Genomic DNA, 144,179 nt, shown 5'->3' on the forward strand with positions numbered 1-144,179 from the left:
CATTTGCGTGCTAGAGGGTGAGAAATTAATCTGAGAAAAATTTAGGCACCTTCCACCTCAGTGAAATTACTGGGGGTCCAGTAGTGTAGGATATGCCAAGATGTTCCTTCTAAGGTGAAGGATAAGTTATTGAATCTGGTCCCTTCCACAACTGAAAAGAGGGACAATGCCTGGTGGGCTTCTTTGGGCTTTGGAAGCAACATATTCCTCATTTGGGTGTGCTACTCCAGCCTATTTATCAAGTGACTTGAAAGCTGCTAGTTTTGAGTGGGGCCCAGAACAAGAGAAGGTTCTGCAACAGATTCAGGTTGCTGGGCAAGCTGCTCTGCCATGTACACCATATGATCCAGCTGATCCAATGGTGCTGAAAGCATTAGTGGCAGATAAAGGTGCTGTTAAGAGTCTTTGGCAGGCTCCTATTGGTGAATCACAGCACAGACCCTTAGGATTTTGGAACAAAGTGTTGCCATCCTCTGCAGGTAACAATCCTCCTTTTGAGAAAAAACTTTTTTACTTGTTACCAGGCTTTAGTACAGACTGAATGTTTAACTATGGGCCACTAAGTCACCATGCAACCTGAGCTGCCCGTCATGTTCTGGGTGTTGTCTGACCCACAGAGAACATAAAGTCAAATGTGCACAGCAGCACTCCATCTTTAAACAGAAATGGTATATTACAAGATTGGCTTCGAGCAGGACCTGAAGGCACAGGTAATTTGCACGAGGAAGTGGCCCAAATGGCCTTGGTCTCCACTCATGTCATGTTACCTGCCCTCTCCCAGTCTGCATCTATGGCTTCATTTGGAGTTCTTTATGATCAGTTGACTGAGGAAGAGAGAACTCATGCCTGGTTTACAGATGGTTCTGCACAATATGCAAAGTGGACAAAGGCAGCGCTAAAACCCCGTTTTGGGATCTCCCTGAAGAACACTGGTGAAGGGAAAGCCTTCCAATGGGCAGAACTTTGAGCAGTACATCTGGTTGTTCACTTTGTTGAAAGGAGAAATGGCCAGATGTGCAATTGTGTACTGACTCATGGGCTGCGGTCAGTGGTTTTGCTAGATGGGCAGGGACTTGGAGAAAACATAATTGAAAAATTGGAGACAAGGAGGTACGGGGAAGAGGTATGTGAATAGACATCTCTGAATGGGCCAAAGAAGTGAAGATATTTGTGTTTTATGTGAATGCTCACAAATAGGTAACCTTGGCTGAAGAAGATTTTAACAATCAAGTGGATAGAATGATGAATTGTGTGGAAACCAGTCATCCTCTCTCCCAGTCACTCCCATCACTGCCCAATGGGCTCATAAACAAAGTGGCCGTGGTGGCAGGGATGGAGGCTATGCCTAGGCTCAGCAACATGGACTTCCACTCACCAAGGCTGACTTGGCTACAGCCACTGCTGAGTGCCCAATCTGCCAGCAACAAAGACCAACACTGAGTCCCTGATACGACACCATTCCTTGAGGTGATCCACCAGCAACCTAATGGCAGGTTGATTACATTGGATCACTTCCATCATGGAAAGGACATTATTTAGTTCTTACTGGAAGAGACACTTACTCTGGATATCTATTTGCCTTCCCTGAACGCACCACTTCTGCCAAAACTACCATCTGTGGACTCACAGAATGACTTATCTCCTTTGATCAAGGAACTCATTTCACAGCAAATAAAATGCAGTAGTTATCTCGCTTTCATAGAATTCACCGGTCTTTTCATGTTTCTCATCATCCTGAAGCAGCTGGCTCGATAGAATGATGGAACGCCTTCTAAAGACACAATTAGGGCACCAACTAGGTGCCAATACCTTGCAGAGTTGGGGCAATGTTCTCCAGGAGGCTGTATATGCTCTAAGCCAGCGTCAAATATATGGTACTGTTTCTCCCATACCTGGGACTCAAACACAAGTATGACTTTGTAATTGTCTTTATTTAGACACTGGGTATGGTTTAAGGAGATGTGTATAGGTACCAAGCTGACAAGATGTGATAGTTAAGGTTGTGTGTCAGCTTGGCTAGCTTATGATTCTCAGTGGTTTGGTAGTTATGTAACGATGTGCTTCGGTGGTTATGTAATGATGAAGGTCATCCTCTATGATGTGACCTGATATGGTCAGCCAATCAATTGTAAGGAGAGTTTCTTCAAGTGTGTGGCCTGCATCCTATATATATATATATAAATTGGAAATCCCGGTGGCGTAGTGGTTAAGTGCTACAGCTGCTAACCAAGAGGTCGGCAGTTCAAATCTGCCAGGCGCTCCTTGGAAACTCTATGGGGCAGTTCTACTCGGTCCTGTAGGGTCACTATGAGTCGGAATTGACTTGACGGCAGTGGCTTTTTGGGTTATATATATAAAACCAAAACCCTCTGCCGTCGAGTCAATTCCAACTCCTAGCAACCCTATAGGACAGAGTTCAACTGCGCCATAGAGTTTCCAAAGAGCACCTGGTGGATTCAAACTGCAGATCTTTTGTTAGCAACCTTAGGTCTTAACCACTATGCCACCAGGGTTTATAGACTTTTGGCAAAGCTTGCTTGCTTGCTCTGGATCCTGCATTTGGCTCAACATCATCTGTCTCTGGTTCTTGGGACTTGAGCCAGTGACCTGCCATCCTACCTCCTGATCTTGAATTCATCAGCTTTTGCAACCTGTGAGCCAGCAGCCCATGGTCTGACCTGCCAATCTTGAGTTCATCAGCCCCTGCAGCTACATGACTCCAGCCTGGTGCCTGACCCACAGACTTTCCAGCCTCTACAACCTCATAAGCCATTTCCTTGAGATAAATCTCTGTTTCTCTCTCTCTCTATATATATATATGTACATAATACACTTCTCTAGAGAGCCTAGCCTAAGATAATCAGGAAACATTTTGTTCTGTTATACATAGGGTTGCTATGAGTCAGAACCAACTTGAAGGCACCTAACAACAACAATTAGTATACTACTCTGAAAACAAGCAATTATTTCCAAACACCAATACCTGTAAGGATCTCTAGAGGCACAGTAGTTAAGCACTTTGCTGCTAACTGAAAGGTTGGTGGTTCAAACCCACTGAGTGGCTCTGTGGGAGAAAGACCTGGCAACCTGCTTCCATAAAGATTACAGCCAAGAAAATCCTGCGGGGTCACTTTGAATTGGAATCAACTCTCCTGCACCCAACAACACCAATATCTGATGTCATTTAAAAAATTATGTTATTTAGGTATGTGATAAGGTAAAGTTAAGAGTGTCGTTTTTAAAATAAAAGAAAAAGAACACATCTGCAGTGAGTTTTATTTTTAGAGCTGCTACTTTATCAACTAAACCAAGATGAAACAGTTACTCATTAGATGACAAGTTTTCCCCCGTCAAATTCATTTCTGAGTCAATATAAATCTGACTCATTTTCACCAAAGAAGAGGAACTTTCTTTTTGTTGTTGTTGTTGTTGTACTTTAGATGGTTTACAGAGCAAACTAGTTTCTCATTAAATAATTAGTACACATATTGTATTGTGACATTGGTTCCCGAGCCCACAACATGTCAACACTTTCCCCTTCTTGACTTTGGGTTCCCTATTCCCTATGACCAGCTTTCCTGTCTCCTCCTACCTTCTAGTCCTTGCCCCTGTACTGGTGTGCCCCTTTAATCACATTTTGTTTTATGGGCCTGTCTAACCTTTGGCTAAGGGGTGAACCTCAGGAGTGACTTCATTACTGAGCTAAAAGGGGCCCATAGGCCATACTCTCAGGGTTTCTCCAGCTTCTGTCAGGCCGGTAAGTCTGGTCGTTTTTTGTGAGTTAGAATTTTGTTCTACATTTTTCTCCAGCTCTATTTGAGACCTTCTACTGTGATCCCTGTCAGAGCAATAGGTGGTGGTAGCTGGGCACCATCCTGTTGTGCTGAACTCAGTCTGGTGGAGGCTGGTAGTTGTGGTCCGTTAGTCCTCTGGGCTAATCTTTCCCTTGTGTCTTTGGCTTTCTTCTTTCTCTGTTGCTCCAGATGGGATGAGACCAGTGGAGTATCTTAGATGGTTGCTTGCAAGCTTTTAAGACCCCAGACACTACTCACCAAAGTAGAGTGCATAACATTTTCTTTATAAACTATATTATGCCAGTTGAGCTAGCTGTTCCCTAAGACCATGGTCCCCACAGCCCTCGGCCCAGTAATTCAGTCCCTCAAGAGATTTGAATGTGTCTGTGGAGCTTCCATGACCTTGCCTGGGACAAGCTGTGCTGGCTTCCCCAGTATTGCATACTGTCTTACCAGAGGAGGAACTTTTTTACGGAGACTTTGAAGTTGCCCCAGGGTCAATCTCTACAGATAATACACTTATCTTTGTGCAATGCTCATACTGTAAATGCCAGTTAATTGAATTCTGTTTTTGATTATAAATAAAGGAGATTTTCTAAAGACTGATAGGGTAGACCAGAATTTCCTTGGTAAAAATATTTTTAAATCATTTAAGTAACAAATGGCAACCTACCTGTTACTCGAGAAGATGCAAATTCCAGAACACTGACTCATTGGCAATGAGAAAGTTCATGAAATTCTCAGTGAGGTGGAAAATGCAAATATATGTCATGAGCAATAATGCCACATTGCAGGAAAAGTAGGCGTAATGCCATTCTGATTCAAAGCTTTTAAGCTAGAAAATCCTTTTGACAGAAGGGATAAGAGGTGAAGTTCATTTCAGTTAAAGCAAAACAGGAAGAGCAATAAGTAGCTAAGCCTGATGAGGGAAGGGGGAAAAAAAGGGTAGCAAGGAAGTTGGTGTTCCCAGACTGAAAGAATTTGTGAAGCCTCTTGGATTTGGGTAAGTGTTAGGGTAACTTTGTGAGGGTGGGGTTGTTAAATTCTCCCCTTCCTGATCTGTATTATGAGATCCAACTTCAAGAGACAGAAAGGCTTCTGAGGCACTCATTAATCAGGGTTTCTGCCCTGATTTATTTAGGAGGAAATACGATATTCAAAATGAAACATACATGAAAGCAGTTGTGTTAATGCTGGAGGGTAGACTCCTAAGAGCAGAAACAGGAACTTGCCAGGCAGGGGGTCAGAAAGTTCTGGTTCTAAATGTCAGCTCCGTCGTTTATTAGATGTTTGATTCTACGTAGCAGCCGGTCAGGGGCTGTGGTGTTGCTGGAGGGGGGCCTGTTTCAAAGCTGCATTTGCACAGCAAGTTCTTTTCCTTAGATTGAGTCATGTTGGGATGGCGGAGGGCTGCTGGAGGTGGGGGAAGTATGGAGGGTGAGGAGAATGGGGGACCCCGTCAAACACAGCCCGGCGCTGCCTCAGGACCTTGAGCAAGATTCTCAATTCTTTGATCTTAAATCTCCTCCTTTGCCCGAGAGGAATAATAATATCCCCTTACGAATCTGTTGTAGATGTTAAACAATATGAACAATAACGGGAAGTGCTGGCTTCTGAATGCTAATAAACACATTGCCGTTGTGTTCGAATTAAATGTGAAAGGTATTGAAGGGGGTATACTAAATTAGGAAATCTGTTCAAAGCAAGATTTCTTCTGTTAAGCAACGTCTTAATTCTGCCCTGTTCCTGGAGCATTTTAGGTATTTGTTTTCAGATATTTAGTTCTAATTGGTTGAAATTTCCCCCTAAAGACACGTTAAAGAAGAGAAAAAAAGTTGTTTAAACCACCATTACCCTATAATACTGTGGCTCAGATTCAGGGCTTTCCAACACAGCACTTAAGAACAGGTGATGCTGTCACACCCATTAGCGCACTCAGCACATGCTATGAGAACAGAATCTGGCTTCTGCGGGCTCTTTCTCCGCCATCCCTGGTCCCTGAGGAGAGTGAATTGTTTCAGAAACCTAATTAACTGATGCTATTTGAACTTTTTTTTTATTTGAACGGCAAAGTGTGAAAGCAGCTCCGTGCTCTTCTCCACATCAGGTTAAGAATGAAAATGACAGCGCAAAACCAAAACAACCCACGGCTGTGGAGTCCATTCCAACTCGTGGCTATAAAAAAAAAAAACAAACTATAGCTGTGATCAAATGCTACCTCGGAGTCAAGGAAATATGTAAAAACTGTTCCAAGTCTTAGAACTTGTGGCTCTGTGTTTCCCTTACCCCCAGCCCAGCTGGACTACCTCATCTACCAGGAAAAGATTCTGCTGCTAGAAGCATTAATGTGTAGTCAAGCATTTTGTTAGTCTGATTCTATTAATTCCTGAATAACTATGAAGATACCCTTTAAATACTTACAAATAATGAACGGAGCTCTCTATTAATGTCTCTGTCCCCAGAGACTTCTCCTTTGAGCTTCATGCTCATTCATTGAACAAACATTGATGTGTGCCTCCTACCTGCAGGTGCTGTGCTGTTGTTGTGTGCTGTGGGGTCAATGCTCATAGCGACTCCATGTGACAGAGTAGAACTGCCCGTAGGGTTTCTTTGGCTGCAATCTTTGCAGAAGCAGATTGCCAGGGCTTTCTCCCATGAAACCACTGGGTGAGTTTGAACCATCAACCTTTCAGTTAGTAGCCACATAGTTAACTGTGGTGCCACCAGGGCTCTAGTGCTCTGCCAGGGGTGTAGATACAGGGATAAGACATGTGCCCCCACACCGAGACTATGGCATAAAATAGTCACTTAATTGTAAGTCTAGATCATACTAAACAATGTATTATACTCTTAAGAAAAAAAAGAAGGAGGAGGGGGAGGAGGAGAAAAAGAAGGAGAAAGAGAAGAGGAAGGGGAAGGGGAAGGGGAAAGGGAAGGAGAGAGGCAGAGGGAGAGGGAGAGGGAGAGGGAGAGGGAGAGGGAGAGGGAGGGGCAGGGGCAGAGGCAGAGGCAGAGGCAGAGGCAGAGGCAGAGGCAGAGGCAGAGGCAGAGGCAGAGGCAGAGGCAGAGGCAGAGGCAGAGGCAGAGGCAGAGGCAGAGGCAGAGGCAGAGGCAGAGGCAGAGGCAGAGGCAGAGGCAGAGGCAGAAAGAAACCAAACCAGTTGCTGTGGAGTTGATTCCGACTTGTGGTGACCCTGTGTGTGCATAGTAGAAATGTTCCATAGGGTTTTCGGGGCTCTAGGCCTTTTTCCCAGGTGCCTCTGGTTGGGTTCAAACTGCCAACCTTTTGGTTAGTAGTCAAGCACTTAACTTTTTGTGCTACATAGGGACTCTGGCTTATGCTCTAAGTAAAAGTAAATTTTTTTTTTTTTTTAGGAACTGTAAAACGGACATAATTATACAAAGAAGAAACTATATACAACAATGTAACTTTATTATACACTTGGGCTGACTGAATTTGTTATCATTAACAATTTCACTTGACTTTCTTAGAGTTTAGATGGGCAATGAAAACATGATTTGGATATCTTGGTTCACTTAGAGAAGATGGCTAAGGAAGTCTGAATTCATGACCCCTTTTTCTCTTAAATATTCATTGAGGCAAAAAGAGGTGCTCAAAACCATTCCTTTAATCTTTGAGTTTGTTCTAAAAAGCAGGTTCATTTGTGTTGTTTCTGATGCTGAGAATAGTGTTTCTACCACCAAATAAGAATGTTTAAAGTAATAGTTGATCCACACATCTCCTCTTTCTTACCCCATGTGTAGAGTCTGAAGTCCAGGCTAAGTGGCTTGGTATCAGACTAAAGCAATTGTTTCTATCAAGAAATTATTAATGTTATTAACTTATTCTTTCTCAGCTTTCACTGCTGCAGGGAAAATGATATATTGTTGACAGCTATCAGAGCTGTTCATGCTTTATTGGAAAGTCATTTGAAAAATTACCATATCATTGAACTCAATTTTTTTTCTTTTTAAGTTTCAAAACATCTCTCAGAGAACTGCTAAGACAGGGATCAGATATCTGTATTATCTATTCACTCTTTACCTTCTGAGGTTCAGACACTGGTTAAGGTCAGGGGGTGGGGTTTGGACCAGGAGAAGTCCCCTGAGGGGAATGCAGTGTTCATGAAGATAGACTATCCCTCTTCCCTGGCTGCCCTCTACTTCTCAAAGGGAAGGTGTAATGGATTGAATTGTGTCCCTCAAAATACGTGTCCACTTGGTTAGGCCATGTACGGTTGTCCTCCATTCTGTGATTTTCCTATGTGGTATAAATTACAATCTCTGCCTGTGGTTAAGAGATAGGGTGAGATTGTAAAACCACCCTAACTCAAGTCACCCCCTGGTCCAATGAAAAAGGGACTTTCCCTGAGGCGTGGCCTGCACCACCTTTTATCACTCAAGAGATAAAAGGGAAGCAAGCAAATAGTTGGGGACCTCAAACCACCAAGAAAGCAGCACCAGGAACAGAGCATGTCTTTTGGACACAGGGTCCCTGCACCTTAGAAGCTCCTTGACCAGGAGAAGGCTGAGGACAAGGACCCTCCTCAAGACCTGCCAGAGCGAGAAAGCCTTCCCCTGGAGCCAATGCCCTGAATTTGGAATGTAACCTACTAGACTGTGAGAGAATAAATTTCTCTTTGTTAAAGCCATCCACTTGTGGTATTTCTGTTATAGCAGCACTAGCTAACTAAGACAGAGGGTCACCCAATCACTTGGAAAGTTGTTGATCTCTACAAACAAAGGAGACTCATTCACCAGCTGGATACCTGCCTGGCCTGGGACTTACTGATCTGCCCAGGAAGATGATCTAAGAGACTGAAGAAACATGTCTCGAATAGATGTATAGTCTTGCATGCTGGTATTCCATGCACAGGGTTCTTAGTTCTTGAGAGAACGAGAGGAAGGACGGATGAGCCAACTCTGAGAATAACACTAGCAAAGATGAGAGGGCAAAGAACCTACTCTCAGACAAGCAAAAGGACTGAAACAAAAGGACTAGGTGGGGTGGAAAATAGAGTAGTAAAAGATGGACCTAGAAAGTTACACGGGGGTCAGATCACATAAAGCCTTGCATGCCAGGGCAAGGGAATATATTCAATTCAGGGAATAATTGGAAGCTTTTGTCGGTTCTTTAAGCCAAAAGAGCAATGTCATCTGTACTATGCTTTAGGAAAATTAATTTGACAGAAATATAGAGACCAGATCAGGACAGAGAAAGGCAAGAGGCAATGTCCACGTGTGATAGTGAGGAAGATACAAAGACCTCATGATAAGATACAAAGACCTCATGATGAGATACCACTACAGGCATAACTGAATGGCAAAAACTAAAAAGAAATGACAAGTGGTGGTGAGAATATAGAGCAACTGGAGCTCTCATACAGTGCTTACGGGAATGCAAAATGGCCCAGTCACTCTGGAAAATGGTTCAGCAGTTTCTTGTGTAGTTAAACATACATTACACATACATGTAACGCAACAATCCCACTTCTGGGTATCTACCCTAGAGAAATGAAAACTTACATTCACATAAAAACCTGTACAGCCATGTTTATAGCAACTCTATTCAATATTACCAAAAATTGGAAAACACTCATAATGTTCTTTCATGGGTGAATGGATGGATAAACTGTGGAACACCACTCAGCAGTAAGAGGGAACAGAGGCATCATGCTGAATGAAAGAACCCAGTCTCCAAAGGTTAAATACTGTATGATTCCATTTATATGGCATTCTTGAAAAAGACAAAACTGCAGGAATGGAGGACAGATCGATAATTGTTAGGGTTTAGGGGAGCAGAGAGAGGTAACTATAAAGGGATAGCATGAGGAAGTTTTTTGGGGTGATGGAACTGTGCTGTATCCTGATTGTGGTGACGGCTACATGAATCTCTAACCCATTAACCAGTTGTTACTAAGTTGATTCAGACTCATGGCAACCCCATGTGTTTCAGAGTAGAGCTACTCAATAGAGTTTTCAAAGGTTGTGACTTCAGAGGTAGGTCACCAGGCTTTTCTTCTAAGGTGCCTCTGGGTGGATTTGAACTGCCAACTTTTCAGTTAGTAGCCAAGCACTTAGCCATTTGCACCACATATGTTTAAAATTGTAGAACTGTATAATAATTTCATAGTATAATAATTTAAACAATTTTTATAAAGGAAAGCAAAGCCAAAAAAAGAAAAAAACAAACTAGGAAGGAAAGCAAGGTGTTTCCCATTGTTTAAAATATCTTCTGTACAAAGCATATTAACATATATTAACAAAACCAATGCTATATGGGAGGAAAGAATGGAAAAATAGAATTTTAGATGGTTAGACTCTTGCGGATTTATCCAGGCTTCATGAATAGAAATTGTATTTCCAAAGGTGGCTGCAGCACTATGTCCTGGCCTACATACCCTTCTAGAACGTTGTTGCTTCCCCAACAAGAGGGGGAGCCTATGTCCCTTCTCCTTGCATTTGTGACCCAGAGCGTATGGTGGAAGTTACATACGTTATGTGATTTCGGAAGCTAAGTCACAAAAATGCCACACATTTCCTCCTTGCTCTGTTGCGACATTTGCACTTAGAACCCAGCCGCTAGAGTGTGAGGAAGTCTAAGCAGCCCATGGAAAGGCCGATGTGAGAGGAACTGAGGTCTCCACCCACAGCCCTGGTTGTTCTTCCAGTTGGTAGCCAGCACCACCAGCCATACAAGACAGCCATTTTGAGTCAAACTAGCTGCCACTGCAGGAAGCAGAGAAGAGCATGTCTGCCAACCCTTGCCCAAATCGCATATTCACGAGCAAAATTGATGATGGAGTTGTTCTAATCTATTAAATATTCAGACAGCTTGTTACACAGCAATAGATAACTAATAAAAAGTTTTTACCCATCAACACAAACTGATCAGAGTGCCTTCCTAGAATGTAGTTTTCAGAAGGATTCTTGGGTTGGGATGAGGTTTAGAGGGAAAGAGGACAATAACTGATGAGTGAAGTCATCCACTGGGCATGGAATTGAGCAATGACACCAATGATGCATATTTGCCAATCCTCACTTTACAGAAGCCAGCACCCTCACTTTATATAACTGATTCAGACAGAATGCAGTCAGGTGTGATCTCCTCAAGATCACACAGACAGCACCAGAGCCAAAGCTCTAAATCTGATCTTCTGATGTGCAGGTTAGTATTCTTTCTACTTTGCCATGCCCCTTCCCAGTAATAGATTCCAGGGACCTGAGCCACAGAACACAGAGTAACAAATATAAGTCTGGTGCTTCTACTTCCTCCCTCACGTCATTAGCTAAGTACAGAACTCTCCTGAGATCACTGAGGCGATTATTGATGATAGACTCTAGTTGCAATGGCTAACGAGCAGAAAGGTGCCAGAGCTATAATTGATTTGTTTCAGGAGTATCAGAGGAATACACTAAAAAGTGGATTCAGAAAGGTAAGCTGTGAATGCATTTGTAAGTAAATGCATTGTGTGTGAGTGATCAAGAAGGAAGATTTTAGATATGACTGCCCTGAACCCTGGTGCCATGGTGGTTAAGTGCTACTGCTGCTAACCAAAAGGTCGGCAGTTTGAATCCACCAGGCACTCCTTGCAAATTATATGGGGCAATTCTACTCAGTCCTATAGGGTCACTATGAATCCGAATTGATGCAACAGGTTAATGGGCCCTGTATCAGGGGCCCTGGTGGTGTAGTGGCTAAGATTCAGCTGCTAACCAGAAGGTCGGTGGCTTGAATCCACCAGCTGCTCATTGGAAACCATATAGGGCAGCGCTACTCTGTCCTATTGGGTCACTATGAGTCAGAAGTGATTTTATGGCAATGGGTTTGGTTTTGGTATCAAGCGCATTTGTCTTAAATGGCACAAAAACTTATTTCTTACAGAGTCTACTAAGGAACTGCTTCTCACATCCTGGGGGAACTCTGCTGCAGATCCTATTAGACAATTTCCATTTAATAGTTTTAAACTTACCTTGTTGTAGTTGGAAGAAAATATACTTTAGTTCTAATGTTGTGTGTACGTGATTTTGGCTTCTGAACACAGCAGAACTGGGAGGCAACACATTCAGGGCTGTTGTTGTTAGGTGCTGTCAAGCTGATTTTCAACTCATGGTGACAGAGTAGAACTGCCCTATAGGGTTTCCTTTATGACAGCAGATTGCCAGGTCTTTTTCCCATGGAGCAGCTGGGTGGGTTCGAACAGCCAACCTTTTGGTTAGCAGGCAAACGCTTAATCACTGCACCACCAGGCTTCTTACATACAGGGCAGTATTGGGATATTGTACACCTGTATGGTTCCATTATTTATAGTGCGCTTGGCATTTTCTGAGTAGGGTAGGCTCACAAAAAAGACCATTTCTAGGGTACAATTTTAAAGCAGGAGTTATAAATATATGGCACTGTGGTTTATAGAGCAGCTCATTGAGAACAAGATTCAGATTCATCTAATATAGAACAAAGAGCAGAGTTTCTCAGAACTTGATCATAGGAAAGCAAAAACACCCTGCGTAAGCAGCTGCTGTTCAACGCCCAGAGAAACAATAATCACTTTCCCCTGCTATGATTCTGGCTTGTGGGGAGGGGCGCTGTTAGGTATGAGGGTGATTATAGTAAAACAAGTACATTCATTCATTCCTGTGTCTGCTGAGTACCTGGCATGTGCAAAGTATTCTGTTAAACACCATGGGGGATACAAGGATGAAATAGGCAGAGATTTTGTCTTCAAAGCTTCTCTGGCAGAACCCCACCATCCACTCTGAATAGGATAGGATTTGAGAACGTGGGCCTAGCAAGTTAGAAATCCAAATATCAGCCAGTGGCACCCACATAGGAGAAAATTGGGCTCAGTTACTAAAAGCAGAATACATCACTGCAATTGTCTACACAAAGTAGCAGGCTTCAGATGTTAATAGCACCTCTCTCTTCTTCTTTTCTACAAGGTCTACACTATCTTTGTGAAACATACTAATTGCAGGATCACTTAGATGCATTACTGTGCTCTTAGGAAATTTTTCCTGATAATGAAATTCTTTTCATCAGCTTCACTTTCAGATTTGCAGTATGGGTTTTTTCTTTAACAAGTGAGTGTTTGTTTCAGAAAAATATGCAGCAGATGTAGCAAAACAGAAATATAATATTCTTGGAAGTACATTAGATAATACTTAAACTTTCCTTTTTGTACTAGAACTTTATTCTTCTAATAATTTCTCTGTCTGTATCCAGTTTTAGAAGTGATTGGTATGTGTACTTTATTTTCAAATATTCAAAAAAGATAAGTAAGGTTCTTTTAACAATTGTTCAGGTTTTTGATGTCTTTATCTAGAAATTGTCTTAAGAAGATACGGCTTTGATATTTTGCCAGTTTTTGCATTTTTAAAAGATGCTAATTTGTAATTCCCTTAATCTTTTCTGGAATAGAATATCCCGGTGCTTTCCATTAGGTTTTCCTGAATAATAGAAACTTGTTTTTCAACAAATAATCTTAACCCAGCCACCTCTCAAAGCCCAATAGTATCTGCTAAGTGCTAATGCACTGGAACCAGACAGAAAATAACCTAAAAAAAAAAAAAAGAGCTCTGGAGTCACTCCAACTGGGTTCCAGGTAAGGCTCTGTCACTCCCTATGTGACTCTAGCTAAATTACCTGATCTCACTGAGCCTCCATTTCCCTATCCATAAAATGGGAATAAAACCTAAGGTCATTGTGAGGATCAAATACTATATGAGAAAGCAGAGAGCCTGGCACATAGTAGATGATCATCAAATAACAATTTCCCTTTGCTTACTCCTAAAAATGACAGTGATGAAGCTCAGGATTTAATCATTAAAGCATATAAACAATTACAGACGCAGACCACTTGCTCTTCCAACTCCCAACAAACTTTTCTGACTCCTTGGTAAGTAGGAGAGTTGGCATTTCTCCTCCTTCTCAATAGAAAAAAAAAAAAAAAAAGCACCCAATATTAGGGAAAATGAAAATTTGGGGAGGGGGTAACCGCCCATAATTTCATCATCCTAGAACCACTTTTTTCGCTTTTTTTGTCAGGGTCTGGCTTTTAAACAAAAGGTCCACACTAACTCAACCGGTGTAATTGGGGTGTGCTTATCAAAAGTACTAATAGATTTATTCCAGGTGATGGTGGGAAGCGGCTGAAGAAGAAATGGAAGGCTGCGGGGGTGTTAAGGTTCTCGAATGGTGTGTTGAAACCTTCCTTCGGCACCGAAACGCCTCTGCAGTTTTCCTTTCCTAGGGCTGTTTCTTTAAATTGTTTGACGTCAGAGAAGGAGTGCTATAGCAACAGTCTGTCAAACTGGAATTAACTCAGCAAAAAGATGGAGTGGGGAGAGGAAAACTGCTCTCGGGTGCTATTGACTTCAGAGGGACGAAATTGGATAGATCCATTTATTTTATGACATTTTAAGCATGAAAAACCCGGAGAAATGTGAAATCGTGTCCTCAATTGAGATGCATATGGTATCGAACTCATGCGGAGATGTGCGGCTTGGTGGGGTTATCTGGAAGGCCTCGGGTTTCAACAGTGACAACAGCAACAATAACTTCCGAATATTGATCACTTATTTAGAGACGGGCTCTGCGCAAACGTTATTTCATTTAGTATTTTTAGAATCTTTATGAGGCAGGCTTTTACCGCTGAAGAAACTGAGGCCCTGAGACGGTACGTGGTCATCACACAACTAGTGATGGTAGAGCTGGGCCTGCGGCGCAATTGTGTATGACACTGGCCTTCAGTTTACTCTCCTAGGTTTACAGTTCTGGAATGTTAAATCTAAATGGAACCTTGGAGTCTTTAACTCAGCCCACCAGCAAACTGATGCCCGTGCGGAGCCAAGAAGGAAACTGACCACTCTTCTAGACAGGTGCTCCTGAGAAGTGTGCTCAGGGGTTCGGGCGCCCCACCAAGAAACCGAAACTGCCCGGGAATTGGTGGTGTTCTCCTTTTAGCAGGAAACCAGAGAGAAAATAGGAAGCAGAAGCTCCGCGCGAAGCCCGCTCCCTTCGCCCCCGACTCTGTGGCGCGCACTCCTCGCCGCGCGCGCCCCCGCCGCGCCCCCGCCGCGCCCCCGCCGCGCCCCCGCCGCGCCCCCGCCGCGCCCCCGCCGCGCCGCCGACTTGGCCGCTGGGCAGCGCGGGCCTGGGCGTGGTCGGCCATCTCGGCGGCTCTGCTCCTGCCCGGCTCTGCACGGGGACTCCGCGCGCGAGGGCTGGTGAGCGCCAGGGACCCAAGCAGCGCCCGGTCGACGCGGCCCGAGCGCCTTTGAGGTAGGGCGAGCGCAGGCTGTGGCTCGTCGGTGCGCCCCTCGAGGGGGCCTCAGCTTCCCGCAGGGGGCATGAGGCGCCGCGGGACCACCCCCCCGGTGAAACCCGGCCCCGGCGCCGGCCAAGGTCCGCCCGGCGCCTCCTGCCTTGGGGACGGGGCGCCGGGCGGCAGACCTCCCCGGAAGGACGGGGCGGGCGTGCCCGGCCGCGCTCTGCGCCGGCACGAGGACCGGCTCCTCGGCAGCCGCCTCGGGTACTCCTGGGCCGCTCTGGCCGCTGCTTGATGGACCGGTTGGGTTCCTCTTCGCTCCTGACCCCCAGTCTCCCCGGGGACGGAGAGCCCCAGCTAGTGCTGCCGCTGAAGTAGCGGTTATTGGAGATTGTCTAGAAAGGTTATCGGGTGGAGACCGTTGAGAACGCTTCTGAAGTTATGCGTTGAGTGCTAGGGATGCTAGAGCGAAACGTGTCAGATTAATATTTTAGAAATGATGTCCAGCGTTTTGGGAGGAAATTAATGGATTTTGAATACTGCAGAATTCGATGCATGACAAAGTGCTTTCCTCTTCTCTCCACATTCTTTTTCTGCTTGAGAACACAAATGACCGCCTGATATTAGATTAAAAAAAAAAAAGTTGTTGTCAAGTGGATTCGGACTCCTAGCGACCCTGTAGAACAGAGCACAACTGCCCCATGGGGTTTCTGGGGAGCGGCTGGTAGATTGGAACTGCCCACCTTTTGGTTCGCAGCCGAGCCTTAAGCACTGCGCCACCAGGGCTTCTATACTTCGATAGTTACTGCTGTTTGATAAGCGAAGATTTAATATCCAAAAGGTTAAAAACAGGCTTTCATTTGTTTATAGAAGCAGAGCTTTGCTGTTTTGCATCCCTTTCTCTTTTCTCCCACTTTTTTTCTTTTTCTTTTAGCAAAGGATGAGGCTATGTCTGTCTTTGCCTTAAAACCCAAAACCCAAACCCATTGTCCAAATTCTGAATAATAGCTCAGTGTATGGGTTAGCACTCTACTGGGGAGCTTTCCTGAGCCCTGATGGCGCAGTGGTTAAGAGATCAGCTGCTAACCAAAAGGTCAACAGTTTGAATCCACCAGCCGGCTCCTTGCAAACCCTATGGGGCAGTTCTGCTCTTTCCTGTAAAGTCGCTAGGAGTTGGATTTGGTTTTGGGGGAGTTTACCTTAGTAGTTTGGAATTTAATTTGTTGATTAGAACGTTTTAATAGCAGTGCATCTCAATGTGGCAAACTGAGATTCTGACTTGTAGGTACATCGTCTACAACTGAGATAGAGTTCACACTGCTTAGTTAAGATGAACGGAAAGCCATTTTTAGTTGTCGAGGAAAAGGATGGTTCTCTACATTTAAAATTGTATGCTTTGAGACCCTTTGAGCATTTATAAGACTCTTCAGTGTGAGGGTTTTGATTTATCAGTGATCTTAGGTTCTGAAAGTTTGTTGTTTTTGTATTTGGTTAAAAGTCTGTTGGAGAGAAACTCCAGCACTGCTTTAGAGAAAAACAGAGAGGTTTATTAAGGGTTTTAAAAGCAGTCTGGACTGGCAACAGCTGGGCTCATAAAGATAAAACCAGGAGTTCAAGTCTCAATAATTAAACAAATCTTTTTATAGGGTTTAGACAAAGAATAGGGATTGTACTATTTTGATTGGTGGTTAGTGAGATAAGGGGACTAAGAATGAGTTATTGAAGTTACAGAAATTACAGAGATTACAAATTATAGTTACAGGATGACATGTCATAAAAGTTTATGTTTAATGAGAAGTATCTCTAAGGGAGGTTAAAAAACGAAACGAAATCCACTGCTGTCGAATCGATTCTGACTCATAGCAACCCTATAGTTAGGGACCAGATTTATGATGGACATTTGACACCAGGATTATTATTCTCAGAATTGCATGCTTAACCAAGAACTGTTTAAGTTACTCAGGAATTTCAGATAAGGTTAATTGTAAGGCTCTCTCAAAACATTGATATCACACCTTTGTCATAAAGAGATATTTTCTGGGCCCATTATACACAAAATGTACCTATGTTGGCATTCTGTTTTCGGAGTGCATTGCTTTTACATCTTGACCTTGACCCAGAGAAAACATTCTTCTATGTTTCCACGGTAGCTAAGCAATTGAAAGAGTTTAATGATAGCACTTGTGAGCACTCTGGGTTGATTCTGTTAATTAAATAGGGAACCCTGGGCAGGCAGGTAAAAAGACCAGTTTAATTCAGTAAAAACTGAGTTTTATTCAGTCATCTAGTCCTGATTAAAAAAGGCTTTATGAACTTCTCTTTTACAAGTTATTTCAAGGTTTTCCATGTTGCATTTTTGTTGTAGATGAATTTGAAACTAAAATAGAAATTTTTAAAATATTTTATTGAACAACACTAGCAACCCTTTTGTGTATACATGTTTATGAAAGTGTAAAATTGGTTAAGATGGCTTGTGATACGTTTAGGTTTATCTCTTTGTGAGCCACAGGCTGTATTTAAGAGATTATTCCAAGTTGTTGGTCTTAACTTGTAGAATTGGTTTCTTTTAAATCGTTGGCACTTAAGTATGTCAGCACATACTTTTCTGCTTTAAAAATAGACTCTGGGCAATTTGAAAATTAAGAATTGGAACTAAAAAAAAAGAATTGGAACTAAATGTTGAACATTTTTCTGCACTTACCAAATACTGCCTGAGATGGTGTGATTTCTCTGATCCTTTCAGGTATGTTATTGACATAACTAGCTGTTACTAGTTTTCTTTACCTTGCTCATTAGCTTAATCTCCATTTATTAAGGCAACTACTGTGCATCTGTTCTGGGCTAGACGCCATGCTATACATTATTCTATTTATCTTTGGTCTTCCTTATTCATTGTCTAGCTTTCAGATGCATATAAAGCAACTGAAAACACCATGGCTTTGGTCAGGCACATCTTTGCTTTTTAACACTTTAAAGAGGTCCTTTGCAGGAGATTTGCCCAATGTAATGGGTCATTTGATTTCTTGACAGCTGCTTCCATGGCTATTGATTTGTGGATCCAAGTAAAATGAAATTCTTGGCAACTTCAATCTTTTCTCTGTTTATCATGATGTTGCTTATTGGTCCAGTTGTGAGGATTTTTGTTTCATGTTGAGGCTCAATCCATACTTAAGGCTGTAGTCTTTGATCTCCATCAGTAAGTGCTTTAAGTCCTCTTCACTTTCAGCAAGCAAGGTTGTGTCATTTACATAACGCAGGTTGTTAATGAGTCTTCCTCCTGTCCTGATGCCCCCTTCTTCTGATTTGCTTGGCATACAGATTGAATAAGTGTGGCGTAAGGGTACAACTCTGATGCACAACTTTCTTAACTTTAAACCGCACAGTATCTCCTTGTTTTGTTCAAACAACTGCTGTTTTAGTTATCTAGTGCTGCTGTAACAGAAATGCAAGTGGATGGCTTTAACAAAGATAAATCTATTCTCTCACAGTCTAAGAAGCTAAAAGTCTGAATTCAGGGTCCCAGCTCCAAGGGAAGGCTTTCTGTCCTGTCAGCCCTGGGAGAAGGTCATTGTCACCAATCTTCCCCTGCTCTAGAAGCTTCTCAGCACAGGGACACTGGGTCCAAAGGGCAAGCACTCCTGGCTCTACTTTCCTGGTAGTATGAGGTCCCCATGTCTCTCTGCTTGCTTCTCTCTTTTATATCTCGAAAGGGATTGATTTAATATACAACCTAATTTTGTAGATTGAGTCCTGCCTCATTACCATAACTGCCACTATTTCCACCTTATTAACGTCATAGCAGTAGAATTTACGACACATGGAAAAATCACAGATGACAAAATGGTGGACAGTCACCCAATACTGGGAATTGTGGCCTAACCAAGTTGACAGATATTTTGGGGGGACAAAATTCAATCCATGACAACTGCTTCTTGGTCTAAGTACAGGTTCCTCATGAGCCCAATTAAGTGTTCTGGAATTCCCATTCTTTGCAATATTATCTATAATTTGTTATCACCCACATAGTCAAATGCTTTTGCATAGTCAATAAAACACAGGTAAATATATCTTTCTGGTACTCTCTGCTTTAAGCCGAGATCCATCTGACATCAGCAATGATATCTCGTGTTCTACATCCTCTTCTGAATCTGGCTTGAATTTCTGGCAGTTCTCTGTTGATGTACTGCTGTAACCAACTTTTGAATGTTCTTCAGCAAAATATTACGTGTGTGACATTAATGATATTGTTTGATAATGTCCCTGTTCCGTTGGATCACCTTTCTTTGGAATGGTGATCTCTTCCAGTTGGCTGGCCAAGTAGCTGTCTTCCAAATGTCTTGGCATATACAAGTGAGCACTTCCAGCATTGCATCCATTTGTTGAAACATCTCAATTGGTATTCTGTCAATTCCTGGAGCCTTGTTTTCGCCAATTCGCCAATGCCTTCAGTGCAGCTTGGACCTCTTCCTTCAGTACCATAGGTTCCTGATCATATGCTACCTTCTGAAATGGTTGAACATCGATCAGTTCTTTTTGGTACAGTGCCTCTATGTATTCCTTCCATCTTCTCTAGATGTTTCCAGGGTCATTTAATATTTTCCCTATAGAATCCTTCCCTGTTGCAACTTGAGGCTTGAAATTTTTCTTCAGTTCCTTCAGCTTGAGAAATGCCAAGCATGTTCTTCCCTTTTGGTTTTCTAACTCCAGATCTTTGCACATTTCGTTATAATACTTTACTAAAGTATTATTGAGATGGTTGGTGAAATTTGAGTATGTGTTGAAGATTAGAGGAGCTATGGTGGTACAGTGGTTAAGAGGTCAGCTGCTGACCGAAAAGGTTGGAGGCTTAAACCCACCAGCCACCCTGCAAAAGAAAGATGTGGCAATCTGCTTCTGTAAAGATTACAGCCTTGGAAACCCTATGGGGCAATTCTTCTCTGTCCTTCAGGGTCACTAAGAGTCAAAATTGACTTGACGGCAATGGGTTGGGATTTCTTTTTTGGGCGGGGTTTACTGAAGTTTAAGTTCCTGAATTTGATAATTGTACTATGATTATCTTAGAGAATGTCCTTGTTCTTTGAAGATACACAGTGAGCTTTTGAAGAATAAAGGGCCAAGATAGTTTCAATTTACTCTAAAAAATACATGGCAAAGTTAAAATCGATGAATCTAGGTGAAAGTTCTAAGAGCATTCAGTGTAATACTTTTTTTTTTAAGTTTAAAAGTTTTAAAAATAAAAAGTTAAAAGTAAAACTTCAAAAGATAATAAAGCTCTATCAACAAAGTGAAGAGACAGCCTACAGATTGGGAGAAAATCTCCTGGAACCATGTATCTGATAAGGGTCTAATACCCAAAATGTATTAAAAAACTTCTACAACTTAACAACAAAAAGACAAACAACTCAGTCAAAAAAATGGGCAGAGGACTTGAACACACATTACACCAAAGAGGATATTCAAATGGCTAACAAGCACTTGAAAAGATGCCCAAGGTCCTTAGCCTTTAGGGAGACACACATCAAAACCAAAAACCAGAGTGAGATACCAGTCATCTCTGTTAGAATGACAGTGATGAAGAAAAAAAAGGAAAACAATAGGTGTTGGTGAGGTTGTGGAGAAACTGGAACTCTGACCCATTGCTGGTAGGAATACAAAATGGTGCAGCCACTGGGAAACAGTTTGGTAGTTCCTCAGAAATTGAACATAGAACTTCTATGTGACCCAGCAGTCCCAATCCTAGGTATACACCCAGAAGAAGGGAAAGCAGCAACACAAACATTTCTGTGCCAGTCTTCATTGCATCACCTTCCACAAAGGCCAAATGGTAGAAGTAACCCGAATGTCCATCAATGGATGAGTGGACAAGCAAAATGTGGCATACACAGGTATGCATTGCTGAACATCCAGGCAGCATCCAACAGACATACATCTGTGGTCCCATAAGATTATCCCCATCTAAGAACAGGATGTAGTGGACGTACTTTGCTAAGTAGGGAGATCAGATCTCTCACTAGCTCTCCTGTCTGTGTCTGCCCTTGTCCTAGGGTGGCAAGGGGAGGGGGCTGTGGTACCCACCCATGGCTGCCTGTCCCACTGTGCCGGCCTCAGGCAGGGATCATGCAGACACTGCCTGGAGCAGCCAAGGGGGATGCACTGTTGGGGCTGCTGCCCTACTCTGGCTGGGTGCCCTGCACTTGAGGACCCTAGCTCCTTCCATGGTGTTGGCTGCCCAGTGTTCCGGGCAGAGGTGGATGGGGCTGGAAGAGTTTAAAGCCCATTAGGGGAGATGGGGAAGGCAGGGGAGAGAGTCAGCAAGCAAGGTGGGGCCCGGAGGCTGCCGGCTGGATAGCTTTAGTACGTGGTGGAGCCACAGTTTTCATGTAGTCCCTGGGTGCAGCAGCCACATAGGTCCTGGGCCTGACTGATGATTGTCCTGCATGCCTCCCCTGTATACAATATGGTATTTGCACAATGTTCAAATCAAGTAATGTCCTATTTCAAAGAACATATTGTGGACGTTAAGGGACGAACACCCGTACATAAAATGGAATATTACAAAGCCACAAAGAGAGATGAAGTCCCAATGCATGCCATGACATGGAAGAAGCTAGAAAACATTTTGCTGAGTAAAATGAGTCAGTTGCAAAAGCACAAATACTGTCTGATCTCACTTATAAACAAATATATAGAAACCAAAGATTGTTAGTGGTTACCAGGGATGGAGGGAGGGGAAAAGAAGGAGAATTTGCTTAGGAGGCGTTGGGTTTGTTAATAGTGGTGGAATAAATGTGGAAAAAGATAGCAACAAACGTTGTATAACATGAAGAATGTAATCAGTGTCACTGGATTGTACATGTGGAAATCATTGAATTGATGAACTGCAGTAAATAAACTGTATTCTTGATAGTGGAAAAAAATAAAGCTACTTTGTATTAAAAAAAAATTTTTTTTTTAAACATTCCACATAGACTACAGTATTTCTACTTCTTATCTGTCATTTTCTTCTGAATCCATTCCAGATAGACTTTATTCCTCCTAATCCATGAAAAAGGAACTCTGGTGGCACAGTGATTAAGTACTCAGCTGATAACCAAAAAGGTCAGCGGTTCAAACCCTCCAGCTGCTCTGTGAGGGAAAGACATGGCGGTCTGCTTCCGTAAGGATTACAGCCTTGGAAACCCTGTGAGGCAGTTATACCCTGTGCTGTTGGGTCGCTGTGAATTACAATCAACTCGACAGCAACAGATTTGGGTTTTTTTGGGGGGGGGGGGGGTGGGGGGGTGTCATCTAACTTGTACGTATTTTCAGCTATAGAGTTAACAGAATCTGTTCCAAAAAGTGAGAGCGCTACTTTGGGAACACATAACCTCTAGGCTTGTATGTAGGATTTTGGATATTTTTGCTTTGGTAATGTTTAGCTATGGCTTAACTCCCTTTTTTACTCTGAATTCCCCACCTAAACACCTTTACCTGTGATGGTTAAGGTTGTGTGTCAACTTGGTTGGGCCATGATTCTCAGTGGTTTGGCAGTTATGATGTAGTTTGGCAGTTGTATGATGTTGTGATGACTTCCGTGATGAGATTCGATATAATGTGATCGCCTCGCTGATGGAATCTGCTGTGAGTAGCCGGTCAGTTGAAAGGGAATTTTCTTGGGTGTGTGGCCTGCATCGAGTATAAGTGGACATTCTGGCAAGGCTCAGGGGCTTTTGCTTACTCTCAGTCCTGCAACTGACTCCTGTTCATCTGATCTCCAGTTCTTGGGACTTGAGCTAGCAGCTTTCATATGGTCTTGCCTGCTGATCTTGGGGTTTGTCTATCTTCACAGCGTGTGAGCAAGAGCCCTGTTCTCTGACCTGCGATCTCGGGTTCTCCAGCCCCTGCGGCCACGTGAATCTGGAGAAACCTCTATCCTGACCCATGCATGGACTTAGGACATTCCAGCCTTTACAACCACATGAGCCATTTCCTTAATATAAATCTCTCTACATATGGACTAGAAGAGGTCCATATCTGTGCCTATTCCAAAGAATGGTGATCCAACCAAATCTGAAAATTATCGAACAATATCATTAATATCACATGGAAGTAAAATTTTGGTGAAGAGCATTCAAAAGTGCCTGCAACAGTACATTGACAGGGAACTGCCAGAAATTCAAAGTGGATTCAAAAGAGGACGCGGAACCAGGGATATCATTGCTGATGTCAGATGAATCCTGGCTGAAAGCAGAGAAAAGCAGAAGGATGTTTACCTGTGTTTTATTGACCATGCAAAGGCATTGGACTGTGTAGATCATAACAAATTATGGATAACATTGCAAAGAATGGGAATTCCAGAATACTTAATTGTGCTCATGAGGAACCTGTACCTAGATCAAGAGACAGCCGTTTGAACAGAACAAGTAAATACTGCATGGTTTAAAGTCAGGAAAGGTATGTGTCAGGGTTGTATTCTTTCACCATACTTATTCAATCTGTGTGCTGAGCAAATAACCCGAGAAGCTGGACTATATGAAGAAGAACAGGGCATCAGGATTGGAGGAAGGCTCGTTAACAACCAGCATTATGCAGATGACACAACTTTGCTTGCTAAAAGTGAAGAAGACTTGAAGCATTTACTGGTGAAGATCAAAGACTACAGCCTTCAGTGTGGATTATACCTCAATATAAAGAAAAGAAAAATCCTAATGATAAACAAAGAAAAGATTGAGGGTGTCAAGGATTTCATTTTACTTGGAGCCACAATCAATGCCCATGAAAGCAGCAGTCAAGAAATCAAATGACCTATTGCATTGGGCAAATCTGCTGCAAAAGACCTCTTTAAAGTGTTAAAAAGCAAAGATGTCACTTTAAGGACTAAGGTGTGCCTGACCCAAGTCATGGTGTTTTCAATTGCTTAATAGGCATGGGAAAGCTGGACAATGACTAACAAAGACTGAAGAATTGATACATTTGAATTATGGTGTTGGCAAAGAATATTGAATATAACACTGACTGCTGAAAGAATGAACAAATCTGTCTGGGAAGAAGTACAGCCAGAATGCTCCTTAGAAGCGAGGATGGCAAGACTGCATCTCATGTACTTTGGACATGTTATCAGGAGGGATCAGTCACTGGAGAAGGACATCATGCTTGGTAAAGAAGAGAGTCAGCAAAAAAGAAAAATACCCTCAATGAGATAGATGGATACAGTGGCCACATCAATGGGCTTAAGAATAACAAAGACTGAGAGGATGGCACAGGACTGGACAGTGTTTCTTTCTGTTGTACATGGGGGGTAGCTATGAGTCGGAACCACTGGATGGCACCTAATAACAACAAGTATATATATTTATAGGCTTTACTGGTTTTGCTTCTCTAGAGAACCCAGTCTAAGACAGTCCCTAACAACAAAAACAAGTTTTAGAGGTGGATTGTCAGGCCTTTCTTCCTGGTCTGTCTTGGTCTGGAAGCTTCACTGAAACCTGTTCAGCATCATAGCAACGTGCAAGCCTTCACTGACAGGGATAATGGCCGTGCACGCAGTGCATTGGGCGAGAGTCAAACTCAGGTCGTCCTCATGGAAGGGTGGATTTTACCACTCTACCACCAATGTCCCCTAGAACTTAATAGAAATGCGAATTGTCAGACTTGACCCCAGACCTACTAAATCATAAATTGGAGTGATAGGGTATGATGGGGAAGGGCAGAGATCTGTATTTTAACAAGTCTACCAGGTAAAACATGGTTCTTGAGTATCTTATGTCCCAAGTACCTCCTTTACTTCTTTAAGAAAATTAACCTTTTATCCCTACTGCTGGTTTTTATCTTGTGCTTAGTTAATTTGAGCTTAATTTTGTTCCTGTGAGCCAAGATGCAAGCAGCCTGGACCATATTGGTGCAATCAACTAATTTTAAAAATTCCATCTTTATAAATCACCGATGGAAATATTAAATGAGATGGAGCTCTAAACCAACCACATTGAGCCTTTCTTTAAAAGAAATTCTGTGGAAAGAGAAAAATAATTTTTTTCTTTCTTTTGTATACAGAGCTAACTAATCAAAGAAGTTTCCTTTTCAGACTTTATAGACATTTAAAATTCTTTATGCTTCGCTGATGTGTCAAATCTGAATCAGACCCCAAAACTAGGGTGGCATTAAACAAAGAGCCGTTTTGAATATAAAACAGAAAAAAACCCATTGCCGACTCATAGCGACCCTATAGCATATTACTATATTGTGTTTAGAATACGGTAATAATTTTATCCAGGCTAATTATTTTATATCATACTAATTCCTAAACTACGTTGTCTTTCTAAGATGATACACATAATGCAATGCCATGGAACCTCCTATCAAAACTTAAAACATAGCTCAAGTGTCGTAATTAAACTATTCTGTTTCCTTAATTTGTTGTTTTAATTTTCCAAATGTTTCAAAATTGCCTTTTAACAGAGGAGTCAATTCTTAAGCAGAAGTGTGATGATTACTTCTTCTGGGAGGGGTTTAGTTAATACTGTCTCTCTAGGTTCTGTCTTTATGGGGAGAGGAAGACAGCTGAAGACGACAGAGAATAAAGAGCAAATTTTGAAACAATAAACTTATTTCAGGTGGTGCTAATCAAACTTGAGAGGACTGGAACAGAAGGTCGTCCTTCTCCGCGCTTCAAGAAGAAATGCTGCTTTTATTTATTTATTTAGGCTAAGGCTTTTTTTTTTTTTTTTTTGACATGAACATCTTAGAAAATAGTGTCACTTCGGAATCCAGGCGTAAAAACAAAGCACCGTGTCCTGTTTGTTACGTAGCTTAATAGGAGGCCTCATGCCACCAAGAAACAAGAGCCAAGAGAATAATGCATCCTTTGGACCCAGGGTCCCTCCGCTGAGAAGCTCCTCTGCCCAGGAAGATTGATGACAAGGACCTTCTCCCAGAGCCGACCAAGAGAGAAAGCCTTCCCCTGGAGCTGGCACCCTGAATTTGGACTTGTAGCCTCCTAGGCTATGAGAGAATAGATTTCCATTTGTTAAAGCCATCCACTTGTGGTACTTCTGTTATAGCAGCACTAGATAACTGAGACACCCAAAACATATGAAAATTGGGCTTTAATTATTTGGTAATGTTTAGTTAAAAACCCAGTAAAGCCACTTAAGCTGAATGAGGCTTTGTTGTCCAGCTGGCACGTGACATGGATTAATAACATGGCATTTAGGATAGTTAACAACAAGGCTTATGGTATAGTGACCAGTTTTGGTCAGGAAAGTACTTTCTGATTCTAGACTTCTGTAAATTAAATCATGTATATTACATGGAACATGGCAGACAGGTGTTGACAAGGATCTGCATTATGGGCATTCCCTAATAAATGCGCCTTGAGGGAAGCTGTTGAGGGGAATATGTATATTTTTAAAGTGGACCCCCCCTTGCCATATGATCTAAAAAAAAAAAAAATGGTATGTAAATTTTTTTAAAAGCTCACGTATTTGTTTTCATGGTTCTGTGTTAACCTTTACCTACAAGAATTAAAATTATGAAAAAGGGGTCTTTATTATGTTTATTAATTTTTTTAATTTTTATTGTGCTTTAAGTGAAAGTTTACAAATCAAGTCAGTCTCTCACACAAAAACTTACATATGCCTTGCTACATACTCCCAGTTGCTCCCCCCTAATGAGAAAGCCTGCTCCCTCCCTCTACTCTCTCTTTTCGTGTCCATTCCACCAGCTTCTAACCCCCTCTGCCCTCTCATCTCCTCTCCAGATAGGAAATGCCAACGTAGTCTCAGGTGCCTGCTTGATCCAAGAAGCTCATTCTTCACCAGCATCTTTTTCTATCCCAGTGTCCAATCCAATCCCTGTCTGAAGAGTTGGCTTTGGCTTTGGGAATGGTTCCTGTCCTGGGATAACAGAAGGTCTGGGGGCCATGACCACCGGGGTCCTTCTAGTCTCAGTCAGGCCAATTTTACAAGAATTTGGGGTCTGCATGCCACTGCTCTCCTGCTCCCTCAGGGATTCTCTGTTGTGTTCCTTGTCAGGGCAGTCATCAGTTGTAGCCAGGCACCATCTAGTTCTTCTGGTCTCAGGCTGATGTAGTCTCTGGTTTATGTGTCCCTTTCTGTCTCTTGGACTCGTAATTACCTTGTGTCCTTGGTGTTCTTCATTCTTCTTTGACCCAGGTGGGTTTAGACCAATTGATGCCTCTTAGATGGCTGCTTGCTAGCGTTTAAGACCCCAGCAGAATGTTTTCTTAATAGATTTTATTATGCCATTTGACTTAGATGTCCCCTGAAACCATGGTCCCCAAACCCCTGCCCCTGCTACCCAGGCCTTCGAAGTGTTCAGTTTATTCAGAAAACTTCTTACCTTTTGGTTTAGTCCAGTTGTGCTGACCTCGCCTGTATTGTGTGTTGTCTTTCTGGTCACCTAAAGTAGTTCTTATCTACTATTTAATTAGTGAATACCCCTCTCCCTCCCTACCCCCTCTCGTAACCATCAAAGAGTATTTTCTTCTCTGTTTAAACTATTTCTGAAGTTCTTATAATAGTGGTCTTATACAATATTTGTCCTTTTGCAACCAATTTTTTTTTTTTAATGTCACACAGCATAATGCCTTCCAGACTCCTCCATGTTATGAATGTTTCACAGATTCCTCACTGTTCTTTATAGATGCGTAGTATTCCATTGTGTGAATATACCATAATTTATTTATCCATTTATCTGTTGATAGGCACCTTGGTTGCTTCCATCTTTTTGCGATTGTAAACAGTGCCTCAGTGAACATGGGTGTGCATATATCTGTTCGTGTAAAGGCTCTTTTTTCTCTAGGATATATTCCAAGGAGTGGGATTGCTGAATTGGATGTTCTGTTTCTAGCTTTTTAAGGAAGTACCAAATCGATTTTCAAAGTGGTTGTACCATTTTATATTCCCACCAGCAGTGTAGAAGCGTTCCAACCTCTCCACAGCCTCTCCAACATTTATTGTTTTGTGTTTTTTGATTAATGCCAGCCTTGTTGGAGTGAGATGGAATCTCATTGTAGTTTTGATTTGCATTTCCCTAATGGCACTGGGTTTTTAATGACTAGTGATCGTGCGTATCTCCTCTTGTATCTGTTAGCTACCTGAATGTCTTCTTTAGTGAAGTGCCCATTCGTACGTTTTGACCATTTTGTAATTGTAGTTTTACTTGCGTTTCTTTAATGGCTAATGTTCATTAATTTTTAAATGTGCTCCTTAGGGAAGCTTTTGGAGAAAAACAAATGTAAAAAAAGGAAGAGAGAGAAAAGACTCCTTCCTTTAAGATGTAAAGAGGGGGAAAGCTTGCTATGTAAATTTTGTTCATGGCTCTGTGCTAAGCTTTTAGTGAGGGAACATTTATGAAGAGTTTAGAGATGATGGTGAGACAGTTGTGAAGTGCTGGTGAAGCACCAGGAGTAATGTGTGTTTCCTTGAGGCTGCTGAAGAGCGACTCTGGCATATGTGATAGTGTTGCTGGATAAAAACACTCATAGGAACATCAGAGCAGTCGAACACAAGGAAAAGTGACTGTAGAGTTTATCCTGAATATACATTCAGTCCACCTGCTGGACATAAAGCCCCATTTGATCGATGGCTTTTGAGATCATTAGTAGTGGGAGTAGGGTGTTGGGGATGGGGTAGAATCCCAAATAACTAGTCTGGGTTACTAATTAACTGTTAGTCTCAACCAGAGATGGCAAGCATATGATATTTTGGTAAATAAAGCATGATCCTGGAATAACAGAGGTGTCTGCTCATCTCTGATCACTATCATATCACATATCACATAGGTACACTTGCTTTCTTCTTACTAAAACGTCCAAAGTTTTACCTTATACCTTGGCATTATGGCTTTCTGTTAGAATGAAGTCTGTAGTGAGAGAAAGACAGTGAATGCTGTATCTTATTTCTACTTATTGATACTAACTTTAAGCTGTTTTACTATTATTAGAGCTATAAACACATGAAATTGTCGTTGCCTTTTCGTAAGTGTTATTTGCACATGCCATATTTTGTTCTATGAAGCCGAGACAGCAAATAAGCTACATCGATCATGATGCCAACAGGTGCTCATAAGCATTTGTTGAATGAAATTCTGATATCCTCAGTGTTGTCATAATTTCATCCTTTAGTGGTGAGGTTAATTTTTTTTAGATATAATCAAAAGTAATGTGTAACCAAGTCTAGTAAAATTAAGGGGTTGTTTCTGGTAAAATGAAAACAAATTATGTGACTTAGTGATACAGAAAGGAACTATACAAGGTCATATCAAAAAATCCAAGAGGTGGCGTGATGGTTTAAGTTAAGGTTGCGTGTCAGCCTGGTTGGGCCATGATTCTCAGTGGTTTGGCAGTTATGTAATGATGTAATAAACTCCATGATGAAATCTGCCAGGAGCAGCCAGTCAGTTGAAAGGGAGTTTCCTTTGCAGTGTGACCTGCCTCCACTCCAGTATATAAATGGATATTCCAGCAAGGCTCTCATCATCTGTCCTCTGGTTCTTGGAACTTGAGTTAGCAGTTTACATGCTGATATTGGGTTTGTCAGTCCCTGCAGCTACGGGAGTCATGAGAAGCCTCCAGCCTGATACCTGACCCATGGACTTAGGACTTTCCAGCCTCTACAATTGCATGAGCCGTTTCCTTGATGTGTAATCTCTCTTTCTATATATATGTATATGTATTTTTTTATATGTATATAGTCATGGATTGAATTGTGTCCCCCCAAAAATGTGTGTATCAACTTGGTTAAGCTATGATTCCCAGTATTGTGTGGTTGTTCTCCATTTTGTGATTGTAATTTTATGTTGAGAGGATTAGGGTGGGATTGTAACACCACCCTTACTCAGGTCACCTCCCTGATCCAAGGTAAAGGGAGTTTCCCCAGAGTGTGGCCTATGCCACCTTTTATTTCTCAAAGAGATGAAAGGGAGGCAAGCAGAGAGTTGGCGACCTCATGCCACCAAGAAAGCAGCACCAGGAGCAGAGCACATCCGTTGGACTTGGGGTCCCTGTGCCTGAGAAGCTCCTCGACCAGGGGAAGATTGAGGACAAGGACCTCCCTCCAGAGTTGACAGAGAAGGCCTTCCCCTGGAGCTGACGCCCTGAATTTAGACTTGTAACCAACTAGACGGTGAGAAAATTAATTTCTCTTTGTTAAAGCCATCCACTTGTGGTATTTCTGTCATGGCAGCACTAGATGACTAAGACATATATATATATTCCGTTCACTGGTTTTGCTTCTCTAGAGAACCCTGCCTAAGAAAGGTGGGAATGCTTGATTGGAGTCATATGAGAAAAGAGGCTAACAAGGGTTAAGATTTGTAATTTATACAGTCATAATTTATGTTCCTAATGTTACAAAGCATTGGAATATTAAAACTAGAGGTGCGTCTTAATTAGAGAAGGTCGTTTTAGGACTGTGTTATGGATTAAGTTATGTCTCCCAAAAATATGTGTTATAAATCCTAACCCCTATGCCTGTGGTTATAATTTTATTTGGGAATGGGTTTTCTTTGTTATGTTAGTGGGGCAATATTAGTGTAGGATGTGTCTTAAGTCAGTCTCTTTTGAGGTATAAAAGAACAAGCACAAGCAGTGATGGGGGCAGGATGGATGCCACACCACGTGAAGATGCCAAGGACTGAAGAACAGAAGCTGAAAAGAGACAAAGACCAGTAGCATCACTAGGGGATTGATGGGGGCGGACCACACTGGGTGTCATTGTTAGAGGTGGTGACACCAAAATGACCACCTGTAAAGTTTTTGTGCAGTGTTTCAGTAGAAATTTGTTATTTTCTATAAAAAATAACCCTGTAGCTAGTTATAACAACAAAAACATTTTCGTAAGCCCAGCTTACATGTACCAGCATATCCACTAGGCTGAAACTCTCTGCTGATTTACTTTTTGAACATTCTCAAGCGTTCTTGTCAGTGCAGTCATTACTACCCCATTACAATGATACTTTGAATCATGTAGTTTTGTCTGCAGGTGTTACAAGTGCATGGTGTTTTTATAGTGGCTGAGTTTGTCAGGTTTTCTTGTGTTTTCGCTACAGCATTGTAGTAATTAGTATTTGTGAACCTATATCAATAACTTTTTTGAGAATGAAGTAGTAATTATAGGAAAAGAAAGTGATATATGGTGCAAAAATGGCATGGGGTGGTGTCTGACCTCCTCCAACCTCACAAGGAGGAAGGAGAACCAAGATCAACAGCCCAAGGTTGATTCTTAGGAAGTAGAGGTCAGACATGCCTCCTCTCTCCCCATCTCTACCAGTCCTGACGCCAGCTGTCCCTCCCACAGCACTCTCTACTGGTTTCAGTAATTCATCACAGTGGCCACACAGAACTCCAAGACCATATTTACAGTTATGGGGTTTATTAAGGAAGTAACAGTTGTAATTCAGACTCAAGAACCTCAGCGTACAGTTCTTCCATCAGGATAGCCTCTCCCCAACCATCCTCGCAGGCGCACCTCTTCCTGGTTCTCAGCCTCTGCCCAAAGGCACTCAGCTTTCTTTCTCTGTGGGCCGCGAAGCCCACCGCACCATCTCCTACTGCTGGGCCTCTCCTTCCTTGGTGGTGGCGGGCTCCTCTTCTTTGCTCTGGAATTGGCTCTCTTTTAAGTTAAATATTGACCAATCTCCTTGGTAGGCCACACTATCACAGTCACCTGGGTGGGAGTTATAAGACCTTGGCTAGAAAGGCCACACAAAATAATCAATCAGTAATCAATCGCACTGCACACAGGAATTACAGGTACAAGTTAACATTAGTGCAAAAAACAGTAGTAAGGATTCTGTATGGTCTTGTATAAGAGGAGGTCCGTGGGAGGATGACACCATGAATTACTGCACTGCGTAACACCGACCCTAGTGATGTCGCTGACAAGGACCTTCTCCCAGAGCCAACAGAGAGGGAAAACCTTCCTCAAGAACCAACATGAGAACCCCTGGTTACGCAGTAGTTAAGTGCTGGGCTGCTAACTGAAATATTGGTGGTTCAAACCCACCAGCTGCTCCATAGGAGAAAGATGTGGCAGTCTGCTTCTGCAAAGATTTCACCCTTGGAAATCCTATGGGGCAGTTCTGCTATGTCCTATAGGGTCTGTGTGAGTTGGAATCAACTCGATGGCAATGTGTTTGTGTTTTGTTTTTTTGTTTTAAGACCCCCATGCCCTGAATTCAAACTCCTAGCCTCCTAAACTCTGAGCAAATAAATTTGTTTGTTAAAGCCATCCACTTGTATTTCTGTTATAGCAGCACTAGATAACTAAGACAGGACTAAATAAAAGAAAGCACCCTGCTATTTAATATTAAAAAAGAAAAGCTAAACTCATTGCCGTCGAGTTGATTCTGACTCATGGTAATCCCTTGTGTTACAGAGTAGAACTATAATCCGTAGGGTTTTCATGCCCGTAATCTTTACACAAGCAGATCGCCAGGCCTTTCGTGTTTGACACTGTTGGGTAGGTTTGAACTGCCAACCTTTAGGTTAGTAGGCGAGTCCAAGCTGTGCCACCCAGGGATCTCAATATTTTACATAAAAAAAAGAAAATAACCTGTTGCCATCAGGTCAACTCACACTCATAGCAACCCTGTAAGACAGAGTGGAACTGCCTCATAGGGTTTCCAGGGGGCCCCTGGTGGGTTCAAACTGCTGACCTTTTGGTTAACAGCCGAACTCTTGATCAGTACGTCACCAGGGTTTCCAGTATTTGGCATAGCTGACAATAAATTTATAGAACTTGCTACTTTAAGAGGTGGTACTGCTGAAAATATAAGCATACTAAAAATGGTTTCAGTGAATTCACAGACAATAGTTTCAAAATGTATTGCATAAAATTTAAGAGAAATCCTTATTATGTTGAGTTCAGCGACGTTCTCATGACACGTTTGGTTTCAGTTACTTAACACTGTGCTCTAAGCACTTACTTCTTAATATTATTGTTGTTACTCGTCTGTTTCACATGAGCTGATGAACTTTTCTGATGAGAGGTCCCTGTGCCTAGCACTGGGTAAGTGTTAAATACATGTTTATTGAGTGGAGGAATGAATCACATGATGATTTGGCCTGACAGTACGTCAGAATCGTGCTCACTTAAGTACTTTAGGTTAGTCGATGAAAATAATAGGATTAATACAGGAATAAAATCTTTTTGAAAAGCTTCCCAAAGTGTTGATTCGAAAAGAGCTAAACCTATTGATGTAATGCTTCCATTGTAATCTCTATATAAATATCAAACCAAACCAAACCCATTGCTGTTGGGTTGATTCCGACTCATAGCGACCCTATAGGGCAGAGTAGAACTGCTGCATAGGATTGCCAAGGTGCAACTGGTGGATTCAAACTGCCAGCCTTTTGGTAAGCAGCCAGGCTCTTAACCACTGCACCACCAGGGCCCCCTATATATAAATAAGAATTTTTAAAAAATCTAAAAGAGCAGAAACATATCAACTCTATATTTAAAACATGCTCTCTGCATCAAATTTTTATACAGCACCTGACATTAGTGTAATTTTAGGTTTGTTAGCTTTGCCTTGAAGACTTCTCGTTCTTTTCCCTTTTACTTAAAAGAGAAATTTTTATTTTAAATCTTGAAATTAAGCTTACGTAAAGAACTCCTGATTTAAACGTTCAGCTTTTATAAATGTCAGATAGAAGCCAGATGTCTAAAACATTACAGATGACATGCATTTAATTTATAAAACACAAATGTAAAAACGCATAGGAATGAAACACCAAAATCAATTTGCTTTTAATTCCATGAATTCCTGTTAATTTTTTAAATTTTTATGCATGACATTTTATTGGGTCATGGAATTTACCATTTTCTGCATCAATGACATATTGGATTCAATGACAAAACCCTAATTATTCACAGTGTTTACCCCTGATGGGTCCATTTATGATATTGGATAAAGAACTTGTTTTTATTGATTGGTTTATAACTTTGTGTGTAATGATCACATTGTGCCTTTTTGAGAAAACCTACTGAGAAGTTCTTAAAAAATCAAAATGTATAAAAATCACCTTCACCATTTCAGAATCCAAGGTCCTTTTTGAGTTAATTTTAAAGATATATGAAACACTATGATCTTGGTGGGTTATTTTCATATAAAAAAAATTGCATGTAAGCCTTAAATTTAAAAAAAGTTTTTTTTTATTAACTTTTATTAAGCTTCAAGTGAACATTTACAAATCCAATCAGTCTGTCGCATATAAGTTTACATACATCTCACTCCCTCCTCCCACTTGCTCTCCCCCTATTGAGTCAGCCCTTTCAGTCTCTCCTTTCGTGACAATTTTGCCAGCTTCCCTCTCTCTCTATCCTCCCATCCCCCCTCCAGACAAGAGTTGCCAACACACTCTCAAGTGACCACCTGATATAATTAGCTCACTCTTGATCAGCATCTCTCTCCCACCCGCTGACCAGTCCCTTTCATGTCTGATGAGTTGTCTTCGGGGATGGTTCCCGTCCTATGCCAACAGAAGGTCTGGGGAGCATGGCCGCCGGGATTCCTCTAGTCTCAGTCAAACCATTAAGTATGGTCTTTTTATGAGAATTTGGGGTCTGCATCCCACTGATCTCCCGCTCCCTCAGGAGTTCTCTGTTGTGCTCCCTGTCAGGGCAGTCATCGATTGTGGCCGGGCACCAACTAGTTCTTCTGGTCTCAGGATGATGTAGGTCTCTGGTTCATGTGGCCCTTTCTGTCTCTTGGGCTCTTAGTTGTCATGTGACCTTGGTGTTCTTCATTTTCCTTTGCTCCAGGTGGGTTGAGACCAATTGATGCATCTTAGATGGCCGCTTGTTAGCATTTAAGACCCCAGACGCCACATTTCAAAGTGGGGTGCAGAATGTTTTCATACTAGAATTATTTTGCCAATTGACTTAGAAGTCCCCTCAAACCATGTTCCCCAGACCCCCGCCCCTGCTCCACTGACCTTTGAAGCATTCATTTTATCCCGGAAACTTCTTTGCTTTTGGTCCAGTCCAGTCCAGTTGAGCTGACCTTCCATGTATTGAGTGTTGTCTTTCCCTTCACTCAAAGCAGTTCTTATCTACTGATTAATCAATAAAAAACCCTCTCCCTCCCTCCCTCCCTCCCCCCTTCGTAACCACAAAAGTATGTGTTCTTCTCAGTTTTTACTATTTCTCAAGATCTTATAATAGTGGTCTCATACAATATTTGTCCTTTTGCCTCTGACTAATTTCGCTCAGCATAATGCCTTCCAGGTTCCTCCATGTTATGAAATGTTTCACAGATTCGTCACTGTTCTTTATAGATGTGTAGTATTCCATTGTGTGAATATACCACAATTTATTTAACCATTCATCTGTTGATGGACACCTTGGTTGCTTCCAGCTTTTTGCTATTGTAAACAGAGCTGCAATAAACATGGGTGTGCATATATCTGTTTGTATGAAGGCTCTTGTATCTCTAGGGTATATTCCGAGGAGTGGGATTTCTGGGTTGTATGGTAGTTCTATTTCTAACTGTTTAAGATAACACCAGATAGATTTCCAAAGTGGTTGTACCATTTTACATTCCCACCGGCAGTGTATAAGAGTTCCAATCTCTCCGCAGCCTCTCCAACATTTATTATTTTGTGTTTTTTGGATTAATGCCAGCCTTGTTGGTGTGAGATGGAATCTCATCGTAGTTTTAATTTGCATTTCTCTAATGGCTAATGATCGAGAGCATTTTCTCATGTATCTGTTGGCTGCCTGAATATCTTCTTTAGTGAAATGTGTGTTCATATCCTTTGCCCACTTCTTGATTGGGTTGTTTGTCTTTTTGTGGTTGAGTTTTGACAGAATCATGTAGATTTTAGAGATCAGGTGCTGGTCGGAGATTTCATAGCTGAAAATTCTTTCCCAGTCTGTAGGTGGTCTTTTACTCTTTTGGTGAAGTCTTTGGATGAGCATAGGTGTTTGATTTTTAGGAGCTCCCAGTTATCGGGTTTCTCTTCATCATTTTTGGTAATGTTTTGTATTCTGTTTATGCCTTGTATTAGGGCTCCTAGGGTTGTCCCTATTTTTTCTTCCATGATCTTTATTGTTTTAGTCTTTATGTTTAGGTCTTTGATCCACTTGGAGTTAGTTTTTGTGCATGGTGTGAGGTATGGGTCCTGTTTCATTCTTTTCCAAATGGATATCCAGTTATGCCAGCACCATTTGTTAAAAAGACTGTCTTTTCCCCAATTAACTGACACTGGTCCTTTGTCAAATATCAGCTGCTCATACGTGGATGGATTTATATCTGGGTTCTCAATTCTGTTCCATTGGTCTATGTGCCTGTTGTTGTACCAGTACCAGGCTGTTTTGACTACTGTGGCTGTATAATAGGTTCTGAAATCAGGTAGAGTGAGGCCTCCCACTTTCTTCTTCTTTTTCAGTAATGCTTTGCTTATCCGGGGCTTCTTTCCCTTCCATATGAAATTGGTGATTTGTTTCTCTATCCCCTTAAAATATGACATTGGAATTTGGATCGGAAGTGCGTTATATGTATAGATGGCTTTTGGTAGAATAGACATTTTTACTATGTTAAGTCTTCCTATCCATGAGCAAGGTATGTTTTTCCACTTAAGTATGTCCTTTTGAATTTCTTGTAGTAGAGCTTTGTAGTTTTCTTTGTATAGGTCTTTTACATCCTTGGTAAGATTTATTCCTAAGTATTTTATCTTCTTGGGGGCTACTGTGAATGGTATTGATTTGGTTATTTCCTCTTCGGTGTTCTTTTTGTTGATGTAGAGGAATCCAAGTGATTTTTGTATGTTTATCTTATAACCTGAGACTCTGCCAAACTCTTCTATTAGTTTCAGTAGTTTTCTGGAGGATTCCTTAGGGTTTTCTGTGTATAAGATCATGTCATCTGCAAATAGTGATAACTTTACTTCCTCCTCGCCAATCCGGATACCCTTTATTTCTTTGTCTAGCCTAACTGCCCTGGCTAGGACTTCAAGTACGATGTTGAATAAGAGCGGTGATAAAGAGCATCCTTGTAAAAAAAGTTTTTTTTCAAGTACATCTGTTTTCAGGTGGCAGGAATATTGCAAGACGAAAAGACGATGGCTTAATTCCTTAGGGATCCTTCCAACCATAGTGTTTATTTCATTCTATTCTCAGTAAAGTGAGACCAGATATGTTCCATTATGTTAAGGGTGGTTTTAGCTGACCCCAAAATCAAAATTTTGCCAGATTTACTGTTTCCCTTGAAGAAAGAAAACATTTTAAGTTGGAGGTGTTGAGAAATATGAAATTCATATGGAAATGTGTCCTTTTTTTGCCTATTGACTCTTTTTCCATTCTGAATTCATCCTTCAGGAAAAGAAATAAAAATCTTGTTACAATTCAGATATGGGAAATCATTTTGTATTATTTTAAAACCAAACCAATAAGAATGGGAATAATTTTCTGTATAATTATGTGTTCCCTCTTACATCTTTTTTTTTTTTTTTTTTTTTTTTAAGTATTTAGATTCTTGTTTGACTAAGAAGGTAGCATAAATGGCAGTTTGGTTGTTTTTAGGAACTTCTTAATGCATGAACACACAGTCTTAAACTTCCCTCCAATCAAATATTTTTAGACTGGTTTCCTTGTGTAAATAAGAATTTAGACCAGTGATTATCAAACTAGGGTATATCAAGTCACCTGGAGAGCTTGTTAAAACACAAATTGTTGTCTCCACTCCAGAGTTCTTGATTCACAAGTTCCTAAGTGTTGCTGATGCTGCCTGTCCCAGTGAGAATCACTGGTTTACACTGTTTGGTTAACAGCTGTGTTTCCTCCCTCATACCTGAGGACGTAATGGTAATAATAATCAGTCAGGCATTGGAGCAGGAATGGCTGCAACAGTTCAGGCGCTCTCAGGGGGTGGGGCAGAGATTGGAGTCTTCAGGACGTGGTGTAGGTTGAGGAAGACCTTCAAGTGATTGGATTTTTTCCCCTCTATCATCTGCCTCTTTGAACTCCCTCCCGGTTAGAGAGCCCAGGTCTGTGTGAAAGACTGCACCCAGGATAGTTATGGCCTCTCCCAGAAAACAGAAGGACACAGCCCTAGAGTCAGAGAAGAAATAACAGTTGCCTCAGTGCTTCTCAGGTGGCACAGTGGTTAAGAGCTACAACTGCTAACCAAAAGGTTGGTTAGCCAACCAAAAGGTTGGCGGTTTGAATCCACCAGCTGCTCCTTGGAAACCCTACGGGGCAGTTCTTCTCTGTCCTACAGGGTCGCTGTGAGTTGGAATTGACTGGACACAACGGTTTCAGTGCTTCTCAAAGAGTTAAGGAGAGAAAGAAGTGGTTACATTGCAGCGTGATTAGAGTGGTAAAGTCATGGAAGGAGTTTTTTCTGAAAATAATTTTCATTGAAAGTATGGTTGAATTATACTTAGGAATATCCACCTGAATAGTGTTTATAGTTACAGCTTCTTCTTGTACTTCTGTTACTGGACCAAATTAACTCTGACTTAAAGGTCAAAGGACATTTTTTTAAAAAGTGTATTATTTATCCCCCAAACAATCCCATGGGTAGATGTTATTATCCCCACTGTGCGCATGAGGAAGAAGTACAACGAAAACGCTCCCTAGAAGGGAGGATGATGAGACTTTGTCTCACATACTTTGGACATGTTATCAGGAGGGACCGGTCCCTGGAGAAAGACATCACGCTTGGTAAAGTACAGGGTCAGTGGAAAAGAGGAAGACCCTCAACGAGGTGGATTGACACAGTGGCTGCAACAATGGGCTCAAACATAACAATTGTGAGGATGGTGGAGGACTGGGCAGTGGTTTATTCTGTTGTACATAGGGTCTCTATGAGTCAGAATCAACTTGACGACACCTAACAGCACAACACAGATGAGGGGATTGAAATTCAGAGAAGTTAAATAATTTCTAGAATCACAGAGTGAGTGACAGAGCTTGGTAGTGATGTTCTGGCTGCAGTAGGTTGTGTGAATTTGGGTAAAGTCCATAACCTCCATGCCTAAAGTTTCCTCATCTATAGAATGAGGCAACATTAGTATCTACCTTCTGAGGTTGTTTTGAGAATTAAATGAGTTACTAAGCCTTAAATGGCTCAAAAACCAAATTTGTAGCTGTCGGGTGGTTTCAGATCATAGCGACCCTATAGGACAGTAAAGCTGCCCCATAGGGTTTTCAAGGTGTAGCTGGTGGATTCAAATTGCTGACTTTTTGGTTAGCAGCTGAACACTTAACCACTTTGCTGCCAGGGCCCCTTAAATAGCACAGTGATGTGTAGTAAGTGCTCAATAAATGTTATCTCTTGATGGGCCGACTTCTACTGAGTATCTACCTTTGTGTTGGGTAATCTTTCTCATATGTATCACAGGTCAGCAATCTCTTATCCATGATTTAGAAATCCAAAGTGCTTTGAAAATGAAGTTGTTTTTCATAAATAATTTAGTTGCAAAATCTTAGGTGACCTGAAGTCATTTGTTGGCAAAACCTGACCTGAACTAACATGCAGTTATTGACAGTGTATACTTCTCCTGTTCAGTGTGAATATACTTCCATTCTTCTGCAGAAATATTAATGCTTGATGATGTGGGGTGCTGCCCCAAGGTGTGGTTGGGGGATTCTGTGATTTATAATGAACACACTTCTAAAATCTGAAAAATTCCAAATTCTGAAATGTATCTGTCCCTAGGGTTGAGGCTAACAAATTGTGGGCTTATATGAGTATGTGTTCATATGTCTGTCTTTCTGTACTGGGAACTCCTTGAGGGTTGGGCCTGTGTCTTATGCATGTGGAATCCGGCACCTGGCACATAACAGGCATCCAGGAAATGTTTGGTGAAAGAATAAACTGCTGGAAACACAGCACTTGGGTGAAGGGAAACAGACTCAAGAGCAGTACCTTATCTATTTTTTGTAACACAGATAAAAGACTCCCTTCGGTTCACAAGCGGTTGAATTGTTTTACTTTTTGGGTATTTAAGAATGCTTAATGTAACGAGTAATTTGCTACCAACAACAACAAAAAACCCAAGTTAATGCCTCTTGCTTTAATTTCAGCATCTCTAGCTGAATTTTTTTCTCTTAGCCATTTGTTCCGTGCAGCTCTAGATTTTTGGCTAACTTCTTGAGAAAGAACGCCATGTGGGAATATCTATATGAGGAATACTTGGGGCAGGGATGGGCATGTGTGTTTTAAAATTCCTCAGAAAATGATAATAACAGCTTTAAATACATTACCATATTAATTATGATTTTTTCTTTGCAAATAAAGTATAAAACCGAAAACCAAACCCATTGCTGTCGAGTCGATTCCCACTCATAGCGTCCCTATAGGACAGAGTAGAACTAACCCATAGGGTTTCCAAGGAGCAGCTGGTGACCTTTTGGTTAGCAGCCAAATGCTTAACTGCTGTGCTACCAGGGCTCCAAGTAAAGTGTAGGAATTAGAAATCTAGATTACAAAAAGAAAAGTAGAATGTTAGTATTATGATAATCACAAACTTAAAATCACTTTTTTTTTTATAACTTTTATTAAGCTTCAAGTGAACGTTTACAAATCCAATCAGTCTGTCACATATAAGTTTACATACATCTCACTCCCTACTCCCACTTGCTCTCCCCCTCTTGAGTCAGCCCTTTCAGTCTCTCCTTTCTTGACAGTTTTGCCGGCTTCCCTCTCTCTCTATCCTCCCATCCCCCCTCCAGACAAGAGTTGCCAACACAATCTCAAGTGTCCACCTGATATAATTAGCTCACTCTTCATCAGCGTCTCTCTTCCACCCGCTGACCAGTCCCTTTCATGTCTGATGAGTTGTCTTCGGGGATGGTTCCCGTCGTGTGCCAACAGAAGGTCTGGGGAGCATGGCCGCCGGGATTCCTCTAGTCTCAGTCAGACCATTAAGTTTGGTCTTTTTATGAGAATTTGGGGTCTGCATCCCACTGATCTTCTGCTCCCTCAGGGGTCCTCTGCTGTGCTCCCTGTCAGGGCAGTCATCGATTGTGGCCGGGCACCAACTAGTTCTTCTGGTCTCAGGATAATGTAGGTCTCTGGTTCATGTGGCCCTTTCTGTCTCTTGGGCTCTTAGTTGTCGTGTGGCCTTGGTGTTCTTCATTTTCCTTTGCTCCAGGTGGGTTGAGACCAATTGATGCATCTTAGATGGCCGCTTGTTAGCATTTAAGACCCCAGACGCCACATTTCAAAGTGGGATGCAGAATGATTTCATAATAGAATTATTTTGCCAATTGACTTAGAAGTCCCCGCAAACCATGTTCCCCATACCCCCGCGCTTGCTCCGCTGACCTTTGAAGCATTGATTTTATCCCGGAAACTTCTTTGCTTTTGTTCCAGTCCAGTTGAGCTGACCTTCCATGTATTGAGTGTTGTCTTTCCCTTCACCTAAAGCAGTTCTTATCTACTGATTAATCAATAAAAAACCCTCTCCCACCCTCCCTACCTCCCCCCCTCGTAACCACAAAAGTATGTGTTCTTCTCAGGTTTACTATTTCTCAAGATTTTATAATAGTGGTCTTATACAATATTTGTCCTTTTGCCTCTGACTGATTTCGCTCAGCATAATGCCTTCCAGGTTCCTCCATGTTATGAAATGTTTCACAGATTCGTCACTGTTCTTTATCGATGCGTAGTATTCCATTGTGTGAATATACCACAATTTATTTAACCATTCATCCGTTGATGGACACCTTGGTTGCTTCCAACTTTTTGTTATTGTAAACAGAGCTGCAATAAACATGGGTGTGCATATATCTGTTTGTATGAAGGGTTTTGTATCTCTAGGGTATATTCCCAGGAGTGGGATTTCTGGGTTGTATGGTAGTTCTATTTCTAACTGTTTAAGATAACACCAGATAGATTTCCAAAGTGGTGGTACCATTTTACATTCCCACCAGCAGTGTATGAGAGTTCCAATCTCTCCACAGCCTCTCCAACATTTATTATTTTGTGTTTTTTGGATTAATGCCAGCCTTGTTGGTGTGAGATGGAATCTCATCGTAGTTTTAATTTGCATTTCTCTAATGGCTAATGATCGAGAGCATTTTCTCATGTATCTGTTGGCTGCCTGAATATCTTCTTTAGTGAAATGTGTGTTCATATCCTTTGCCCACTTCTTGATTGGGTTGTTTGTCTTTTTGTGGTTGAGTTTTGACAGAATCATGTAGATTTTAGAGATCAGGCGCTGGTCGGAGATGTCATAGCTGAAAATTCTTTCCCAGTCTGTAGGTGGTCTTTTTACTCTTTTGGAGAAGTCTTTAGATGAGCATAGGTGTTTGATTTTTAGGAGCTCCCAGTTATCGGGTTTCTCTTCATCATTTTTGGTAATGTTTTGTATTCTGTTTATACCTTGTATTAGGGCTTCTAGGGTTGTCCAAATTTTTTCTTCCATGATCTTTATCGTTTTAGTCTTTATGTTTAGGTCTTTGATCCACTTGGAGTTAGTTTTTGTGCATGGTGTGAGGTATGGGTCCTGTTTCATTTTTTTGCAAATGGATATCCAGTTATGCCAGCACCATTTGTTAAAAAGGCTATCTTTTCCCCAATTAATTGACACTGGTCCTTTGTCAAATATCAGCTGCTCATACGTGGATGGATCTATGTCTGGGTTCTCAATTCTGTTCCATTGGTCTATGTGCCTGTTGTTGTACCAGTACCAGGCTGTTTTGACTACTGTGGCTGTATAATAGGTTCTGAAGTCAGGTAAAGTGAGGCCTCCCACTTTCTTCTTCTTTTTCAGTAGTGCTTTGCTTATCCGGGGCTTCTTTCCCTTCCATATGAAATTGGTGATTTGTTTCTCTATCCCCTTAAAATATGACATTGGAATTTGGATCGGAAGTGCGTTAAATGTATAGATGGCTTTTGGTAGAATAGACATTTTTACTATGTTAAGTCTTCCTATCCATGAGCAGGGTATGTTTTTCCACTTAAGTATGTCCTTTTGAATTTCTTGTAGTAGAGCTTTGTAGTTTTCTTTGTATAGGTCTTTTACATCCTTGGTAAGATTTATTCCTAAGTATCTTATCTTCTTGGGGGCTACTGTGAATGGTATTGATTTGGTTATTTCCTCTTCGGTGTTCTTTTTGTTGATGTAGAGGAACCCAAGTGATTTTTGTATGTTTATTTTATAACCTGAGACTCTGCCAAACTCTTCTATTAGTTTCAGTAGTTTTCTGGAGGATTCCTTAGGGTTTTCTGTGTATATAATCATGTCATCTGCAAATAGTGATAACTTTACTTCTTCCTTGCCAATCCAGATACCTTTTATTTCTTTGTCTAGCCTGATTGCCCTGGCTAGGACTTCCAGCACGATGTTGAATAAGAGCGGTGATAAAGGGCATCCTTGTCTGGTTCCCGTTCTCAAGGGAAATGCTTTCAGGTTCTCTCCATTTAGAGTGATATTGGCTGTTGGCTTTGCATAGATGCCCTTTATTATGTTGAGGAATTTTCCTTCAATTCCTATTTTGGTAAGAGTTTTTATCATGAATGGGTGTTGGACTTTGTCAAATGCCTTTTCTGCATCAATTGATAAGATCATGTGGTTTTTATCTTTTGTTTTATTTATGTGATGGATTACATTAATGGTTTTTCTAATATTAAACCAGCCTTGCATACCTGGCATAAATCCCATTTGATCAGGGTGAATTATTTTTTTGATGTGTTGTTGGATTCTATTGGCTAGAATTTTGTTGAGGATTTTTGCATCAATGTTCATGAGGGATATAGGTCTATAATTTTCTTTTTTTGTAATGTCTTTACCTGGTTTTGGTATCAGGGAGATGGTGGCTTCATAGAATGAGTTGGGTAGTATTCCGTCATTTTCTATGCTTTGGAATACCTTCAGAAGTAGTGGTGTTAACTCTTCTCTGAAAGTTTGGTAGAACTCTGCAGTGAAGCCGTCCGGGCCAGGGCTTTTTTTTGTTGGGAGTTTTTTTGATTACCGTTTCAATCTCTTTTTTTGTTATGGGTCTATTTAGTTGTTCTACTTCTGAATGTGTTAGTTTAGGTAGGTAGTGTTTTTCCAGGAATTCATCCATTTCTCCTAGGTTTTCAAATTTGTTAGAGTACAATTTTTCATAATAATCTGAAATGATTCTTTTAATTTCATTTGGTTCTGTTGTGATGTGGTCCTTCTCGTTTCTTATTCGGGTTATTTGTTTCCTTTCCTGTATTTCTTTAGTCAGTCTAGCCAATGGTTTATCAATTTTGTTAATTTTTTCAAAGAACCAGCTTTTGGCTTTGTTAATTCTTTCAATTGTTTTTCTGTTCTCTAATTCATTTAGTTCAGCTCTAATTTTTATTATTTGTTTTCTTCTGGAGCCTGATGGATTCTTTTGTTGCTCAATTTCTATTTGTTCAAGTTGTAGGGATAGTTCTCTGATTTTGGCTCTTTCTTCTTTTTGTATGTGTGCATTTATCGATATACATTGGCCTCTGAGCACTGCTTTTGCTGTGTCCCAGAGGTTTTGATAGGAAGTATTTTCATTCTCGTTGCTTTCTATGAATTTCCTTATTCCCTCCTTGATGTCTTCTATAACCCAGTCTTTTTTCAGGAGGGTATTGTTCATTTTCCAAGTATTTGATTTCTTTTCCCTAGTTTTTCTGTTATTGATCTCTATTTTTATTGCCTTGTGGTCTGAGAAGATGCTTTGTAATATTTCGATGTTTTGGACTCTGCAAAGGTTTGTTTTATGACCTAATATGTGGTCTATTCTAGAGAATGTTCCATGTGCGCTAGAAAAAAAAGTATAATTTGCAGCAGTTGGGTGGAGAGTTCTGTATAAGTCAATGAGGTCAAGTTGGTTGATTGTTGTAATTAGATCTTCCGTGTCTCTATTGAGCTTCTTACTGGATGTCCTGTCCTTCTCCGAAAGTGGTGTGTTGAAGTCTCCTACTATAATTGTGGAGGTATCTATCTCACTTTTCAATTCTGTTAAAATTTGATTTATGTATCTTGCAGGCCTTTCATTGGGTGCATATATATTTAATATGGTTATGTTTTCCTGATCAATTGTCCCTTTTATCATTATATAGTGTCCTTTATCGTTTGTGGTGGATTTAAGTCTAAAGTCTATTTTGTCTGAAATTAATATTGCTACTCCTCTTCTTTTTTGCTTATTGTTTGCTTGATATACTTTTTTCCATCCTTTGAGTTTTAGTTTGTTTGTGTCTCTAAGTCTAAGGTGCGTCTCTTGTAGGCAGCATATAGATGGATCGTGTTTCTTTATCCAGTCTGTGACTCTCTGTCTCTTTATTGGTGCATTTAGTCCATTTACATTCAGCGTAATTATAGATAAATAAGTTTTTAGTGCTGTCATTTTGATGCCTTTTTATGTGTGTTGTTGACACTTTCATTTTTCCACATACTTTTTTGTGCTGAGGCGTTTTTCTTAGTAAATTGTGAGATCCTCATTTTCATAGTGTTTGACTTTATGTTAGTTGAGTCGTTACGTTTTTCTTGGCTTTTATCTTGAGTTATAGAGTTGTTATACCTTTTTGTGGTTACCTTATTATTTACCCCTATTTTTCTAAGTAAAACCTAACTTGTATTGTTCTATATCGTCTTGTATCACTCTCTGTATGGCAGTTCAATGCCTCCTGTATTTAGTCCCTCTTTTTGATTATTGTGATCTTTTACCTATTGACTTCCATGATTCCCTGTTATGTGTATTTTTTTTTAATTAATCTTAATTTGTTTGTTTTTGTGATTTCCCTATTTGAGTTGATATCAGGACGTTCTGTTTTGTGACCTTGTGTTGTGCTGATATCTGATATTATTGGTTCTCTGACCAAACAATATCCTTTAGTATTTCTTGTAGCTTTGGTTTGGTTTTTGTAAATTCTCTAAACTTGTGTTTGTCTGTAAATATCTTAATTTCGCCTTCATATTTCAGAGAGAGTTTTGCTGGATATATGATCCTTGGTTGGCAGTTTTTCGCCTTCAGTGTTCTGTATATGTCGTCCCATTCCCTTCTTGCCTGCATGGTTTCTGCTGAGTCGTCTCAACTTATTCTTATTGATTCTCCCTTGAAGGAGACCTTTCTTTTCTCCCTGGCTGCTTTTAAAATTTTCTGTTTATCTTTGGTTTTGGTGAGTTTGATGACAATATGTCTTGGTGTTTTTCTTTTTGGATCAATCTTAAATGGGGTTCGATGAGCATCTTGGATAGATATCCTTTCGTCTTTCATGATGTCAGGGAAGTTTTCTGTCAGGAGTTCTTCAACTATTTTCTCTGTGTTTTCTGTCTCCCCTCCCTGTTCTGGGACTGCAGTCACCCGCAGGTTATCCTTCTTGATAGAGTCCCACATAATTCTTAGGGTTTCTTCATTTTTTTTAATTCTTTTATCTGATTTTTTTTCAGCTATGTTGGTGTTGATTCCCTGGTCTTCCAGATGTCCCAGTCTGCATTGTAATTGCTCGAGTCTGCTCCTCTGACTTCCTATTGCGTTGTCTAATTCTGTAATTTTATTGTTAATCTTCTGGATTTCTACATGTTGTCTCTCTGTGGATTCTTGCAACTTATTAATTTTTCCACTATGTTCTTGAATAATTTTTTTGAGTTCTTCAACAGTTTTATCAGTGTATTCCTTGGCTTTTTCTGCAGTTATCCTAATTTCATTTGTGATATCTTTAAGCATTCTGTAAATTAGTTTTTTATATTCTGTATCTGATAATTCCAGGATTGTGTCTTCATTTGGGAAAGATTTTGATTCTTTTGTTTGGGGGATTGGAGAAGCTGTCATGGTCTGTTTCTTTAAGTGGTTTGATATGGATTGTTGTCTCCGAGCCATCACTGGGAAACTAGTTTTTCCAGAAAATCCGCTAAAAAAAAAATGCAGTCAGATCCCTATCAGAGTTCTCCCTCTGGCTCAGGCTATTCGGATGTTAATGAAGCCGCCTGGGGAGGGTGGGGGAGGGAACAGAGAGATAGGAGAGTAGCACCTCAGAATATAGCCAGAGTTGCTTGTCTTGCTTGGAATGACTATTATATCTGAGATTCCCGTGGGCGCGTCGCCTATGTGTGCTGGCTGTGTGGAGATTGCCCCCGGGGGGTCTGGCCCGCTGGAGTCACGGTCAGATCCTCCGCTTCCAGCCCTACACCCAGCGTCAAGGCTCCCCTACTGGGACGGTGCACTCTCGACTCCAAAATCAGTGGCTGCTTCTCGGGGACTTCTCGTCCCTCCAGCCGTGTGGCCGTGCCGCCCTCGCGAACCAGTTGGGCCGCCTCCCGGGGTTAGTTCAGATGGGTGGAGCAGCTCCCCGTGCTTGTGCCGTGACCGAGTGTCCCGGCTGGGACGCTGTTCTCCCCGTTCCAATACCAGTCGCTGCCTCCCGGGGACTTCTCCTACCGGCTGCGTCCCATGCCGCCCGCGCGACCCGGCTGGGCCCCTTCCCGGGGTTAGTTCAGGGGGGTGGAGCAGCTCTCCGTGTTTATGCCGTACCTGCGTCCAGTCCAAATCCCGGCGGGACGGTTCTCCGGCTGGGACGGTTCTCCAGCTGGGACGCTGCTCTTCCTGACTGGTACGCTGGCTCCAGGCTCTGGAAACAATCACTGCTTCCCCGTATTAGTTCGTTCTCCATCTCTAAATCTGTGTTTGTTGTTCAGGGTTCATAGATTGTTATGTATGTGATCGATTCGCTTGTTTTTCCGTGTCTTTGTTGTAAGAGGGATCCGAGGTAGCGTCTGCCTAGTCCGCCATCTTGGCTCCCAACCCCTAAAATCACTTTTGATGAATAGACCTTTACCTTTATATTTTATGGTTTCCAAATTTTAGGAAGCAAAACTAGTTTATGCTTAAAATTGTTAAGTATGATTTAAAATGTTCTTCCATGTCTTCTATGAGCTTTCATGAACAATGTGAAAATTAGGAGTTAAGAAATACTTGTATTTTCTAGTTTCATGTAGATTAAAATAGCTGTTCATCAACACAGCAGTATGATTGTACAGACTACATAATGCCTGGCTTTACTAAAATTTCTGGAGTGAGAAGGCCATTTGAATTATGCAACTGTATTTTTTTTTCCATTTTATTTAACAGATTGGCTTAGATACAATGACTTATTGGTATCTTCTGATATTTGTAACTGGTACAGCTGAACTTTTAAAAGATAACTGATAGGGTGCTTTCTGCTCAACTTAAAATGCTGTCACTATGTGATAGAGTTATTTAAAATGTATAAAATGAATCAAACCTTCATATTGAGAAAGAACTTAGTCAAGAAGTTATAGTAATTCAAAATAAGAGTACTGTGCTTGTATCAAACTCATTTCTGTTAAATTATTAGTTTAAAATTTGTTTAGTAAGCCTCTTCAATGCCATCTCAAAGATCAGTTGTGATGATAGGCTCAGATTTGACCTTGAGCAAAAGGCACCATTAGTGAAATTCCTTTAATATTAATTACACTGACTGTACCCCGTGGCTTTTTTTTTTTTTTTTGGTGGGGGGAGGGTGGTAAAGGAAGGTAGAGATGGTTCATATATATCTCATACTTATTTTTATCTTCCTCCCAGGAGGGAAGTTTTGTAACTAGCTTGCTGAAGCTAGAACCCTGGGAAACATAAATGTTTAAGAAGTGAATTGGGAGAAAAAGGGCCCACAGAGAAGAATAGTCAGTGAAGTATAAGGGAAGCCAGGAAAGTGTGGTGTCATGAAAGCCAAAGGAGTAAGTTTAAATAAAAAGGAGATTCAGCAGAGAGGTCTGTGCTAGGCACTCATATTGTTATGCTCAGTAATTAAGCAATTGTTGGGTGAAGAGGAAAAGATCAACACAGAAAGTCTGAGTAACCAAAATGTTCTCTCTACTAAGTGACAAAACTGGTAAGTTTTCTTTTTATTTTAATGGAGTGAAAAGTTAGCTTCTCTTTTTAGCAGCAGGAAGAAAAGGAGGGAAAGACAGCTTTGATATTTGTTTTCAGACGTCCAGAGAACACCTGTGGTTATCTGGTACAGGCATCCTAAGTGTCCTGACTTTGCAGCTTAGACGCATTTCTCAGCCCTTCGTCTTATACATGCCCTCTCTCTCTCCCTCATGCCTGCTTAAATTTAGCAAAAGTCTGTTGGTCATGAATGAGATTTGAGAATTCAGAATTCCCTGTGAGGTAATGGAGTCACGTATAGGCAACTCTCTTTAAAATTTCTCAAGAAAGAGAAGAAAAAAGGACTCTAATTGGAGGTGAAAGGTATGGTCAAGGAATTTGTCATCATTATGAAAAGGAGACACATGGGCATGGTTAGCCACTGATGGAAACAATCCAGTTGGAGGTGAAGGATTCCCTGCCTCCTTTGTCATGAGACCAAAAGAACTGGATGGTGCCCTGCTTATCATTACCGCACGTTTTGATCAAAGATTCTATAGAAGTGTCTTATCGGAAGGAGAAGAATGCAGAACAGAATTTAAAATTCTCACGGACTCCAGACTTTTTGGAGCCATGGAGGCTGAAACTATTGCCCTGAGATAAACTTTAAACCTTAAACCAAAAATATCCCCTGAAATTGGTTTAACCGGTAACAGACGTCTGCCTTGAGCATTATGCTCTTTATGAATCAGAATCAACTCTACAGCGATGGGTTTTTTTTTTTTTTTTTTTGGTTTATGCGGGATCAAATTGACAACAGCAACTTGAATGATTAGATAGGAACCTTAGAGGGCAGTGAGTTTATGTTAACGGGGGAGGAATAACTCAGAAAAGGAAGGTGAGAATGGTTGCACAACTTGAAGAATATAATCAATGTCACTGAATTGTGTATGTAGAAACAGCTGAATTGGTATATGTTTTGCTATGCATAGTCTCAACAACAACAAAATAAATAAAATTAAAAAAAAAAAGAAAGCGAAAGATTCTCCACAGATTATTTGCTGGGTGAAAGTGGGGGATACATAACTTTTCCGTGGACAAATTAGGCTGTTAACAACAGAACACACCGTTCAGTCTCAACTTCACCAATAGTGGGGCCATGATGGGACAACGGTTAAGTGCGCAGCTACTCACCAAGATGTCAGCAGTTCAAACCCATCAGTGGCTCCATGGGAGAAAAGACATGGAGATCTGCTGCTGTAAAGATTACAGCCTAGGAAACACTATGGGGCAGTTTTACTCTGTCATATGGGGTTGTAGTGGGTCGGAATTGACTCGATGGCACACATCAACAACATCAACGATAGTGGAGTAACCAAATATTAGGTTCATTCTGATGTACTACAATATGAAGTCCATAGGCTCCACCACCCAGCCACTGCCGTCGAGTCAATTCCGACTCATAGCGACCCTATAGGACAGAGTAGAACTGCCCCATAGAGTTTCCAAGGAGCGCCTGGCAGATTCGAACTGCTGACCTTTTGGTTAGCAGCTGCAAGTATTCTTGCCAAACATGTTGAACTGGAATATAATCCAGGCTATAGATATAACTTCCTTCAAGTTTACAGGTAGTATAGGGCATACAGAAACAAGATAAACAGTACCATAAGGAAGTAAGCAGAATGTGGGACATTCTGTAGGACTAGTGGCTCAGTCTCTCTGCTAAGTTGATATCATAGGGAAAAAAAGAAAGCAGGAGGTGAGCAGTCCTCACTGGGGAAATTTAAGAGACATAGCTAAATGCAATATATAGTCGGATGTAAAAGAAAATTGGCAAAACAATTGGGGAAATTTCAAATAGACTGGGTATTAAGTATTAAAGAATTATCATTAATTTTGGTAGGTACAATAACATTAGGGTTTGGTAAAAAAGTGACATGATATTTTTAGAGATGTATACTGAAGTCAGCAAAAAAGCAGAAGACGACCCTCAATGAGATGGATTGACACAGTGGCTGCAACAATGGGCTCAAACATAGCAACGATTGTGAGGATGGCGCAGGACCGGGCAGTGTTTCATTCTGTGGCATGTAGGGTTGCTATGAGTAGGAACGGGCTTGATGGCACCTAACAACAACAACATACTGAAATATTTAGGGGTAAAATGTCTTAATTCTGTAGTTGGCTTTAAAATATTTTAGCAAGAAAAAAAGATGAAGTAAATATGGAAAAATATTAATGGTAAACCTACGTGGTGGGTGTTACGGGTTTCGTTATCCTAATCGCTACTTTTCTGTTTACTTGGTTGTTTACTAAGCAACTTTAAGTTCCAGTAATAACTATCTTATTTGAGTTTCAGAAGGTCCAAAAAGGAGAATTTATATGTCTGTATTTCTTTTTACATTTTTGTCGTGCTTTAAGTGAAAGTTTACAAATCAAGTCAGTCTCTCATACAAAAATTTATAGACACCTTGCTATATACTCCTAGTTGCTCTCCCTCTAATGAGACAGTCTGCTCCTTCCCTCCACTCTCTCTTTTCATGACCATTCCGCCAGCTTCTGACCCCGTTTGTCCTCTCATCTTCCCTCCAGACAGGAGCTGCCAGCATAGTCTGAAGTGTCTACTTGATCCAAGAAGCTCACTCTTTACCAATATCATTTTCTGTTCCATTGTGCAGTCCAATCCCTGTTTGAAGAGTTGGCTTTGGGAATCGTTCCTGTCTTGGTCTAACAGAAGGTCTGGGGGCCATGACCACCGGGGTCCTTCTAGTCTCAGTCAGACCATTAAGTCCGGTCTTTTTACAAGAATTTGGCGTCTGCATCCCACTACTCTCCTCCTCCCTCAGAGGTTCTCTGTTGTGTTCCCTGTCAGGGCAGCCATCGGTTTTAGCCAGGCACCATCTAGTTCTTCTGGTCTCAGGCTGATGTAGTCTCTGGTTTATGTGTCCCTTTCTCTCTAGAGCTCGTAATTACCTTGTGTCCTTCATTCTCCTTTGGTCCAGGTGAGTTGAGTCCAATTGATGCATCTTAGATGGCGGCTTGCTAGCATTTAAGACCCCAGACGCCACTCTCCAGGGTGGGATGCAGAATGTTTTCTTAATAGATTTTATTATGCCATTTGACTTAGATGTCCCCTGAAACCATGGTCCCCAAACCCCCTGTATGTCAGTATTTTTTTAAGTAGATTGATACATAAATGGAGAATTTAATCTTTATTTCTCTCTTTTTTAACAGTTGCTGTCATGTGTTAATTCCGAGATAACAAATGTAAAGGATGAGTGAACTGGAGCAGTTGAGGCAAGAAGCAGAAGAGTGGTGAAATCAGATCCAGGTACGAGCTAACTGTTTGTTTTGAACTTTTAGCAATTCTTTTTAGTATCTGCAGTTACATGGTAAGGATCAGCATGAATCCAATCCCCAAAATGTGGAAATTGATCCGGTCCTCACATTTCCACTTCTCCATCCTCATTGCCAGCTGCCCTGTGATGCGATCTCTCTTTGACTGTAGCCACCCGGAGCTCACAAGTTAGAGGGACACGGTCCTTCAGGTAGCCCAGTAGGCAGACACCATTTGCAAGTTTGTGGAGTCCATATAACACCCCAATTTTCTGACCTGCTGGCCACAAATTCGGTGCTGGTTTCCTACTTCCCCTTCAGGATGTCAGCCACAAGCTCGTGAGACCATAAGACACCCTTACTTTCTGACCTGCTGGCTCCTACTGTACCGTTGGGTTCGATAGTTCACTGGAAAGACTCACAGAATTTGTGAAGAATATTTTTATACCATACTTATGACTACAGATTTATTATAGCCAAAAAGGGTACAAATGAAGAGATGCATAGGCCCTGGGAGGGTTCCCAACTCGAAGCTTCCCTGTCCCAAGGGATGCGCTGCCCCCTGAGAGCAGATGTTCTCATCAACCAGGAAGCTCTCCGGGCCTTCATGTCCTGGGCTTTTATCAGCCATCCCTGCATGATAGGCTAAATCATGCCTCCTAAAGCTAGTAGATGTCAGCCTCCTAGGTGAGTCTTTGGTGCTCTGGCCAGCCCTCATTCTCACATGTGGCCAGGAAGTCCCAAACCAAGGCACCGACCGCAATTACTTCAAAGGTTATTTCTCTGGAGCCAAGGGCAAAGACCACCTTACTTGGGGCATAACTAGGTCCTTCACCCTATAGCAATGTACAAAGTTGCTCATTACTTTACCAGTCTATGTATATTAAATAATTTATGAGGCTGGAAATAAACTCTTCAAATTTTGTCCCTAACAATTATTTTTGTAAACTAATGACTTCTGCATCCCTGAGAAGTTAATATTATGTATGTCTCTGTGTGTGTGTGTATATATATATATAATATAATATTTATTGGGGCCCTCGGGGCACAGTGGTTTAAGCATTTGGCTGCTAACCAAAGGCCAGCAGTTCGAATCCATCAGCTGCTCCTTGGAAATCCTGTGGGGCAGTTATGCTCTGTCCTGTAGGGTCTCTATGAGTCAAAATCTATTCGACAGCAATGAGTTTATTATATTTATACTTAATATTATATATAAATACATTATAAAATTAAATATTTTATATATATATATACACATACACACATGCTTGCTGAAAAACAAATATAATTCCCTTCATATTCACACAACTGGAATTGTAGTTTGATTTTTGGTTCAATATAATGAAGCAGATACTATCACATTATAATATACTAGATTATTCTAAAAAATTAACAGTTGCTGTTGAGTCGACTCCCACTCTTGGCAACCCCATGTATGTCCGAGAAGAACTGTGCTCTATAGGATTTTCAGTGGCTGATATTTCAGAAGTAGACAACCAGACCTTTCTTCAAAGGCACCTCTGGATAGACTAGAACCTTCAACCTTTTGGTTAGCAACTGGGTGTGTTAACTGTACCACCTAGGGCACTCCAAAATAACATTAAGATTGCAGAAAAATATTAAAAATTATTAGTGGTACTTTTGGTTTTAAGGTGGTAAAGACATGTCTAATAAATCTTCCTCTTGCAAATCAACTCAAAGCAATAAGGATCATGAGATAAAAACACAAGCTCTACCCTCAATAGAGCTAAAATACTTACAGAGCTTCAAACCATAACAGGATGTGGAAGCACCGCCAAATGCAGTGATGCTCCAGGAGGGAAGACTCTGGAGAAGACCCTGCAGGTGTAAATCTCAGACAAAGTAGGTCGCAGCTCCTGAGGGACACCACCACCCATCGCTTGTTTGGAACAGTGGAAACAGATCCTTCCTGGACTTTGTTGGCACTGAGGAACATCAGTGAAGGCAGAACTGAGGACAAAAGGATAAAAACATGTCATCTTTCAGGAAGCTTCTCTTGGTGAGCAGGGCAGAGAAGAGAGACTTGTGCGAAGCCTAGAAGCTGCTATTTCTTCTGTCTTGGGAAAAGTAAAGGCTGAAACAACTTAAAAATATAAGTGAAGAACTTCAACACAAAGCTGGGAGAAGCCCTGATAACTTGCAACACTGCTGTGGCCCTCCCCATTATGAACCTTTTGCAAATAGCTATTTCAGAAGACTTCATGTGATTTACAAGTCAGGAAGAATCAAAAAGGAACAAGCATAACATCTATGCAAAGATTTTACGAGAAAAGAGCAGGAAAACAAGGGAAAGATGAAGAATACTTTCCAGAAAAATGTTGATATTAAGAAGATAGAAATCATAACCAGACTTGCTGCCATGAATTCAAGGAGATTTATGATTTAAGGAAAGGAGACATGGTGGCACAGTGGTTAAGTGCTCAGATGCTAACTGGTAGGTTGGTAGTTCGAACACACCAGCTGCTCCGTGGGAGACAAGACCTAGCAATCTGCTCCCGTAAGGATTACAACCTAGGAAACCCTATGGGGCAGTTCTCTGTCCTGTAGGGTTGCTATGAGTCAGAATCAACTTGACGGCACACAACAACAACAACGATTTAGATACAAATTAGAACTCTGAGGTGTCTGAACAAAGCTGCCAAAACAAAGGAGGGATTTATTTTGCCTGGAATGATCGGAGATGGCTGTGTGGGCTAATCTGTGTGTTCGATGTTACTGCCACCAGCAGAACGATTGCTCCACCACCTTTGCTTCCTTGTGCTGCTTGCTCCACGTGCTGATTGGCTAAGCATATGGTCACATACCCATCTCATTTAGGCCTCATGGCAACCCTGTGAGGCAGGTGGTATTATTTTATTTTACAGCTGAGGAACAGAACAACTAGTAAACCAGTTGATGTAGGATCCAGACCAGGTTGTTTTGATCCCGAAGCCTTGCTCTGTCACCAGCGCCGCACTGCTTTCTGGACTTGTTTACCAGCATCCTTTCCTACAGCCCGTCCTGTAGCCTTCCTGGTCTTGCCGTTGCCTGCCCTTGCCCACCTTCTGCCTTTTTTCACATTGTTCCCTTTGCCTGGAATCATACTCCATCTGCCCCATTTTTACTCCTTGGAACCCTCTCCATCAAGTACCAGTTTTCCTCCAGAAAAACCTCTTCAGACAGAACTACTCACTTGGATTTGCTGTTTCTGCTGTTGGAAGGCAGCATGGCATGGTGCCTGGGCTCCACCTTTTAATTACTTTGTAGCTGTGAGCAAATTTCTTAACCTTTTTGAGTCTCAGTATCTTTATTGCAAAAGGAAAATACCATTGCACATTTTATATGTTTGTGGACAGGATGAAATGAAATAACAGTGAAGGACTTAGTCCAGCACCAGTAAGTGGCAGTTCCTTGTTTGTACAGCACTTCGTCCTTCTGTGACCAGGAGTACCACAGCCTGCCTTGTGTTCCAGTTGCTTCTTCGCATTTGCTTCCACCACTTGTACTTGGATGGAAAGTCCGTGTCTCAGTGGTCTTCCTCTCTCACCAGCATCCCAGCACAATGTCCTGTGCTTCCTCCCATGATTTCAAAGACCATGTACTTTTCTTCTCTGGTTAATCAGGTTATACTATATTTAAGGTCCCTTTCTTCCTTCTTTCCGTTATTTCTTCCTTCCTTCCGAAGTGTATGGTGTAAACACAGGGTATAATATAAATGTATGCTCTTTGATGCACATACGATACATTTAAAGTAAAAAAAACACAAAGAGAAAATATAGATTTTGGTTTTTTTTTTAATTTCTTTTGTGACCATTAACTCTTTGATTTGGAATGAGAGATATGTCACAGTTCTTATCTTTTACACAAAGATGTTAGTATCAGATCTTGTATTTTATGTTGTAGCAGATAGTATGGAATTCAGCCGTTAGTTGGGAATAATTCTTTTATATCCAGTTTTATAATGGATCATAGTGCTCATAAAAGTAAGTTCTTCTCGATGTGAGTAGAAACTTTCATAATAAAATTTGCCAGTGAATGCTGCAAAGATATTTGTAGAATTCTTGTATTCAGCATGATGTTTAATTTTCAGTACCGATTTGTACTGTAGTTCAGTAATTTGCATCTACAGTTCTTTATTGCACTATTAATATTAATATGCTGTCTAGGTGGTACAAATAGTCAATGTGCTTGGCTTCTAACTGAAAGGTTGGGGGTTTGAGTCCACCCAGAGGTGCCTCAAAAGAAAGGCCTGGTGATCTACTTCTGAAAAACCAGCTATTGAAATCTCTGTGGAGCACAGTTCTACTCTGACACACGAAGGGGTTGCCATGAGTGGGAGTTAACTTGACAGCATCTGGTTTGGTGTTTTTTCTTTTTAATCATAGTATTTAAAATAGTGCCTGGCACATAGTAAGTGAGCAGCAGATTTTTGTCAAATGACTAAATCAAGAATGATGACTTGAACAATGTTAGTTCATTTTCCTAAAGCTTGAGGTCAGAGAACCTTTTTTTTTTTTTTAGAGATTAGTCTTCAATTCCAGCAGTTTGGGAGCATGGTACAGCCATGACTGTCATTCCTGAAGATTCTTTTCATTTAGGGAAGGGAGCACAATTATTTCTTGCCAGAGGAGGTTTTAAAACCCACAATTTGGCTGAGAATGAGAATCAAATCAAATGTTTGTGCAACTGCTTGTGAACACCCGAAAAGATCAAGCCTGTGATCCAGTCTTTGCTGCAAGCTGAGGCAGGCATTTTTCCCTTGGCTGGCTGAAACAAGTTCCTTTAGGACATTTATTCAACAAATATTGTGTGCCTTCTGTTTGCTCAGAAGTATGCTTAGGTACTGTAGGGAGAAATAAAATCGAAGAGGATACCCACCTAAACTTTGAGAAAAAAAAATTGAAACCCTAGTGGCATAGTGGATAAGTGCTATGACTGTTAAACAAAAAGTCAGCACTTTGAATCCACCAGGCGCTCCTTGGAAACCATACGGGGCAGTTCTACTCTGTCCTGTAGGGTGACTATGAGTCAGAATCAACTCAATGGCAATCGGTTTTTAAAGTCTAGCAGGAAGAATTAATTATACTGCTGATTTTTCTGTGTATAGAATCTTCTAAATTTGTTACTTTCTGGTAAATTTGGTTTAAAACATTTTATTTCTTACCAAGTATGTTTTTGCTTACCTTGTTTTATTATATTCATTTCTATCCCACTATCTTCCTTTTGATAATTCCCTTTAGTTTGTATTTTTTTTTCCTTTTTCCATTTGAGGTCTTTTAGGAAGTCTATCCTAAAATGTTTAGGTACAAATACTTGCATACAGGTAGGGAGCTTGCTATTAATATAAAAATATAGATGTCACTCAGTATAAATTGTTGCCTGTTATATAAAAATGATTTTCCTGAGATAATCGTATCTTATTTTTATAAGTAAAATGTTTTGTTTTAATAGCATTTTAAAGAAGTGGTTTTCCTTTTTAAAATATTTCTGAAATAACCTGGAATATACTATAAATACCTTCCCTATATCTCAACTTTTAGGTGGCAGAACAAATAAAAGGGAATTCAGAATTCTTGTTTTGTGCTGAAGCTTGATATCAAATATAACTCTGAATACAATGGGCTTACTAAGCCCCCCCCCCCCGGCTCATTTTATTCAAGGGATGCAATTAAAATTAAAAAAAAAATTATAAACAAAAAATATATTTACACAATAGAATTGAGAGCCCAGAAGTAACCTGTATACCGGTAGTTCAGCTTTCCACAAGGGTCCCAGGATCATTCACTGGGGGAAAGCATAGGCGCTTCATCACGTGGTGCTGGAACAATTGAATAAATGTGGACTCCTGCCTCATGTCGTATATAAAAATTACCTAAAATGTATCAAAGACCTAAATGTAAGAACTAAACTATAAAATCCTTAGAAGTAAACTTAGGTGTACATCTTCATGACCTTTGAGTAGGCACTGGTTAAATTTGACATCAAAAGTACAAGAACAAAAGAAAAAAATAGGTGAATTTAACTTCCTCAAAATTAAAAGCTTGTACATCAAAGGGCACTAACAAGAAAGTGAAAAGACAGCCTCTGTCAAATGGAAGGAAATATTTGCAAATCATATATCCAGTAAGGGTCTGGTATCCAGATATAAAGAACTCTTAGAGCTCAACAATAAAAAAGACAAACTTGCTAAAAAATGGGCAAAGGATTTATATAGACATTTCTCCAAGGAGGAAACACAAATGGCCAGTAAGAACATGAAAGTATGCTCAACATCCTTAGTCATTAAAAAACCCAAACCAAACCCGATGCCGTCAAGTCATTTCCGACTCATAGCGACCCTAAAGGACAGAGTAGAGCTGCCCCATAGAGTTTCCAAGGAGCGCCTGGTGGATTCAAACTGCCGACCTTTTGGTTAGCAGCAGTAGCTCTTAACCACTACGCCACCAGGGTTTCCTCTTTAGTCAGTAGGGAAATGCAAATCAAAACCACATTGAGATACACTTCATACCTACTACCTACCAGTACCATGGAGTCTGTTCCCACTCAGGGAGACCCCACGTGTGTCAGAGTAGAACTGTGTTCCAGAGGGTTTTCAGTGGTTGCTTTTTCAGAAGTAGATCACCAGGCTTTTCTTCCAAGGTACCTCTGGGTGGACTCAAACCTCCAACCTTTCAGTTAGCAGACCAGAATGTTAACTGCACCACCCAGGGACTCCATCAAATAGTTCAGCCACTGTGAAAAACAGCTTGGCAGTTTCTGAAAACGTTTAAAGTTTCCTTGCTGTTGTTGTTGTTAGGTGTCATCGAGTCAGTTCCATTTGATAGATTCGATACTGCAGAAGTTGGTAAAAATCTTCAGTTTCTTCATCTTTGGCCTTAATGGTTGGTGTGTAAGTTTGAATAATAGTTGTATTAACTGGTCTTCCTTGTAGGTGTATGGGTATTATCCTATCACTGACAGCATTGAACTTCAGGATAAATCTTGAAATGTTCTTTTTGACGATGAATGCAACCCCATTCCTCTTCAATTTGTCATTTCCAGCATAGTAGACCATATGATTGATTCAAAATGGCCAATACCAGTCCATTTCAGCTCACTAATGCCTAGGGTATCGATCTTTATGTGTCCCATTTCATTTTTGACGACTTCAATTTTCCTAGATTCTTATTTCGCACATTCCACATTCCGATTATTAATGGATGTTTGTAGCTGTTTCTTCTCTTTTGGAGTCATGCCATATCAGCAATTGAAGGTCCTGAAGGCTTTACTCCATCCACATCATTAAGGTCAACTCTCCTTTGAGGAGGCAGCTCTTCCCCAGTTGTATTTTGAGTGCCTTCCAACCTAGTGGCTCATCTTCCTGCACTGTATCAATGTACTACAAGTTTCTTTACGACTCACTAATTCTAGTCCTAGATATATTACTCAAGAGAATTAAAAACATGTTCACTCAAAACTTGTACAGGAAGGTTCGTAACATCATTTTTCAAAATAGACAGAAAGTGAAACTAACAAAATATTCATCAGCAGACTAATGGATAAACAAAATGTATATTTTTCAGACGTGGAATATTATTCATACGTAAAAATGGATGAAACTCAAAAATATTATGCTAAGTGAAAGAAGTTAGTCACAGAAGGTCACATACTATATGACTCTACTGACGTGAAAGGTCCAGAACAGGTAAATTTATAGCAGAAAGTAGGTTGGTGATTGCCAGCAAACGGGGAGGAGAAAGATAGGAGGCATGAGGTTTCTTTTCAGGGTTATGGAAATATTCTGGAATTAGATGGTGGTGATTACAACAATATTGTGAGTATATTAACCACTGAGTTATTCACTTTAAAATGGTTAAAATGAGGAATATTATATGTGTTATCTCAATAAAAACTTTTTTAACAATAAAGATTATGTGGTACAGTGAAAAAAGTATATATGCAAATTTTTTAAAAATAATACAGCATTATTTTTAATCATATCAAGAGGCTCCCACATCTAAACATGTTGTAACCATCTTTCTTCAGAATTCCAGGAAAGCGTGTAATGATGCTACGCTTGTTCAGGTAAAGTATTTTTTTTTTTCTCTTTTAGTAATTCACATGAAGTAGCTTGACACTGAATGCAAATGGCATTCAGGTTCTTTTTATTAGTACTTAATACTGTATGAAAACGGAGCCCTGGTGGCACAGTGGTTAAGAGCTCGGCTGCTAACCAAAAGGTCAGCAGTTCCAGTCTACCAGCTGCTCCTTGGAAACCCTATGGGGCAGTTCTACTCTGTCCTATAGGGTCACTATGAGTCAGAATCGACTCAACGGCAGTGAATTTTTTTATTTGAAAATACTTTATTTGTCAAATGTACAGTACAAGGGCTTCTTGAAGCATACTATTAAAGGTTCTGCAGACAAGTAAGTCCTATAAAAATATATAGATTCATGTAAATATAGCATATGCCCCTTTGTAAGTAGTTTCTGATGTGTGTATGTGTGTGTGTACGTGTGCCCTAAGTAAACATTTGTTTTTCTTACAGAAACTCTTAGGAGAGTTTGATTGGTTTAATTAATATTATTTTTTAAGGAAACATTTTATGTGCTGTACATATGTAAAACTAGCTTTCTGTTACCAAACCAAAAAAGGAAACTCATTGCCATTGAGTCGATTCTGACTCCCAGCAACCCTGTAGGACAGAGTAGAAGTGCCCCATAGGGTTTGCAAGACTGTAATCTTTATGACACTAGACTGCCACATTTTTCTCCCTTGGAGCACCTCATGGGTTCGAATTGTCAACCGTTCATTTAGCATGTGAGCGCTTTACCACTGTGCTACTTGGGCTCCTGACTTTTTTGTAGACAATTAAAATTATAAATATTTTACTTTTTGAGCTTCTATTCTATTATTAAATTTTTATTTGTGGTTAGTATTTTACTAAAGTTTACAGAAATGTCTTTTTTTTTTTTTTAAATAGTCTGTAGAACATATTCTCATCTCTAGTGGCAAATAGGATCATTTAATCATGCTTTATTTTTTTGAGCAACATGTTGATCCCATAACAACTCTGAAATTATATTAAATTATCTTCATAATTTAATAAAACATAAGATTGTTTTATGTCTACTTTTTTCCTCTACTAATTGTTTCTAGGTTTAAGTTCTTTTCTGAACCATGGCTAAGGTAAAGAATAACATTTTTATTGCTTTCTAAAAGATCACATCAAACATGGACTCCATGGGTCAAATACAAATGCGAACAAGACGTTCGCTGAGGGGTCACCTAGCTAAAATTTATGCTATGCACTGCGGATATGATTCAAGGTTTGTACATGTTGTTTTCAAACTATCAACAGAATTATTTTTGCTAAGAATCATCATTTGCATTTTATTTGTTTAAAAACAAACTCTGTATGAAATGTTTGCAGAAAGTGTATCCATTATGAACACTTTGCTTTCACTAAAAATATTCACTGACATCTTAAAAGTTTAAAAACCTTTAATATGGAAAGTAAATGTGCCTGAAAAATCTCCATCATTCATACAGTGGAATGTTATTCAGCCTTACAGAGAACTGCAGTCCTGATGCATGCTATGCATGGGTGAACCTTGAAAACGTGATGCTGTAATAAGTCAGGCACCAAGCTCTTATGGGGGAGTATGTAAATTAAATAACTGACAGCTGACGTAAAGCTAAGCCAAATGCTTTGTTCTTTATCTTAGAGAAGTTTAAGATCAAAATAATTTACACATTGATATAGCAAACTTTTAACGCAAAATACCAAAACCAAAAAAAACCAAACCCATTGCTGTGGAGTCGATTCCAGCTCCTAGCTACGCTACAGGACAGAGTAGAACTGCCGCATAGGGCTTCCAAGGAGCAGCTGGTGGATTCAAACTGCCGGCCTTTTGGTTAGCAGCCGTAGCTCTTAACCACTGCACCACCAGGGCTCCAAGTATGATTACTTGAAAAAAATGTTAGTGGTTCTTGATTTCCTTAAACATTTTTTAAGAGTTAAATCTTCATAGGTAAACAAGTATCACCAAGGAACCTACTGCACTTAGTCTTCCTCCTCATTCTGATGATCAGCCCTTGACCCAAGGCTGTGCCGTCCTCACGTGCAGGTCAGAGCAGGTGCACGCAGTGCTTTTCAGCCTTACTTTAGTGCGAGAAAAAGGAGCCTTGGTGGTGCAGTGGTTAACGCTCTCAGCAGCTAACCAAAAGTTTGGTGGTTTGAACCAATCAGCCACCCGTGGAATAAAGGTGTGGCAGTCTGCTTCTGTAAAGAGTTACAGCCTTGGAAACCCTATGGGGGCAGTTCTTCTCAGTCCTGTAGGGTTGCTTTTGAGTCATAATCGACTCAAGGGCAGTGGATTAGTTCAGTGGGTAGTACAAGAGGCTCCAAGCCTTTTCAGTGATTTAAGAGCGACATGTGCAGGAAGTGAAGGTGATTGTGATGAAGAATTTGTCTGCAATATAGTAGGGGTTGGTTCAATAGTTCAGAGTAAGGGCAAATTAAGGTGATTGTGATGAAGAATTTGTCTGGAATATAGTAGGGGTTGGTTCAATAGTTCAGAGCTAACGTTAAAGGGCAAATACGAATTGTCTGTAAGTCTGACCTTCGTAAAGTGAGGACTTACTGTACTAATTATTTAGCTGACTCCATACTCCTTAGGTAGCTGTGAGTTGAAATCAACTTGACAGCAACTTTTTTTTTTTTTTTAATATTCCTTAGCATGGCAAACAAGCCTTTCTACAATCTGAGTCTCACCTGCTTTTCTAAATTTATTTTTCCTGTTTCTCACAAACTGTATACAACTGGAATATTCATAGTTCCTGAAACACTTTCACTGTGTTTTTCTGCCTTTTGTCATTGATCATACTTTACCCTTCTCTTAGAATATAGACTTTTCTTTAGCTCCCAAAATTGTGCTTTTCGAGACACATTCCCTTTTACGAGGCTTTACTTGATTAACTCAACTAGCACTGCTTTCTTTTTCACTGTCCTATAGGCTTTTTTTTTTTTTTATACCACTCCTCTGACATGTTTCACTTACTTGAATTATTATGATTAAGTTAAATGTCTTCTCTCCACCACTGAGGTAGGTCTCAAGGGCAGAAGTATGGCCTGTGTTGTACCTATAATGCTTTCAAAGGCTCTCAATTAATGTTTTTAGATTGAGTAAAATAAGACTGTTTGGCTTGTGTATACTCCTTCGTCTGTTAAATTTCAGTAAGTCAATAAATACTAAACCAGTCAGCTGGTATCTACCAGAATCTTGAATGAGAACTAAAATGTTGCCACCATGAAAAAGTTGAATTATCACCAGAGATGTTTTTAGTCCATTGCTAAGTCTTATTTTATGTTAAAAACTTTTGGCATGCAGTATTTTTTTTTAAAGTTGGGAGAATATTTTTGGTATCAAGTTATTAACTAGAAAAATGGTAATTTTTCTTTTCTGAATTGTTCTATATTGATGCAGTGTGTAACTAATTTAAATTACTTTTTTTTCCCTAAGTATTGAATTATTTTTGTGTTTGTTCTTCTAGGCTACTAGTCAGTGCTTCCCAAGATGGAAAATTAATTATTTGGGATAGCTATACAACAAATAAGGTAGAATTTTATGATCATTCTTTTAAATGACCTTGTATTGGGTTTGCCATCCACTGATTCTTTCCTTTATTCTACTTCAGACTTTAATTTCTTTCTGGGAGAAATTGATCCCATTTATTCTAATCTAGATCCTCTCTTTAGGCTTAAACCCATTGCTGTTGAGTCAATTCCAACTCATAGCGACCCTATAGGACAGAGTAGAACTGCCCCACAGAGTTTCCAAGGAGCGCCTGGCGGATTCAAACTGCCGACCCTTTCGTTAACAGCCATAGCACTTAACCACTACACCACCAGGGTTTCCACTTTAGGCTTAGTGCTTGCTTTCTATTCCCAAGGACAACTACAAGAATATTACTCAGTGTGTTTTACCTGAGTCTCCTGTTTCATATTTGAATATTAGAAAGAACGATACACCATTTTTATATGTAAATTTTTTTTTTTTTTCAAATCTCATTCCTAATACGACAATGACCCTGAATTTTTTATTTCTGGTTGTGGGCAAGCCAAATGGCTAGTTTAAACCTTTTTTTGGTCCACTCAGATATTGATTTGAAATTCTGGACTGCTTAGAAGGTATGGTAAATTGGAGGTACATTAGAATTTGTTTAGATTTCTAGGTGGTGAAAGATTATGGATCCTGATATGACCACCGGAAGGATCCCTGGCTTGAAGTTGTTGAGTGGTAGTGAAAAAGTTTCAGAAGTACTTGCACACGTCAGATACCTTTAGGTTCTGTATGCACTTATATCACTGTTTTTGTGAAACATTTGAAAATACTATTCCGAGAAATAAGCAATAGCTTCAGCCTGATGGAAATTTTAAAGCTAGTCAAGACAATTATTGTAACAGAACAGTTTTTTTATGTCGTTGTTGTTAGGTGCCATTGAGTCAGTTCCAATAAATAGCGACCCTATGCACAACAGAACAAAACACTGCCCCCGGTCCTGCGCCATCCTCACAATTGTTGCGATGCTTGAACCCATTGTTGCAGCCACTGCCAGCTGTTTCTTCTCATTTTGAGTTGTGCCACATCAGCAAATGAAGGTCCCAAAAGCTTGACTCCATCCACGTCATTAAGGTCGACTCTACGTTGAGGAGGCAGCTCTTCCCAAGTCGTCTTTTGAGTGCCTTCCAACCTGGGGGGCTCATCTTCCAGCATTATATCAGACAATGTTCCACTGCTATTTGTAAGGTTTTCACTGGCTAATTCTTTTCAGAAGTAGACTAAGTAGACTACTGGGTCCTTCTTCCTAGCCTGTCTTAGTCCGGAAGCCCATCTGAAACCTGTCCACCATGGGTGACCCTGCTGGTATCTGAATACTAGTGGCATAGCTCACAGCATTACAGCAACACATGAGTCCCCACAGTATGACAAACTGGCTGATGCTTTTTTATGTTAATCAGCATTAAACCTGTATCTTGTTCCTAAAACAAAATAATTTTTTCTGTGGTTTAAAAATGTCATTTTAGATTAAATGAGAACGCAGTAGTAATTAAATAATGTGTTGATTTCCCATATAGACAATTTGTCCTTGCTGTTCACTAACAGGTTATATTTTGCTACCTGACCTGTACTTGATTGGTGTTGCATAACAAGGCACCAGACAGGGACGTGACTAGATCAGTGGAAAACTGTTGCCTTTGTTGGAATGGGATTGCAGCATGTGCCCTGTTAAGAGAAGGATGTGGTGGCATCTCTTTTAATTGTTCAGAAAATTCCTTTTTTGAGCACTGCGGCACAAAGAATTTTGTTAAAATCTTTAACATATAACACTTGATTTTTCAAATGGCTGTATTAGCATTACAACATATTTGTGTCTTTGCTTCTATTACAAGATTGATTTCTGAAGAGAGTACTTTTTTGTTCTTTTGCAGCTTTTATCTCTATTTCCACTTTTCCTTTTTTTTTTTTTTGAATATTGTGTTTTAGGTAAAAGTTTGCATAGCAAAGTAAGGGTTCCCATTTAACAGTTTTTGTACAAATTGTTCCATGCCATTGGTTAGTTTTTGCAGTGTGTCAGTGTTCTCATTATTTCCATTCTGACTGTTCTGTTTCCATTTATCTAGCTTCCCTGCCCCTCCTTGACTTTTCGTCTTTGCTTTTGAGTAAATGTTGACCACTTGGTCTCGTATAGTTGATTGTTTAATGGATCACATTCCTCAGAGGTGATATTTTTTATTTTATAAGCTAATGTATTATTTGGCTGAAGGGAGATATCAGGAGTGGCTTCATTCCAAGTTAAAACAGTATCTTAAGGCAATAGTCTTGGGGGTTCCTCTAGTCTATATCAGTCCCGTAAGACTGGTCTTTTTGAGGAATTTGAGGTTTTTTCGGCATTTTTCTCCCATTACATCCAAGACCTTCAATTGTGTTCTTGGTCAGAATGGTTGGTAGTGATAACTGGGCACCATCTAGTACTTTTGGTCTCAGGCTAGAAGAGGCAGTGGGCAGTTAGTCCTGTGATCTAGTTTCTTCATTGAGTCTTTGGTTTCTTTCATTCTCTTTTGCTCCAGATGGGAAGAGACCAATAGTTGTATCTTAGATGGCTGCTTGCAAGCTTGAAAAGAACACTTTTTAAATTCAAATGATTTGATGGTATGGAAAAAAAATAGGCATTTTAATGTGGATTAGTATTTTATTTTTCATTGTTCACGTTCTCAAACCATAGCCATCTTTATTTTATTTGGTATATCCTTCATAGCAGGATTTAATTTTTAGTGTATTTGCTTCTGTGCCAATAGGTTTGAAAACCTGGTGATTGTTTTCCTAATCTTTATTTAGTAATAGTCTTTGTGCATGGCATTTGTTCTGCAGATGCATGCGATTCCTCTGAGGTCCTCGTGGGTGATGACCTGTGCCTATGCTCCCTCTGGTAATTATGTTGCTTGTGGAGGATTGGACAATATCTGCTCCATATACAACTTAAAAACCAGAGAGGGAAATGTGAGAGTGAGCTGAGAGTTACCAGGTCACTCAGGTGAGCTCCACTAATGTTATCCTTTCCTTAGATTCCCTTCTTAGAATAAGCTGGTCAAGGAGAACAAGTTACAAATTGTTCTCAGCTGGCTAAGGGGTGGGTATTGAGTGAGAGAGTAGAAATTACTGTGCATCAGGGAAGCAGTGATGACTTTTAATCATGCAAGTGGTAATCATAATTTTATTTTTCTTTCAAAAATAGCTGGACTATTTTTATAAAAATGTTAAATTTACTGCAAAGAATTCAAACAATAATGAAAAATGCAAGAAGAAAGCAAATATATTTTTTCATATTTTCTTTTGCTATATAATTAAGAGATTTTGGCATCTGTACTCAATCACAAAATTGAAAATATGTTTTAAGAATATATTTATGGCTTGGAAACACTGAATTTCTGTTATGGGTGATGGAAAAAATTGGAAACAGTGGTGATGGTTGTACAACATGATGAACGTATTTGATGTCACTGAATTGTACACTTAAAAAGTGTTGAAATGGCAAATGTTTTATATATATTTTTACCACAATAAAAAAGAATGTATTCATGAAGTATTTATCATTATGTGATAGTGTGTTGTGTGATTTGCAGTGCGTGCACCATAGTCCAGCAGTACAGTGCTTGCTCAGCAGTGCTAGTTTATTGTTGCTCTGGTTTCTGCCCTTCTGGGCTTCGGCAGTGCTACTTGACCATGCTTCCACACATCTCTGGAATGACCTTTTCCTGCCCTTTCCATATGTTGAAACGATGATGAATGCTGAGCTTTCAGAAGCCACATCTTTCATGAAGCCTTCCCCGCTGCTGCTGTCCTAATTTCTCATAACACTTTCTTACGTATTTCTCCAAGGTGCTTAACACAGTCTGCTGTAGACCATAGTTGTTTGTGTAGAGGAGCATATCTCCCTCCTGGGGAATTGTCAAGGCACCCTGGTGGCGTAGTGGTTAAGTGCTTGGCTGCTAACTGAAATGTTAGCAATTTGAACCCACCCAGTGGCTCCACGGGAGAAAAGACGTGGCGACCAGCTCCCATGAAGTTTACAGCCTATGAAACCCTATGAGGCAGCTCTACTCTGTCCTATAGGGTCACTGTGAGTCAAAATTGACTCAGTGGCAACTAATGATAACAACAGGTAATTGTCTTAGGTGGCAGTGAATTACTCAACTTAATAACTTTCAGAGTACCCAGCACAATGTCATTGGCCCAATAAGTGTCTAAGATGGGTTTGTTGGATAAAGTGTAGTTGCAGACAGCTTACAGTTTGAAGTAATTAAAAGTAGCACTATAGCTTATACTGACAGAACAGCTGGTGGATAGGTATTATATTTTTAAAAATACATCTCACTATTTTATACTTTAATTGAGTTATTCAATCAGTGATATCCTAAAATTTGCTGTTCTCTGCACTGTAGGCTACTTGTCCTGCTGCCATTTTTTAGATGACAGCCAAATTGTAACAAGTTCAGGAGATACAGCTTGGTAAGTTTGTTTCAGAAGAACATTGACTTGGGGGTTAGGTGTGGCACTAGGAACTAACATAAGAGATAATAGCCATTAAGTGTGTGTTTATCCATTTTTAATTATAGTGCTTTATGGGACATCGAAACCGCCCAGCAGACCACCACATTCCCTGGTCATTCTGGAGATGTGATGAGTCTCTCTCTAAGTCCTGATATGAGAACTTTTGTTTCTGGTGCCTGTGATGCCTCCTCCAGACTCTGGGATATTCGAGATGGGATGTGTTGACAGTCCTTCACTGGACATGTGTCAGACATTAATGCTGTCAGTGTAAGTGAAGAGCTTCCTCAGAGAAGCTGATTGTGCGTTTAGAGCGTTGAGCCGCATAGCATGATTTTTAAAGCAAGTTGCTTTCAAGGATTCTGATAAACAATGTGCTCTTATAACACGAACCCCCACGTAATAAACGTTCTAGTCAGGGAAACAGGTTTTTATTTGCAAGCGAACAATAAGTTTTATTTCCAAGATTAGAGTGATAGATCGATCAGCTTGAACAAACAAGCAGGCCATGGATGTACGCAGCAGTGTACGTATTCAGTTGAGAAAAAAGCCCCATATCTCTGGGGCCAGAGGGAACAACCCAAAGAGAGAACAATCAGGAAGGAAAAGGCAGCTCTTCGGTATAGAGTATAAAGTTGGAAATCTTTCTTACCCCAAAGTCTGTTGTTACACTGCCTTACATGATCTTTGTATATGTCTATGGAATAAATGTTTGCTGATTTTCTTTCTAGCTTTTTCCAAACGGATATGCCTTTGCCACTGGCTCTGATGACACCACTTGCCGGCTCTTTGACCTTCGTGCAGACCAAGAGTTATTATTATATTCTTTCATGACAATATTATCTGTGGAATCACTTCTGTAGCTTTCTCAAAAAGTGGGCGCCTCCTGTTAGCTGGTTATGATGACTTCAATTGTAATGTATGGTACACGCTAAAAGGAGATCGTGCAGGTTAGTAAATAAGTACACATTAGGTTCATTTTCTTACAGTTTTGTCAGGAAACGTGAAGAGGTTTCCATCTTGCGGTATTCCAGGGCCTCCATGCACGTGCTGGAGATGTGGAAAATGGCAGCCAAGCGGTTCTCGGTCACCTTGTTGTTGTCATCCTTTGAGGGCAGCTATGGTCCATAAACTAACATTTATACTTCCGTTTCCCAAAGAGTAACGTCTAGCTCTGTATTTACTTGTTTGGTAATTTTTGGCATATAGTTTAGTAAATATGATTCAGTATTTTTTTTTTTAAATCACTCTTTTCTAGCCTGATAGGAAACCTTTCTGCTGCTGTGAATCATCTTTCGGAGCAGACCTTGTATGAGATAGGACCTAGAAGACTTTGAGTTCTCTGCTGCAGGTTCCAAAGTACTACAGAGCACGTCAGGCCATACTGGGGACTGTCACTGATAAAAACTTAATGTAGGGCGGAGCCAAGATGGCGGACTAGGCAGACGTTACCTCGGATCCCTCTTACAACAAAGACACGGAAAAACAAGTGAATCGATCACATACATAATAATCTACGACCCTGAACAACAAACACAGATTTAGAGACGGAGAACGAACTAATACGGGGAAGCAGCGATTGTTTCCAGAGCCTGGAGCCAGCGTACCAGTCAGGTACGGCACAAGCACAGAGACCTGCTCCACCCCCCTGAACTAACCCCGGGAGGGGGACCAGCCGGTTCCACGGGCGGCGTGGGACGCAGCCGGTAGGAGAAGTCCCCGGGAGGCAGTGACTGATCTTGGAGCAGAAAGAGCAGCATCCGAGCCGGGGAACCGTCCCGCAGGGATTTCGACTGCACGCAGGCGGCTTCATTAACATCTGAATAGCCTGAGCCAGAGGGAGAACTCTGATAGGGATCTGACTGCATTTTTTTTTAGAGGATTTTCTGGAAAAACTAGTTTCCCAGTGATGGCTCGGAGACAACAATCCATATCAAACCACTTAAAGAAGCAGACCGTGACAGCTTCTCCAACCCCCCAAACAAAAGAATCAAAATCTTTCCCAAATGAAGATACAATTTTGGAATTATCAGATACAGAATATAAAAAACTAATTTACAGAATGCTTAATGATATCACAAATGAAATTAGGATATCTGCAGAAAAAGCCAAGGAACACACTGATAAAACTGTTGAAGAACTCAAAAAGATTATTCAAGAACATACTGGAAAAATTAATAAGTTGCAAGAATCCATAGAGAGACAACATGTAGAAATCCAAAAGATTAACAATAAAATAACAGAATTAGACAACACACTAGGAAGTCAGAGGAGCAGACTCGAGCAATTAGAATGCAGACTGGGACATCTGGAGGACCAGGGAATCAACACCAACATAGCTGAAAAAAAATCAGATAAAAGAATTAAAAAAAATGAAGAAACCCTAAGAATTATGTGGGATTCTATCAAGAAGGATAACCTGCGGGTGATTGGAGTCCCAGAACAGGGAGGGGGGACAGAAAACACAGAGAAAATAGTTGAAGAACTCCTGACAGAAAACTTCCCTGACATCATGAAAGACGAAAGGATATCTATCCAAGATGCTCATCGAACCCCATTTAAGATTGATACAAAAAGAAAAACACCAAGACATATTATCATCAAACTCACCAAAACCAAAGATAAACAGAAAATTTTAAAAGCAGCCAGGGAGAAAAGAAAGGTTTCCTTCAAGGGAGAATCAATAAGAATATGTTCTGACTACTCAGCAGAAACCATGCAGGCAAGAAGGGAATGGGACGACATATACAGAACACTGAAGGAGAAAAACTGCCAACCAAGGATCATATATCCAGCAAAACTCTCTCTCAAATATGAAGGCGAAATTAAGATATTTACAGGCAAACACAAGTTTAGAGAATTTGCAAAAACCAAACCAAAGCTACAAGAAATACTAAAGGATATTGTTTGGTCAGAGAACCAATAATATCAGATATCAGCACAACACAAGGTCACAAAACAGAACGTCCTGATATCAACTCAAATAGGGAAATCACAAAAACAAACAAATTAAGATTAATTAAAAAAAAAATACACATAACAGGGAATCATGGAAGTCAATAGGTAAAAGATCACAATAATCAAAAAGAGGGACTAAATACAGGAGGCATTGAACTGCCATATGGAGAGTGATACAAGGTGATATAGAACAATACAAGTTAGGTTTTTACTTAGAAAAATAGGGGTATATAATGAGGTAACCACAAAAAGGTATAACAACTCTATAACTCAAGACAAAAACCAAGAAAAACGTAACGACTCAACTAACATAAAGTCAAACACTATGAAAATGAGGATCTCACAATTTACTAAGAAAAACGCCTCAGCACAAAAAAGTATGTGGAAAAATGAAATTGTCAACAACACACATAAAAAGGCATCAAAATGACAGCACTAAAAACTTATTTATCTATAATTACCCTGAATGTAAATGGACTAAATGCACCAATAAAGAGACAGAGAGTCACAGACTGGATAAAGAAACACGATCCATCTATATGCTGCCTACAAGAGACACACCTTAGACTTAGAGACACAAACAAACTAAAACTCAAAGGATGGAAAAAAGTATATCAAGCAAACAATAAGCAAAAAAGAAGAGGAGTAGCAATATTAATTTCTGACAAAATAGACTTTAGACTTAAATCCACCACAAAGGATAAAGAAGGACACTATATAATGATAAAAGGGACAATTGATCAGGAAAACATAACCATATTAAATATTTACGCACCCAATGACAGGGCTGCAAGATACATAAATCAAATTTTAACAGAACTGAAAAGTGAGATAGATACCTCCACAATTATAGTAGGAGACTTCAACACACCACTTTCGGAGAAGGACAGGACATCCAGTAAGAAGCTCAACAGAGACACGGAAGATCTAATTACAACAATCAACCAACTTGACCTCATTGACTTATACAGAACTCTCCACCCAACTGCTACAAACTATACTTTTTTTTCTAGCGCACATGGAACATTCTCTAGAATAGACCACATATTAGGTCATAAAACAAACCTTTGCAGAGTCCAAAACATCGAAATATTACAAAGCATCTTCTCAGACCACAAGGCAATAAAACTAGAGATCAATAACAGAAAAACGAGGGAAAAGAAATCAAATACTTGGAAAATGAACAATACCCTCCTGAAAAAAGACTGGGTTATAGAAGACATCAAGGAGGGAATAAGGAAATTCATAGAAAGCAACGAGAATGAAAATACTTCCTATCAAAACCTCTGGGACACAGCAAAAGCAGTGCTCAGAGGCCAATGTATATCGATAAATGCACAGATACAAAAAGAAGAAAGAGCCAAAATCAGAGAACTGTCCCTACAACTTGAACAAATAGAAAGTGAGCAACAAAAGAATCCATCAGGCACCAGAAGAAAACAAATAATAAAAATTAGAGCTGAACTAAATGAATTAGAGAACAGAAAAACAATTGAAAGAATTAACAAAGCCAAAAGCTGGTTCTTTGAAAAAATTAACAAAATTGATAAACCATTGGCTAGACTGACTAAAGAAATACAGGAAAGGAAACAAATAACCCGAATAAGAAATGAGAAGGACCACATCACAACAGAACCAAATGAAATTAAAAGAATCATTTCAGATTATTATGAAAAATTGTACTCTAACAAATTTGAAAACCTAGAAGAAATGGATGAATTCCTGGAAAAACACTACCTACCTAAACTAACACATTCAGAAGTAGAACAACTAAATAGACCCATAACAAAAAAAGAGATTGAAACGGTAATCAAAAAACTCCCAACAAAAAAAAGTCCTGGCCCGGATGGCTTCACTGCAGAGTTCTACCAAATTTTCAGAGAAGAGTTAACACCACTACTACTAAAGGTATTCCAAAGCATAGAAAATGACGGAATACTACCCAACTCATTCTATGAAGCCACCATCTCCCTGATACCAAAACCAGGTAAAGACATTACAAAAAAAGAAAATTATAGACCTATATCCCTCATGAACATTGATGCAAAAATCCTCAACAAAATTCTAGCCAATAGAATCCAACGACACATCAAAAAAATAATTCACCCTGATCAAGTGGGATTTATACCAGGTATGCAAGGCTGCTTTAATATCAGAAAAACCATTAATGTAATCCATCACATAAATAAAACAAAAGACAAAAACCACATGATCTTATCAATTGATGCAGAAAAGGCATTTGACAAAGTCCAACACCCATTCATGATAAAAACTCTTACCAAAATAGGAATTGAAGGAAAATTCCTCAACATAATAAAGGGCATCTATGCAAAGCCAACAGCCAATATCACTCTAAATGGAGAGAACCTGAAAGCATTTCCCTTGAGAACGGGAACCAGACAAGGATGCCCTTTATCACCGCTCTTATTCAACATCGTGTTGGAAGTCTTAGCCAGGGCAATCAGGCTAGACAAAGAAATAAAAGGTATCCGGATTGGCAAGGAAGAAGTAAAGTTATCAGTATTTGCAGATGACATGATTATATACACAGAAAACCCTAAGGAATCCTCCAGAAAACTACTGAAACTAATAGAAGAGTTTGGCAGAGTCTCAGGTTATAAAATAAACATACAAAAATCACTTGGATTCCTCTACATCAACAAAAAGAACACCGAAGAGGAAATAACCAAATCAATACCATTCACAGTAGCCCCCAAGAAGATAAGATACTTAGGAATAAATCTTACCAAGGATGTAAAAGACCTATACAAAGAAAACTACAAAGCTCTACTACAAGAAATTCAAAAGGACATACTTAAGTGGAAAAACATACCTTGCTCATGGATAGGAAGACTTAACATAGTAAAAATGTCTATTCTACCAAAAGCCATCTATACATTTAACGCACTTCCGATCCAAATTCCAATGTCATATTTTAAGGGGATAGAGAAACAAATCACCAATTTCATATGGAAGGGAAAGAAGCCCCGGATAAGCAAAGCACTACTGAAAAAGAAGAAGAAAGTGGGAGGCCTCACCTTACCTGACTTCAGAACCTATTATACAGCCACAGTAGTCAAAACAGCCTGGTATTGGTACAACAACAGACACATAGACCAATGGAACAGAATTGAGAACCCAGACATAGATCCATCCACGTATGAGCAGCTGATATTTCACAAAGGACGAGTGTCAATTAACTGGGGAAAAGATAGCCTTTTTAACAAATGGTGCTGGCATAACTGGATATCCCTTTGCAAAAAAATGAAACAGGACCCATACCTCACACCATGCACAAAAACTAACTCCAAGTGGATCAAAGACCTAAACATAAAGACTAAAACGATAAAGATCATGGAAGAAAAAATTGGGACAACCCTAGGAGCCCTAATACAAGGTATAAACAGAATACAAAACATTACTAAAAATGATGAAGAGAAACCCGATAACTGGGAGCTCCTAAAAATCAAACACCTATGCTCATCTAAAGACTTCACCAAAAGAGTAAAAAGACCACCTACAGATTGGGAAAGAATTTTCAGTTATGACATCTCCGACCAGCGCCTGATCTCTAAAATCTACATGATTCTGTCAAAACTCAACCACAAAAAGACAAACAACCCAATCAAGAAGTGGGCAAAGGATATGAACACACATTTCTCTAAAGAAGATATTCAGGCAGCCAACAGATACATGAGAAAATGCTCTCGATCATTAGCCATTAGAGAAATGCAAATTAAAACTACGATGAGATTCCATCTCACACCAGCAAGGCTGGCATTAATCCAAAAAACACAAAATAATAAATGTTGGAGAGGCTGCGGAGAGATTGGAACTCTCATACACTGCTGGTGGGAATGTAAAATGGTACAACCACTTTGGAAATCTATCTGGCGTTATCTTAAACAGTTAGAAATAGAACTACCATACAACCCAGAAATCCCACTCCTAGGAATATACCCTAGAGATACAAGAGCCTTCATACAAACAGATATATGCACACCCATGTTTATTGCAGCTCTGTTTACAATAGCAAAAAGTTGGAAGCAACCAAGGTGTCCATCAACGGATGAATGGGTAAATAAATTGTGGTATATTCACACAATGGAATACTACACATCGATAAAGAACAGTGACGAATCTCTGAAACATTTCATAACATGGAGGAACCTGGAAGGCATTATGCTGAGCGAAATGAGTCAGAGGCAAAAGGACAAATATTGTATAAGACCACTATTATAAGATCTTGAGAAATAGTAAACCTGAGAAGAACACATACTTTTGTGGTTACGAGGGGGGGAGGGAGGGAGGGTGGGAGAGGGTTTTTTTTATTGATTAATCAGTAGATAAGAACTGCTTTAGGTGAAGGGAAAGACAACACTCAATACATGGAAGGTCAGCTCAATTGGACTGGACCAAAAGCAAAGAAGTTTCCAGGATAAAATGAATGCTTCAAAGCTCAGCGGAGCAAGCGCGGGGGTCTGGGGAACATGGTTTGCGGGGACTTCTAAGTCAATTGGCAAAATAATTCTATTATGAAATCATTCTGCATCCCACTTTGAAATGTGGCATCTGGGGTCTTAAATGCTAACAAGCAGCCATCTAAGATGCAGCAATTGGTCTCAACCCACCTGGAGCAAAGGAAAATGAAGAACACCAAGCCCACATGACAACTAAGAGCCCAAGAGACAGGGCCACATGAACCAGAGACCTACATCATCCTGAGACCAGAAGAACTAGTTGGTGCCCGGCCACAATCGATGACTGCCCTGACAGGGAGCTCAGCAGAGGACCCCTGAGGGAGCAGGAGATCAGTGGGATGCAGACCCCAAATTCTCATAAGAAGACCAAACTTAATGGTCTGACTGAGACTGGAGGAATCCCAGCGGCCATGGTCCCCAGACCTTCAGTTGACACAGGACAGGAACCATCCCCGAAGACAACTCATCAGAATTGAAAGGGACTGGTCAGCGGGTGGGAGAGAGACGCTGATGAAGAGTGAGCTAATTATATCAGGTGGACACTTGAGATTGTGTTGGCAACTCTTGTCTGGAGGGGGGATGGGAGGATAGAGAGAGAGGGAAGCCGGCAAAACTGTCAAGAAAGGAGAGACTGAAAGGGCTGACTCAAGACGGGGAGAGTAAGTGGGAGTAGGGAGTGAGATGTATGTAAACTTATATGTGACAGACTGATTGGATTTGTAAACGTTCACTTGAAGCTTAATAAAAGTTATTATAAAAAAAAAACTTAATGTAATGTTTAAATTTAAAAAAAATTAAATTTTTACTTATACATAGTTTAAGGAATAAAATGGTTATTCATGCCTTGTTAACAAAAAACAGCAGTCCTCTGACTCCAACGTGTATTTTTCTCCTCCCAAAGGCAGCTACTTTTGACTTTTTTTGGAATTTATTTTCATATCTTAAATAACATGCCTGTATTGCTGCTCCTGAGCCCTCGTGGAACAGTGGTTAAAGCGTTTGACTGCTAACCAGTCCCACTCTGTGGGAGAAAGATGTGGCAGTCTGCTTCCATAAAGATTTACAGCCTTGAAAACCCTATAGGGCAGTTTTACTCTGTCCTGTAGGGTCACTGTGGGTCAGGATCAACTCCTCAGCAGTGTGTTCTTTTTGTTTTATTGCTGCTATTTGATTTTTTTGTTTAAGTTTTAGGTTATCTGTTAATAACTTCTGGAAGATGAGGGTTTGCTTTCTTTCTTGAACATCTCTGTCTCCAACCACAGCCACATCCTTCCCATCCTGCATTTTTTCCTGTATACAACCCAAACCCACTGCCATCTAGTTGATTCTGACTGGACAGAGTAGAACTGCCCCACAGGGTTTCCAAGGCTGTAAATATTTTACAGAAGCAGACAGCACCGTCTTTCTCCCGCGGAGGCACTGGGTGGGTTCTAACCTTTTAACTAGTGCGCCTCAAGCCTCCTTTTCCCCATATAGGCGTATACCGTTTTGTTTAGAACAACACTCACTGTTTACATAAAAAGTATTTACTACTGAGTCATGAGGTATACTATGACTTGTTTTGCTATAACCAAAAACCAAAACCAAACCTGTTCTGTCAAGTCTATCCCGACTTATAGCGAACCTACAGGACAGAGTGGAACTGTCCCACAGCATTTTCAAGGAGCGCCTGGTGGATTTGAACTGCCAACCTTTTGGTTAGTGGTCATAGCACTTAACCACTACACACCAGGGTTTTCTCTTTTGCTTTCCAGCTTTTTAAATAGATACTTTCTGGAGTTAAGTCAATTTTTGGTTTATTTTTTGTTTTCTCTGTACTTCTCACTGGTTCATCCTCAGGCTTTCTGCTAGTTGTGGTATATGATATTTCATTCACTATGCTGGGGATCCAGTGGACCCTCTCAATCTAGAAACTCGGACCTTGCAGTACTGGAAAATTTGGGGGGCTTATTTCTTTGCAAATTTTTCTATCGTTTATTTTTTTGCAAATTTTTCTATCGGTATTTTTCTCTTCTGGAACTTCGGTTATTTTTATGTTGGACCTCCTAGACTAGTCCTTTGACTTTATTGTATTTTCTTCTATTCTCCATGTGTGTCTTTTTTTGCTGTATGTTCTGGGAGAAATCCTCACCTTTTCCTTCAGCCTTTCTGTTAAGTTTTGCTTTTTTATTTTTCTATCATCTTTTTGAGAGCTATTTTGGTCTTTATTTTTTATGGTACCCATTCTTTTTTCATGAATGTAGTCTTTTGTTTCTTTGAGGTTATTAATGATAATTTTTTTTAAAAGTTTTCTCCTTTCAGCACTTTATTGTGTCTTCCAAGTTGCTTTTTTTTTTCCTCCTGTTTACTGACTTCATTTCCAGTCTTTATTTTTGAAGTGTTTCTTCAAAAGCCTATGACTCTTAGCTATTTATTCATTTAAGAGTGGGCGCTAAAAATATTTGAAAGCTTTCTGCACTTGGTTGGGGCATATTGACTGTAGGCCTAACTGAAGTGCTATCTGACCAGGCTTTCTTTCACTGGGGAGCCCCTGGTATATCTTAAGGTCTTTTTTCCCTGGGCTAGTCATAGTCCCCTGAGATGGGCCTTCCTACGTGGAGTGTCTAAGCTGGCTGCCAGAGTTCAGAGGCTGATTTCAGAAGGAAAGTGTGTGTATTGGGGGGTGGGGGGAAGGGAGAACAATTAGCAAGTAAACTTTCTTTAGTTTCCATTTCAGCACAGTTTCACCAGTCTCAGCTATGTCTACTTTCCCCCAGGCAAGACATCCTGTTTTTCTTGCTCTGGCAAATAAATCTCTAGTCTTACGCCACAGTGCAGTATAGTTTGATTCTGATCACCTTCTAATGCAGTCTTATTTTAGCCCTACTTTGCCCCTACCTGGTTCCAAAGATACCTGGTTCCAGTAGTGTCTGACACTTTTGGGGGTTCTGCAGTATAATTTTGTTTCTTGGCTTACCAGATCTTTGGCTTTGAATTCAGCATTTTGGGATCCACTAACTCGGTTACCACCATCCAGCTTATAAAATTTTGTTGCCATCACCTGCCCTCATGTTGTCACAGTCCTTGTGGGTTTGTGCCCCTTTAGAGCCCCGTAAGGTTGTTGTGTTTCTAGGGAGTGGAGGCAATATCAGTGTTCCCAGGGGTTATTTTCTGACTCTTAAGAAACTGCAGAAAACTTGAGTTTTGTACAGGTTGATTTTTGGAAATATCCTGTTGCCCAAAGCCAATTGCTTTTTTTTAAGGCGTTAGGTGTTCTGCCTGGATTGAATCACTTGTTAGTATCTATGACAAAATTGGGAGCCCTGGTGGAGTGGTTAAGAGCTCGGCTGCTAACCAAAAGGTTGGCAGTTCCAGCCTCTGCTTGGAAACCTTATGGGGCATGTCTACTCAACATGGGATTGCTATGAGTCGAAGCCAACGCGATGGCAACTACCAACAACGACATGACAAAATGTGTTTGTCTTCCACGTTTTTAACGTGTGCCTGAATTTTAGTTTTGCTTTGTTTCTAGCTGACTTCAAACTTCAAGTTTGCTCAAATGGAACTTTTGCCTCCTGGTTGAATCTTGATGTGTGAATTGCTAATTAATTCTCATCTCCAGTGCAACTTGGAGTATTTAGCAACAATATTCAGTTTTGTTATTTTAACCCGTAGTGGGAAACTTTCCCGTTGCAAAAATTTGTCGTACGGGAGGTACTGTGGGGAATATTAATGGTTAGACAAGATAATCTTCTCTTCCTGAGACTGAGTGAAAATGATGTGCTTCATTATATAGAGAGGTGATTCAGAGTCAAACACAATATATTGAAGAAAACATTCTTGAGAAATTGATATGTTCTGTTTTCTTCTTTGTCACATGGAGCCTCTATGAGTTGAAATCGACTTGATGGCACCTAAAAACAACAATAACTTTTTCTTTTACCTTTTACATTTCTCAGTTTTCTCCCAGATATTTGGTAGTATTTTGTCCTGTGTGGTGGTCAGATACCAAGTGAGTTTAACTTTAATATGCAAAATAAACTAAAACCAGATGTGTTGAAGGTTTCAGGAAGTTATAATCCACAATGATTTATCTGTCCCGGTCATTCCAGTGTTTGATGGTTAGCAGAAGAAAGTAAATAAATTATGTTGGTCTTTTTGGAAGTGGTGATGTAAGACAAGTTCATTCTTATGTTTTTGTGGTTCCTTTTTTTTTTTTTGGTAAAAGACTGTTTCACTGAACGTCATTTAAATTTTTGTTTTTGTTTTAGAGAAAATAGCATAGCTCAGTAGCAAAATTTTGACTGTGATATAGAATGAACTTACTAGAGATGTAGAATAAAATTCTACGTTTTCCTAGATGTAAGAAAACTTAATCATAAAATAACATTTCAAAATTAAAAACACGAATTGATGCACATCGTAAAAATTTTAAGTATTTTGAAGTACATGTTCAGCTTGCTTCTGACCCTCCATTTTCCCCCTCAGAAAAACCTGTTAGTTTTTAAGCACTGCTCTGTTGATCGCTTATGTATATACTTGTTTAATTCTAAAACTCTGCAGACTTTTTACTCAACCTCTTTTTTTTCCAGGTGTCCTTGCTGGTCATGACAACCATGTCAGCTGTTTAGGTGTAACTGATGATGGCATGGCTGTGGCAACAGGCTCTTGAGACAGTTTTCTTCGAATCTGGAATTAACAGTGTTGTACATATTTTCTGTTCTCCGTTGGTACCTGGAGAAATCAATGCTACAGCCTATAGCTGTGAAAAAAAATTCTGCCTTGTATTTGCAGGTGAACATTTTTCTATTGAGATTATTATATACAAAAAGAAACTTTCAGTAAACTACAAAAAAAAAAAAAAAAAAGCAAAGGTGCTTGCTAAGATCAAAAGGGCCCCAGTGCATTAATTTGAGGAGTTTGGTTAATTTAGCCTTGAATTTTTGCTTGTCCTCAAGTCTAATTTTTTATTTTGTATAGAACAGAATGTACATGTTAGAACAGAATGTACATGTTATCGCAGCCTCTATCATGTTTGATTGTATGTATTTGCATTTTTAAAGAACTTCATTGGTAACTTCGTATACACAAGAACTGTCACAGTTCTGAGCTTTATAATGGAAGAACTAGGCACAGTAATAGGTGGAAGTGGTACTTACATTTGGAGAATATCTCCTTGAATTCTGACCATCCTTTTCAGTATAAAAGAGATCCTGATTGCTTAATGTTTAAGAATGCTGATAGGCCTGGATGCCACCGAGGCAAGTCCTTTCAGTTATCATTGGTTCCTGGCACACCCTTTGCCATCTGATTAATCTCCAAAAACGCTCACATTCAGTTCTTTGAGGGGGCAGATAATCTGAAGGCCAGGGAGTAGAGATGTTTCTTTGCCATTTAAGACATACATAAGAAACTTTAACTAGAATTTATTGTATTAATAAAAAGTAGATAGCAGTAATAGCACATAAATGGTCCTTAGCATTTTTAAAGGCTAGTTATGATCAAATGACATTTGAGTAGCCCTCTAAATGGTCAATTGAATTTTTTTCTATTGATTTAATATCCTGGAACTGAGTTAGTAGGATACTCATTATTCACAAGTTTGATGAACACTGGATTGTCACTGCACGTGAAGAGTCTGTCCCAGTGTCTTCTGTCAGCATACATCTGGATGGGAAGTATAGTGTGACAGTGTTACATTTTTGAGAGGAATGTTAAAGTTAACCAATGATTAAACCCAACCCAGTGCCCTTGAGTCGATTCCAACTCAAATAGCCCTACTTTATGAGTTTTATGTTCTTGTAATATAAAGTCTGAATTGATATAAGCTTTTTTTTACTTGTGCCTTCAAATTTCTTAAAATGAGACATTTAAGCTTTTTGCTGTTCTGTAGGATTTCTCCTCTTAGCACAAAAGAGTGCTTTCTAAGTGGTTTTGCTTCAAAGAATGCCTAGATCTCAGCCAAAAGAAAAACTCCTAAAGCAATTCTTGAAGGAGTCAGAGAAATATATATACTGAGCAGTTCTTCTGTTTGTCAGTGGTATACTGTGTCTGTTACTAGGAAGAAAACAGGCCCCCCTGAATTTTAAACAGAGATACTTTTCTCCCTGGATTTTTTCTTACAAATAAATCTAAATGATGGATAGTAGAAGATTGTTGGTCTTAATGGGGAAAGTTAGTTAGAAATGCAGTGTTTTGTAACTTAGTGAATTGTTTTAAGTTATTGTTGAGATAGATCACTGTAAACTTTTGGTCACTTGTAACCCTAATCTGAATACTCCCAAATTTTACCCGTAAGTTTCCATTTTTATATTGTGAATGTGCTAACTAGTGCATCAACTAATGGAGTATCATTTTTCTCTATTGAGGTCAGTTTTTATTAGGGAATAAAATGGATAAAAGCAGATTATAATATAGGACCAAACTAGAATATTTTAGATGGCAGGAATGAATGTATATTTCTATTTTTGTTAGTATCTATGAACTTTTTTCTAGTAGTATTTATGAACTATATCTCTTCATAAGGAGCAGCTCTTTGAGACAAGGCAAGATTTTAAAGGAATTTCCAATAAAATGGGGGAGGGAGGAGTTTGCCATGTAGCTCAGCAAATCATTCCCAAAAATAACTTCATGTATAGTATCTTTCTACTTTGAATGTTATTCTAGTAACAAGGTACTTTAGTCAAAGATTTTTTTGGAGAGGTGTTTAAAGCAATTCCCTTAATTGAATATGTCCTAGGCAACTTGAAAACCCTATCTAACACTTGTGGCAAATTATACATATGACAGAATAATCTCATTATGTCTTAGTTATCCAGTGCTGCTGTAACAGAAATACCACAGGTGGATGACTTTAACAAACAGAAATTTATTTTCTCACAATTTTAGGAAGCTGGAACTCAAAATTCAGGGTGCCGGCTCTAGTGAAAGGCTTCTCTGTTGGCTCTGCGGAAGGTCCTTGTCTCTTCAGCTTGTTTCCTGGTTCCTTGGAGATCTCCATGTGGCTTGACATCAGTCTTCCCCCATCTCTGCTTCTTTCACTATTGACTTGACACAACCTATACTAATCCTGTCTCATTAACATAACAAAGACAACCCCTTCCCTAATGGAATAATAACCACAGGCATAGAAGTTAAGATTTACAACACATATTTTTAGGGGGACACAATTCAAAACATTCCACTCTTTGGCCTCCAAAAATTCATATCCTTGCTACACACAAAACACATTCACTCCATCACATCATCCCAAAACTCTTAAATCAACTCCAAGTCCAAAATCTCATCTTCTGAATAAATCAAATATGGGTGAGATGTTAGGCATATTCCCTCCTGGGGCAAAATTCCTCTTCATCTGAGAACCTGTGAAACCTAGAATATAGGTTATCTGCTTCTAAAATACAGTAGCGAAACAGGCACAAGGTAAACATTTCTATTGCAAATGGGAGAAACTGGAGGAAAAGCAGTGTTAACAGGCATGGACCGAGTCCAACACCCACCAGAGTAAATTACATTAGCTCTTGAGGCTTGAAAATAATCCTCTGTTCTCTGATACCGTCTGGGCAGTGGCCCTGCCCCATGCCCTCTGGATTCTGGGTGGAGGACCCTCGGCCCTGGGCTTCGGCTCCACCTTGTAGGCCCATTGGGATGGCAACTCTGCTCCCTCGGCTTTGGGTGGCCCCCACACCCAGAACCGAGTTGGCGAAGATCCGACTCTTTGAAACAGGAGGCTGTGGCGTCACCCTTTGAAACTGAGAAGGCCCTACTTCCTGTGCTCCTTCCAACAGTTCTACCAGCTCTGAGCTGCTCCAGGGATGATCCTTTGCTTTTCTTGGAGGACATCAGGTATAGCTCCTTTGGCCTGTTACCTGCCTACCTAAGGAGCAGACAGCATTCTTTCCTTTCATTCTTTTGCTGTCCCCTTCAGTCTAAGCTGATGGGCTTTCTGCTGTGGTAGTTAGTTAAATCCATCAGTCACAGGCTTAATCTCTAACAAAAGATTGTGTAGCCACATCCTTGGTGAACATTCTAGGGCATGTGTCCATAGTTTGTGCAACAGAATTTTCCAGATCTGTAAGTGCTGTTTTCGTTTTGCACAGTTCATCTTTAAGTCCATGTCTTTCCTCTCGCATTTTACTATAAGCAGCAAGGAGAAACCATGCAGCCCATGGAGTGCCCAGAGGACACACCTTTCACCACAACAGTGAGGTACAAATTTGTGAAGGGAGCCCCAGCATCCTTGAAGACTGCTGTGATTGCTATTTTATGTAAGTCAGATTTGACAGTAGGAACTGCCCTAACTAAATTAAGACACAATTACGGTGCCAGCTAGGAGGCTGTATGTGATTCAAACCAGCATCCACTATATGGTGCTGTTTCTCCCATAGCCAAGATTCTCTGGTCCAGGAATCAAGGGGTGGAAATGGGAGTGGCCCCAGACACTATTACCCCTAGTGACCCACTCGCAAAATTTTTGCTTCCTTTCCCCACAACCCTATGCTCTGCGGGTCTAGGGGCCTTAGTTCCAAAGGAAGGAATGCTCCCACTTGGAGACACATCACTGATTCCATTGAACTGTATGTTAAGAATTACCTGGCCACTTGTGGCTTCTTATGCCTCTGAATCAACAGGCAAAGGAGTTACCATACTGGCTGATGTGATTGATCCTGATTACCAAGGAAAACTGGATTGGTATTACATAATGGAGGTAAAGAATAGGATGTCTGGAATACAGGAGATCCCTTAGGGTGCCTCTTAGTACTACCATGCCCTGTAATTAAAATAAATGGAAAACTACAGCACCCCAATCCTGACATGACTACTAAATTGGTAGTACTAATGGCTCAGATCCTTCAGGAATGAAGGTTTGGGTCACCCCAACAGGCAAAGAACCATGAGCAGCTGAGGGCAAAGGGAATATGGAATGGGTGGGTGGTAGAAAAAGGTAGTCCTAAATGCCAGCTATAACCACGTTGACTAGTTGCAAAAATATAGACTGTAATTGAGTATTTCTTCCTTGTTTTGATATACTTGTATGTGTCCGTGTGTATATATGTGTATGTGTGTATATATATATATATATATATATATATATATATATATATATATACACCAAAACCAAACCCCTTGCCGGTGAGTCGATTCTGACTCATAGCACCCCTACAGGACAGAGTAGAACTGCCCCTTAGGGTTTCCAAGGAACGGCTGGTGAATTTGAGCTGCTTTTTGGTTAGCAGCTGAGCACTTAACCCATGTGCCATATGAGGTATTTTTGTTTTGCTTTCTTCCCTCTCTTATCCCATTCCTTATTATAAAATATAAGATGTAAATAGGGCTAGTGCATTTTTTGGTTGTACACGTGTTATATCATCTTAGGTGCAGGTATGACCTTATGATTGTCTTTATTTAGAGATTATGTATGGTTTGAAGAGATGTGTAGAGATGCCAAGTTGACAAGGGGTGGACTCTAATGGTTAGTATGTGTTATCTTGGCTATGCCATGATTCTCAGTATTACGGAATTATCCTACATTTTGTGATCTGATGTTTAAGGGGAGTTTTCTTGGGGTTGTGGCCTGCATCCAACATACATGGACGTTTTGGAAAAGTTCGCTGCCTCCGACTTGTCATTCTCTGACCTTGGTTCTTGGGATGTGAGCCAGCAGCCTTCCACATCACTTGCCAATGCTGGGTTCATCAGCCCTCTGCAACTCCGTAAGTCAGGAGGCTGACCCATGGATTTGAGACTTACCGGCCCCTATAATTTGCGTGAGCCATTTCCTTGAAATAAATCTTTATATATTTACACATATATGCTTCACTGCTTCTGCTCTCTAGAGAACTCAGCCTAAGACACATTACGTCAGCTACCTTCCTTGTTAAACCTCTGGAAGTGACAGGCGTTCCAGTTGCTAAATATTTTTATTTGCAGTTTGAGTTCAACTGGTTGTCTAATTCTGTTGTGCATGAGACTTCCTGAAATCAGTGAGAATATATAATTTATAGAAACATTGTATAGTCTGACTCTTAGTTTTTCAAGGCTAAAAACATGGCCAAATTTTGCTTTAAGGAACGAGTATCATCAAGAATACTGCAGTTATCTGTTACCTATTTTTCTTCTTTGCCTTATAAGAAACATCATAAGGTAAGTGTGCCTCAGTGTTTATTTACGGACTATTTATTTCACTTCATAAAGAGTAAAAAAATATATATATATAAAGAGTAGATCTTTGAAATCTGGCAAGAATATTTTGAATATCTTACTCTTTTCTAAAACAAAGTGATTGCTGTGTGGTTCAGCAAATTCTTTTCAGAAAAGCTGCTTAACAAAGCCCTTCTTGCTATCAGTAAGGATTTCTCCTCTACTTTGAGGGACAGACCTGATTTCCATCAGCTCTACTATTAAGGATTTAGATGAAATGCCCAGATTTCCTCCCTAGCTCATTTTATAATCCTGATTCCATGATTACACACACATTACACACCAAGTTAAGTTTCCTCTTCATAAAGGCAAAGATTTGGGCTTAGTATTGCAACTGCAAGGGAGCCTAATAGGCAGCTCTTGCCATTTTAATTTTGACCCAGCTGAACGGATTTACACTGAATGATAATGGTGCCCTAGTCTCCTAGAGATAATGGATGTAGGTGCTTCTGGAATTTTAAAGTTAACCCATTAAAAGAGATGAATCTTGACTTCTCCAGGTGACAAGAATGAAACCTTATTATTGCTAAAAATTACTATGTAATTACTAAAAATTACTTCTAATTTCAGCGATTACTATTGCTAAAAATTTTCCAGTTAACATCACTGCCAGCTCTATAACTGAGGCTCTTCTAATACTTTTGATGTCCAAGATCTAATAGTAAATTAAGACTTTAACCATTTTCAAGTTAATTCAAAGAATTTATGCTTTGCTTACTAGTGAATGTCTCACATTTTAAATTATAAACACAATACTGTTGATGTGTTTGAAACTTACAGAAAGTGATTAAACAATCCCCCAAATGTGCCTGTCATTTCAATACTGAATGTATGGTTTCTTTAATCTTTTAGGGTACAACAGAATAAAGCTTTTCAATTTTTTTTTTTTTTTTAATTAAGTACTATGTTTAGCTTCTCCTTTCCCTTTTGCCATTGTGGAAACAAAATTTTAAACAATTTCTTAAGTCCTGCTAAAATTGCTTAAACACCCACAGGTTAGACCATCCTTCTTATAAGAAAGGAAGTTAGTTTACAGCACAATGAAACTATTTTGAAATTAGATTCAGTAGAATGAAGAACATTTCAGATTTACTGTTTTTTTCTCCCATTGTTAATTTTGAGTTGCCTCCAAGTGCTATATTTAAAAATATTGGCTACAATAACAGGTACTCATTAAGTTGGTTTGTAGTAGAATGTGTAAGCTAGCATTTCATATTTTAAATAATAACTTATAATCACAGATTGATGGTACATCTTGTATTAAGCAAATGTGTTTGCATGTTGGTAAAATTTCCAAAAAGTCCTTTTTTCTTAAATCCAATTACTGATTTTATAAAATACAATTAGGATAACACAGCATTATGATAAAAATGTTATTATTGATGTTAAATGTGCCCAACAAAATCTTACAATACAGTTGTGTTTTTTGTTTTTTTAATTAATGTAACTTCAGTGATATACTTGGTAGGTACTTCAAGCCTTTTCTGCCTTTTACACAATGGTGCTCTGTCCTGTTCTCTTCTCAAAGCATCCAAACTCTTGTATTGGTGTAACCTTATCCAAAGGCATCCACATCTAAGTGGATTTTTAAAGTTTATTAAAATATTTTCCGCTATTATAACATTCTGAAAATGGTTTTCTTCACCTAGAATAGTTTCTACACACTTGTAGCTAGCTGACTATGAAAATCAGTATTACTAGTTATGGAAGGTAAGCATGCTAGATTCCAGCTTTTCTGTAAGAACTTTAAACCAAGCAGATTGCAGGCTTGTACCATGACTCAGTAGTGCTCTTGGATCTTTTCTTGCACAATGATTCATTTCTTTATTTGTACAGTAGCTCACTGAAATAATGTTGCTGTGAATTGATACTGTGATCAATAAAGTGTTTTTTAACCAGATTTCATTGTAGCATGTTTTAAGTCAATTTTTCATAGGATTAAAAAAATAATAATTACCAGAACCAAACTTCAAGGCCAGTATTTTATGCTCAGCCTAATTCGTTTATCTAAACATGGGTAATTATTATTTTCTGCATGAAAAATTAATGAGCTGTAGGAAGCAGGGGATAAGGAGACTGGACTGCTAATGACCCATCCTTTGGTACCATAAATGTCTTCTGGGTCATCAGAAAGTAAAATTGTTATTCTTTCCCCGAAACTCCCTCAGGATAATTCAGTTCCCTTCTATATGATTTTTTAAATAACCATTCTACTGCTTAAAGTATTGATTAAAAAATGTCATCCCCACAACTCTGGGAATAGAAGGGAGGGATTAATGTCTTAAATTTACTTCAAAATAATGTGGGAGATAAAGCAAGGTTGGCCATGAGTTGATAATTCTTCAAATAGAGTAACAGGCCCATTGGGGTTCATTATGCTTTCTGGCTACTTTTGTCTATGTTCGGTAATGTCTGTAATTTTTTTTTTTTAAATTATGATGTGAGACCACCTTATAATGTGAGTCCACAGCAATGTAGGTTGAAGCAAAGGGCAGGAATAAGCTCCCCTCTGGCACTTTTGATGTTTGTTCTATTGACAGAGAAGAGTACTAGAGAAGTACTGTTATTTGCATAACTAATATGGAAACCATCAGTAATCTGTCATTTTGTCCTACGTTATGCTGGAAGCTCTACCACTGGTACAGGCATACCTCAGAGATACCGCAGGTTCAGTTACAGATCATTGCAATAAAGCAAGTCACGTGAATTTTCTGGTTTCCCAGTGCATATAAAAGTTATGTTTACACTATAGTCTATTAAGTGTGCAATAGCATTATGTCTAAAAAAACAATGTACATACCTTAATTTACAAATACTTTATTACTAAAAAATGCTAACCATCATCTGAGCCTTCAGTGAGTCATAACTTTGCTGGTGGAGGGTCTTGCCGAGATGTTGATGGCTGCTGACTGGTCAGGGTGGTGGTTGCTAAAGGTTCGGGTGGCTGTGGGAGTTTCTTAAAACAATACAACAGTGAAGTTTGCCGCATTGATTGACTCTTCCTTTCACGAAAGAGTTCTCTGTAGCATGTGATGCTGTTTGATATCATTTTACCCACAATAGAACTTCTTTCAAAGTTGGAGTAAACCCTCTCAAACCCTGCCGATGCTTTATCGACTACTAATTTTTTTTAACTAAATCCTTTGTTTTCGCTGCAACAATGTTCACAGCATCTTCACTAGGAGTAGATTCCATCTCAAACCACTTTCCTTGCTCATCCTTAAGAAGCAACTCTGCATCCATTAAAGCGTTATTGTGAGATTGCAGCAATTCAGTCACATCTTCAGGCTCCACTTCTAGTTCTCTTGCTATTTCCACTGCATCTGCAGTTACTTTCTCCACTGAAGTCTTGAACCCTTCAAAGTCATTCATGAAGGTTGGAATCAACTTCTTTCAAACTCCTGTTAATGTTTGATATGTTGATAGTTTGACCTCCCACAAATCACGAATGTTCTTAGTTTCATCTAGCATGGTGAATCCTTTCCAGAAGGTTTTCAATTTACTTTGCCCAGATCCATCAGAGGAATCACTATCTATGGCAGCTATAGCCTTAACAAAATGTATTTCTTAAATCATAAGACTTGAGGGATGTTTTGTTAAAAAAAAAAAAAACCAAACCCACTGCCGTCGAGTTGATTCCAACTCATAGCGACCCTACAGGAGAGAGTAGAACTGCCCCATAGAGTTTCCAAGGAGCGCCTGGCGGATTTGAACTGCGAACCTCTCAGGTAACAGCCGTAGCACTTAACCACTACACCACCAGAGTTTCCGGACGTTTTGTTAGCAGGCATGAAAACATTAATCTTGTGCATTGACCAAGTGCATTGTCAATGAGCAGTAATATTTTGAATCTTTTTTTTCTGAGCAGTAGGCCTCAACATTGGGCTTAAAATATTCACTAAGCCATGTTGTAAATAGATGTGCTGTGATCCAGGCTTTGTTGTTCCACTTACAGAGCACACAGTAGATTCAATGTAATTCTTAAGGGCCCTAGGATTTTTGGAATGGCAAATGAGCATTGGCTTAAAGTCACCAGCTGCAAGCCAGGCATTGACTTGTCCTCTAGCTATGAAAGTCCTAGATGGCATCTTCTAACAACATAAGGCTGTTTCATCTATACTGAAAACCCGTTGTTTACTGTATCCACCTTCATCAGTTAGCTAGATCTAGGTAACTTGCTGCAGCTTCTACAACAGTAATTGGCTCACTTTTAACTATTATGTTACAGAGACGGCTTCTTTCCTTAAACCTCATGAACCAACCTCTGTTAGCTTCAAACTTTTCTTCTGCAGCTTCCTCACCTCTTTCAGCCTTCATAGAATTGAACAGAGTTAGGACCTTTCTCTGGATTAGGTGTAAGGGGGTTTTGTGGCTGATTTGATCTTCTATCTAGACCACTAAAACTTTCTCTGTATCAGCAATAAGGCTGTTTCACTTTATCATTCATATGTTCACTGGTGTAGCACTTTTAATTTCCTTTAAGAACTTTTCTTTTGCATTCACAACTTGGCTAACTGGCGCAAGAGGCCTAGCTTTCGGCCTATCTTGCTTTTCAACATGCCTTCCTAAGCATAATCATTTATAGCTTTTGGTTTAAAGTGAGAGACATGTGACTCTTCACTTAGACACTTGGAGGCCATTGTAGGGTTATTAATTGGCCTAATTTCAATATTGCTGTGTCTCAGGGAACGGAGGCCCAAGGACAGGGAGAGAGGGGAATGGCTGGTCAGTGGAGCAGTCTGAACATACACATTTATCAATTAAGTTCTCCATTTTATATGGGCATGGTTTGTGGCACCCCAAAACAATTACAATTTCTCAGTGCAGGGACCCCAGGTCCAAAGGACGCACCTTTCTCCTGGCTCTTCTTCTTGGTGGCGTGAGGTCCCTCTCCTCTCTGCTTGCTTCTGTTTTACATCTCAAAACAAACTGGCACAAGATACAACTTAATCCTGTAGAATTGTGTCCTGCCTCATTAACATAACTGCCTCTAATCCTGCCTCATTAACATCACAGAGGTAGGATTTACAACAAATAGGAAAATTTCATCAGATCACAAAACAGAGGAGAACCACATAATACTGGGAATCATGGCCTGGCCAAGTTAACACGTTTTGGTAGGACACAATTCAATCCATAACATTCCACCCTATGGCCACCAAAAATTCATGTCCTTACCCCATGTAAAACTTTCACCTGTTATCATCCCAAGAGTCTTAACTCCAAGTCCAAATTCCATTTTGGGGAGAAAGTCCTCCTCATTTGTGAAATCTAAGATACACATTATCTGCTTACAAAGTAGACAGAGTGGTGGAACAGACACAAGTTAGACATTTCCATTAGAAACGGGAGAAATTGGAGGGAAAGAAGTGGTAAAAGGCACCAAACAAGTCAGCAGAACATGTCAACTCTCAAGGCTTGAAAATAATCCGTTCTCTGAGACCATTTAGGCAATGGCCCTGCCCTCCAGACACTGGGTGTTGGCCACACTCTTTGGATTCTGGGTGGAGGTCCTTGGCCCTGGGCTTCAGCTCCACCTTCTAGGCCAACTGGGACAGCAGCTCTATTTCCTTGGATTCGGGCAGCCTCATTCTCTTGGTCTGAGTGGCCACCCTGCCCTGGAAGGTCTCGTTCTTCTGCCCCTTGGGCATGGCAGCCCTGCCCCCTCAGCTTCGGGCAGTGGATCTAGTTCCATCCCACTGACACTCGTGAAAGGCAGCCCCACGCTCCGGATCCAAGTTGGTGAAGATCTGACTCTTTGAAAACTTTGAGGCTGTGGCCCCACTATTTGAGGCCCAGCAGGCCATGATTTCACCCTTTGAGACCCCCGAGGTTGTGGCACTACCCTTTGAGATTGAGGCAGCTCTGCTTCCTGTGCCCCTTGTCTCTTCAGCTTCCTCTTCCTAGTTCTTTGGCCTCTCAGTTCCTCGGGCATCTTGGGCTGCCCCAGCTTCTTCCCTGCTCAGGCGTGTGTTCCAAGGCTCTTCAGCTCTACTGGTTAAGTGCCTGGAGGCATCCCACTCTACCAGTAAACTTCGGCCAAAGGCACTCAGCTCTTTTGCTCAGTGGACTGCTCCAGCACCATCTCACACCGGTCTCCTGGTTCTGCTGCTGCTATTTCTTTGCTGCTGTCTGCGATGCCTCTGGTGTTAAAGCTCAAGGTCCTTACTTACTTCTGAGCCCTCACCAGAATTGTCTTTGATGTCCATAATTCTACCAACAGTCTCTTCAGGCAATCTAGACAGCTTTTAGAACTCTTATTGCCTCTACTCATTACTCAGTTCCAAAATTGCTTCCACGTTGTAGGTATCCATTAGAGCAGCACCCACTCTCGGTACCAAATTTGTCTTAGTTATCTAATGCTTCTGTAACAGAAACACAAGTGGATGGCTTTAACAAAGAGAAATTTATTCTCTCACAGTCTAGGAGCCTAGAAGTCCTAATTCAGGGCATCAGCTCCAGATGAAAGCTTTCTCTGTCTGCTCTGGGGGAAGGTCCTTGTCATCAATCTTCTCTTGGATCTAGGAGTTTCCCAGTGCAGGGACCCTGGGTCCAAAGAATGTACTCTTCTCCTGGTTCATCTTCCTTGGACTGTGAGGTCCCTCTCTTCTCTGCTTGCTTCTTTTATATCTCAAAAGAGACTGACTCAAGATACAACTTACTCCTGTAGCTTGTGTCCTGCTTCATTAACATAACTGCCTATAACTCTGCCTCATTAATCACAGAGATCAGGATTTATAACACATAGGAAAATTACATCAGATTACAAAATGGAGGACAACCACCACACAATACTGGGAATCATGGCCTTGCCAAGCTAACACACATTTTGAGGGGACACAATTCAATCTGTAACATATGCCTACAGTATGAAAGATGAAAACTCATTAAATACCAGTATAAATATTACATTTATTACCTACCAGGCAAACAGGTTTATTTTCTTCTTGCGAGCTTGCATACTTGCATTTAAAAAAATGTACTATTTTGTAAAAAGTTTAAGAGTGTACAAAGTTTATAAATAATCCTACAAACATATATAGTAAACAACCAAGTATATGTGCAATCTGAAACTACATCAGCTGTAAATTACATCATTTTTGTATAATTCATGGGCTTGGTCAGAGGTACACTTATTTTTAGAAATAAGGTTTGAGTTTCATTATTTTAGGGTTTCATTTCTAACATTCATACATCTTTCAAATCTGATCAGTTAGGAACTACATTCAAACAAGTAACTGAAAATTTACTATGCCAAAACCACTGTATTAGTAGGCCCCAAACTTCCATGTGCATGAAAATCACTTGGAGAGCTTGCTAAAAGAGATTGTTGGGCCCCAACCCTAGTGTTCCTGATTCAGCAGGTCTTGTATTTCATACAAGTTCCCAACTGATGCTGATGATCCAGGGACCAAACTTCAAGAACCACTGAGGTGACAAACTACTATCCTGTTTCAAAAGTTCAAGTACTTTCTATGTAAAGGTCAAGGCCTTGGCTTGTAACCTATATTAGCAGTACCCAGGGTTAGACATCAGCTTTTCATGTTGTAGTTGCCACCTGCTCCCACTTGGTGGCCTGTACCATTATGTGGGTTATAAATCCACGGCAAAAGCTATAAACAAATATTCATGTGCATATGAATTTGAATACTGCATCCTATTAATCTCACTTGCATAAACATATAAGTATTTTCGCAAGGCTTCTATGCCCTAAATAATGGTAGTTTCTCCAAAAAATATCTTCAAAAACAGAGTTTCATCTGCTTTGGAAAGATTAAAGATTAAAAAGCATCCAGGAGCCTAAAAGGCACAGAAAAGGAAGTACTGAGTATTAAGAAAAACCTGAAATGTCATCCCTCCCATATAACAGAAGCATAAACTATAAGTGGGATGCTGATTCTCTAACAAGCTTCTAGGTGATTCTTATCTGCTGGTCCTCAGACTGCATTTTGCATAGCGAGGCCCCAGAATAATGTCATTTTTTCACATTCCCATGTAAGTTTCAATCAGTTTTTCAGACAGATAAAGACACAATACTTAAACCCATAAACATTTCGCTAAGGTAGAAAATGCATTAATAATTTTTAGCCTGGCCCTGGCAGTTTCATACAATCAACAGCCTCCCTTGAGGGAAAATTCAGTAAATGCATTCTGAAGAATAGCTTTTTTTGCACATGACTATAATTGCTCCAAGTTCAGATCTCCCATATCTGTGGCTGTTTTTATTATAAACCCCTCGACGAAAACTGACAGAATAGGTCTCCTTACTGGAATCACAGCTGAAGTAAAGTTGAAAATGTTTCTTTAGAAACAGATCAGAAACTTACTAGACCCAAGTAGGAGACTGTTTATAATAACAAACCTTTATACTGTTTTATATCAGTTTTAATGGGAATAAAAGAGGGAATAAAAACAGCACGTATATTAGTGGTTTACATACCTGCCATGATGGCAAAAGTGATTGTAACTTGCATAAATAATACACTCAAGAGTATCCCATATTCCTCCTTGGTGACTACAGCAAGGCAATTTACAAAACAAAAAGTAACTATTCCCATTAAAGCAGACATCAAAAACTAGTTCTGAGAAAGAAGATGAAAGGAGCATTCTCCAACTCCTGGATACCAGGAAGCAGAGTTTTTCTGAATCAAAAACAAAGAAAAGCCCTAATTAAGAGCTCAAGGCCCCACCCCTCAGGGGTACATAGTTGGTTCATTCAGTTGCTTTTAACGAATTAATTATTTTAACATAGCAAATGATTTGGCTTTTTCTGTATCCAAAATTATAACTAAGGACATCAACACATTATAACACTCTTCATAAATGGAAATACCCTGAGAGAAATAATTACCAAAATCTACACAGGGATTTGTTACTAAAGTTTGTATAATTCATATTTAAAATCATTTCATAAAAATAACAACTGTTCCAGTCTTCCAAGTTGTTTTCCTTCTATGACAATCACTGAAGCAATCTCTTAAGATTCTTCACTGCTTGAATGTAGAAACTGCTTAGTAAAATTCTCCAGCTCATTTTCAAGTTGAACAGCTTTATTTCTAATTAAAAAATGAATAAAACACCAATCTAATTATCATAAAGGTCAATGAGAAAAATGCATTTTGTCTGATCTTTAAAAGAAAAACTCAGTATCCAACTGCTGCTACCATTTACCTGAGCTCAGATTCAACTATTATTCAACTATTACCCTTTTCAGGGTATTTATTATATGTGCTATTAATAGCTTTGTAATAAACATAGACCCCAGTGTCCAGGACCTAAAAAAAGTTACGTACACTGAGAAAAAGACAAAAGCTTTAATAAGAATAAGAAACACAACAGTGGAGTCGTATGATCTTACGTGGGAGTTATATCCTAAAGCCAGTACATAAACTCAAAGTCACAGTCATAACTGCCCACAAAAATTCCCTTTAAGTTAACCACAAAGTATAGAAGTGGTTTTATGTATATACAAAAATAAATGGCTTATGGGAAAGGGCCATGGTATACCAAAAATATTTTGTTTAAAGACTAGAATCATACTTGATGCAGCCCAAATGTCCTTAATATGAGAGGAACACTGCAACTAAATCTGAAAAAACACGGATTTCTGTCTCCCATTCTCATACTATGCCAGGGTACATATTTTTTATTTTTCTGTTTTGCTGAGTGCATATGGTTGAGGTAATATAAGTTAAATACACATATGCTATGAACTCCACTGCATATTTCTTCAGTCAGCTCTTCTGAAGTACTAGTTGAATTCTATCTGAATGGCTGAGCCTAACCTAGTAACAACAGAGATTCCAATTGTTTTTTTCTGTTAAAAAAAGGATTAATTAGCAGATCAAAATTATTCAAGTGGTTTTAGTAAAATGAGAAAAGACATTATAAATACCAGTAATCTACTTTATCATTTACGTTGTACTATAACCAGACGAAACACTATCTAAAAATCTACTGAAATAAAACTCCAGAGCGTAGTTTCACCAAATTTGAAGGGTGTATCTGGGAATGATCTAACTTAACATAGAAGCAATGAAACATGTGATAATCATTTGGGTGGGATGGGTGGGTGAGGGGAGGGTGATGATATCAAGTGACAGGCAATCGCCTTTTCCATAGATTCTGAAACTGAGGTGCAGTGAGAACGTGACTGCTCATCTTAAGACACCATGGGTAAGGCACTACTAAAAATGTTTTAAATATATGTCCCAAAATTCAGGTCTTAAGGACAGTCCCTTCAAACTGCAAACACTGGCTACTCAGCTACTCCTACATGGGCAATTGTATGCAGCGTAAGTCCTGGTAAGAGATGAAGTGATGCTTAATGAACATGCAGGTGGCGCAGCTAATAGCACAATGAACATGCAGGCAAGCCAGCTAACAGGCACAATGAACACGCAGGTGAGCCAGCTAACAGGCAAAATGAACATGCAGGTGAGCCAGCTAACAGGCACTAATGCTCAAAGTTAAAAACTGCCAAGAAGTATAGACCTCATGGTGACAGTTCCTTTCTTGTCCCAAAACGCAAAAATTTAGATCCAAAGAACCCATTAATAAACCACATTACATCAGAAAATCCATATTCTATCAGGAAATCTTATTTACTTTTTGCCTCAAATTTAAGTATACCCAATAGATCCTAATGAGAAAATAGCTATGGGTCCTGGATATACAGGACTAAAAACTCATACACTTTTAATTACAGAACTGCTCTGAAAACAGACTCATATATAGCCTAACAAGGAGTTACAAGTATAGATCTATAAAATTCCTTATAACTCAAAATGTCTATATGAGTCCAGGGATTTGTAATGAAGTAGTACTGTCCTTTTAAAGCCTATTATTTTTGTTGTCTCCTGTTGAAATTAGATTTCATGAAATTGCAAACATATGGAATTGAATTTGGAAAATTTAAATTTAAGCCAGCACAGAAAAAGTTTTAATACAATTTACTAGTGATAGCACACAATTATATTTTTTGTAAGGAGACCACCAATAAATGTTCATGTTATTGAGGAAAAAATGTTCAAATACCTTAAGAGCTTTGAATTATTTTGTATTTTCTCCAACTGATCTATTTCTTTGGATAATCTAGCAATTTCTTCTTCCAGATGTCTTTGAGTAATATCAACTTGTTGGCACAAGCGAGCAAAAGTGGTAGCCATCTCCCTTAAAAAAAACAATTTTTATCAGCAGTCATGAATGCCGTTTAAAAGGAGTAAGCTTTAATTTAATACTTATATAAAATGGTAACCACAAGTACTAAAAAGTAACTAAAACACAAGGTATCAAAGAACATAGCTAAGAATGTATGAAATGGTATGGCGCTTGTAAACCTAATACAAGTTTAATTTCATTTGGCCTCAAGACAAATATTCGAGAGGCAAGATTGATTACCTCAGTTACACAGTTTGAGTATGAGTAGTTTATAAAAAGGCAGAAGGTGGGTGTATTTCTTCAGAAGCATAATAAACCTTACTCTTGTCCCCTGCCTTGTAAAAATAAGAAATTACCAAGAAGAGGAAAGAAAAGAATTTCATGAATTGCTGTGGTGTAGGCAAAATTACTTTGAATCATAGCAAAATTCCACTGTGTTTCTAGAAGAAAAAGGTTATATTTAATTTGTGTGGTAGCAAATACATTAGCTTTGGCAAACATTATGTTTGTATTTTCAAAACTGGAAGCATGCCTGGTGTGTGAGTACCTCCTGAACATGACTGACTGACCTATTCATTTTTCTTTGCAACTGTTTTTCTGAGAGTCTTCATCTTTGCCCTGGTCTTCTTCCGCTCCATCTTCTTCCCCAATCCCCCTCCCCAAACCCCAATAATAGACAAATGAAGCATGTTTTGCTATTTTAATATTTTATTAAATTTTTAGTTAGTATATTTTAACTGAGTAATTACTTGGGCTTGCTTCCATTACACTGTAAAGTCCTCTAGGAAAGAAGATTAAGTTATCTTAAACTTTTTATTTCCCATAACCACTAGCAGAGTTGTCACATGGCAGGCAATTAATAAATGTTTAATGATCAAATAAATGGAAAGCAACATTTAACTGTGAGGAGCCCTGGTGGTGCAGTGCTCAAGCATTCGGCTGCTAACCGAAAGGTTGGTGGTTTTAAGCCACTAGCTACTTGGTGGGAGAAAGATGTGGTAGTCTGCTTCCCTAAAGAGTACAGCCTTGGAAACCCTATGGGGCAGTTCTACCTGTCCTATAGGGCTGCTATGAGTTGGAATCGATTCGAGGGCAACCGGTTTTTTATTTTTTTAATTACGTTTATTTTTACTTATGTGACCATCAGCTGATTTCGTTAGGAGATTCAGGTACCTTCGTTACAGAAAAGAATATTCCTTAAGATAAAATGAAAACTATCATAAAACAGGAGCTCACAAGATATTTGGTAAATGAACAAATGAGTGAACAAGTTTGACAGTTTCAAGTTTGTGGCCTCCTGGTTTCCATTCTCTACAGCTTTAACTTTCATCTAGTTTTGATCTTGTGTCTGAAACAGTTTAACTCATCTCTTCGTCATTCCTCTCTTCTTAAACCAAACCATTTTACACACCACACCACTGCCAGCTTATTTGTTCTAGAGGTAAGTGTTGATGCTGTCACTCCCAGGATTCCTAATAACCCACATCCCACTTCCTCAGGGTTCTGTCTTAAGTATATTCAAATGTATCCCTTTTATACACACATCTGCCACACTGGTATTTTCTCTTCATGTCTGTGAACACATCTTTTTCCCCCCACCCTCCTGCCTCAAGTTGGGCTGTTTTCTCTGCCTGGATTGTTCTGTGTGCTCAAATCTCGTGTGCTACCTCTCCTCCAGGAAACCTTTACTGATTCACTTTCCTTCAGGATTTAAGTAACTTCTTACAGCCTTACTTTATGAGATCACTTTATCTTCCTTTTATATTACTTACCACTTTTAACCCTGCAATATAATTACAATCCTGTATCACTGAAATTAAGCTCAGGGACTTTTCCAAACACAGAATATTTTGCCTTGACTTAGCTGGAGTTCTACATATTTTTAGTAGATCAATAAAACAATATTTAAGATGCATAAAAGCAAAACTAGGTGGAGCCAGTTATTTATTATAATAATAAAATCCTCTTGAGTTCTAAAAAATTGTACCTTTAAACTTACCTGGACAGTGAAAATAAATTACGGTCACCAAAAATTAGGAATCTGCCCACGGTCATGTGTTTTGAGCCCACTGGTTAACTGCTAAGATCAGTCTTTATAATTTAGAAACTACAATTATCTTAAGGGTAGGAACCTGAATTTTGAATAGGTCTGCTAAAGAAATATCTTTAGAAAACCCTCTGGAGTTCTTGGAAGGTCCTATCTACCAATTTGCACGTGTTCAAATCTAATCGAACGGGAGAGCAGGAAGAATAGTCATGAGGAAAGAGAGAGGGCAGAAGTGAGGATTCTGAGGTTTGGTGTTGTTCTATTTCGTCACTTTTGCGATAGTTACAAAATGTACTCATTTTGTGATGATTCTTTGAGGTGTATACTGATTTTTTTTTTTTTTATACATCCTACTTCAATAAAACTTTTTTTAAACAAAAGATAATCTTTCAACTTACTGCTGTACTTGATGGCTGCAGTTCGCACTTGTGAAGCTAACGATCATCTGCAGTTTTTCAGCTGCATAGTTCACAAACTGCTGCTTAAAGGCTCTCTCCTTGGCACGGGTGGTCCAGGTCAGCCGTTCATAAAGATACAAAGCTCCATACATACTTAATGAAACAGATATCAGCTTCCAGCCTATAGTTTTCCAAATCTGTAAGATAAAGTTACAGCTTACTTTGAGAAGGAAAAACACCACTTGGGAGATTATGTTGTTTTTAGTTGCTGTCAAATTGATTCTGACTCATGGCGACTCCACATGTGCAGAGTAGAGCTGCTCCACTGAGTTTTCAAGGGTGTGACCTTTTGAAGCAGATTGCCAGGCCTGTCTTCTGAGGCACCTCTGGGTGGGATCGAATAACCAACCTTTTGGCTAGTAGTCAAGTGCTTAACCATTTGTGCCACCCAAGGAGTCCTTGAGAGAGTCTACTAAAAGGGATTTTAGGAACTACATCAGCTCCCTACCGATCTTTGAGTCAAATCCATTCTGTGAGAAAATCTGAGGTTACTGGAAATCAATCAGGCTGAAAAGCCCAACTGATTTAGGCATAAATATTAGGGAGGAATTTTTATAACCTGCCAGACACTTGGTATCAATGTATCTCAAAATGGATAAAGGCCTGCTAATATATGTATTTTTTTAAGGACAGAGATTTAAAAAACCAAAACAAGTAAATCTATGCTGTTAATAATACAAAATACTCTCATATATTAGAATAACTACTAAAAAAAAAAAGTTTTTGATATTTACGGCAGAGCTTCCTAACATGGACTTAAAGATTTGTCAACAAATTCATCCCCTTGTTATTCCAATGTACAAATATAATTTCTGTGTGTGCTGTGACGTGAAAATTGTTAGGAAGCATTATTTTAAGGACAAGCTATATTTTTTATTTTTTAAATGTAAGATTAGACTTATGAAACTCTTTGCAATTTGTTATTTTGAACCTATAAATATATCACTTCATAGATCCTGGAAATAGAAGTAAATGTACCTGTTTTTCATGATCTCAAAGACAGCTTTGCAAAAATTTCAGTTTTAGTTATACCAGAAAAGAACGTTTCTTACCACTCCTCCAACAACAACGATGCCCACAGAAGTTCTAGATGTAAGAGAAGCTAATCCTGTTATTAAGGTGACCATGAGCTCTTCCTGTGATGCGTTATCTGGCACGGCTGGATTGGTAGGAGCAGTGGGAGTAGAAGCTAAAGATCTAGGGAGCTGATGAGGTTGGGGAAAAATATTACCGTTAAACAACTACAAATCAGTTATATTTATATTCTATTGTATTTCTTTTAAAATTACAGTAGCAAATCTGTGAGAAATTACCCCAAATATTACTGTAAATATATGAAGAAAATAAAATTGGGTCTGAAAATTATTTTCTATGACATGGGCAAAAGATATTACGAAGAATAATGAATTTTCTTTACAATGGAGTCTACCTATAACAGCTGGCCCTCGGACTCTTGAGAGGAACTGAAACTGTACTTTTGAAAAAAGTCACACCAAAAACATAATACTTAGAAACAAAAAACAAGGAAAACAAATAGGACTTCAAAATAAAAACCTTTTACACCTCATTAAGAAAATCATATGCGACCTAGTTTGTTTAAAATAGGCTAACACAATTACAAATGCAGGAATAGCAGAGGACAAAAATTAGATAATTGGGACCTCATAAAAACTAAACACTAATACTTACCAAAAAACTTTATCAAAGGAGTAAAAAGACAACCTATGGACCTGGAAAAAAATCTTTATAAATGACATATCCAATAAGGGTCTAATCTCTAAAATATACTGAAAACTTCAACAACTTAATGGCAAAAAGACATAACAGCCCAATTAAAAAAATGGGCAAAAGATATGAACAGACACTTCACCAAAGAGGACGTTCAAGTGGCCAACAAACACATGAAAAGATGTTCAAAATCATTAGTCATTAGAGAGATGCAGATCAAAACTATAATGAGATACCATCTCACCCCCACTAAAATGGCACTGAAACTGACAACAACAAAACAGATAACAAATGTGGGGGAGGATGCGGGGATACTGGAACCCTTATCCTTTGCTGGTGAGACAGTAAAACCATTACGGAAAACAGTATGGCACTTCCTCAAGAAACTAGAAATGGAACTACCTATGACCCAGCAATCCCACTCCTAGGTATACACCCCAGAGACCTGGCAGAAGTGACATGAACAGACATACATGCACACCTATGTTCAGGGCAGCATTATTCACAATTGCAAAAAAAATGGAAACAGCGTAAGTGTCCTTCAGTGGATGAATGCCCATTGCCACTGAGTCGAATTCCAACTCGCAGTAACCCTACAGGACAGAGTAAATCTGCCCTACAGGGTTTCCAGGGCTGTAAATCTTTGCAAAAACAGACTGCTGCATCTCTCCCTGCAGAGTGGTTGGTGGGTTCAATCCACCGACCTTCCAGTTAGCAGGCAAACACTTAACTACTGCGCTACCAGGCTCCTCTCCAGTGGAAGAATAGATAAGCATAATGTGGTACATACATACAATGGAATACTACCCAACCATAATGAATAATAATGAGTCCAGGAAACATAACATGGATGGATTTGGAGGGCATAATGCTAAGTGAGATAAGTCAATCACATAAGGACAAATACTATATGATCTCACTGTTATAAGAAAAAAGAATATATATATACATACATATATATATATACACACACACACACACACACAGAGACCAATGTTCGCTGGTGGTTACCATGGAAGAGTGGGAAGGAGGAGGAATCACTCTTTAGACTGTAGATACTTGTTTTTTGGTGATGGGAAAGTAGCACAGACTGTGGGTGTAATGAACACAGCCGGACCTAAGTAAACAATATCAGTCACTAAGAATCGCACATGAGAAAAAGATGTTTGTGCTAAAGAATAACCCGTTGCTGCTGAATTGATTCTGAGTCCTAAAGACCCTATAGGACAGTAGAACTGCACGATATGATCTCCAAGACTGTAAATCTTTACAGAAGCAGATTGCCACATCTTTCTCTCACAGAGCAAGTGGTGGGTTTTAACTGCCAACCTTTCAGTTAGAGCCAAGCACTTAACCACTACACCATCAGGGCCCCTGCTAAAGAATATGACATATATAACTTGCCAACAACACCAACGATAACCAAAAAACGAGTATATGGTCACATATGTGGGTACATAGGCATATATGTACATGAGTAGGTACAGGTGAGGATCGATATGTATGTGTACATACAGATATGTGTGTGCACACATATATATTCAAAGAGGACACAGTTACAGATACTTCTAAGACATAATCAAACACCTTGCAAGAATGGTTTTCTGGTTTTAAAGGCTTAGGACCTTAGTCTAATGGGACAACTCAATCAATTGGCACCACAAATCTCATGTTCTGCATCCTAGTGAAGTGAGAGCGTCTGGAGTCTTAAAAGCTTGTAAGTGGCCATCTAAGATACAGCTATTGGTCTCTACTCATCAGGAGCAAAAAAAGAAGAAAACCAAAGTCTCAGAGAAGAAACTAGTCTACAGGGCTTATAGCCTACATTAGCCATGGCCTCGTCTAACCTGAAACCAGAAGAACTGGATGGTGCCCAGCTACCACTACCAACCGTTCTGGCCAGGGCCACGATAGATGGACCCTGATTGAATGAGAGGAAAACATGGAACAGAACTCAGTTTCTTAAAAAGACCAGACTTAATGGACCAGCTGAGAGTAGAGGACTCCCTGAGACTACTGGCCAGACATACTCTAAAGCTTGAACAGAAACTATCCCCTCTGGTTACCTTTTAGTGAAATAAACAGAGTAGCATACAATATAAAGGGTATTATCCAAGAGTACAGTGCTCCATTAAAAACCCATCTATGAGACCAAAATATCAACAATGACTCTAAAGCAAAGATGAGAAGATAAGGGGACAGGAAACTAGAGTACTAGAAATGGAAAAACCAGAACACAATTAAAGAGAATGTTCGCACGTTGTGAAAAATCTAATTAATGTCACTGAACAACTTGTGTAGAAATTGTCAAATGGGAACCTAACTGGTTGTGTAAACGTTCACCAAAAACACAATAAAACATTATTTAAAAAAAAGAAAATTAAAAGACAAGACACACACTTGAAGAAAATATCTGCAAATCATATATCTGGTAAGTGACGAAATCCTACAACTCAATAATAAGACAAATTAACTCAGTTGAAAAATGGGCAAAATATCTGAATAGACATTTCACCATAGAAGATATGTGAATGGCTAAGAAACACATGAAATGATGTTCAATATCCTTGGTCATTAGGAAAACGCAAATCAAAACCACAATGGAATACCACTTCATGCACACACTACAATCAAGAAGACAGAAAATAAGTGATGGCGAGAATGTGGAGAAACTGGAACCTTCATATATTGGTGGTGGTTCTTCAGAAAGACAAATATGGAGTTACAATATGACCCAGAGATTTCACTCCTGGGTATATATATACCCAAGATAAATGAAAACATACATCTGCATAAAAACTTGTACATGATAGTTCATGGCAGCATTATTCATAATAGCCAAAAAATGAAAACCCAATGCTCATTAATAAATGGATAAATTAAATGTTATATACATACAATGGAATGTTACTCAGCCATAAAAAGGAATGAAGTGCTGATTCATGCTATACAGCACTGATATACTGTAATGATAAACCTTTAAAACATATTGTATGATTCCAGTTATATGAAATATCCAGAAAGGGCAAACAGACAGCAACAGAGCCAGATTGGTGGTGGGTTTGGGGATGGAAACAACTACAAAAGGACATGAGATAAAGGATCCTTTTAAAGGGGTGAAAGAAATGTTCTAAAACTGGATTGTGGTGGTGGTTTTACAATTCTATACATTTTCTGAAAATCACTGAATTGATAAATACGATTAAGTTTTTTTTTTTTTTAAATAGAATGCTTACATTTACTCTAGCCTTTTTGAAGCCTGAAAACAAAACCTCTTAAGATAAAACTCTTAAAATCAAAACCAGTTTAAAAAATTAATGCCAAAATCATCTATAACGGTACTGATAAAAACTTTAGGACCAGCTTTCCCTTATCCATAGTATACCTGAGAAATAGCTTTATGAAATAGATATTATCTCATAAATCGGCAGATTAGGTAAAGCTAGTTCTGTTAGAGAAAATCATATAAGCAAAATAAGAAAGGAAATTCTCAACACACCTGAAAGATAGGCTCTGATAACCCCAGAAGCACCCTCTGAGCATTTGTAGGACCCAAGAAACGATGAACAAGAGACGACCAGCCCAGGGAAAAATGAAATACAATATCCTCTTGAAAATCTGAACATAACTTGTGGCAATTTAGGTCATAGCTGAGATCAAATTTCTTGCAAGGGATTAGTGTATGTAGTTTATTCTGTACACCAGTTGGAAGTAATGGCTTCAAATTTTCTAGAAAAAACAAAAATATGGTATTTGTTTCAAAAAACAGTAGTAAATAATGTTTTGCCTTCTATAAAACATACAAAGGAAAATAAATCCTTGACCAAAGAGAGGGTGAAAAAAACTATACATGACATTATGGACATAAATATTACCAATAATCTCCTGCTGAGATTGAAGGATAGAGGCATTAACTTCACTGGTGCACCGATCAGCCAGGTTTCTTCCCATACCATCTTCTATGTGCTTATTTAACTCCTGTTAACAATGGTAAATGTCCATATTATCTTTTCTCCAGAAAGTACTGCAGATTTTATACACTTTAAAAACAAAGTAAATGTTAAAATGATCTCATTCATGAAAGGATAACTGTTCTGTGTGCTTTCATATACAAGATAGCTTACATTTATTAAAGAGTGTACAAAAGATGTAATAGTTTAATTCTGTACCAAAGACACTAAACAGCCCACACCACTAAGTAAGAGTATAGGGCAAGGTGACGAAGCTGTCTCTGAATAATTGTTAACTAAAATTCAACTTACATTTTTATATACTTTTAACACACTTGGAGTAGGATGAAACTCAGAACAAAATTCATCAACCAAAACAGAGAGTCGACAAATTTCATCTGTCATTGCACAAGAAACCTGAAAATATTAAAAAATCAGAGGCCATGAATTAATAAGCAAGATTAACAACTAGTGAAAAAAAAAGAAAAAACAAAAACAAAAAACCTTAAAGTACTCCTCTATGGTAATAAAAAAAAAAACTATGGTAATAGGTATAAGTTTTTTAGCATTACCAAAAAATACTTTCAGTCCTGTATGTTTTAATAAATTATTATTTTTTTTACCTTGTTTGCCACCTCCTCTGTAACCTCCCGGATTTTTTTCTTAACATCCAGTGTTAAAAGGTTCATCTGGTTTTGAATAAAGTCCAATCTATCAATTTGGTCTTCCCTCTCTTCCATTGAATACACTCTATTATAATATGAGAGTAATTAATATTCAGGGTATATTAAAGTCCCAGAGCAATTAAGCAAGGGCATTAATTTATGTATTGAACCACCCCTTAGCATGACACAAGAAAAAAGAAATCTCATATTTCAACATCTAAAAGGGTTCAAATATTTCATTTATAAAATACTTTATAGATGATTGGGTATAAACTATTTTGTCCTTCTGTCCATGTGGCACCTCAACGCCATAAGAGATTCATAAAGATTCTAAGTCTCCAAACACTTCACAGACATGAACAGTCAAAACAGAGCTCAATACTGTCTTAATTTAAACAAGCCATCAATAAATGGCAGCCTGCAAGCGAAATACAGCCTGCTGCTGATTTTTCTTAAAAGTTTCTTGGAATATAACAATACCCATCCATTTACCTATAGCTGTTTTCACTCTGAAGCCCTGGTGGCGCCATGGTTAAGAGCTTGGCTGCTAACCAAGAGGTCTACAGTTCAAACCCACCAGCCACTCCTTGGAAACTCTTTGGGGCAATTCTACTCTGTCCTATAGAGTTGCTAGGAGTTGGAATTGACTTGATGGCAACGGGTTTGGTTTGCTGGCTTTCACTCTACAACTGCACAGCTGAGCAGTTAAACAAAAAAGACAGTATGAGGCACAAGTCTAAAATAACTACTATCTGGTCCTTTATAGAAGGTGATGCCTGCATGTCATCACAGGAAAACAAAGACCTGAGGTCCTTTTAAAAACATACTTAACTAAAAGTTCCCAAGATATTATGATTATACACACTATTTTTAGTTCATATCTTCTTTGTGCCATATTTAGTTCAATGCTCTATATTTTTAAAATTAATAATATTAAGGTCAATATGATGGATCCAATATTTGTTTGGACTACTACAGTAAAGCACCTGAGCTGGAAGGGGCTTCAATGGCAACATCATCTCACATATTAACAGGCTACACAGACGCCCCTCACAGGAGCTGAGATTAGACTCTGGGTTCTCACCCTTGTGTCTTACAGGCTGACAGTTCTCTACTTTTGTACATAATTTATTCCTGAGAAAATGCCAAAAATGAAGCAAGAGATAGAAGGGTTGAGCAGAGTTCTGTTCCCAGCTAATGAAATACATTTAAAACTCCCTATCGTACCTCACCTTGGATGCAATTTTGGATGCTTTGTATCTTTGTTCCACTGGCTTAAATCCACTGAAGGTCCAATGGAGGCTTAGTATCACTTTTGTCACCTCTAATAACATCCCGATCTTTGTTTCAACTTTATCAAATTTGGGAGAACTACACTTTCATTAAAGTATTGACACTTTTATGCATTTATTTCTATTCTTTATAATGTATTAAGTGGAATAAAACAGAGCAGTGCAGTATGACAAATAGGTTAATGCCTACCAAACTGCCATTCTGGCTAGCAGGTAGAATCACCAGCCAATAAACAAAAACTGACAATTGGCATAAAGAAGTGATTTCAGGTTGTTGGTGTATGTATATATGAAAGAATGGGTAGTAAGCTGAATATAAAAAAGAAAACGATCACCGTTTTGGACTTAAGCATAAAATTCTGCTTGAAAAAATGGTTCCTCCACTGCTTTAAAAAATCTCGAATTCACTAAACATTTTAAAATCACAATTCATATGTGGGTATACTGCGTTCCAGGGAAGGTGCTGGTTTGTTCAACATTAAAGAATAAATATTTATTTGCAGTTTCAAACATTTCAAAAACATGCAAGTTAATAAATATTTCAAATTTTTAAAAAATATGCAAGTAGGCATCAGGTAAACCCACAAGGTTGGTTTTAGTGTGAAAAGTATTTGTAACAAGTTAAAACTTTAGTCTTAGGAATTCACACTGACACAAAAAAACTAACATTTTTATGTTGCAACAAAGTAAACGCATACCTTTTCTCTGCGGCTGCCACGTTTACTGAATCCATTATGTCTTTCACAGTATCTAGTATCTGTTTAGCTCTGATAGTGTGCTGTTCAAACTTTGTTTTCACTGCTGACTGCGAGATACACTCCTGCGAGGGGCCCAAGCCATAACACATTACTGTAATTCCATCCCAACATTTTCAGGAATTTAAACACAAAACCTTGCTGTTTGTAACTTTTCAAGGAAAACAAAACTACGAATGCAAAATAAATACATGGCAAACACAACGTAAAATTACAAAAGTTAAATGAAAGTACAAGGATACAGAAAAAGTTTTTACAGCAAGTTCATAGCTTTGTGTATTTCTACACAGTAATGTGCAATGGTTCTGTTGGCTCTAACATTAAAACAAAACAACAGGGCACAGTTTTCAATGTTAAAAAATGCTTCCCCATTAGAATTATTAGTTTTACCTGGATTATCTTTAATCTGTCCATTTTGATTTTTCTAACACTTTGCAACAGATAACCTAATAAAGTTCTTAATTGAGTTGTGAAACAGAATTATTAAAAAACAGTTGAGTCACTGTGATGATTTATATAAGGTTACTAAAAGGGACTTCTACAGATAAAACTTGAACAATTTAAAAAATAATCTAACAACAAACAACCTAAGTGATAGTTTAAATCATTTCAAGTATCTGCTACAGTTATTTCCAAGATAATCCTATTACTGTTATTGGGATACCTACCAGGTGTGCACACAGGCCTAACGCCTAACGCCCTATCTCACTTGTTTCACGTTTAAGCTAACTACAGCTCATAACACATTAATAGGGAGTAAAAATCAATTTAGTGTTTCATGACCAGTAGTTTTAAAACAAAAAATGTGAGAATGTATCATATATAGTGATAAATACATTTAGTTTGTAAAATTTGTTTCAGATTTTAACAGATGTACATACCAATTGCTATATAAATATATATATTTAACAGTGAGTAAATTTAACCATCAAAAGCTTGCCAAAATTATTATATTAAAATTGGTCTCATTTCATTTTTACTTCCTAGAAAGTCAAATTCTGTAATAACTACAAATGTTTACAGAGAAATGCTACCTGGTCTTTGGACAACCTAGGAAATACCAGGCTGGGTCACATCAACATCAGTAACCATGCTATATGTTTTGTAGATCTTCTTGGGCTTTTTTTTCTATGATAAATTTAAAATTGGGCTATACCCCAACCCTCTGAGGTTTCTAGGAAACCATCTTCTTGAACCTCTTTATATATTTAGCTAGTACAAATTGTGGTAATTACTTCCTGAAGTTAATTATTCTACCTCCTTTGTCAAAATAAATAGCTTTCAAGCTGTAAAAGGCATTCACTGAATATTCTAGTATATTTGTTACCCTAAAACCACTAGTATTTTATACTTTACTCAGTGTGCTACAATGAAACCTGTGAGAGCCAGAACTCGAGGGACTGCCTTGTTCTTCCAGGTCTCACGAATTTTCCGCCTTTGACAGGGTACAGTCTTACCACTTTTCTGTTGCTCTTGTGGAAAATACTTTCATTTTCCTTCTCTGACAGGTTTCTGCCTTTACACAGGTTCCAGCTTTCACAGGTTTTACTCTATTTAGAACTCATGCTTGTCCTTCATTCTCTAAGACGATTATATGCTCACTTCACTCAGACAGAAAGAAGACTTTTAATCTCTTTTGCCATTTTAGCTGCCCTCTTCAGTACTTTGGTTGAGGTACAGAAAACAAAATAGATTCATCTCTTTAGTTATGGAGCACATGAGAGTAATGTATTTACGCAACAGTTTATAACAACTTGTTAATCCTTTCTTGCACCTTAATTCAGAGTCCATTAGTTTTTTTGTTATTTAGCCTGACTTTTGTCCATGATGAAGTAAAGTTCATTTATAAATCACTTATTTTCACTAATCCTAAAGAGAGTAGTGGTAGGAAGTTACAACATTCCTGTTCTGTACCTGTCTAAAGCAAAAACAAAGCATTCCTGGATGGTTCTTCCTTCTTTAAAAATACCAAAAACTACCCCAAATTAAATATTTAAAATGTAATCTGCTTATTTTTAATGATCAATACAAAGCTTTAATTTTATTTGAAATAACTGTGCTTCATAAATGTAAAAAATTAATATCCACAAAAAATAAAGGCATAAAAATAAAATTTTTAAAAAAGAAATAAGGTTAAAAGAAATTCTATATTCCTCGATGAAGCAGATCTAGATATCAGCAATGAAGATCCAAATTCATAGATAACAGCACAGTGTTAGAGCTAGACGAGACAGAAAAAGAAAAATCTCCAAAAGTTATTAGGCAACATAAAAGCTACTCCTTTATTAAAAAATGTATAATGATGAATAAGGATAGAGAATAAAACAATCTTCTTCCAATTGAAAGGTATCCCAAACTGATGTTCCCACTGATCTGAAGAATATTAATAGGCACGCTGCAAAAAAAATACTCTCAAGTAAGTATGGGAATTGCTAAATTAAACAGTTTCTTTACTGAATTATTTTTCAGAGCCTTTAATATACATAAATATACTAATATGTTTATGAATTTCCAGTTTTTTCAAAAATTGCTGAGCAATGACAGCGTTCACTGTCTCCATTACAACCATATCACTAAATACATCAGGACTTGTGTCCTAAGCACAGGGACATTTTCCAACACAACCAAGATAGAATAGCCACGTTCAGAATATTTACCATTGAGACAATACTATTACCTAACACAGTTCACATCCAAGTTTCACTAATTCTTCCAGAAGATCCTTTACAACAAATCTATTCACATTTTAATGAAAAGAATTCTTTTATACCTCTACTGTGAGCCAAAGATTTGGGCTAAGAAATCTGGACTTCTAACTTGCCTTTAAAATATATGCCTGCCCAAATACAGTAAGAAAAAATATTAATAGTAACATTGCTTTTCCTTGGTTGATTATACCAAATTTAATTTCCAAGCCTGGCTTAACTTAGTCCTGTAAATGTCCTTTCAAATCAAATAAATCTGAGGAAGCCCAGGATAAAAATCAGATTGCTTGATAAAAATGATGAATTTGACATAAAGTTTTTCTTTTCACAAAATCCAGCTCATAAGGCTACAAAAACAAATGAATTTCAAAAATAGAGAATGTATATAAAAGCCATATTCTGTGATCGCAATGCAATGAAACAAAGAAATTAATGACCAAAAATTAATGATTAAAATAATTTGAATTTTAAAAACTCTGCCTTAAAAAAATGGCAAAAACAAAGATTAATCAAAAAACACTGAAAACCTACTGGATACCAAAACTCATGGGTTATGCCCAAAGCTGCACTCAAAATTCACAGCCTTTAAATCCTCTCGTAAAGAACAAAAAGCAAAGAACTTAAAAAAAAAAAAAAAAGAATAGATGGAAACTATGTTAAAGAGTAACAGAAACTGAGTAAAAATTTAAAAAGTGGTATTTGTCAATTGATAAGTGTTCAAAGAATGTAAATATAGGAGGGATAAAAGACAGAGATTTTTTAAATGAGCACAATTTCACGCTGCTAAATTATAACCACTGCACCACCAGGACTCCAAATTATAAATTCTCAGAAATGCACCAGTTTCTAAGAAATCATAAATTACCAAAACTGACTGAAGAAGTAGCAAATCTCAGATAAATGCTTTGGAAAAAAGACATCAAATAATCACCAAAAACTGCTCTGTCCCTTTATAATACATCCAGACACAGAATTTTTTTGCCTACTTGATTATTTTACATAAATTTGAATAATTCTTAGCTGATTCTTATTTTAGATATATCATAGTTTTATTTCAGCAAAATTTTCAAACTCTAAATAAAGCCTGATATTCTCCATGATTTTATGTAAAACTGTTATACATAAGCAATTTTTTTCGATACATGATTTTTAGAATTCCAAATAAACTTTTACAATAAAAATACCTAACTGCCAAGTTTTCTCTAAAACCATTTTAAAAGGATAGTTCCAAAGTCTGCCTGATTACTGCAGTCACCTGGAGAGCTGTTAATATAGATTCCTGGGCCCCGCCAGGAGATATCCTGGGAACGCAAAAGGTGCACCATGAGCCAATGTGAAAGGGATACAAACATTTTAATGTTTACCAAATCAGTGTATGATTTGGTAGGAGAAATCAATGATAAACACCCATGAACAAATACAAAGTTAAGCTTGATAAATAAGGAAAGACAAGGAAAATAGAACACTAAAACCTCTCCCCATATATTTTCCCCATGGATGAAGTAACTGGTAAGATTCGAGAGAGCATCAATTCTCTCAAAAAGCAAAAGGGAAAGAAAATAGACAACAACTGTCTTTAAGTAACTGGCACTTCATGCATCCTTCAGTTTGTCTGGAGAGAAGAGGACACGCACTGATACTCCAGAGGCCTCTGAACCATCAGAACGATCTTACCAAGACAGCTGGTAGTTGGTTTTCTTTCTTTCTCCAACACTTCGTCTTATCTGCCGAATGATCCTTCTCTCTCATACCATCTGCCTCAGTCTGCATAATGGTCTTTCTCCCTCTCCCCAAATTAAAAAGAATAGTGACCAAATGTTTACTTAAAAAAAATCTGGCAAGTATATTCAACATGCATATCCCTCCTGTCAAGGCAGTTACTACATATATAGAGGAATAATTACAGATGGCAGTTTCTTCAGTTCTAAGTCTTTTACGTTTCATTCGTGAAAGAGGGGGAGGGGAAGGATATGGAAACTAAAGACAGCTAGATTAAAAAAGATTAAAATAACAGTATGGAAGGTAAACATCTAAAGAGCTTTTCAGTCGAAGGTAGAATGGGTTTTAATGTCTATGAATAAAGCATCTACACCGCAGCATACGGAATGATCCTCCCTGCTCAGTTCTGGAAGACAGCTTCCTGGCCAACTGACTGGAAGAGATCCATATTTATGCCTATTCCCAAGAAAGGTGATCCAACCAAATGTGGAAATTACAGAGCAATATCATTAATATCACATGCAAGCAAAATTCTGCTGAAGATCATTCAAAAACGGCTGAAGCAGTGTAGCGAAAGGGAACTTCCAGAAATTCAGGCCGGTTTCAGAAGAGGATGTAGAACCAGGGATATCATTGCTGATGTCAGATGGATCCTGGCTGAAAGCAGGGAATACCAGAAGGATGTTTACCTGTGTTTCAGTGACTATGCAAAGACATTACACTGTGTGGATCATAACAAATTATGGATAATATTGCAAAGAATAGAAATTACAGAAGTCTGAAGTGCGCTCATGTGGAACCTGTACACAGAGACCAAGAGGCAGTCGTTCAACGAGAACAACGGGATAATGCATGGTTTAAAATCAGGAAAGGTGTACGTCAGGGTTGTACCCTTTCACTATATTTATTCAATCTGTATGCGAAGCAAATAATCTGAGAAGCTGGTTTATATGAAGAACACGGCATCAGGATTGGAGGAAGACTCATTAACAACCTGCATTATGCAGATGACACAACCTTGCTTGTTGAAAGTGAAGAGGACCTGGAGCACTTGCTGATGAAGATCAAAGACCACAGCCTTCAGCATGGGTTACATCTCAACATAAAGATAACGAAAATTCTCACAACTAGACCAATAAGCAATATCATGATAAATGGAGAAAACACTGAAGCTGTCAAGGATTTCATTTTACTTGGATTCATGATCAACACCCACAGAAAGCATGCAAAAAATCAAATGACATATTGCAGTGGGCAAATCTGCTGCAAGAGACCTCTTTAAAGTATTAAAAAGCAGAGATGTACCGTTAGGACCAGGCCATGGTATTTTCAATTGCCTCATACTTAAGCAAAAGCTGGATAATAAATAACGAAGATGGAAAAATTGGTGCCTTTGAATTATGGTGTCAGTGAAGAATATATAATACACTGCCAGAAAAACAAACAAATCTGTCTTGGAAGAAGTACAGCCAAAATGCTCCTTAGAAGCAAGGATGAGGACACTTCATATCACGTACTTTGGCTATGTTATCAGGAGGGGCCAGTCCCTGGAAAAGGACATCACGCTTGGTAAAGTAAAGGGTCAATGAAAAAGAGGAAGACCCTAACAAGATGGATTGACATGGTGGCTGCACAATGGGCTCAAACATAGCAACGACTCTGAGGATGGCACAGGACCAGGTAGTGTTTTGTTCTGTTGTACACAGGGTTGCTATGAGTTAGAACCAACTCGAAAGCACCTGACAACACCACCACTCAATTCTGCACACATTCAGTTTTTCATGTGCTTCAGCAGTTTTCTTCAAAATTCCTGAAGTACAAGAGCTATATGTTATTTTCATATTCATTAATTTGTTCAAAACACACGGTACAAAGTGTAAAGAACGAGCAAGTCCCAACACAACTCAGGCATGCAATAAACTTATCAAATGACATTAACTGTGTTCTATATATTGCTATAAATAGTACGGTAAAAAGAAAAAGGGATGATCTTCACTTTGCTCTACTATCTGTTCCAGCAGCAATTATTTTTGTTTGCTCTTGTCCAAAATTATCAAATACAGAAAATTTCACTCATCATTGTACAGCATAAGAAATACTGGGAAATAGTTTCTCATTTAAGTATAAATACATACGGAAAAAGAGTAAAGAAGAAATTACAATCTTTAATTCTCAGTTTTTATGGACTGTCTATTTTGCAGGGACTTCCATTCTTCAAATTTTCTTTGTTTCACTTGCTGTGTGTATCAGTGACTACACTAAATAACAGCAAAGGTTACTGACAAGATAACAGTTGACAAACATAATGAAAACAGAGTAGATCACGATCACTCTCCAACTAATCACAGTTTTATATAAACCAATACACTTGAAATTCCTACCTCAAAGGTTTGTTCAAAATTCTGAAACTCCTGTAACCTTGCCTGAAATCCTTCAGCAAGTGCCCCACCTGTAATGCATAGGCAAAGATTTTAAAACCTTGTATAGTAAGACAAGATATCTAGCATGCTGATTTTTTTCTAGCCTATTACTGTTTTTTTATTACTGTTGTAGTAGGCTGTTGAGTCTACACCTAAAAGGGAAACCTATAATTAATACATACCACCTTCTGGCATCCCCTGTGCTTTGTGCTTTCTAGCACTAAGAACTTCTTTGGCTGAAACAAAGAAGATACGGTTCTTTGCTTGTAGAGGGTCCACAACTTTGAGCTCCTCCACCAAGAAATTCAGACACCTTTCCATGTGCTGTCTGCGCACCTACCAAGAAAAGTAGAGCATTAACAGAGTTCTGATAATTTCAACAAATATAAGAGTTACAAGCAACAACTACGGGTCTACACTATACTCCACTTGTAGTCATAGTATAGTAAGTATAGTAAGTCATAGTATAGTAAGAGCTCCCAAGAAATTCTAATAAATGAAGTTGGATACTTATTAACCGGAAATCTCTTTCTATTAACCTAAATCAAGTATTCTTTCTTTGAACATTTATTTAAAATTCTGACATTCAAATATTACACAACCATTATAAAATATAAACAAATACTATTGCTTAGTGGCATGAGAAAAAGTACCCAATTCTGTATAAGGATGTACATGATTACACTGAAAAAAAAAAACAAATTGCATGTAATAAAACAGTACTGGCAGGGTAGTAAGTGGTAGTATTTTTTGTACTCTTTTTTTTCCAAATTTTCTATAATGAAGCTATCGTCACCTTTGGCTATAATTACCTTTGAGTGAGTGCTGTGATAAATTTGCTAGAATAAAGGTATTTTTACTTTTAAAATCAGAATTAAAATGGTATATTTTTCTTAAAAACATTGGGAATAAGGCTGGGGAGATTGCATTAGTTAGGGATTAAAGTTGCAATATCAGGTTTAAGATTAACACTTACATATCAGTTAGGTGTAAAGAGAAGCTTGCCAGAGTTTAGTTCTAGCCTTTAGCGTTAAGGCTACTATAAGCTATCTCTACGTTAAAATTTAGGAAAGTAAAGCTAAATAGGAATGAGGACCCATTTGGAGAAGAACCATCTGTAGATGGTATTTCCTAATTCTCTGATGATTCAATGAGACTTCTATTTGAAAAGGTTATGATCAGAAAACAAGAGTTAATAATAGCATAGAGAACTTTATATTTAGCACAATTACAATTTGCGGAAAAATGAATGATGGCAAATACTCTTAACATGCAAACAGTGATGGGATAATGTAGTTTTTTTTTTAATGTATTTGTTTTTTAAATTATCTACAATAAACACATACTACTGTTAGTGTCAGAAAAAGCTGTCTTATTAAGCAAATTAAATAAATACTATTTATAGACCATATGACAGATACTTTTCAAAAAAGAATTTCTACAACAAAGTGGCTAAAACAAAAAACAAAACAAAGCAAAATTCCAAGTGTTGGTGAGGATGTCAATCAACTGAAACTGTCAATCTGTGGGTGGGAGTATAAACTGGTACAAGCACCTTAGAAGAGGCTTTGGCTGTGTCTACTAAAATTGAACGTATTCTTAACCTATAATACATATACACCCACAGTTTATTGACCTTTCCATTACTGACACTTTGGGCCAGAAAACCTTTGTTTACGATGTTGTCCTGTGCACTGCAGGATGGGCAGCAGCATCCCTGACTTATGACCACTAGATGCCAATAGCACATGTCCCCAGTTATGACAACCAAAAATGTCTTCAGACATTGCTAAATACACCCAGAGTCAAAAGTGACTCTCTCCCACTGAAAACCACTCGTGCACGCCCAAAAGAAAGGTATACATATGCGTACCAAAGACATGTACAATCATGTACACAGCAGCATTTTTCATTACAGCTAAAACCAGGAACTTTTAACCACACGCTCATCACTATCAGCATGAATAAACAAACTGTGGTATATTCACACAGTGGGGTGCTACACAGCAACAAGAACACACCACAACAACATGGAAGAATATCACAAGCATAATGTTGAGATAAAGAAAGCAGACACAAAGTAGATACTGTATGACTCCATTAGTCATGCCTCAGTATCCACGAGGGATTGGTTCCAGTACTTCCACGGATAACCAAAGTCAGAGGATGCTCAACTCCCTTACATAAAATGGCACAGTATTTGCATATAACCAATACACATCCTCTGGTATACTTTAAATCATCTCTAAACCAAAAAGATCCCAATACACTTCACACTTAATGCTCTCTCAGTCTCTGCAAGCACTTTATCAGAACCAGAGAGACGACTTTTGCTGTTGTAGGCACAGCATTAACACTGCCACGAATTTCGCCTTCTTTCTACTTTACTGTCTAAATGCTTGATTCATTCTTACCAGCCTGATAGCCCACCTCAGAAGGCAACATGTCACTTTTCAAAAGACCTAAGATTTTTATTTTTTTGCCTAGAGATAGTACTTTATGCTCCTCTTAGCTTTTGAGGGATTGCTTTGACCACTTCACTGCTTTTTAGGAGCCATTTTTTCACAGAAACAAAGGATGCACACAACACAAGTAGCGGATGAATGAGACGTGAAGGCAAATAATGCTCAACAAGGGCTGGAGAGACAGGATCTGTGAGATGACAGGAGGCTACGGCAGGGTATGCCCACACATCACTTCACTAGCATAATGATTCAGCGTAGTGCTCAGTGTATGGCAAATTCAAGTTTTACTTTTTGCAACTTTTTTCTATTTTTTCGAATATTTTCTATCTGCGGTTGGTTCAATCTGTAGATGTAGAACCCGCGGATACAGTGGGCCAACTGCATATAAAAAGTAGAACCCCCAAAATTAATCTATGGTGTTAGTAGTCAGGGTAACTGATTATCCTTAGGAGATAAGCTAAAGACTGAGAAGATGAGATAAGGGGGCTGCTGAGATGTTGGCAATGTTCTGCTTCTTGATCTGGACCCTGACACAGACATGTCAAATTTGTAAAATTTACTGAACTTGACACTTACTGTCTGTACACTTTTCTGTTATAATACACTTCAATAAAAGATAAAACAAACAAAATGGAAGTTTCAGGTTCTAAAATGCTTAAATACTACTTTTGTAATACAATTTTCTTTCAAAGTAGCTTGATACTCTGGTACTAGCTTAATACATGTGCCCACTTCTTCAGGTTTTCTATAATTATACCCTTTTCACAGGTAAGGGAGTAGTTTCCTTATGATGGTCTATTCTGTAATGTATATTGTTTTCTCAGATAACAATGTATGTGACTATATTTCAAAAGTTACAGGAAAAATAACTTACATCTTCCATATATTCTGGCTCTGATGCAGAAGCATCCCAACGATTATTCAAAATAAAAATATTAGGCTTGGAAAGTCGCTCATTTACTTTGTGAAAAAACTGTTTTTCCTAAAAGACAAAAAAAATCCCATAGTATGTTCACTTTTAGAAGCTATTTTATATATGCACATTTATAATTGAAACCTTATTTTAATCTAAAAGCTTGAGCCATTTAGACAACAGTGATTAACACCCATTGATAAGGGCTCCCAAAGCACTCTGTAAGCATTATATTTTTCAAAGAAAAGAAAATTAAAATAGAAGGCAAAGGCTGGATTTCTCTGCTCCTGCCATAAGTGATTCTGAAATTCAATTTAACAAGTATTTATCAGTCTCTACTATGTGTAGGTATACGAAAGGTACTCCTGGATAAGACAGCCCATGTTCTCAAAAGCTACCTCAAATCCTTTTTAGAGTTAGGCTAAGTAAATTAATACCAATATAAGACACACGTACAACTCATCGTAATACAGAAATGCATATGCCATAAATAATATAAATAAAATGCTATGACTATTCAAAAGGATACATCACATCTAGTTGAAATGAAAAAGGACGTGGTAAAAGAGATGGGCTTCAAAGTACTGATAATAGGGCTTTCTGAAGGATGAAAGTAGGGAGGTGAAAGAACTGTAGGCAAAGAATAGCATAAATGAAGGTACCAAAATCAGAACACACAGAGATTTGTTTATCCAGCACCCAAATAATGAGGTTATTCTAACATGGATTTTAAATGTTTTTCCACTTTTTTCTATCACCAGATTATAAGTGAATGTCAGTGTTGTCATGGCAGCCTGGTCGATATAATAGGCTGGGCTTTACAAACACCACAAACACAACAAAACAGAGGACTTGCTGGTTTAACACCCAGATTATAATCGTGCCCTGTCATTTCTATGTTTTGATGAAGAACAATTTTTTTTTAGATGCTACAATTTTGGATATTAGATTCCCGGACTCTGCAAATATAGTTTATCTGGGATAAGTCTAGTTCCAGACATTCTGGATAATCATCTAAGGATTGACAGAGGCTTGGAGTGTACGCAGGTAAAGTTGGAAAAGGTTGAAAAATGGTAAAGCTGGAGGAGGTTGACAAAAGTCAGAACATGGAAGGCCTTCCTGATGGAACAGGGGAGCTTTTTAAACTTTATTTAAGACACCTAAGTAAACATTTTTTGTTTTGGTTTTCTAAGTAAACATACTAACAATTCCGATGTCCATTCCCTCTGAGACTGGCAATGTATCAGAGTGAATGTCAACACCACACACCTAATACTTTGAACTAATAAAGATTCATCAGAAACCAGAGCTATCAAGCCCTAGATTGCTACTGAACACCCTTTAGATCGGACACCCTCTACTAAAGATTCAGCCTGTCCAGTTCCATGGAAACACAAACTCCTGATAACAGAGGTTCTATAGGATTTAGATTTCTCTCAGTTCTCAAAAGTGAAACTGATGTCATTTAACTTCATACCCAAACACAGTAATATAATTAAATCCTACCGTGTTCATTAGTGTTGATTCAGAGTTTGCAACCAAAACGAAGACATCCGCATCTAAGCAAAACTTATCAATCCAGCTATCCAGCTCTGTAGTGACATCTGTGCCTGGACTGAAGAAGTAAAATAAAAATTCTATTATACAATATTTTTCAAAAACAAAATGTGAGTTACATAAAGGAAAGTTTTTTCTTTCTTTCTTTCTTTTTTTTTTTTAAAGCTTTTGTAGTCTAGAAGGGCAGGATTTCTACCAGTCATTTGTATGAAGCCTGTAAGACAGCAGTTACTGTAGGCTGAAAGTTTTTGCTTTATGTACCTGTATATATTTATCCCCCTATGTGTCTGTCATTTTTTCGTACTGTGGGGGCTTTTGTGTTGCTGTGATGCTAGAAGCTATGCTACCGGTATTCAGATACCAGCAGGGTCACCCATGGAGGACTGGTTTCAGCTGAGCTTCCAGACTAAGACAGACTAGGAAGAAGGACCCGGCAGTCTACTTGTGAAAAGCATTAGCCAGTGAAAACCTTATGAATAGCAGTGGAACACTGTCTGATATACTGATGGAAGATGAGCCCCCCAGGTTGGAAGGCACTCAAAAGATGACTGGGGAAGAGCTGCCTCCTCAAAGTAGAGTCGACCTTAATGACGTGGATGGAGTAAGGATTCTGGGACCTTCATTTGCTGATGTGGCATGACTCAAAATGAGAAGAAACAGCTGCAAACATCCATTGATAATTGGAACCTGGAATGTACGAAGTGTGAATCTAGGAAAACTGGAAATCGTCAAAAATGAAATGCAATGCATAAACATCGATATCCTAGGCATTAGTGAGCTGAAATGGACTGGTATTGGCCATTTTGAATCGGACAATCGTATAGTCTACTATGCTCAAAGAGGAATGGTGTTGCATTCATCGTCAAAAAGAACGTTTCGAGATCCATCCTGAAGTACAACGCTATCAGTGATAGAATAATATCCACACGCCTACAAGGAAGACCAATTAATACGACTATTATTCAAATTTATGCACCAACAACTAGGGCCAAAGATGAAGAAATAGAAGATTTTTATCAGCTCCTGCAGTCTGAAATTGATCAAACATGCAATCAAGATCATTGATAATTACTGGTGATTGGAATGGGAAAGTTGGAAACAAAGAAGAAGGATTAGTAGTTGGAAAATATGGCCCTGGTGATAGAAACAATGCTGAAAATCGAATGATAGAATTTTGCGAGACCAACGACTTCTTCATTACAAATACCTTCTTTCACCAAAATAAACGGACCTCGCCAGATGGAACATACAGAAATCAAATTGACTACATCTGTGGAAAGAGACAATAGAAAGGCTCAGTATCATCAGTCAGAACAAGGCCAGGGGCCGACTGTGGAACAGACCATCAATTGCTCATATGCAAGTTCAAGGTGAAACTAAGAAAATCAGAGCAAGTCCATGAGAGCCAAAATATGACCTTGAGTATATCCCACCTGAATGTAGAGACCACCTCAAGAATAGATTTGACGCACTGAAAACTAGTGACCGCAGAACAGACGAGTTGTGGAATGACATCAAGGACATCATCCATGAAGAAAGCAAGAGGTCACTGAAAAGACAGGACAGAAAGAAAAGACCAAGATGGATGTCAGAGGAGACTCTGAAACTTGCTATTGAGCATCGAGCACCTACAGCAAAAGGAAGAATTCATGAAGTAAAAGAACTGAAGATTTCAAAGGGCCTCTTGAGAAGACAAAGTATTATAATGATATGTGCAAAGAGCTGGAGATGGAAAACCAAAAGGGAAGAACGCGCTCGGCATTTCTCAAGCTGAAAGAACTGAAGAAAAAATCCAAGCCTCGGGTTGCAACAGTGAAGGATTCCATGGGGAAAATATTAAACGACGCAGGAAGCATCAAAAGAAGATGGAAGGAATACACAGTCATTATACCAAAAAGAACTAGTCGATATTCAACCATTTCAAGAGGTGGCATATGATCAGGAACCGATGGTACTGAAGGAAGAAGTCCAAGCTGGTCTGAAGCCCCAGGAACTGATGGAATATCAATTGAGATGTTTCAACAAACAGATGCAGTCCTGGAGGTGCTCACTCATCTATGCCAAGAAATATGGAAGACAACTTCCTGGCCAACTGACTGGAAGAAACCCATATTTATGCCTATTCCCAAGAAAGGTGATCCAACCAAATGTGGAAATTATAGAACAATATCATTAATATAACACGCAAGCAAAATTTGCTGAAGATCATTCAAAAACGGCTGCAGCAGTATATCAACAGGGAACTGCAAAAAATTCAGGCCAATTTCAGAAGAAGACATGGAGCCAGGGATATCATTGCTGATGTCAAATGGATCCTGGCTGAAAGCAGAGGATACCAGAAGGATGTTTACCTGTGTTTTACTGACTATGCAAAGGCATTCGACTGTGTGGATCATAACAAACTATGGATAACACTGGGAAGAATGGGAATTCCAGAACACTTAATTGTGCTCATGAGGAACCTTTACATAGATCAAGAGGCAGTTGTTCGGACAGAACAAGGGGATACTGATTGGTTTCAAGTCAGGAAAGGTGTGCATCAGGGTTGTATTCTTTCACCATACCTATTTAATCTGTATGCTGAACAAATAATATGAGAAGCTGGACTATATGAAGAACGGGGCATCAGGATTAGAGGAAGACTCATTAACAACCTGTGTTATGCAGATGACACAACCTTGCTTGCTGAAAGTGAAGAGGACTGGAAGCACTTACTAATGAAGATCAAAGACCACAGCCTTCAGTAAGGATTATACCTCAACATAAAGAAAACAAAAATCCTCACAACTGGACCAATAAGCAACATCATGATAAACGGAGAAAAGATTGAAGTTGTCAAGGATTTCATTTTACTTGGATCCACAGTCAACAGCCATGGAAGCAGCAGTCAAGAAATCAAAAGACGCACTGCATTGGGCAAATCTGCTGCAAAGGACCTCTTCAAATTGTTGAAGATCAAAGACGTCACCCTGAGGACTAAGGTGCACCTGACCCAAGCCATGGCATTTTCAATCACATCACACGCATGTGAAAGCTGGACAATGAATAAAGAAGACCAAAGAAGAGTTGACACCTTTGAATTGTGGTGTTGGCAAAGAACATTGAATATACCATGGATTGCCAAAAGAATGAACAAATCTGTCTTGGAAGAAGTGCGGCCAGAATGCTCCTTAGAGGCAAGGGTGGCGAGACTGCATCTTACATACTTTGGACATGTTGTCAGAAGGGATCAGTCTCTGGAGAAGGACATCATGCTTGGCAGAGCACAGGGTCAGCAGAAAAGAGGAAGGCCCTCAACGAGGTGGATTGATACAGTGGCTGCAACAATGGGCTCAAGCATAGCAACAATTGTGAGGATGGTGCAGGACCGGACAGTGTTTCATTCTGTTGTGCATAGGGTCGCTATGAGTTGGAGCCAACTTGATAGCACCTAACAACAACAACAACAATGATATTTACCCAGCTGGCAAGACAGTGATTGACAGAGCTTATCCAACTGACAATTTAACAAATGCTAAAACAAAGTCTATTTACAAAAGATAAATAACTGGGTGATTTTTGACAATCAAGTAACATCATCTATATTTCAATCTTTTATATCTTTATGCTTTGGAAGGCTCAAAGGAGATTCAAGTGCTGATAACCACATACACAAAAACAAAACCCTCTACTAGGCATAAATTCAACATATCATCCTTTATCTGTAAAAACTGAAGTGAAACATGTACAACTGTCTATCTACACTTTAGCTCGATGCATCCTACGACAAATTTGCAAGATGACTGGTTGGGGCCATGGATGCAGTCTGGCTATGAAGCAAAGTTAATTAGCTAATACCGTATTTAAGTAAAAAATTTTGAGCTCACAAGCATCTTCTCTCTCATCTTAAACATTTCTGTTGATTACATGAAACACGAGTACAATGAAAAGTCCATCATCCAAAACAAAATGGTTTATACAGAACACTGAAATAATAACTGAAGACAACAAAAGAGCACACTAAAACTTTAAAAATCGCTGAAAATCTTTTGATTACATACATTGCTTAACAGATAGTATAATCATTTGTAAAGCACCAGTGTAGTAGGATGATTTAAAAAACACATAATAATAAACATAGGTTAAGAGCTAGAGGCTCAGAAGAGAGGAAAAAAAATTCAAAAGCATTCTATTATTCTTGAACAATAAAAAGCTGCATAAACTGTTCAGCAAAGTTATTTTGGGAAACTCAGTCTCAGGAACAAAGTCACTGTTGGTTAGGAAAAACCTACAGTTACACAATTTCCAAGGCCCAACCACTTATTCAAATTACAAAGTTAGTCTAGAAAAACTAAGACGAGTGGCTAAATCCTTGTAATTTCTTATAGGAGAATCAGGGCTTTCATGTAGCTATTAAAAAACAAGTCAACATCTCATCTGTTCCTTAGCAAATGAGAACAAAGCAGCAACTGAACATTTAAGACTTTAGTACTACATGCTAAAGTAAGCAGCATTATTCTATTAAAACTCCACCAGAGGAAAATGTAATTCACATGTAATTTTACCTGTCTACTAAAACCAGGTCATCTCTCAAGAGTGCACATTTTGCCTTTGGCCAAAACACATGTACGAGACAGCCAGCTTTCAAGTCTTTGTCCATATGAAGGGCGTGGGCCAGCTGATTAACAGTCTAAAGAGGAAGGGGAAAAACCTCCACTTGTAATAAAATTCAATAAAAACAAAAATACTATGCATCAGTACAATACTTATTTTTGCAAAACATGTACAAAACGGAGAACTTTGAATAATCTGAAACAAAACCATTTGAACAATCTTGAGAAGGCTGTTTTAAAATTACCAAGTAGAAAAAAAAATTAGTTCCCTTAAAACAGTTTAGTCTTACTACCCTGCAAAAATAATCAAGGTTGGAAACGTTCTAAATGCCCAACAATGAAAGTCTGGCAATGGAATCGTGTGCAACCCCCGAAATTGATGTTGTAGAAATTTACCGGTAGGAAAAGAAATTTATAATATTTTAAGAGGAAAAAAAATCAAATCAGAAAATAGGACACAGAATAGAAAACGATTTTGTTTAAAAAAAATTCACGCAAACATTAAGTCCATACCAAAGAATTTCCACTGGTTGTGGGAGGTGTGTGAGTTTTGGAGTTTCTTTTGTTTTTGCCTATTTGTATTCCCTGATACCTCTGAAATGAATACTTGATAATAAGAGAGAAAAGAAATAAAAGTAACTTCATTATTAAAACAGGCTTCAAAATGCCACAGGAATAAGATCCAGGCGATATAAGAGAACCCTGATACATACCCTCCTTTTAATGAAGGATTTTTCTTAGCAGTTATTTATATACACAGCCCTACTTAAAACCAATGACTGTGCCTACTCCTTTGATTTAAATTCACTAAGTACTTCTATTTCTCAAGATAACTTCTGACATACATTTATTTATTAATAGGTTAATCCAACACACTTAACATATTATGTATTACATTAAATATACAATTTTTGTAAAAGGTTTAAAACAAAATGAATAAATCAAAGAAAGAGCATCAACACACATACCTCCATGGTTTGTTTGTGACTTACATCAAATTTTAAAGAGAAATATCTATTTTCAAATAAGCAGAAGAGTCCTGATCAGGGTTGTACCAAGTTTCAAGTTAATTTCCATGGTGACAATGTTAGGTAGGGCTTTTTGTTTTTCTTTAACTGCTCACTTTCACAAATTTTTTGATAGAATTATAAACCTGTACTAAAATCTTAGTGCTTCACCTATAAAATTCAAAGTACCTATCTGACAGGGTTGGTTTGAGTTACTGTGAGTATTAAGAACAGTGCCTGGTACGGTCAATAAAATATTAGCTATTGTTGTGTTTCTTTTACTAAGAAAACTATTGCAGCATAAGACTCAAAGTCGATTTAAAACTTAAAGCTGGTCACTACTTCAGGTACACTTTTACATGTGGGAGTAGGGTCGGGGAAAGAAAAGAGCATGAAGGAAGAGGAATGAGACTAAGGAGCACAGATAAGGAAAAATGAGAGATTACTTTAACATAGCACTGCATTCTTTCCTTTGGAAATCTAAAGCCACCGGTAGTTTACAATCTGATTTGGTAAAAATCTTGATTATAACGCAACAGTGATTCTTTCATTTGAATGGTGGTTAACAGTTTGAAAAAAATTTCATAACATTACTTCATTTATTTCTCAGAACTAATCAGAAGAGTCTGCTCATTCCGAGGAGATAAGCTTAAACAGACTAAGTTCCCTGATTGAGATCAAACTCACAGATCCAGAACTAGAACCCATGACTTCACCTACAGTGTAGCAAAAACTAAATAGCACAGAGATTCAAACACTGAACATTTGCATTCACAGGAGAGATCTTTAGACTTAAGAGAAGGTAACCATAGTGAGAAACAGCCTTTTTCGAATAATTCTACAGGCTCAGAGGGCATGGGGGCTGTCCAGGTTCAATGTCTTATGCACTAAATTTTTGTTCTGTTTTGTTTTTGGATGAAGGAGTTTGTTGTTACTATTGCTGAGTGCCATCAAGTTGATTCCGACTCACAGTGACCCCATGTGACACAGCAGAACTGACCCATACGGTTTTCAGGCTGTAATCTTTACAGAAGCAAATCGTAGGGTCTTTTTTCCGCAAAGTTGATGGGTGGGTTCTAACTGCCAACCTTTAGGTTAGCACCTGAGGTGCTTAACCACTTTGCTACCAGGACTATGTGAAGGAGTCTAGTGGCACTGAATTGTTTTAAGAAATTTATGAAATGTACAGAATTGCCATTGGCTTTTATCTGATTAAGATATAACATTTATTCATAAATGTGGTTACTAAACACCAAGAAGAGAGCACACAATTTCCAATGACACAGACATGTCAAAATCAGATTCTGAGGTCCAATTATTTAAATAAATTTTTTTTTTAAATGGCAAGACTAAGACTGAACAATAGTGACAACACACTTTAATAACATTCTTCTCGCTGTGAATTTTTAAAAAGCACTAATAAATTTTTGGAGCCTTGGTGGCACAGTGGTTAAGAGCTTGCCTGCTAACCAAAAGGTCGGCAATTTAAATCCATCAGCTGCTCCTTGGAAACCCTATGAGGCAGTTCTACTCTGTCCTACAGGGTCACGACGAGTCGGAATTGATTTGACTGCACCTAACAACAATAACAATCTATTTTTAACCCAAATTTACTTTTACGCTATACCAAGAACAGGTTTTGTTCTTTCAATAATTTGGCTCTGAAGCAAAATAATTTTAGAAAATTCAAAATATTAGTGATGGCTTTAATAGCTATGAATAGAAACATTAACAGTTCCTTCATCTCCAGCATGCAGACATCTTACCAAAAAAAATTTTTTTAAGAGGACAATTTAAGGACATTTTTCAGGTACATTACGTCATTAAAATTTAAATATTATACCTTCACACTCTTTTTTTCATCTGATCCTTCTGTCATAAGATAGGCTTTATCTCCATCAGTTCCTTCAACACTCAGGAAGCAGTTGGTTGTATGGCCAATTCCACTAGGGAGAACTTTATCCCACAACATTGCATTGATAACAGAGCTCTTCCCACTGCTTGTCCTGAACAAAGAGAACATACAGTCAGGAAAAACAAACCATAATAGTAAAAGAAAATGTGTTTTTTCACGTGTCTAAGCCCAATTTTTTTAGAATTCAAATTTTGTTAAAATTTCATCAGACTGCATTTTTTTTACGAAAAGAGTTTAAAATTTGACTTACACAAACAGCAGCAATGTACATTTCAGTAAAATAAAGTAGGGAAAAACAAATTCCAACTTTTCCATAAAGCTATCCCTGACGTTTCTAACTTACATAACTTCTTGTGGCAATTTGAACACACAGCCCTAACATTTTTTTGACACACTCCCCTCATCACAAGATGGGGTCCAACGTCCCATTCCCTTAAATCAGGGCTGATTTGTGAATACTTCCAAATAATTTTTGTCAGAAGTGATACTGGGTGACTCCCAAGGCTAGGCCATAAAAGACAATGAAGCTTATTTTGTTTGCTGTAACATGTGCACTTGGAGTCTTGCCATGTAAGATTCCAGGTCCACCATCCTTTGAAGAAGTCAAACCAAATGGAGAGGTCTGGGCAGGTGCTGTTGCTGACAGCCCTAGCCAAGCAATCTCAGCCCAGGCACCAGGCATGTGAGTGAAGAACCCTTCTGATCATTCTAGCCCCCAGGTGTTCAGTCACCTTTAACCTTAAAGCTCCAGAAATTGTGGACGAAAGACAAGACATCTCTGCTGTGCCCTGTCTGAATTCTTGACCCATAGAATCTGTGAGCATAATAAAATGGTTGTTTTTAAGTTGTTAAGTTTTGAATAATTTGTTACACAGTCAATAGTTATCAGAACAGTTCTGATGGCACTGAAACCTAAGGAAAACTCACAACCACATGAGGTACTTGCTGTCAAATAAATCAACCCAAACTTCAGAGGCCATTCAGAGCCTGAGCTGCATGTGTCTGCTCACAGCACAGGAGAACGCTGTAAACCACACAGGCTGCGCCTACCTCCCAGGGCCTAAGGTTAGTACTTTTACTTTACTGCAAAAACAGCATCTATTTCTGTGGTATATGCTTTACCTGTTTTCCTCAGTATAAGAATTGTACCTTTACTTATGCTCTGGATATCGGCCCTACTACCTTCAAAGGGAACCATCTTGTCTCAATCATCTCAACATTGGCTCCTATTGTCACTATACCACAAACTACAAGGTCCAGTTCTTTGTTCTCAGACAAATTTATCACAAAGCCTTGCTGCAGTGATCCTAAAGCATAGTTTGGGAGTCCCCAAGATTCCTCAGGCCCACTGTGAAACTAGAGAATCAGACTCTCTGGAGGTACTCTCAGGGTGATTCTTATACATACTAAAACTTGAGACACCTTGTCACCCTGACTTCCCAAAACATTATACAAAAAACCCTAACTGTCCTTTTACCTGTCTGGCATCTTGAGTCCATCAAAGGTACCTTTCCCTCTCCCTCATCCTATCATTGTTTCTTCTATTACACACTCTCCCCCTGGATCCTCTCATCAACTCCTGGGCTCTCAATCACCAACACAAGCCAAAGATTCCTGAATGTCTATCCAAAGAGTAGAACTTTCAATCCAATCCCACATATCCAACTGCCTTTTGGATAACTCCACTTGAATGCCTGATACATACCACAGATGTACATCCAAACATGGTATATCCAAAACCAAATGCCTCACCTTTTTTCACCAAACCCATCTCAATGAACAGCACTCGGTCAACCAAGTAATCTTTGCCTCTTCTTTTACTTCCCTGAGACAGTCACCAGGCCAGCCTAATCTACTCCTAAATATCCCTTTTACCACCCTTTTCTTTCCAGCTTCACACCTGGGCTCTTGTAATGTCTTCCCTAAATTAATCCAACAGCCTGCTACCCTCGTTCACTCCATTCTCCCCACTATATCCAAGGTTACAGTTACAACACCCAATCCAGGTCCTGTCACTGCTCCCTGTTTTTCACAATAAAAGATTACACAACTCCTTACGTGATACAAGGTCTTTTATGATTTGGCCCTGCTTACTTCTCTACCCTCTTGTTTTGACACTGTTCCCTAATGCCCTAAATTCAACGGGACTTAGAGTGCTCCAAACTTGCCATGGTCTCTTCTCTTTCCCTTTTCATTTGTGGCTCTCTGCATGGAATGGCCTTTTGGACCTTTTCACACCAAGCCAAAAACCAAACCAAACCTGTTGCCGTCATGCCGATTCCAACTCATAGTGACCCTTGTGGACAGATTTAAGAACTGCCCCATAGAGATTCCAAGGAGCATCAAGTGGATCCGAACTGCCAGCCTTTTGGTTAGCAGCCATAGCTCTTAACCACTAGGCCACCAGGGTGTCCTTTCAAACCAAACCTAGTACCTATTTTGCCTTTTTAAGTAGGACAGCTGAGTCATTAACTCTCCAGGAGGCCTCTTCCCTCCTACTTCTACTCCACCCTAACCTGAGTTATTGGCCTCTTTTATGGACCAACCTCATACCACACCCTGCATAAGACCCTGAGGGTATGGTCAACATGTGGCCAAGTGAGAGAGGCAGACAATAAAAACAAACAAAATAATACAGCTCTGCGAAAAGTTTTAAAAAGCACAAACAGGGAGCTTTAATAGAAAAGAACTGAGAAGGAATACTTTAGATAGTGTTCAGGGAAAGCTTCTAAGATCTAATAAGAAAATGGGCAGAACAAGGCAAAGGGAATTCTAGGCATAGGAAACTGCAAGTGCAAAAGCCCTGAGATGAAAAATAGCTTAGATGGCCTGTTAGTTTAGTGAATAAACAAATGTCTTTATTGGTACATACCACATCATAGTTGGGCAACCAAGTACAGGGCTAGTCATTTGTCTTTGAATCCATAATACCTAGCAGTGCATGGCACACAGGTAGTTAACAAATAATTATTAAATGAATGCATATGCTAGAGCACAGATCACTCGATAACACAGACAGCTCCATTAACTATGGGGTTTCCTACTCTCCCCCTGGGAGTCATGGGGTTGAGAGTCTTTTCTGAAGACATTCGTGATAATTTGTGAGTTAACTTAAAAAAGTTAACTCACAAATTATGCATATCATTTATTTCTACTTCAATTCTTAAAACTAGTTGACGTACAATTCTTAGAGATGAGAATCCTTAAAAGATAAAAATACAATCGATCTTCATGAACCTTCATTTCATACCAGGGTGCTAAGATGTACAATTTTTTTATATGCTAACAATTTTAACATTTTACACTGGCAGAAACTGTGGTGGGAGAGGAGGCTATCACTTATACCTACTCCTCACTTATCAACTATTTCATTATCCAACATTTCACATTTACGACAATATTAAAAAATCTACTGTCCAACTATTTTATGCATTAACATACGTCTGGTAGTAATGAACACCAAGATGTGAGACTAACACTGACTGTGAGGGTTAACGTTAAGTGTCAACTTGGCTAGGACAGGATTCTCAACAGTTTGGAAGTTATGTAATGATGTAATTTGGCAGTTCCACGATCAGGTAGTCATCCTCCATTTTCACGTAACACCGGTTTTCACATAACAACCTGGTCTTTGGAATCTAACCATGTCAATAAGTGAGGAGTGAATATACTGAAACATCAGGAACAATGCTGGAGAAACTTACTTCAGAAAACTAACCTTGAGAAGGAATAAAGGATTACCTGCCAAAAAATGCCACTTTCATGTGTCTCCGAGATAGCACCTCACCAATGACAGAAAGTTTGCTTTTATACCCTTGTATTTCTATCACATCATCCTCAGTGGCTATTCGATCAAGTTCTGGATTCTTGTATGTTGCTGCAAAATTAAAATAGTATTAGAAAAAGTGACATAAGTGAATACTGAGTTAATTAAACAATGGAATATTTGTACATATTCTTTTTTGGTTTTCTTCCATAATATTAAAACACTATTTGAAAAATAAAAAGACTCATAGTTAGAATTTTTTAAAAGTTGCACACTTTGTGGCAGTGGGCCATAAGAACCCTGCCAAAAGAATTTGAAAATTATCAAACATTGTTAGTCTCCAAGAAGAGATGCCCCAAGGGAGCATTCCCTGTGTAGGTCAGGGGCCCAGTCAATAGTATCTACTATTAAAAAAAAAAAAAAATCTAAGTCTCAAAAATGCATTTCCCAATAGAGAAACCAGAACTTAATACCCACCTACTGTTCCACTCTACCTGGATCTTCAGATTTAAATCTAAGGAGGACTCACATGTTAAGTAAGAGTGAGGTTTGAATACGAACCCCTCAGAAATAGAAACAGGGCCCACGGAGGCCACCAGGCTAGGAAGGATTTCTTGACTGCTTCCCACAGGTTTAGAACACAACAGCTCATTTACCATGAGAAGGTGGAGAGGAAAGAGAACTGGAGGCTGTATCCCACTCTTGCCTGGTTTGGGGTTAACCGCCTACCCTAGCCCTAATGCCCCCCTCCATGGGTAGAAGTAGCCAGAAAAGCCTACTTTTGAAAAGTAGAAAAGCCCTTCACAGTTTTGTTTCACACTTTAGGATTAAGACAAAACCTGACATTTGCATATTTATTAGCTCTTTTCGAAGGTAAAAACATGGAGATTCATTTGGCTATGTGAATGATCCTAAATAGGGACAAATATTCCCACTTAAAACCTACCCAGTGCTCACCTAATTAAACTTTGGCTTTAACCTGTATTACCATACTTTTCTAATGCATTAATAAAATATGTGCAATCTGATGAAAAACAGAAGGACTGGGTTAAGTATCATTACATTCACTTTTGTTTTGCATTTTATTCTTGCTCTTTCATGTTCTTCCCTGATTTATTTGCTTCCTCCCTTTTTTGATACATTTTTTCTGAGGTTCTAGAAGAAGTTAAATTCAATTCAGTTTCTAAAGCTGATATTTACTAGCTCCTAGCATAATGCACAATCTGTAAGAGGTTCAATACACAGATGCTATAATGTTTACCTTCATTTTCTCTTCCTATCAACTTTTTAGAAAAAATATTCAAACATCAAGAGTGCCCGCTCCAATTCTTTCCAAATTGGAAACATCAAAATTCTATAGTGCTACTTTTTTTTTTTTGCATTCAAAAAACTTGAATTGCATCGGATTTGGTGTTAGGGACACATTAATAAGGCATGGTCCCTGCCTTCAAGGAGCTGAAAATCTGGTGAGGGTTAGGATGGAAAAGGAAAAAAGTTTGATTATACCAACCAACCAAACCACTGCAGAAGTTTACATAGTCCCTCCCTTTCCACTGTACATATTTGAGGGTCATGTAATCTTAAGAAGCTGGAAGAATTTCAACAGTTATTGCTAAAGAAGTACTCTCTACTAAAATATTTCTTTGTTTTGAAAGTGCCCTGCTGTTGCAATAGTTTAGCACTCGGCTGCTAGCTGAAAGGTTGGCAGTTCAAACCCACTCAGTGGCTCCACAAAAGAAAGACCTAGCAATCTGCCTCTCTGAAGACTGCAGCCAAGAAAACCCTATGGCAGAGTTCTACCCTGTCACATGAGGTCACTATGGATCGGAATCTACTTGAGGGCACTCAGCAGCAACAGCAACCACCTTTGTTTGAACAGTTAACACCCATCTAAGAAGTCTTTTTTCCCTCCTTCCCACTGCATCCCAGCCTAATTTAAGGATGAGATAGGTCTGAGGCCTTGGCTTAGGTGCTGAGTTGAGGGGGGAAGACAAATATAGTGGTTAAATGTGGCTGCCTGATTTTTAGCCTGGGTATTTATTGTGTGATTTGGGGAAGCTGCTTAACTACTCTGTGCCTTGATTTCTCATCTTTAAAATGAGTATATGAGAACCTGCCTCAGTGTTGATCTGAGGGTTAAATGAGTTATTAATACTGTAAAGTACTTACAACAGTATACCACACATTAGCATTCACTTCTTGGTTATTAAAACCCACTTAATCTTCCTTTTTGGAGGGCAGAAATTTTGTTATGGATTCCTTCAAAGTATATAGTACAATGCCCTATATGCGTTCAGTAACTAAGGCTGGACACGTGAAGACTGTTGAAATGTCAAATGTTTTGTTATATTTACCACAAAAAAAAAAATTAAAGGGGTAAAATAAACCTAACATAATTTTATTTTCAACATATTTTCTTAAAACAATCTTTTTAAGAACTTAAGAGAAACTAACCTTCAACAAAATGTGATCCTTCAGTGACAAACTCCAATAACTTATCAAAGATCGCAGTAATTGCCTTCTTAGCCAGCACAAAGTGCTTCAGGGGAGAAGCAGTTTCTGCCATTATGCTCCTGAGAGGAAAAAAGTGAGAACAGTACAAATTAAACTGGATGGTGGACATGCAAACTAAAGAACCTACTTGTGTCATTCGCTCCCCAATTAAATTAAACTGCCAAAACATTTTACAAACTTGTTTTTTTTTGTGCGAAGTGTTTTAAACAGACAACTGAAGACTTACTTTGAAGTGATTCTTTCGCTAAAATAAGTGAAATCTAAGGGCCAAAATCTTGGTTGCAATTTCTATGTTATTTCCATTCGGTGAAAATGAAACTAATCACGGCTAAGTTACGACTGCACGTGACTCTTAGGGTACATCAGGGAACTGGGTCAGTCAGAAGAAGCCAAGCTCACAAGTAAGAGCTTCAGCTTCCCCACTTGAAGCTCTAGGTGGCTGGGATGGAGATGCAGAGTGAGGAAATAAAACTCCAAGATCACAATGCAACACTGACATTCAGAAATAGCTATCACACAAAATAAGGAGGCAAGCCGTAAAGAGAGCATCAAGTTTCCGCCAAAAAACTTCAAGAGATGTTTTAAGAAAAAAAAAATTTTTCTGGCGGCTTCTCAAGAAATAAACGTCAGCAAAGCCAAAAGCTCATACCCCAGTCTAATCCTGCCGTGTGCGCAGAATGGAGCCCAGGGGCCGAAAGTGAGGCTGATCCTTCGACAGAGGGTCAGGCCATGACCGCGCAAAGCTGCTGTGTAGGGAAAGCAGGGTGAGGACACGACCCCGTTCAGCAGGCGTAAGCACCGACCTCGGGGAAAGGCCTCCCAAGCCTTACGCACCGGGCGCGGGCCCGACCCCGCCCGCCGCACCACGCGCGCTGCTCCGGGTCCCCCACCCCAGGCGCCGGCCTCAAGGCTCCGATCCGGCCGCCGGCCCAGCCCTGAACCACGTTCGCTCGCTCCTTCCCTAATGATAGCGCTGGTGGCGCCTGGTCACAACGCCTCGCGCACGGCTCCCCGCCCCTTGTCCCCGGCAGCTCGAAGGTCACCCCGACCGTCCCGAACGGGCCAGCAGCCGAGGCAGCGCTCACTCACGCTGTGCCAGCTCCCACTTGTCACCGGGCTACCACAGCTGGGCCACAGCCTCGCCGCCGCCTCATCCTCTCCAGGGAGGCTGCGAACGAGTAGACGCCAGGAGGAGCGACAGAAGGGCGGCCACTTCCGGTCTCTTGCCCTCCCCTCTTCTGTTTGGCTCCGTGGCCGGAAGTGCGTATACGTCCGGCGCCATTATTAACTGCAGGAGGAAGAGTTTGGTGTGGACGGACGGTGTCCTCAGAAGAGTGGTTGCCTGCTCCACTTTCAAACTTTTCCTCCCCTCCTTTCTCTGTTCAAAGTTTCCAAGGCTCTGCCCAGCCTGGGGAAAGCTAGTTGCCAGCAGCTGACTTAGGTAGAACTAGAAGAGGATGGGATTTGGTAGGGGCTGTGGGTTGGCTGGATAGAAGAGGATGGGGTGTGGTAGGGGCTGTGAGATAACAGGAATTCTAAGATACAAATAACACCTACATTATAGGTTCCGGAGCACTGGTGGTTCAGTGGTTAAGAGCTTGGCTGCTAATCAAAAGGTCAGTGGTTCAAATCCACCAGGCACTCCTTGGAAATCCTATGGAGCAGTTCTAGTTTATAGGGTCACCATGAGTCAGAATTGACCACATGGCAGTGGGTTTGGTTTTGGTTTATTGGTTGCTGTGAAAATTAAATGAGTCGATACCATGAAAAGTGCTTAGAAGACTGCTGGTTATATAGTAAGAACTGGACAAATCTCAGCTATTGTGTTTCTATTAGGATATGAATACGAAGTAAGCAAATACAATAGTTTAGATAATTTTAGACAGTGCTTAATAGTCTGAAAACAAAAGCAAAACCTTGACAATGAGATAGAATAACTGAAGGAAAATGAGAAAAAGACTGAGCCACTTAGGTGGTCCCGTCCGAGGAGGTAATATTTCCTGGCTCCTCCCCAGGAGCCAGTCCTAGGAAAATCTGGAAGAAGAGCACCTGAGATAATGGAAACAGTAAATCTAAAAGCCCCTAAGAAGGAGAGTAGTGAGGTTAATGAAAAGAAAGAAGGCTGGTATGGCTGGGTTGTAGAGCTAAAACGGGAAATGGGAAATAAGTTTAGAGTGGAAGGCAGGTGTATGATCATATAGGCTATGATGGTTAAGACTGTGTGTCAACTTGGCTGGGCCGTGATTCTCAGTAGTTTGGCAGTTGTGTAATGATGTAATCACCTCTGTGATGAGATTTGCTATGAGCAGCCAATCAGTTAAAAGGGAGCTTCCTTGAAGAGTGTGACTTGCATCCAATATGTATAGACTTTGTGGTAAACCTGGATGGCTTTTGCTCTGCTGTGTATCCTGCATTTGGCTTGTCATCATCTGACCTCTGGTTCTTGGGATCTGAACAAGCAGCCTGCCATCTTACCTGCCAATCTCAAATTCTTGAGCCCCTGCAACTATGTGAGTCAGAAGAAGCCTCCAGCCTGATGCTTGATAGACAGACTTGGGACTTTTCAGCCTCTACAATTGTGTAAGCGATTTCCTTGATATAAATCTCTCTCTATATATATACATACATATAAAAGAGCCCATTGCCGTTGAGTCAATTCCAACTCATAGCTACCCTGTAGGACAGAGTAGAACCGCCCCATAGGGTTTCCAAGGAGCAGCTGGTAGATTTGAACTCCTGACCTTTTGACATATTACCTGTGGTATGTATATATATATATATGTACGGAGTCCTGCTGGCTTAGTGGTTAATCACATGGCTTCTAACCAAAAGGTCAGCATTTCGAATCCACAAGCTACTCCTTGGAAACCCCATGGGAATAGTTCCCCTCTGTCCTATAGGGTCGCTATGGGTCGGAATCAACTTGATGGATATATATATTTATAAAACCCAAACCAAACTCACTGCCGATTCCAACTCATAGCGACCCTATAGGAGTGAGTAGAACTGCCCTGTAGGGTTTCCAAGGCAGTATATCTTTTATGGAAACAGACTGCCACATCTTTCTCCCATGGAGCAGCTGGTGGTTCAAACTACTGATCTTTAGGTTTGTAGCTGAGTGCTAAACCACTGCACTGCCAGGATTTTCCTATGTGTTATAAATCATAATCTCTGCCTGTGGTTAATGAGGATTAGGTGGTCACATCCCAATCCAATGTAAAGGAGTTTCCTTGGGGTGTGGCCTGCACCACATTTTCTCTCTCAAGAGAGAAAAGGAAAGGGAAGCAAGCAGAGAGTTGGGGACCTCACACCACCAAGAAAGCAGTGGCAGGAGCACAGTATGTCCTTCAGACCCAGGGCTCCTGCATGGAGACGCTTCTAGTCCAGGGGAAGATTGATGAGAAGGCCTTTCCTCCAGAGCTGACAGAGAGAGAAAGCCTTCCCCTGGAGCTGATGCCCTGCTAGCCTACTTAGGCTGTGAGAAAATAAATTTCCCTTTGTTAAAGCCATCCACTTGTCGCATTTCTTTTATAGCAGCACTAGATGACTAAGACACCAGCCTAAGACATTTGGAAATGGCAGTGGTTGTAGAGAAACGAAATTGTAAGGATAAGTTTTCTAAACTGGTTCTCAAGTCTGGTTAGTCTTAAAGATGTTAATGACTCTGCTTCTGGTAGTAAAGAGGGTGCTGCTAATCCATGGCTTGAGGTGGCAATAGAAATCAATAAAATATCACCACCAATAGATCAAGTATTAGTGAGAGGTGAGGCTCTGAGTGACTGCATGTTTGATACTTTTCCACAGTTTTGTCAGGAAGCTTGTTGGTTGGTACTACTTTCGCTAGACAAAGTGGTGGAAGAAAGAGATGAGCTCACAGCTTCAGAGTCACAGCTGAAGCACCACATAAATGACCTCAAAATTGCCACCTGTACCCAGAAAGAAAGCATTATTTTTTGTACTAATAGAGCTAATATTGCCAAAAACCAAACTATAGTCTTATTGTAAGAGTGGCGAATTACAATTTCAGTTGAATTCACAGACTTGCATGGTGTCTGAAGTTAAACTTGGGATTGACTCATATAGACAGATAATCAGGAGTCTGGGGACACTGAGCCACTAGATTCAGTAGTAGCACTCCTGTCAACAAAACCATTAGCAACTCCACCCCCATCTGTTGACATTAACCCAGCTGTGTCTGAAGAGCATTCGTCTATGATATCACCTGGGGCAGCGTCTGAGTCATTGCCTGGGGCATCACCAGAGGCGAATGCTTAGAGGACATTTCTGAATGTTCTCAAAACACATTCCCACCAGCGAACCCCGAAAGGTGAAGTACAAAGTATTACCCAGGAGGAGGTACTCTACACTCCAAAAGGAGAATATGTGTGGGAAAAGCTATTAAGAGGATGGGATAATGGTGTGAGGAACATAGTTGAATCAGCCTGAGTGTATTGATATGGGCCCTTTAAGCACAGATTCTTCATTCATTGTTTCAACTTGAGAGGTTAGCAAAGTATCTAATAGTTTATTTGGTTGGTTCGCTGAAGCATGGATTACACAATGACCTACACTAAATCAGGTGGAAGTACCAGACCTACCTTGGCATACTGTGGAATAAGGTATCCAAAGGCTCAGGGAAATTGGCACTTTAGAGTAGATTTATCACATTAAACCCACAGACCCACACATGGAGTGCCCAGAGGAAAAACTTTTACCACAACAGTGAGGGATAAATTTGTGAAGGAAGTCCAAGAATCCTTGAATACTGCTATGATTGCTATGTTATGTAAGTCAGATCCGACAGTGGGCGCTTCCCTAACTGAATTAAGACACCTAACTACAATGTGGCTGATTGGACCCAGTGGTGGTAGGGGCCAAGCAGCAGCACTCAGTCCACAAAGACTAGGTTGTGTGGTTACCATAATGGACAGCAGAATCTACGCAGTAATCAGAATAGTTTGATTCATATGGACTTATGGTGTTGGCTACTTAGTCACGGTGTCCCTAGGAGTGAAATAGATGGGTAATCTACTAAATGTTTACTTGATCTGTACAAGCGGAAGAATTCTAGGTCAAGTGAAAGGCAGTCTAACTTGAATTGCCAGAATAGAGAGTCACAGCCACTAAGTCAATTCCCAGACTTGAACAAGTTTACAGACCCATGACCCCTTGAATGAAGGGGAGGCCAGGTCCCCTTAAGGAAGGACCTTCACTACACTACTGTCTTAGTCATCTAGTGCTGCCATAACAGAAATACCACAAGTGGATGGCTTTAACAAAAAGGAATTTATTTTCTCACAGTCTAGTAGGTTACAAGTCCAAATTCAGGGTGTTGGCTCCAGGGGAAGGCTTTCTTTCTCTGCCAGCTCTGCGAGAAGGTTCTCGTCCTCAATCTTCCCATGGTCGAGGAGCTTCTCAGGCACAGGGACCCCGGGCCCAAAGGACGTGCTCAGCTTGTGGTGCTGCTTTCTTGGTGGTATGAGGTCCCCAACTCTGCTTGTTTCCCTTTCCTTTTATTTCTTGAAAGATAAAGGGTGGTGCAGGCCACACCCCAGGGAAACTCCCTTTACCTTGAATCACGAAGGTGACCTGAATGAGGGTGATGTTACAATCCCACCCTAATCCTCTCAACATAAAATCACAAAATAGAGGACAACCATACAGTACTGGGAAACATGGCCTAACCAAGTTGATACACACGTTTTTGGGGGGACATAATTCAACCCATGACAGCTGCCGAAAATTAATACTGTTAATCTTTCTTCCAGCCTTCCCCAAAGAGATCTAGAGCATTTTACAGGAATGAAAGTTCATTGGGGAAAAGGAAATAATCAGACTTCAGGGATTACTGGATACTAGGTCTGAACTGACACTAATTACAGGAGACTCAAAACATCACTGTGGCCCACCAGTCAGAGTGGGGACATATAGAGCTCAGGTTATGAATGGAGTCATAGCTCATGTCTATCTGACAGTGGGTCCAGTGGGTCCCTGAACCCATCCTGTAGTAATTTCCCCAGTTTCCTAATGCATAATTGGAATAGACACACTCAGCAAGTACCAGAACCCGGCACATTAGATCCCTGACATGTAGGGTAAGGACTATTGTGGTAGGAAAGGCTGTATAGAAGCCATTAGAACTGCCTCTCCCTAGAAAAATAGTAAGCCAAAAGCAATACCACATTCCTGGAGGGATTGCAGAGATTACTGCCATCATCAACGAATTGAAGGATGCAGGGGTGGTGATTCCCACCACATCCTCATTCAACTCAAATATTTGGCCTGTGCCAAAAAAAAATATATATATATATGTGTGTGTGTGTGTGTGTGTGGGTCTTGGAGAATGACAGTGGAATATCAAAAATTTAACCAGGTAGTGACTCAAGTTGCAGCTGCTATTTCAGATGTGGTTTCATTGCTTGAGTAAATTAATATACTTTCTTTTACCTGGGTGCAACTATTGGTCTGGTTAATGCGTTTTTCTCCATTCGTGTTTTGAAGGACCATCAGAAGCAGTTTGCCTTCACTGGCAAGGCCAGGAATGTACATCTTCACTGTTCTTCCTTAGGGATATATCAACTCTCTAGCCCTATGTCATAATTTAGTTGTCAGGAAGCTTGATTGCCTTTTCCGTGCACAAGGTATCACATGGATCTGTTACATTGATGACATTATGCTGATACGACCTAGTAAGGAATAACTAAGTATCAATGGTTCTGGTGAAATATTTGCATGCTACTCAAACCCCAAACCCATTGCCATCAAGTCAGTTCTGACTTATAACAACTCTAAAGCACAGAGTAGAACTGCCCCATAGGGTTTCCAAGTCTATAAACCTTTACAGAAGCAGACTGCCATGTCTTTCTCGCACGGAGTGGCTGTTGGGTTCGAATCCTCGACCTTTCATTTAGCAGCCCAGCATTTAACCACTGCACTATCAGGGCTCCCTATTTGCATGCTAAGGGGTGGAAAATTAATATGACAAAAATTCAGGCACCTTCCACCTGAGTGAAATTTCTAGGGGTCAAGTGGTGTGGTGCATGTGGAGATATTCCTTCTAAAGTGAAGGATACGTTATTGCATGTGATTCCTCCCACAACTAAAAAGGAGGCTCAATTCCTGGTGGGGCTCTTTGGATTTTAGAGGCACCATATCGCTCATTTGGGTGTGCTACTCCAGCATAGTTATCAAGTGACTCGAAAAGCTGCTAGTTTTGAGTGGGGCCCAGAACAAGAGAAAGCTCTGCAATGTGTTCAGGCTGTTGTGCAAGCCGCCCTGCCTTTTGGGCCATATGATCTGGCTGATCCAATGGTGCTGGAAGTGGCAGTGGCAGATAGAGCTACTGTTTGGAGACTTTTGGCAGGCCCCTACTGGTGAATCACAGTAAAGACCATTAGGATTTTGGAGCAAACCCCTGCCATCTTCTGCAGATAACTACTCTTCTTTTGAGAAACAGCCTATGTCTTGTTACTGGGTCTTAATCACCATACGGCCTGAGCTGCTCATCATAAAGTAGGTGTTGTCTGACCCACAGAGTCATAAAGTCAGATATACAAACATCAGCACTCCATCATTAAATGGATGTGGTATGTACGAGATTGGGCCTGAGCAGGACCTGAAGACACAAGTAAGTTGCATGGGAAGTGGCCCAAATGGCTATGGTCACCACTCCTATCACATTACCTGCACTCTCACAGTCTGCACCTATGGCCTTATGGGGAGTTCCTTAGGATCAGTTGACTGAGGGAGAGAACATTTGTGCCTGATTTACAGATGGTTCTGCATGAAATACAGGCACCACTTGAAAGTGGGCAGTGGCAGCACTACAGCCCCTTCAGGGACCTCCTTGAAGGACAGTGGTGAAGGGAAATCCTTCCAGTGAACAGAACTTCGAGCAGTATACCTGGTTGTTCACTTTGTTTGGAAGGAAAAATGACCAGATGTGTGACTGTATACTGATTCATGGGCTGTGTTCAGTGGTTTGGCTGGATGATCAGGGACTTGGAGGAAACATGACTGAAATATTGGAGACAAGGAGGTATGGGGAAGAGGTATGTGGATAGACCTCTCCAAATGGGCGAAAGAAAGTGAAGGTATTTGTGTCTCAAAGGGTGACCTTGGCAGAGGAAGACTTTAACAATCAAGTGGATAGAATGACACATTCTGTGGAAACCAGTCATCCTCTTTCCCAGCCACTACCATCATTGCCCAACATAAAGGAAACAAAAATACTCACAACTGGGCCAATAAGTAACATCTGATAAATGCATAAAATATTGAAATTGTCAAGGATTCCCTTTTACTTGGATCTTCAATCAACACCCGTGGAAGCAACAGTCAAGAAATCAAATGACTCATTGCATTGGGTAGATCTGCTGCAAAACACCTCTTTAAAGTGTTAAAAAGCAAAGATGTCACTTTAAGGACTAAGGGGCACCTGACCCAAGCCATGGTGATTTTTAGCTCCTCATATGCATGCAAAAGATGGGCAATGAATAAGGAGGACTGAAGAAGAATTGACACCTTCGAATTACAGTGTTGGCAAAGAATATCGAATATACCATGGACTGCCAAAGGAATGAACAAATCTGTCTTGGAGGAAATACAGCCAGAATGCTCCTTAGACGCGAGGATGGTGACACTTTATCTCACATACTTTGGACGTGTTATCAGGAAGGACCAGTCCTTGGAGAAGGACATCATGCTTGGCAAAGTAGGGGGTCATCAAGAAAGAGAAAGACCCTCAACGAGATGCATTGTCACAGTGGCTACAACAATGGTCTCAAGCATAACAATGATCATGAGGATGGTGCAGGCCCAGGCTGTATTTCATTCTATTGTACATAGGGTTGCTATGAGTCAGAACTTGGCAGCACCACCTAACAACAACAACGTCCCTTATGAATATAGATACAAACATTTTCATCAAAATTCTAGCCAACAGACTTCAGCAACATATCAAAGAAATCATACACTGTGATCGAGTAAAATTCATACTAGGATTACAAGGGTGGTTCAGCATTAGAAAATCAATCAATGTAACCCACCACATAAACAAAGGAAAAGAATCATGTGCTCATATCAAATGATGCAGAAAAGGCATTCAATAAAATTCGGCACCCTTTCCTGATAAAAACTCCAAGCAAAATAGGAATTGAAGGGAAATTTCTTGGCATAATTAAGGGCATATATGCAAAACCAACAGCTAACATTATACCTTTCAGAATGGGAACTAGACAAGGATGCTCATTATGACCACTGTTATTCAGTATTGTACTGTAAGTCTTAGCCAAAGCAATAAGACAAGAAAGAGAAATAAAAGGTATCCAAATCAGAAAGAAAGAAGTAAAACTAGTTCTATCTGCAGATGACATGATCCTATACATAGAAGACTCTATAAAGATTCCAGAAGAAAACTGCTAGAACTAATGTAAAAATTTAGCAATGTTGCAGGGCACAAGATCAACACAAAAATCATTTGAGTTTCCTCTACACTAACAAAGACTACTCTGATAAAGAAATAAGAAAAAAAACAGTACCATTTACCTAGCTCCCAAATTGATAAAATACTTAGGAATTAACCAGGGACGTAAAAAACTTATACAATGAAAATTATAAAACATTACTACAAGAGATTAAAAGAGACCTACAAAAATGGAAAGACATCCTATATTCATGGATTGGAAGATTTTAATATAGTGCAAATGTCAGTTCTACCTAAAGCAATCTGAAGATTCAAATACAAATCCCAGCAACGTTCTTTACTGAAATGGAAAAACTATTGAGCAACTTCATATGGAAAGGAAAGAAACCCTGAATAGCCAAAGAAATATTGAAGAAAAAGAACAAACCAGGAGCTCTCAAACTCCCCGATATCAAAACATACTATACAGCCACTGTAATCAAAACAGCCTCATACTGGTTCAAAAAAGATAGACATACAGTCCAGTGGAATAGAATTGAGAATGCAGAATTAAACCCAGCCATCTATGGACAACTGATTTTTGGCATGGAATGAAAATCCATTAGTGGAGCAGAGACAGTCTCTTTAATAAATGGTGCTGGCAAAACTGGATATCCACCTACGGAAAAATGAAATAGGACCCATACCTCACATCATACACAAAAACTAACTCAAAATGGATCAAAGACCCCCCACCCCCTGACACCCTTTTAACTCAGTACTGAAGACACTCCTGAGGTTAACCCTTCAGCCAAAGATTAGACAAGCCCGTAAAACAAAATGAGACTAAATGGGCACACCAGCCCAGGGGCAAGGACAAGAAGGCAGGAGGGGACAGGAAAGCTGCTAATGGGGAACCCAAGGTCAAGAAGGGGAGAGTGTTGACAAGTCATGACGTTGGCAACCAATGTCACAAAAAATGTTTAGTGAGAAACTAATTTGCTTCACAAACCTTCATCTAAAGCACAATTTTTTAAAAAATGGATCAAAGACCTAAGTGTTAAATCTAAAACCATGAAATTCCTGGAAGACAACATAGGAAAAAAAAAACTATGGGACCTAATCTTCTGTAAAAATAGGATAAAAAACATTATGACAAATATACAAACTGAAGAAGACAAAATAGATTAATGGGACCTCATAAAAATTAAAAACTTAAACTCATCAAAAGACTTTATTAAAAGTGTAAATAGACAACC

The 144,179-nt window shown here is 39.4% G+C and overlaps 2 protein-coding genes across 3 annotated transcripts; one reads left to right on the forward strand and one right to left on the reverse strand.

The window, feature by feature from the left end:
• Window positions 1–14,938: 14,938 nt before the first annotated feature.
• On the forward strand, window positions 14,939–80,388 carry GNB4 (G protein subunit beta 4). Its single transcript, XM_049882067.1, is given in 11 exon segments — window positions 14,939–15,075; window positions 52,078–52,174; window positions 60,205–60,243; window positions 61,382–61,488; window positions 63,716–63,779; window positions 66,595–66,757; window positions 68,166–68,232; window positions 68,340–68,541; window positions 69,003–69,098; window positions 69,101–69,221; window positions 80,282–80,388. Coding segments are annotated over 10 exon segments (1,023 nt in total). The 5' UTR covers window positions 14,939–15,075; window positions 52,078–52,117.
• Window positions 80,389–94,648: 14,260 nt separating this feature from the next.
• On the reverse strand, window positions 94,649–134,734 carry MFN1 (mitofusin 1). Of its 2 annotated transcripts, XM_049882054.1 has the most exons (19): window positions 134,607–134,734; window positions 134,167–134,263; window positions 133,458–133,576; window positions 130,979–131,114; window positions 127,166–127,328; window positions 124,268–124,392; window positions 119,673–119,781; window positions 118,128–118,235; window positions 114,971–115,124; window positions 114,750–114,817; window positions 107,888–108,009; window positions 105,856–105,982; window positions 105,545–105,649; window positions 105,158–105,260; window positions 104,782–105,011; window positions 100,607–100,759; window positions 99,495–99,691; window positions 96,927–97,061; window positions 94,649–94,945 (listed from the first exon to the last, which is right to left on the reverse strand). In XM_049882054.1, the coding sequence occupies exons 3-19, from the start codon at window positions 133,567–133,569 to the stop codon at window positions 94,867–94,869; spliced, it is 2,226 nt and encodes a 741-aa protein (XP_049738011.1). In that variant the 5' UTR covers window positions 133,570–133,576; window positions 134,167–134,263; window positions 134,607–134,734; the 3' UTR covers window positions 94,649–94,866. The 2 variants fall into 2 exon arrangements, with proteins under 2 accessions (XP_049738011.1, XP_049738003.1); XM_049882046.1 differs by lacking the exon at window positions 134,167–134,263.
• Between the last annotated feature and the right edge of the window lie 9,445 nt (window positions 134,735–144,179).

This window comes from Elephas maximus, chromosome 1, assembly GCF_024166365.1.
Source record: "Elephas maximus indicus isolate mEleMax1 chromosome 1, mEleMax1 primary haplotype, whole genome shotgun sequence".
Classification (NCBI taxonomy): domain Eukaryota; kingdom Metazoa; phylum Chordata; class Mammalia; order Proboscidea; family Elephantidae; genus Elephas; species Elephas maximus.

Coding starts and splice junctions, on each gene's coding strand:
- MFN1 (XM_049882046.1), bottom strand. CDS start 133,569: ATGGCAGAAACTGCTTCTCCCCTGAAGCACTTTGTGCTGGCTAAGAAG. Junction 131,115..133,457: donor AGGATCACATTTTGTTGAAG/GTTAGTTTCTCT, acceptor TTAATTTTGCAG/CAACATACAAGAATCCAGAA. Junction 124,393..127,165: donor ATGAAAAAAAGAGTGTGAAG/GTATAATATTTA, acceptor CTTCCTCTTTAG/ACTGTTAATCAGCTGGCCCA.